General features: G+C 36.3%; 4 protein-coding genes across 8 annotated transcripts; 2 read left to right on the forward strand and 2 right to left on the reverse strand.

The window, feature by feature from the left end:
- Window positions 1–14,523: 14,523 nt before the first annotated feature.
- LOC129261868 (amiloride-sensitive sodium channel subunit gamma-like) lies at window positions 14,524–40,653 on the reverse strand. The gene is made up of 10 exons (XM_054899897.2): window positions 40,282–40,653; window positions 38,725–39,846; window positions 38,077–38,186; window positions 29,471–29,634; window positions 22,677–22,875; window positions 21,871–21,943; window positions 18,449–18,506; window positions 16,882–16,949; window positions 15,699–15,774; window positions 14,524–15,085 (listed from the first exon to the last, which is right to left on the reverse strand). Exons 1-10 carry the CDS (start codon window positions 40,287–40,289, stop codon window positions 14,921–14,923), a joined length of 2,043 nt encoding a protein of 680 aa, XP_054755872.2. The 5' UTR covers window positions 40,290–40,653; the 3' UTR covers window positions 14,524–14,920.
- A 3,830-nt stretch (window positions 40,654–44,483) lies between these two features.
- Window positions 44,484–86,845, forward strand: LOC129261866 (tubulin polyglutamylase ttll6-like). Of its 5 annotated transcripts, XR_010293605.1 has the most exons (21): window positions 44,484–44,634; window positions 48,117–48,455; window positions 49,064–49,104; window positions 49,867–49,985; window positions 52,560–52,690; window positions 53,246–53,402; window positions 55,105–55,248; window positions 55,801–55,886; window positions 57,063–57,288; window positions 58,017–58,198; window positions 59,478–59,666; window positions 61,345–61,540; window positions 62,531–62,728; window positions 67,080–67,202; window positions 68,444–68,852; window positions 70,747–70,887; window positions 72,000–72,141; window positions 74,682–74,721; window positions 82,539–82,590; window positions 83,611–85,965; window positions 86,031–86,845. XR_010293605.1 is itself a non-coding variant. In XM_064099718.1 (20 exons), the coding sequence occupies exons 2-19, from the start codon at window positions 48,226–48,228 to the stop codon at window positions 82,581–82,583; spliced, it is 2,799 nt and encodes a 932-aa protein (XP_063955788.1). In that variant the 5' UTR covers window positions 44,484–44,634; window positions 48,117–48,225; the 3' UTR covers window positions 82,584–82,590; window positions 83,611–86,845. The 5 variants fall into 5 exon arrangements, 3 of the variants coding, with proteins under 3 accessions (XP_063955788.1, XP_063955791.1, XP_063955790.1); XR_010293606.1 differs by lacking the exon at window positions 67,080–67,202; XM_064099718.1 differs by having other exon boundaries at window positions 83,611–86,845.
- Window positions 65,147–66,694, forward strand: LOC135154229 (uncharacterized). The gene has a single exon (XM_064099722.1). The coding sequence runs from the start codon at window positions 65,247–65,249 to the stop codon at window positions 66,639–66,641; it is 1,395 nt and encodes a 464-aa protein (XP_063955792.1). The 5' UTR covers window positions 65,147–65,246; the 3' UTR covers window positions 66,642–66,694.
- A 10,259-nt stretch (window positions 86,846–97,104) lies between the features above and the next one.
- Window positions 97,105–109,279, reverse strand: LOC135154092 (orexin receptor type 2-like). The gene is made up of 3 exons (XM_064099309.1): window positions 108,923–109,279; window positions 98,691–98,826; window positions 97,105–97,655 (listed from the first exon to the last, which is right to left on the reverse strand). Exons 1-3 carry the CDS (start codon window positions 109,277–109,279, stop codon window positions 97,105–97,107), a joined length of 1,044 nt encoding a protein of 347 aa, XP_063955379.1.
- Between the last annotated feature and the right edge of the window lie 9,888 nt (window positions 109,280–119,167).

Raw genomic sequence — 119,167 nt, forward strand, 5'->3', positions numbered from 1 at the left:
AAGATACAAAAAATTTTAACAGTGGTTGTAATAAAAAAAAAACATGAAAACTGACAAGAGCCCTCAAAATGACTAATTTTCAGGTCAGCATCTAAAAATTTCAACTTACGCTTTGTGCTCTCTTGCCCCCCCCCCCCCCCCGAAAAATTCCGTGTAGGAAAAAAAAATTTCCCTTGTTTAAATCGAAAATACCCTTTTTTCCAAATGAAATATGCCTTTTTCAAAAAGAAATACCTTTTTTTAAATAAAATTTAGAGTAAAACATAATACATTTTAGGTTAGAAAATCACAAAATTTTGGATCGCGCTCGGATCAATTATTGTTTAGCACGGTACTAATCCTGTTCATGGTTACAAAAATGCTTAGCATTTCCAGTTTTCAGATTGGAATATCACAAATTTTGGCTCGTGTTCTACACTCGCATCAATATTGTTAAGTAAGGTACTCATTCTGTTTCCGTTTACAAAAAAATGCTTAGATTGTCCAGTTTTCAGGATGTAATATCACAAAATCTTTGAGCTCGTGCTTTGCGCTCGCATTATTTTGATTGGTGAGTTATGTATCCTATTTATGAGTCACTAAATGCAGTCCTTAACAGCTTCCTTTTCTGGCCAGTATATTAAAAATTTCAGCTCGCGCTTCGCGCTTGCGTTAATTATTTAGTTACATACACATCTATTTCATGATTACAAAAACAGCTCGGAATATTTAATTTTCATGTATTATTACACGAAATGTCCAGAAGTTCGAGTTCGTGATTCGCGCTGGCAACATCTCGCAATGATGCCCTTTTAACAGTGATTAGCGCCATACTTGACCAAAGATCAAGTTTTTTTTTCAAACCTGCTTTCTCACGGAAAAGTAAAGCCTAAATCAAAATATCTATCAATTAGAAATCACTTAAGAAAAGCCTTTGCTCAACTTAATTTTTACAAAACACACAACTACTTCACGCAGTTGATAATCTCATTTTGAAAATATCTGTTTGCACCTTTGCCCTTTATGGCTTTGACTCCACCCCAAACAAAAATATGTTCTGCCGCCCCTGTCACGGGGAGTGGAGAAAGACATACGTTGAGAATGGGCATGCAAGGATCAGATGACCTTGGTAATTATAATTATTACAATGTAAATCGCCTAGAAAAATAATGTATTAAATGTACAAAGGTAACTTTATTATTATTTCAATATTATGTCTAAATCTATCATGAAACTATTTTTGTTTTACATGTACAAGGGTCAAAATTTTGCTCGCTCAGTTCGCTCGCTCACATCTTTTATACAGTTTGCCCTGTGTGCCATATGTCTGCCGCCTAAGCATTGTTGGCTCATTGTTCCATATTTATATCATTTGAAATGCCTTGGCCTTGGCCTTGAGGTTTTCAGGCCTTGGCCTTGGGTTTCCATGACTTGGTCTTGGGCTTTAGTATTGAAGCCTTGGGTATTAAAGCCTTGGCCTTGGAGGTTTGAGCCTTGACTACAACACTGGTATGGATAGAGATTTAAAGATGAAGCAATCGCAACCATCATGACCATGGCTTGAATGTATTGTATACAGACCTCCGAACAGTATGGATTTCTTTGAAAAGCTGGAAAATAATATTGAAAGAGCTCATGATATTACATCCAAAATTATTGTTCTAGGTGACTTGAATTGTAATGTTCTGGTAAGAAATGTATTTTATTACTTTTTATTAAAACATCTTTCAACAGGATAAAATATTAATCAGCTCGCAGGCTGTTTCACATAGTGGTTCTGCATGAAGAGAAAAATACACGCATTTTAAAATTGAAGGTTACAAAAAAAATAATGTACATAACATACTTGATTCTAATGAATTCCTGTAGGAAATTAGTCAAATGAGAATATTTGAAGAGTTTTGTTCCAAAAGGAGCTATTTCCACTTTTGGTATTTTTCTGTAAATCAAGGTTTTTTTCATTCACCACTTTCCCTTAGCCACTGCTGTTTTATTTGTATATATGTTATGATCGTACTATCATTATTATATTAATCAAATCATGATTTAAAAAAATTAGCATTCGTTATCAATTTTAAAAGAATTTTTGAAATTTCATTTTCATGCATTTAGCTCCTTTTGGAACAAAACAGTATTAAAATGTCAATTTCGCCAATTGAAACATGCTTGATATTGGAAATCGAACACAAAACACATAAATATGGCTAGCAGAGTACATTTCACATCTTTTCTGATGTTTATCCATTGAAAATTACAAAAAGAAAAAAAAGAAGTAGATATCTTGTCATCTTTCCTAACGACGGTTAGGAGCTTAGCATTGATGGTGTGAGCCTGTATCCACAACATGTACTTAAAATATTGAATGCACAACTTTATGTAAAATAGGGGGGGGGGGTTAAATAACCGTATAGTGGATTTTGGAACAAAACTCAAAATTGCAATCAATTTTCACCAACCTTTCCATTTTTTTTCAAATGCGATATGTTGCATTTTATTCCCTCGTCTAAGATACCTATCTTTGTATCAAAAAGTCAATTTTGGTCAAAAGTGGATTTAGCCCCTTTTGGAATCAAGTTCTTCATTTGTGCATAAAATTACTGATAATAAAAATTACAGTAAAGTGGAAATTTGGTGTACGTCAGTCATTGGGTGCGTTTATCCGCCACTTTTTTACCCTAGAATCATGATCTGAATCATGATTCAAATCATGATTCTGCAGAATTAGTCTTACCTTGTTTATGACTCATCCAAAGCAAAGTTGAAAAAGTTGATATATTTGCTGCAAAGATGGACAAAGATGAGGCTGGAAATGTTAAAAAACAAACCACTAGTTCCTGAATGATAACCCGCAACAAGCTAGACGAATGTTGCAGTCAACGTTATTTTACTTATCGGTCATTCAGAATGATGTTGATTAAAAAAAAAAATCTAAGTCTCCTATGTCAAACGCTGTGAGGATAAGTGGTTGATACTGATTAATATCGGGTATCAATAACGCTACACGGTCGAAAGATTACGTAATATTCATGTCACGCTGGAAAATCTACTTAACCGCAAAAGGGGGTTATTAAAAAGGAGAGTATACTGTTCTTGAGCTTCACCATAATCACATCGATCTGACTTTTTCATAATACCACGCTAGGCTTATACTTTCTCTTTTCGGGGGGGGGGGGGGGCTAGTTGTGAGGGGAGACGGTTGGCGGGGTCCTGCACTTTCAGCGTTGATTCGTCAAATTATGCAAAGGACAGTGACCCTGTGCGCAGGCTCTTAGCCTAATTCCTCAAGGTGTTTTGTATATATATATATTTTTTTACAAACTTCTAAATTTAAGGCAATGAAAAAAATATATAAAAGAAAATGAGCAACTGGAAATATATTTTGAAAAAAAATTAATGCATGTTTGTTTTGTTAAAGGTGAGGCGTGTGTGTGAACATAAGACTGGAATGGGTAAACTAAGAAACAAGCACAATGTTATAAGGTGACATGCAAAGTAGGCAGTAATGGAAGCCGAGTCAGAACTATACAGCCAAAAGCCTAGATTTTATTTCATCGAGAAAAAATGCCACCGTTTTTTTTAGTCATTTTGTGTCCCCAGTCAAAATATCATGGGCCACATCCTTGTCCTTCCATTAGTGAGTTTTCGCTCAGTGACGCAGTATGAATCCTAACACGCAGCAAATACAGTGAAAATGCAAGTCAAATCACAATAAAGTCTTTGTCGAAGGTCGGTGAAACGGAATTAGAATTTGTATTATATGTCGTTTCTTGAGAGTCACCGACACAAATGCTCTTTTTGGTTCACCGACCCGCGACAAACATGACAAAGATGTTGTCACGAAGGGCATTCGGCAATAGATTCTCTATACGTTCCAGAAAACCCACGACGGATTCTAGACCACAGTAAATGTATTCACAATGCACGTCAAAGGGCAGCTGGGAGGTCTTTGTCGAAAATTGGAGAACCGGGACTGCAGTTTCGTCCTATATAATTAGTATGTTTCGGAGCTGACTAAAAATTGCAAATATGGCATTTGTCCAGATTCCAGGACTAAAGTGCTGTTCTGATTTACCCATTCCTGGTTGTTCATTGTCATGAAGGGCATTTTGCAATACATTTTCCATGTTCTTGAACCTGTCGTGCGTCGTAAAGCGAAAAAAAAATCCTCAGCTATAGACCAGTTCGTAGTTACTTAATGGACAATTTTGGTCAAATGACCTTTCATTTCTTTCATTATGATAGGCAGATTTCAAAGCAAGATATTACGTATGCATGGCTTACATAGCAGGATGAAGAAATTGAAAAGACCAGGTGACTAGAATAGCACATCAATGAACACTCTATGAAGGTATTTGTTGTATTTTTACTTTGAATGCATATTAGAGCATGTTGTACAGTGTACTTGGCAAACTGTGAAATATACCAGTCATTCGTGGACGCATTGTTTTTTGTGGATGTAAATGAAAAATACAATTCAAAAGAATATATGAATAATCAAGACATCAAAGTTGGTGCTTATCTCATTGAATTTTAAACCACCATGTCACTTTAGTACCAATGACCTTCTTCTGATCATGCGCAGAATCTTCTGATCATGCACAGAGTGGAACTACGAACTGGCTTATAGAGAAGAATACCCTATTAATGTAATACATTCTTCGAGATAGTAACCTTCATAATACCTTGACAAAAACAGTAATCTCTCAATGCCTTTTAGAGACTCTCCTTTCAACTATACATTCGCGATGAAAACGATTACAATAAACAGCTTACATGTAAAATTGTCCCCTTCACAAATGTGGAGTACTTCAACGATTTATTTAAAGAAGCTTTAAAAAATTAACCATAAATAAAAGAACATCGCGCGCCCACAGGTTTTTGGGGGACGTGAATCTGGAACCATCATTGTAATGATGATTGCTATTTTAATCGTGACCTAGATTAGCATTTGTGATTCTAATCATGTTCTAGTTTGGTTTCACACGTGCTAAAAAAAATCGTCATTAGCCTTATTTTTCACTGGAATCATCATTCAAATTACGATTTTTTTTACCGTGTGATAGGGCGGTTACACTAAACCTCTGAAATAAAAGTTCTACAACTTTTGATAGAGGGTTTGATCAGTTATATTGCCCCATCATCGAATATGCTTCATTACAAAACGTATTCTTTTTACAATTACATGTCATTTCTTGTGCTAAACTAGAAATGTGTAATCAAGAAAATGTGTAATTAATAGATAAGTAGCAATATATCAAATGGAATGTTAGTCTGTTAGTTGCGGCAAAATATGTTTGAGCTGCGAATTCCAATTCATTATCATTCTGTTCTGGGAAGTCCATAGGTGCATTCCCATCGAACATTATAAATGGGTTTGGAAAAAGTTAAATGTTCAACGAGTTTAAGAGGTTGGTATCATTGTTGGTCGAACATTCTAAGACTCAAGAGACATTTCACTCTGTAAATAAAGCACCGTTATCATTTAAACCTAGGCAAAATTCAAAATACATTGTGAAATGGAGGCCGTTTAAAAAATACTTTTTGCAACATTCCACAACTGCCAATAATTGATTGATATCACAAATGGGAATAGTACCAGGGGCCCGTTGCAGAAAGAGTTGCGATCAAACGCAACTCATAATATCTCGCGCAACTTGATTTTCAGCCAATGAAGCACCTGTATTCGGGACTTGCGCTTGATATTTTGACTTGAGTTGCAAGGATGTTTAAAGGTTTCATTCTACTTACTACTACTACTACTACTACTACTACTACTACTACTACTACCACTACTACCACTACTACTAGTACTACTACTACTATTACTACTACTACTACTACTACCACTACTACCACTACTACTAGTACTACTACTACTACTACTACTACTACTACTACTACTACTACTACTACTACTACTACTACTACTATTACTACTACTACTACTACTACTACTACTACTACTACTACTAGTAGTACTACTACTACTACTACTACTACTACTACTACTACTACTACTACTACTAGTACTACTACTACTACTACTACTACTACTACTGCTACTACTACTACTACTATACTACTACTACTATTACTACTACTACTACTACTACTGATGATGATGATGACGATGATGATGATGATGATAACGATGCTGACGATGATGATAACGATGCTGACGATGAAAAGTAGTAACTAGCAGTGATTAAACGGTAACAATAATGATGATGATAACAATAATAATAATATTAATAATAATACTACTACTACTAATAATAATAATAACAACAGTAATAATAAGAAGAAGAAGAAAGAAGAAGAACAAGAAAGAAGAAGAATGATGGTGATATAAAGAATAAAAACGAAAATAATCATCAAAAACAGTGAAAATGTGGGAATTAACATGATTATTACATTATTTAAAATATCACTATCATTAGTATTGTTATTGTTACAAAATGATATAAGAACTAATGTATGTAAAAATTGTTTATATATTTTTTAGGTCACAATCAAATTAGAGATCTAGCTTCTAACACAAATTATACATAATTATTATTCACATACGGTAATCTTAGTTATACATAATTACTCATTTTATACTACAAAACCCCGGAATATAAACACACGTGAAACGTTATTAAAGTATCACTCCAGTAATTAGTCTGTGAAAAGTTTATACATCTTTGAATTAATTCATTTATTATTTATTTATTATTCATATTGTTTAAGTTCATTTCATACTGCAGGGTGGGCCTGTTAAGTTTTGAAAAAAAAATGCTATACAAAAGCGCCCTGTAGTTAAACAGACATCATTGAACATGAAAATGCAGAGCAAGGTATATAAACTTACATTCTAAAAAATGAAAAGTTAAATCAAAATTGAAAGGTTTGAGGAGAAATAACCTATTCCAAATGTTTGAACATTGCATAAGGCTTAATCCAACAATTTTTGTGTTGCATGCTGGGCGAACCATTTAAAGTGGCAAATGCATCATTTAGAAACCGGTTGTCACTCCTCCAGCCTTTCAAATATTGATTTAACATTTAATATTTTTTAAGAGTGTAAGTCCTAGCAAAGAAGAAGTATATAGAAGAAGAAGAATTACCTTTAGAATACTGTTAACTCCGTGTCCGACAATGCAAAGACTCTGTATATAGGGCAAGTCCTAAACTGAAAAGTCGGATCGATTTGTAATTCAAAGGGAACTTCGTGACCGGGTTATTGGACCATTACCATTGGACCATAGTGGAGGTGCCGTGGCCGAGTGGTCTAAGGCGGCTGGCTATACATGGAAAGTCCGGGGATCGATCCCCGGCCGCGGCACCTATGCCCGTGAGCAAGGCATTTAATCTACAATGCTCTTTTATCCTGCTTTCAAATAAATGGAAATACTATATGCATTATTGGTAAATAGGTGTGCATTTGTTTAAAAAAATTACCGGCTTTACTTGATGGTCTTTTCAAAGCTTTGTATTTCCTAAAGATTTATATATGAGAAGGGCCTTTTCATACGTGAATCTCGAATCATCATTTCACCCTTTCACACGGTAAAAAAAAATCGTAGTTTGAATGAGGATTCCAGTGAAAAATAAAGCTAATGACGAATATTTAGCACGTGTAAAACCAAACTAGAACATGATTAGAATCACGAACGCTAATCACAGTCACGATTACAATAGCAATCATCATTACAATGATGATTCAAGATTCACGTGTGAAAGGCCCATTGTAGTGATGATTGCTATTGTAATCGTGACTGTGATTAGAGTTCGTGATTCTAATCATGTTCTAGTTTGGAATTCACACGTGCTAAATATTGGTCATTAGTCTCATTTTTCACTGGAATCATCATTCAAATTACGATTTTATTACCGTATGAAAGGGCGGAGAGGCTAAAGGCCCAGTCTCACTCATCAAGCAGAATAAAAATGACCACTGTTTGCCCACCAGCTCTTCAATTTCTTCCCCGTTATTCAGCTCTTCCAATTTAATACGTCTAATATGTTTCGATTGCTGCTGGAAAGTTGTAATATATACAAAGAATGTATTCAAAATGTAGTTAAAATACATACAACGAACACCTTTCGACAATTACACTTCGAATGCACCTCGAAAATTATGATGACCATACATTTTGGGATGGCCACAAGAATTATCGAATGTACTCATAATGCAGTAAGAATCTCTAGAATGCCCCCTCAAATATGCAAGAACGAAGCGGAAATTTTAAAGAAACCATTGCATCTCATTTCGCCTCCATTTTGGTGAATTTGACCCCCCCTAACTTTTCCATTTTTTTTTCATTCCAGCTGAACGATTCTGCGAGATTCCTGCTGATTAAAAACAGGCATCTATTTGTCTTTCTTTCAGCATATTGCGTAGGCCTATACATCACTCCTCATTACCCTTTCAATCACACCCTTACACACACACACACACTTTCGTCTTTTTTTTTATGCCAATGTCCAAGTACATTTTTTTGCCCCCTCTAACTTCTCATTATACTCACAAAAACGCTCGCCCCTTTTTTCTCAATGCTCGTCTGTGAACTAGTCTGCTGTGCAAACCCTTCACTCGAGTTAAGGGTCTGAATGTGCAGCCTACTCATGCCTTGTGTACTGAAGGCCCTCTCGCACTTTTGTATGTGCTAGTCTTTGAGTGGAGACATACTTGCTGATCAAAGTTTCAATCAGGGTCTGTGCCTGCAGACTATATGTGAACGGGGGTAGATGAATTTACCGGTGTTCTGTTTATATAGCGGCTGGCCTTAGACGAAAAAAATTACTTTCGTACTAACGTAATTAAAGTGGGGATAATGCATAGTGGCAAAGTGGAGATTCGAACCAAAACCTTGCGAACAGGAGTCCAATGCTCTAACCACTACACGACCCATTTTTTCCCGTGGATTCGACTTTTAATATCGAAAGCCAGTTCTGTACACAAAAGAGGAGTCCATACTATATCATATTTATACTCAGTCATTTATTTTAGGTAACGAAAGACAATGGTAGAAAGACAAATTAGTGCGCTTAACATTAATATTTTTTCACGCTGATAATGGATGATGCACCTTTCCAAAACGTTGCGGATTTATAATTGACAGAATTCTTGATTTATAAATCAATATTGAATCCAGACCGAAAGTTTTACAGTGTCTATTTTTCATTTAAATAATGACAAAATTCGCATTAGGACGAATGTTTACAATGAAAATATGAGTGAATAGGCCTATATCCATATTTTTTTCTGTAGCTAATTTTACTAAAAAGGTTTGATTTTTGTCATATTTAGGCCTAATACTTCAGGCTGAAAATGTTATGATTTGAATAGATAAAGAAAATATCCGACAAACAAAACACTGAAAATCTTTATTGAAATCGGACAAGGGATAACGAAGTTATGGCATTTCAATTATTTTGTTTATTATGGTTAAACAGTTCTATGTATGTCGTTATGAATATTCAACCTGATGATATTATATCCCCACTTGTTCTTTTGAATTTATTACAGGAAATTATGTTTATTAACATTTTTTCTTTCAAGAAGTAAACAAATTTCATAGACAACTGATGTAATGCATTAGATATTCATTGCTGTAACTTATTTTATTACAAGGGAGACTATGAAAATGTGAAATAATTATAATTTCAAGTAATAACATACAAAAAAGGAAAGTGGGGATGTGACATCATCAACCCATCTAATGAATATTAATGACGACGTACATAAATTATAATTGTTTTAATAAAATATTGCTAAACATAGAAAATTAATAACTTCTTTATTTGTTAACAGATTTTGATGAAATTTTCAACATTGTGCTAAATGAATTTTACTCTATTAATTTGAATATGATTATTTTCAGCTCAGAGTCTTTCTTTAGTATTGATAAATCTCACAAAAGTAGATATGACTATTCCCATTCATTACTAAATTATCTTAAAGAGTGTGTTTTTAAACAGTTATAATGTGTCGGATAAAACAATAAAAAAATATGTTATATCAACAGGTGAATTCAATATCGCGTTTATAGCGTTTACATTTATTTACATGTATATGATAAAAGGAGCACTGTAGATTAAAATGCCTTCCTCACGGGTATTGGAGCCGTGGCCGGTAATCGATCCCCGGATTTTCCTATGTCTAGTCAGGCGCCTTAGACCATGCACTCGGCCACAGCACCTCCAATTGTAATTGGTTAAATTGACCGATTTTACATCGAAATTGATTACGATCAGGTGCCCCATTCAAGTAAAATAATGTGCGTATATTTTGTCTTGTTTAAATAAACCCCTTCTCAAGAGCACGGAATGGGCTGTAAATTTAAAAATATAATCTTTGTCAGTAGGAGTAGCTTTCTAGTATCCAATTGAAATAATAATAATAACAATGATAATAATAATAATAATGCAAAAATCACAATCATATGGTCATTTTTACGTTTTTGTGCATGGTTTTGGAAAAAGGTGGGGGCTGAAGCCCCCCCCCCCCCGCTTCCGCGGCCCCTGAATAATAATGATGATGATAATGATAGTGATGTCTTATTGAGCGCCGCACCGTCCAGAGACGCTCATAGCGCTATCGCTGCAACAGTTCCTTTGGATATAAACATGTTATAGTATACATTTTATACAAATATAAACAACTATCAAATCACTACAAGTACAGTCTTGCACCATCAAAATAAATTTGTAAAGTAAGTGGTTGGTGCTGAAATTACTATTTTCAAATAAAAACATTACCGATAGAGGGTGCTGGATGCCACATATGAATTTTAACGCCTGAATCAAAGTCAAATTTATTATTCTAATGGCTGGAAAACATTAAATAGCCACTAAACATTGTTATATTTGGATGTTGGATGATACTCGAGTATAATTGACATCAAAGATTTAAACGGGTTTTTAAGTACAATATTAGTCTTTTTTTCTTTTTTTTTTTACATTACGGGATTCAGGTATTTTATTTCGAAGAAAAATGAATTGCACTTCACATTTACAACAATCCCTTCTAAACAAGTAAGATATATACACGCCAAGAACAAAGTGAGTAGAGATCGATGGTTGACATAAGTTTACATATCTGGGGACCGTTTCATAAAGCTGTTCGTAAGATAAGAGCGACTTTAAGAACGACTGGTGATCCTTTCTTGCGCGCTAAACCATCGCCTATGGTGTATACCATTTACCAAAAGTAAGGATCACCAGTCGTTCTTAAAGGACAAGTCCACCCAACAAAAAGTTGATTTGAATAAAAAGAGAAAAATCCAACAAGCATAACACTGAAAATTTCATCAAAATCGGATTTAAAATAAGAAAGTTATGACATTTTAAAGTTTCGCTTAATTTCACAAAACAGTTATATGCACATCCTGGTTGGTATTCAAATGAGGAGACTATGACATCATCCACTCACTATTTCTTTTGTATTTTATTATATGAAATATGAAATATTCTAATTTTCTCCTCATTATCAAGTGATACAATGATTAATTCATCCTTGAACATGTGGAATTTGCATTGTTTAATACTATATGGTTCAGTCAAGTTGGTCCATATTGTCAAATCTATAAAAAAATGAAATATTGTATAATTCAAACAATAAAAACAAAAGAAACAGTGAGTGATGGACATCATCGACAGACTCACCAAGTTGTTCATATCACTGTTGTGTGAAAAATAAGCGAAGCTTTATAATTTCCTAACTTTCTTATTTTACATCCGATTTTGATAAAATTTTCAGTGCTATATGCTAGTTTGATTTTTCTCTATTTATTCAAGTCAGCATTTTTCTGGGGTGGACTTGACCTTTAAAGTCGCTCTTAATTTACGAACAGCTTTATGAAACACCCACCTGCTGTAATTCACTTTTATCAAACCATATTGTTAAGTTGATAAACATGTCACTGTTTTTCTTTACACAGATATTTTACTGCTTCTTTGCACTCCCTTTTTCCGTTTTAGTCGTTTGAAACTTCTCCAACACTCTTAAAAAGGTTAAGAAAAAAGGCCCAATTTTAACCATCACTGGGCAACATACTGTCCAATCCACACAACTATTGGTTAAAATCTGTCCAAATTGGGTAATAAAACTAATAATTGAGTAATACATTTTCTCAATTGGATAATAATTGCCCAGAATATAGATATGTTTGTTACCAAAGTACATTACCCAACAGAGTGGACAGTATGTTGCCCAACATTTTAAGTGTGTATCACTTTCTCTTGTGATACATTTACATTGAAATATCATTCCCTCTTTTAATTTCATTTCCTCCAACATAAACTTTATCATATACGCTAGCAATATCGCTTTAGTTTAAGTGATTTTGGAAGTATTTCAGTAAAACCAGCCATTCGATCGGTGGATATGCTAATACAACTGGAAACTTCTTCAAGAAGTACAGAAGAATGTTCACTTTCCCTGAGTAAAGCATTTTTTAAATATTTTTTTCCTTTAATTGAAAAGAAATGTTTTCGTAATATCCAAGTTCGTAAGATCGGATACTAGTAAACTCAGAGTTTTGTTGCTCTTTTACATTAAAAATCAATGAAACAAAGTTGGCACTATTTTTTTTACACAGATCTAAAAACATCTGAATCAAAATGATGACAAACTGCTACAACTAGGTAGAGATATCAAGAATAGAAAATATCATAATATAAGTAAGATTAAAATTACGGCAAATTTACAGTTTTTAGAATTCATGATTCATTACGACACACACAACAAATATTATGAAATTAGACTATTGTCTCCCCTTGTTTAAGACACAAAAGACGGTTTCTATTGTTAGATATACATGAAAAATACGATATGAAAATAGTAAAATTTATATTGCATACAAGAAGAAAATAATGGATTTACTTGTGTAACTCATATACCTTGTCATTTACACTTTGTACAAACGTATATGTTTGGTCCAAAGTAAAAAAAAAAAAAATAACAATGGGCCAGGCCAAATTCAGCATCCATCCATCCGAGCCCGCGCATGATTTTGAATTTCTTTATAAAGCATTGATCATTGTCATAGCAGGGATAACAACTTATGTGCTTTTCTGGAACAGATAATATTAGCAATATATATATATATATATATATATATCGAGAATATGCCTTGGTCTCGTATGATCGAGGTGCAGCATCGTAATATGATATAAGTGTGACTTTGACAAAAGAGAGAGGCAGCAAGACGTAGCAATATTGTCCGACTCCTTTATAAGGCCAAGCTTTCGACCGTGTAACCGCGGTCTTCCTCAGGGCTCTGAGGGACACAAAAGAATATAAACGAAAATAAACGAAAATAAGGATGTCATGTAACATAAACACAATCCAAACAAGCGTGCAACAGAAACAAAAAACAAAAGGTAAACAACAGAGCACAATAATTGTGTAACATAAAAAAAACTTAATAATAATGGAAGGAAACTGTTTTTTTAGCTCAAAGATGTTTAACGGACAGTGAAAATAATATTTGAAAGTTACCTTGAAAGGAGGATGGGAAGGGTTTGGTATGTACGTGTTGTATGATACTAGTGGGTTTTCGCCCAGCGTCGTACGACGCTATCTACGACGTAGAAAGATCTCTTTGTTCGTGCGTCCGTCGCGCTCAACTCTCGCTTGTAAGCAGTTTCGCAAATCGCTGAACGCGGCCGGATCGACCGGCTGGCATGGTTGGCATGTAATGTTGACACGCCAACATATGCATTGTATATGTTCCTACTATGTGCACACAACTGGCAGTGCCATGTGTCTTGCAGTCGCGTCGTCGCCCGAGCCATGCAACGGCTTTTCAATCATATTTCAATAATCATACTCGTTTAAACTTCTACTGTAACATTTTGAAATTATACTTAGCTTGATTTTAGTATAATTGAAATGGTACTCAACGAAAAACTCGCATTCGAGTCCATGTGTTGAAGCTTTCAGCTATCAGTGTAGTCAGAGTAGAGTACAACATGTGCATGCACGCGATGGGCGAATGTGTTTACATCGGCTCAGCTTGCTCGCTCTACAAGCGATCTGATTGGCTGTTGACGGCTGTTGACAAATCCTACGTTCTAATGCGGACGCCCGCTAATTTGCGGAAGAACCGTCCGTGATTTGAGCTCAAGAACGCTCGGGCCTCTGTTTCCATGGAAGTTGGCGATTTTTGCACACGTACGTTCTACGTCGTACGACGCTGGGCGAAAACGCACTAGTGTCTGGTGCGGCGAATGCAGTGAGGGGAGTGGTGAAGGCATGCAGTGGGATCACCCGAACAGTTTCTATAGGTGGGCATTGGGGTGTGAAGATGCTGTGGAGGAAAGGCTGGGGGGGGGGGGGGTGTCAAAAAATGGAGGACCTTAGTGTAAATATATTTACACTATACATATATATATATGTATAGATATATACATATAATACTATAGGCCCCACATTTTTGTCCCTCAGCAGTATTACTCAGGGTCTTGAAGGGGAAATTCATCCTGACAAAAAGTTGGATTTAATAAAAGCAGAAAAAAGAAGAAACATAATTTTATCCTGAATTTTTTTTTAATGAACATCCTTCAAAGGAAGATAGAGTAATGAATGCATGCAACCAGCTTCACCCATGGAAGATGTAATATAAATCACATAATTCCCATTCTTTTATGGAATACAAATATTTTTCTTATATATTTCTGGGTCTGATGATATATATCCACCACAAAAAATAAAATCACTTTTATTTTTTTCATAAAAAGGTATTTGGCGACATTTATATGACACAATAATAATGGAGGAACTGCTTGTCTGTGACGTCACATAATCAAAAGTTTGAAATAATCATGAATCCGATATTCTTTGAAGAATTTTTATGGTTTTTTTTGTAAGAAAAAAAACAAGTGTGAAAGTGAACTTCTCCTCCAAGAATATTTCGCCGACGAGCGTCGTCTGATGGACGGACCGGTCAACTTAGTTCTTCAAATTGATGGGGACAACTCTATCATGACTGTACGCCTTCCGGAAGAGGTATTTGATGAGGTCGACGACCAGGACACCGACCTCGCAGATAGTGATCACGGAGAACCCGATGTAGAGACCTAGAAGACCTCCAATACCACCTAACAGACTCTCAAACTATAAATGAAATGAAATTTGTCATAGGATTTAATTTGATGAACGAATCATTCATGTAAATATAACAAAATGCATCAAAGACATCCCTTTCTGATTGCACACGTTATGACCCTCCCATTCATCATGTTGTTTTAAAGTCATAAGTTAATTAACTTTATTTAAAGATGGAAAAGCTCCTCAAAAGAAAAAAATATGCACACTTAAATATGTTTACATGCTTTACATATGAAATGTTATGAAGCGTGTTATCCACGTAAATAGTGATACTACCCCCCCCCCCCGTAAAAAAGGGGGAAAAGTCAGATGTACCTCATCATTTTGAGCATAAGAGAATAGTCCTGAAGGTAACTTCTGGTCATTTTTCCTCCTTTTACTTATTTTTGAAATATTTTCACTTGTTATCCTTCACCAAATTCCTAAATAGCAAAGCTCGCAATATTCCTCAACTCAGCGCCTTTAATTCCACCTTCCGTCTTTTTATTCCCCCTCTTCTTCTTCTTCTTCTTCTCCCTTTTCTCCTTCTTCTTCTTCTACTTCTTCTTTTTCTTCTCCTTCTCCTCCTCCTCCTTCTTCTCCTACTTCTTCTTCTTCTACTTTATTTAGGCATACGTACCGTATATTTCGGTTTCTGGATCATCTGTTCATAATTGAGTTCCTCAAAGTATATCCGTACTCGAGCCAGATTTTTTCTGTGAACGAAATCGAAGAGCACCAAGGCGTTGCAATTAATAATGCAACTATTTATCACAACATGGGTACACAAAGTTCCGGATGTATTGGAACTTAATCCGACAATCAGACAATTAGACGAATTTAGATGAGCCTTCAGGGTGCATGATATTCACGAAGGGGTCTCTTGTCAACATTAGTTTTGCTTTCATGTCAGGCAATCTTCTATAGGCAGTCATTTTCGAGTAAGATTATTTAAAATATTGTTAAATAATAAAAAAAGGTCTCACCTGATTTCGCGATCAATAAAAAATGCAATATGACCCCGAGATAACCTTTTGATCCCAAGATGACCTTTGACCCAATCATCCTCAACAATACACTTGCGATATTACCCAAGTAACATAATATGTACCAAGTGTGAACATAATTTATGCAGACAAAAAATTTAGAGCAGGTTGAACAAAAACTCAAAAAGGGATGGACATGACCTCATATCACTTACCCAAGGATGATAATCATGTAACAAATGTGAACATAATTGATGACGTAATGTGATACGCGCTATGCAAGAACTGAGTAATTATTATCATTATTATTATTATTACTATTATTATTGTTATCCTTATTATTATTATTATTTTAATAAAGAAATTAGAGCAAGTTGAACAAAAATCTTCAAAAAAGATGGACATGACCTTATATCATTTGACCAGTTGACCCCATCATCCTCAACAAAAACACATGTAGTATTACCCAAGGATCATTATCCACCAAGTGTGAACATACCTGATGCAGAAATATAGAAATTAGAGCAAGTTGAACAAACACCTTTAAAAAAAGAATGGACATGACCTCATATCATTTGACCTTTTGGCCCCTAGATGACCTTTGACTCCATCATTCTAGACAAAAACACATGTGGTATTACCCAAGGATCATATACCAAGTGTGAACATAAGTGATGCAAAAATAAAGAAATTAGAGCAAGTTGAACAAAAACTTTAACATTCTTGTTGTAACAAACCAACAGACTAACAGACTAACGGACTAACAGACCTACAGGAAAAGTGATCACTAGGTCTCTGTCGAACTTCATTCAGGAGAGACAAAAAATGTTCCCTTACCTTGTCTGCTCGATATCCTGTAGGATACGTATCGCCTTGTCATTAGTCAATCGTGACTTCAGATGAGTCTGATATCAAACAAAAAGGGGAAAAAACAAATTAATTCGCAAGAATATTTTGGGTTTTTTACGTAAAATGGAGAGCAGAAATCTTGAAATAGTCTTGGATTTGGAGAAGTTAATGTAATGTTTAATATCTTTTCCATCTTCTTAGTCATGTTAGTGGTAGTGGAATATGGTGGCGCTCTTCAATCATTGTCAATCTCTCCAGATTCTATAAATCACTTTCGTAAGTATATAGAAATTCGCCCCACTGAACTTTCTGTACCTTCGCCAAATAACAAATTTCAAATATCAAATTATATACATAATAAACAGAGTAAATAACGCGTTTGATTATTCGTGGAAAAGGAAATCCAACCAAAACGCTTATTTACATAATAATCAAGATTTAAAAAAAATGATTGCCTAAGGTTCGCGGTATTCAATTTCAGTTTTTAGAGTATTACATGCGTCTCTATTGTTTTTAGATATATTGAATAAATTAGAATGTAATGCCTAATAGTGTCAAATTCTTGGCATACCCCACAAAGACCTGGTGAGGAAACTTTGTCTGACAAGTTGTCAGGGGAACGTTTCATCAACATTTTTGTCCGACATGTTGTCAGATCTGACAACTTTCCCTGAATCTGATTGGCTGAGAGGTACTGTTACTATATTAATTGTCAGATAAAACAGGACTTGTCAGATAAAATCCTTTCATAAAATGCTCTCCTGGGGGGTGTTTCATCAACATTTTCATCCGACCAGTTGTCAGATCTGACATCTTTCTCTGATTTTGATTGGCTGAGAGGTACTGTTACTATGGTAACTGTCGGATAAAACGGGATTAGTAGGATAAAACGTCTGACAAGTCCTCTAATGAAACGCTCCCATGTTTAAAGGTCAAGTCCACCTCAGAAAAATGTTTATTTGAATAAATAGAGAAAAATCAATCTAGCAGAACACTGAAAATTTCATCAAAATCGGATGTAAAATAAGAAAGTTATGGCATTTTAAAGTTTCGCTTATAGTGATATGCACAACTCAGTGGCATGCAAATGAGAGAGTCGATGATGTAACTCACTCACTATTTCTTTTGTTTTTTATTGTTTGAATTATACAATATTTCATTTTTTACAGGTTTGACAATGAGGTTCAACCCCTTGACTGAACCAAATAGTATTAAACAATCCTAATTTCACATGTTCAGGAGGAATTAATCGTTGACTCACTTGACAATGAGGAGAAAATTAGAATATTTCATATTTCATATAATAATATACAAAAGAAATAGTGAGTGGATGACGTCATCAGTCTCCTCATTTGCATACTGACCAGGATGTGCATATAACTGTTTTGTGAAATTAAGCGAAACTTTAAAATGTCATAACTTTCTTATTTTACATCCGATTTTGATGAAATTTTCAGTGTTCTGTTTGTTGGATTTTTCTCTTTTTATTCAAATCAACTTTTTGTTGGGGTGGACTTGTCCTTTAATTATTGGATAGTTAATATATAATACATACCTCATATCGCTCTGAAGGCCACAGGTCCGACGTTACGGCGGTCACAAAAAGAGTTTCCCTTCAAACATGAAGATGATAAAAACATAAAAGGATACTACACGGTGCCTATACTACACAGTGATTATCAACTGTCTATGAAACAAAATTATCTATGTTTCCATATTTCTTTATTATTATCATAATTATTATTTTATTTCTTTCATGAAGGGAAGAATACACATTGATCTTTCAGAATATAAATGATTTTTTAAGTTTATTCGTTAGAGCAATGCCGATGATTTATATGATTTAAGGCGTTCATTTAACAATATAATCACAACTTTCAAAATATGAAATTATTTATATTATTTTTTTCTACTTCACATTCAAACCATATTCATGATATTAGATTTGTAATCCAGATATCATTGTCGATTGTAAGGATTGAACCCCTCTTTTTGAGTACCTCTGTTTATTTAGGCCGATCTAATCTCTACCGGTGTGTTGGCTCAGTTGGTAGAGTGCCCTTCTCAAAACCGGGCGGGAGGTCGGGAGTTCAAGCCCCTGCCGGCCGGCCGGCCTGGGCCGCGTCAGACCCATAGATATATATATATATATATATATATATATATATATATATATATATATATATATGTATATATATATATATATATATATATATAAATATATCATATATATATATATATATATCTCTCTCTCTCTATGGTCAGACCAAAAGACGTTAAACAGGATATTGCTGCTCTACCCTGTTCGGTGTTCAACGATTTAGCATGTTTAGGGGATAGAGCAACGTCGATCTGCCGCTGCACAGGGGCTGCTGGGCCCACGATCAATTCTTGGTCAAAATGAATTTTCGGAGTATTTCCAATTCGTATTCCATTCCGAACAATACAATGTGAAATGTTTAAATGCCAAAGATCTGATATGGTCCCAATCGATCACTCTCCACTCGGAGTCGATGGTTGTACGTAACCAGTCATTTTAGAAAGAACTGAGGAGCGTTTCATCGACATTTTCATCCGACAAGTTGTCATGCAGACTAATCTGACAACTTTCCTTGCTTTTGATTGGCTGAGAAGCATCGTTACTATGACAACTGTCGGGTAAAACAGGACTTGTCGGATAAGACGTCCGACAAGTCCTTTCTTGAACATGTTGAAACCCTCCTTATGCAGAGTGCACTAGTGAAAAGAGGTAAAATCCACTCTCAAAAGACGCCTCTTACTCCAAAAGGAGTGAGAGCATCTCACTCCAAGGGGAGTGTGAGTGGTGGCTTGATTAACAATTTTGTGTTTTGGGGTTGCATGGATTTACAAGGCAATTACAAGTACATTGAATTTCATCTAACTTTGACGAACCCAAACCCCAATTCTACTCGGCCTTTGGCGAACATAATTATTGCCTTCATATATTATAGTGAATAAACAAAATCTAACACAAATATGCACTCTAGATTAATGAACTAATATGAGAGCGGCACTGTTGCCATAGCTAGCAATTGGGCTGTAAGTATATTATATACTGTATATTTAGCTATCAATAAGATTCGTGACTAATAGTCAGTCAAGCACGGTGAGAATATAGCCAATCTAGTAATGAAATGATAATTGGGGCGAGAATTTTATTTACCCCGAACCACCGACTGGGTATGATAATCGTTATAATCATGATAATGAAAGGAAAGTAATGCACGCGTTGAGGAATTACACTCAAAGATCCTCGAGTGGGATGTAAAATACAACACAACCGTGCCTTGTTTACAGTAGGAGTGAATAGATGCATTGGCCCGTATTCTGAACTCAGGTTTTATAATTCAAACTCTGGTGGGTATTTCATAAAGCTGTTCATAAGTTAAGAGCGACTTTAAGATCGACTGGTGATCCCTTCTTGTTGTAAATGGTATATTCATTGGCGATGGTTTACCAGTCGTTCTTAAAGTCACTCTTAACATACGAACAGCTTTATGAAACGGCCCCCTAAAGTTGTGGTTTGAATATGGATAGCTAATTGCGACATAAATTTTCAACAGTATAGAGGTTCAATGTTTTAAAAGCAGAAAACCTTGTCGAAATGGTTGGCCATCATCATCATGATCATTATGCATGTGTCTACAATGATCAATTTTGGATTTTAGAACCATTTCCCTTATTTGGTAAATACTTGACCGAAAAGAGTACGTGCTTGTTTATTCAGACATTTATTTTCAGATAGAACATTCATTATGCATCCTAAAACATTTGATCAGATGGAAATGTTACGTCATACTAACAGGCAGATTGATCGATTTGCCCAAGCCAGCTCAAGACAAAATAATTGCTGCGCGCGTGCAATTAACACGACGAAAACATTGCGTATATTAAAGGTGGCATGCAATAATTCAAAAGCTCTCGATACACGGAATATAAAATTAACATGGTGGGACAGTGTAATATTACAAGGGGGGCAGGGTAGGGTAGGGTGGAGGAGAGAAGGCCCATTAAACATGTTAAAAGCTCTCTATATATTGACACGAAATATGAAATCACACGCAGGGTCGGGATGGGTTATTCAAGGGGGGGGGGGCAATAAAGGCAACCCTTAGTTGAAGTCAGGCATGCTTTCCTTTTTCAATTAAATAACTGAGGAAGTCTACTTACTTACACGACCCAGATGATAGGCCTACTCTTTCTTCCATTTCTAATATTTTAATTCCTTTTCTCTCATTCATTTTTTCATCTATTTCTTAACAATACATGTAGGCCCTAATCACTGGGGATCCAGGCAAGGGTAAATCTGGCCATTGCCCCCTCCCCCAATTTGAGAGCCATAACAAATATTTGTTAGGGGAATATGTCGTACATTTGCAAGTGGTGACTCTTTTTTTCTTGACATAAATCACCATTAATCGGAAGTGCCTTTTTTTTTTTTTGGGGGGGGGGGGCTTGTTTTTTTTTTTATAAATAAATGTCCCCTCCCCCTTTAAAAATCGTGGAGCCGCCCCTGGCACTAATGGAAAATTCATGGGAGGTGGGCTCGTTCCCTCTCCCTCCACTTGTGGTAGGCCTACCATCCAGACTGCTTATATCATATACCGGAGAAAGTAAATATTCTTTACGTGGAAACATTTTATGAGAATGCCATGAATTAATAACAGCATCTCGTAATGCTCATTGAAAAAAGTAATTGTAATGTGGAAGGATATACTCCGAAATATAACAAACCGAGTTTTTTCGAGGGGTTCGATTCTTTCTCTTTTCTCTTTTTCTCCTTTTCTTCCCCTATTCGCTCTTGCTTTTGACAATTTTAGCGGGTTCGATCAAACGCCCCAAACCCCCTAGGTTATAGCAAGTGGCTTTACATTTTAAAACAATATGACGTTGAATTAAAACAACATTTATAGAGCATAGAATTAAAAAAAAAAACATCTATAGACTTTTACTTACTCGCAGGCAATAGGACAGATACATTCAAGTTTGCCTTCGTGAAAGAATTGCTCAATAGCCTGGCGACACACCTCTGAAAAATAAAAAATAATTCGATTTAAGTTCAAATCCAACTAAGTGACATAGTGAATTAAATTAATAGTTTAAAACAAAAAGAAAGATGGTCGAAGTGGAGGTGGAAAAAATGGAAATGGTGGAGAAAGCGATAGAGAGGGAAGAGGAAATGAAGTGGATGTGAAAAGACAAATGATGAAAAAAGAAGGAGGGAGGGATGGAGAGGTCGGTGGAAGTATATAGGAATGAACGTAGAAGAAGGTATACGCAAAGTATAAACCCCCTTTTTGGGATCATTAGACGATTTACTGATTTGAATATAGACTGCATGAAATATGGGAAACAGAAAATTATAATTAGAGCTATCACTGACAGTATGTTGGATGTTTGTCCCATTTCGTTCCATATCTACCATCAGAAATGGACGATTCATTCATTTTGGAAGAATGGCTGCATTGCAATCATACGATGGGGGTCAGATGTCCGGACACTTACGCAGATAAAAAAAATCAAAATCCAGCTTTTTCTCAAGAATTGTGCATTAAATAGCAAATATAAATATATTCCCTCTTCTACTATGTCTGATAATACTTTCAATTGGTTTATTAAATGTTGATCGCAAAGTTATAGCCATCTTGTCCGGTCAAACAACCCATCCGGACATATAACCGGGTAGATATGTATTTTCAAATTTCTTATAGTGCCTCGTGTAATTTGCCTTTGAAATTACACAAAAATCAAAGGAAACGTACGTTCGGTCTTGTTTCGGGGGCTACAGATCGTGTCGTTCATCATGATATCGGTCACACACCCGCACTTGTTGAATAGATGCTGCTGAACACAAGACTTGACACAAGCCCGGGTCGTGTAGGCGTATTCTTCTGATGTGAAATTCGTCTGAGTCCCATCCGTACAATTACCGTGCGGATCCGATAGCCGCTCAAAGTATGACTGAAAAAAAGTGAATTATACAACAATGTCAGGTTTTTTGTTGGATCTTTTCCAACATTAGCGTATTTATACCATCCACTTCGCAGACGCTTTCTGCAACGTTCAGAATCTATTGAAAATGCTCGTCAAATCACAATGGACAGATTAGAGGTCTTTGTCGAAAGTTGGTGGACTGGGACAGCGCATCGTCTTAAGATTCGGACCAATATGTCGTTTGTCCAGAGTCCCAGGACGACACTGCTGTTTGATTCTCCGATTTTCGACAAAGGCTGCTTCTTTACACAAATAGCACATTGTTTAAGCCTCTCACTCTAGCAATAGGTTGTTTAAACTCTTTTTCTGTAATTTTCAAAACTTTTTAAGCATCTTGTTAAAAAAAATTTAAACAAAAGTTGTTAAGAGTGATGGGCTTAAATAACGTGCTTAAAATTTTAAACAGCATTTTTACAGTGTATGAAGGGCTTTTGACAAAAGATTATCTGCGTTATAGAAATCGCCTGCGAAATAATGGCTAAAATACACTAAAGAGACCCATTATTAATATGTGGCGATTCCTTGATATTTCTCGCCACTTTTAATAACGATGGGGGGGGGGGGGGGGGGCGCTCCTCTCTTAAAATGATGTGAGTCAATATGCGACGAGTAAGCCTATATAACCATTGATACCAAAATTTTATACACTTTCTGAGGCAGCATTGAATATTTAGAAGGGAAAGACGACCAATTAACAGTGACATCGAAATTTGTTTTTAATTGAATCGTAAGGGTATTGTATATAGGGTTATACGGCCCAAACCTCCCCTCCCTTCTCACCCCCCCCCCTCCTGTCCCTCTTTATTTTTTTATTCCCCCCTTTCTTTCACTGATTGAAAAATCATAGGGGCACCCTTTTCCCTCTGTAGTGCCGCACATGCACACTTTATATATTTTTATTGTTTTAAATGGATATTGATTGCAATTATTATTTTTTCATTAAATTTTCATTAATTCATGTCTATTCGTATCATATTCATATAAGTACGATCATGTGCTTCATCTAATTGAGTTAATGAAATGAAATGCTTTTATCGTAATGAGTGATGTATAGAAATATATTTGCGTTTCGGGATGAATATTTCTATGACTTATTCTACGAATCACTCTCGTTCTCCACCCCCCCCTAAAAAGAAAAAGACCTTGAGATGTTGAAATTACCGACATGCCAACAATGATACATTTAACATGGACTGGAAATCGCTGGAATAATGGCCGATAGCCTACTTAATTCGAATGGATGTTGAAGTTGAAGAATTAGAATTTGAATTAATTTCACCTATTCCACAAATGAATTATACAAGAACATTATACATTAAAAGATTCAATATGATACATAAATCACACACGGCTAAATGATACAGCGATTCGAAATCAAAGACAATGTAGAAGAAAAACGAGAACTAAAGCAGTTGAGAAAAGAGAGGTGGAAATAAAAGAAGGGAGAGATAGTACATACAAAGGTGAAATAAAAAATAGAAGTGAGAGAGGAATGAGAAAGGGGGAGAGTAAAAGAGAGAGGGGAGAGAGAGAGAGGGTGGGGGCTGGTGGGAGAGAGAGAGAGGGGGGGGGGGGTGAGAGAGAAAGATAGAGAAAACAACATGTGACTTCCAGGGCATTACATAAATTCAAATGATTGCACATATACCCCGACACAGGCAAATGACCAGATTACAACGTTTCTTCCTTCCTTGGATATACATATAAATGGATATTTGTTTCCTTCCACACACCATACACTCCCAGAAAAAAAAAAACAATTAATGAATCGATAAAGAAATGCCAAAACATGACAATTGTCGGTATTTCAAGAGGGTGACACGACATTTGCTCCTGCGACATTTGCTCCGGTCTTAATATCTCAGAGGGCATAGGGTTAGATTTAGGATTGTAATAGAGTTTTTTTTGTACAGAATAATGAAAAGATAAGTTTTAAGGTTTATTTAATCCACAGGGTTAAGGTTACAGTTTTATGTTAGGCCTAACGTGCAGATTTTCCATCAGAGCAATTGTCGCCGGAAAAAAATCATGGAACCTTAAAGAGTGTAGGCCTACATGAAAAAAAATGTGCTTGCCACTATTACTCAGCTAGAGCGTATTACCACACACATCATAATTGGGTAACTTATAAATAAAGCAGAATTTCATGAATGGTCGTGTCAAAGGTCTTTGGAGGTATGGAATACCATCATTACTTATTCTCCAAATTGCCCCGGCACCCTACAGAAAATCGATGAAAAGAGGAAGGTAAAATGATTCTTTGTGCAATATCAACATCATTTCGGGACAGAGTTCCGTCGGATATGGAATAAGAATAGGAATAGAGTTCCTATTTTGGACTGATTTTTGTCCGCTAAGGATTCATATTACCTATACACAGCCGCATATCCAATGGGCTGAGGACTTTACAAGAAATCTCAAAAAGACAGAGCATGTAACTCCAGGGATGCGGAAGCCGGCCTTTTTATATCTTTTTGGTTGCCGTTTGTTTGTCAAAATCTATTTTTAAGGAAAAAATGGAGCAAAGTCCGCCCCTGCGCAGCTCCTTCATAATCTCTCTGTTCTGATAATGTATACCCAAACGTAGCTTTATTCATTATTTAATTTTACCTGAAACGAAATTATGAAATAGAAACGTCTCGTTATATATTTTTTTAATGTTTCCATAAAAAGTACACTGTGGGTGATTGGCAGTAACCTCCTTATGTTTTTAAATAATTCCTTTCCAGTGCTTTATGTCCACGTGAGATCACTATGTGACGGAAAAAGTAATTGAATTTTACTTGAATCATAAATTGCAATTTGATTAGTGTTGAGTTAATTAATTACGCGGCTTGAGTTGTGCTCTTCAGGACTGCATGGATGAAGCATTATTGACAGCAAATAATGATTGGATTAGTCCTTTTTACGAATACTTTTATCAATTAGGTTGATTGTACGATGAGAATTTACAACATTGTTCCCTTTGTATTGGATTTTCAATAGGAAAAAGACCATATAACATTTTCAGAATACTGTGTCCATCTAATTTCGATAATTGATAATAGATGAATGTATTATAGGCCTATTCGATATGAATTGTAATATCATTCTATCGCTCACGATCGATAGTTGGAGGTTTATAATAAATTGATTTGAAATCAGTTGTTTTATTTCTCACAAGTCATGGTGTAATACCACGTGGGCGTAATTCATGTGGTCTACTCTTTAATTTAATATAATTCGACAATTAGTCTAAAATCTTTTTATTCTGATTAGTTTTCACTCCAAAATAGTGATTTTTGTAATTCTACTCTTTACTGATTTTCAGGGGGCGCTACCTATGGTGTATAACACACAGCATCCCCAGACAAATCTTGGGGGTGCTTCAGCGCCCCAGCACCCCGCTTCCCAGGGCCATGTTGGACACATGCCCCTTACCCCTTACGAAGAACAAAATGAAAATGGCTAAATCTTAAAGAGAAACGCAGGGAAAATAATGATTTAGCGTTTATTATGCAAATAAAATAAAATAAAACTTCCATTTGAAAAAAAAAATCTCCCACAGCGAACACTGTCTGGTAATGTGTGTAGTGTAGATGGAATGCCTAGCATCTTTAACCACCAGGGGAAAGAATTTTCGATATATTGATATTTCTTTAGATAGTATTAATGTTAACTTAAAATCATGAGTCAAAATGTTATAAAATGATACTATTACAATTTGGTACGAAAATGAGTTATAACAAGGCCCGATGAATCGGGGGTGACGGGCAACACCCCCACTTTTTTTCAGTAACCACAGTGTACCATGTACAAATGTAAAAGTGACCATCAAATTGTGATTGACGTGTATTCATGTAAATAGAATAATAATAATACGCATTTATATAGCGCAAAGACTATTTCTATATAGTCTATTGCGCTGTAAGAGCTTCCAAGATGCTGTACATACTATTGGAATAGAGAGGTTTTTAATTTTAATTTGAAATTATGTAACGTTGTTGAATTCACCAAACCATCATTTTATTGTTATATAATTATCTATATTTGTATGTATTTATGTAATTGTTTGTACCTGATGATGGTTGAATAAATAAATTGAATTGAATTGAATTCCTAATGTCGAGGGGAAGTTTGTTCCATAGTTGTGAGGCTGATGTGATAAATTACCTATCTCCTATAGTGTTGCTTTAGTCTTGTGTGGGGGTACTTAAAGTGTGAGCGTATCTTGTGAGCTACGAAGGTGATGGTCATGAGATCGGGATTTTAATGTCAAGAGATCTGAGATATAACTTGGGGCCTGACCAGGTTGAGATCTTAAATGTGATTTTTTTTGCCGGACAGGTAACCAGTGTAATTCTCGCAATAATGGGGTGACAGGAGAGAATTTGGGAAGACGACATATTATTAAACGTGCACATGGGTTTTGCGCTCTCTACAATTTGCTTATTTCTTCGGTCCAACCCCACCCCCCCCCTACCCACCTTCCAGCCCAGTCTCCACTTTCAAATTCGTTCCGCGGCCCAACATTGCATCTGTGCAAAATACTACTGAACAAAATAATGATAATCTGGGTCCGTCACACAAAGGTTAACGATTGATCGTATGCTTGATTTTCACGATTGTTTGTTCATGTAGTCAATGGAATCAATCGTAGAAAAATGTTCTACGATCATTGCTAAGTTTTGTGCTACGGGCCCCAGAACGCGCCCTTCTTTGCGGAAGCGGTCAAATACATAGTAAACCATTGGGTGATTTCAACTTCAGTGTTGACCTTTTGGTGTTGGTGTTAGGTTAATTTTTACACGATTATACACCAAACACAAAATGAAGATGGTCCCGAAAAGTCACCCTGTAGTTGTTGAGAAGTCAATAATGTGGTCTAGATCAGTTTTACAAAATCTGAATAAGTTTTGGAGCAAGGGAAGCAATCCAAATTTCAACACCAACAACAACACCAAGGCTAACACCGGACTTGAAATCACCCATTATGCTAACATATCGTCGTTATCTTTTTCCCCCAAGCAAATTTCCACTCTCCATGCTCTGCAGTTCCTAATGCAATCATAATGCTGATCAATTAATAATTATGAATTGAATATTCAATAATTACATAATATTATACCTATTATACATATTTTCATTCCATGTTTACACTGAAGGGCGATTCCATACGTGCCGTACGGGACATCTCGACAACAATTTCTAGTCTCCAGTATATAGTACTTTATTATTACCACAAAGCAAATCGAAGTTCCTCGTTTGTTTGGACAGTAGGTTGAAAAACTGAATGTTGCGAAAATGGCTTATTTTTCTAGCATGGAATCGCCCTAAATTGCTATCTTCATTCCCGTCATTCGAGAAGTTCATTCAATTTTCATTGGATCAATTATTTTATTAATCCGATTACACGTACTCAGCCGCAGCACATCAATCAATTCGCAACGTGGATCCTGACATTTGTGAGTGGATATTATAAACTCTTTTTTTATTATCTTTATTCAAGCGGAGATCAAAAGGGCAATTACTATAAAAAGCTATCAATATGTAAACACTTAATCAATTAAAAGAGGGGGGGGGGAGGATTGGGGTTGTAGAACTCCTTTGTTATTTTGTAATACTTTTGCCATTATAACCGATGGAAGTTTTTCCCTTTTTAAAGTACATTTTGAACGATTCTAACATGTATGTATTCCATCATTCTTTATCTCTAAAAACAAAAAGGTTTTATTGAGTTTTCATGATTTTGTGTAACAAATCACATATAAACAATACAAGTAATTTGAAAAAATAAAAATAAATAATAAAAAAGCAGCATAAACATTATTAGTTTACATTAGAAAAAGTACAGCTTATCAACTTATCTTTTAACTGCTGATCAAACGTTTAGTTTGCAGACAGAGACCCTGATTGAAACTTTTATCAACAAGTGGGTATCCACACAAGACTATAGCGCATATAAAACTCGCTGTTGCAATTTCAATTCCTGAGCGAGAAGGCATTCTGTACACACACATAATTCTAGGCAGGTCTTGTAGGCTGTCCATTAAGACCGTATAAAACGAGGGAAAGTAGCGCAGACTAACCAAAATCACAAGCATATTTCTTTTCATTTCATTTTTACCATTAGTTTTCTGACCTGGATGGGGTTGGGAGGTTTCGGGAGGAGGACCTGTGGGTTGTGGCTATTAAGTTAGCCTTTTCCATACCCAGGCAGCCTCTCCAACTCTCATCCAGGTCTTATTTTCTCTATCAAAGTATCATGTACAATTTTGATTGATCTTGTCTCTGATCTGTTTGTATTCTTTGTTTTTTGAAATGCCAAATAAAATAATAATAATAATAAAAACATGTAGCAAGTTTCTATACGTACAAAAATTATAGCTACGATATTGCTCTTACAGGCATACAAGCTTCCTTTATAAGAACTATTGTTTATTATGATTATATTTAATTTGTTTTATGGCTCATAATTATCTATGTCTTGTTTGTATGTCTTGGTATTGTATAATTTCAATGGAAATTTAATCAATAAACTCAATCAAATGAAATGAAATTCAATTTAACAAAAATATCGTACCTGTCTGATACCGATGTTTGTGGCCTGTCCTGTGGAGGCAACTACCCCGTCATCCTCGGGGAAGGGGAGTACGTCCGGGGGATGAACGGCGACTCGAACCCCTGCCTCCTGAGCAAAGAGCCCCACGTATTCCGGCTGCTCGGTGAATAGTGTCAAGTGTAGGCCTGGTCAATCGCGTGAAAAAAAATGATTGTTGGGTATGTGAAGGTCATTAAGGTATATTTACTTTTATCTCGGTAGTTTTTATTTGTCTAAAAACATTGAAAGTTTACAAAACATAATATTCAACATGTTAGAACAGGACATTGATTGACAATTTTTACAGAAAAAAATAGTGAATACGCCCTAATTATATTGTTTTTTTAATTCAAAACATATAAATTAATTGTTTCTGGGTACCCTGGCCCTACCGAAGAGACAATTATTAGACCATACACTGTTAAAAACAATTTAAATAACGATGTTTTGTATATGAATCGCACAGTAGTTATTTTTAAACAATTTAAACAAGTGTTTAAAATCTTAAACAACCATGATCAAATTATTGATAATTAAATATTTGAATTTAAGCTTTGTTGTTCATCAAGATTTTAAACACTTGTTTAAAATGTTAAAACAACTGCTGTGCGATTCACATATTAAACAGCGTTGTTTAAATTATTTTTAACAGTGTAGTGAAAATGGGTGTGTATAATGCACAGGCTAGCATTTTGATGTATAACGTTTTATTACATCCATGCTTAAAGTAACATTTTCTCGAATGTATTAATCTTTTTATCATTTTAGATATTACGGCTGGTATGTATAATGTTTGATTGTACTTTCTTTTTACTATTGAATTGTTGTTCGTACATGTAAATCTATTTCAATTCAGCCTAATTGGCTGCGATATAGATTATATCCTTATCATGCCAATAAAACCATACTTTACTATCAATTGAATTACGTAATATTTCGAAAAATAAACTACGCAATTTCGAAGGTTATACCGTGGGTTGCCGATTTTTGACGCGATCCCTCGGTCGGTTGATACTGAAAATCCCAAACAGGGACCAGTTTTATAAAACTTGTCAAAACAGATTTCTAAAAATAATAAACTTGTTATAAAAATTGTGCATTGTTATTGTAACAATTCTTCATGAAACCGGGCAAAAAAAATTGAGTGTGAAATCGCATATCGCGTAAAATTTATGAATATTTGCGAGCGAGCACAAATTTCGACGTTTTTATAACAAAAATCAAATTTTGTGATAGATTTTGACATATTATTCAGAAAATTATATCATATTTTACCCTTCTCTCTTTCCTTTTTCTTTCTTCTTCTTGGACGTGATTTTTTTTTTGGGGGGTGGGGCAAGAGCCATCTGTAGCACTTTTGAGGTGTAATTGTGCACCTTATCAGTAATATTTTGTGCAAAGTTACACCTTTCCAAAAAGGTACTCCCAATACTACATCTGGTCTGCACCTTTATAGGTCAATCCCAACAAAAAGTATATTTGAATAAAAAAAAGAAATATAAAACAAGCATAACACTGAAAATGTCATCAAAATCGGCTGTAAAATAAGAAAGTTATGACATTTTAAATTTTCACTTAATTTCACAAAACAGTTAATAATTATGCTCATCCTGGTCGGTATGCAAATGAGGAGACTGATGACGTCATCCACTATTTCTTGTGTATTTTATTATATGAAATATTCTAATTTTCTCCTTATTGTCAAGTGAAACAACAATCAAATCCCCCTGAACATGTGGAATTAGCATTGTTAAATACTATATGGTTCAGTAAAGTTGGTCCTTATTGTCAAATCTGTAAAAATGAAATATTGCATAATTCAAACAATAAAAAATAAGAAAAGATATATGGACATCATCGACTGTCTCATTTGCATGTCATTGAGTCGTGCATATCACTGTTTTGTGAAAAATAAGGGAAACTTTAAAATGTTCTAACTTTCATTCATTTTACATCCAAATTTGATGAAATTTTCAGCTTTATGCTAGTTTGATTTTTGTCTATTTATTCAAATCAAAATTTTTCTGGGTGGACTTGACCTTCAAATATGCAAAGTTAACCCTGTTTTTCTTAGTGTGTAGTGAACTATGCCAAAAGAGATCCATACTTTTAAAACGCTCAAAATTAACAGCGCGAAGATTTGATATTTTGTTCCACATTATGAATACGAGTACACTGTGGAATACTACCTATTCTATCCAGCTATTATTATGCACACAATTACCAGATTACCGGAGTTCATATTCCAAGTGAGCTTTCATAATCTCTCATGGACTTCGGGTACGGGCGGAGAAATTTATAACTTAATCATCGGAGAAAACTCGATGCATACTAATTTTTTTTTACCTTTATCAATTTCCCTGATTAACCCGAAGGGTATATGGACAATGATCGATTATCACATTTAGACATCCATCATCGTTACTCTGCCGCAGCTTCAATTAAATGGAGTAAACGATTATAACTCATTTAAATGAATAATATTAATAGTTCGAAGAACATTCAATTTAATGGCATGAAAATGGAGCAATCATATTCAGGGTGATTTCGCTTCATTTGCACCCAGAATGTTCTTTTAAGTTGTATTCCGGGGGGGGGCACTTACATTGACGAGTGGATACCATGCGCGACGCAAAAACACGTAAAAAGGATGTCTTTTTCAAGATAGGACACGTTACGTACGTAACGTAATTTCATTTTCATTTCTTTTCATTTATTTCACTTTCAACAAAATATAAATCAAATAAATACAATCATAATACTAATAATAATAATGATAAACAGTTCTTGTATAGCGCATATCACAATTATGAATAATGTCTCTATGCGCTTCCAAAGGACTTGGATATTATTACCCCAGCTGTAGCTTGGCAGCCGTAATTACTAAGATTACAGCGCACACGCATTTCAAGGAATAAATTCCTGCCAGGTTCCCATTCACCTCACCTGGGATGAGTGCAGCACAATGTAGATAAATTTCTTGCCGAAGGAAATTACGCCATGGCTGGGATTCGAACCCACGACCTTCTGCTTCAAAGTCTGGAGACTAATCCACTGGGCCACAACGCTCCACACAAGTCAACATCATAAAAATATACCAAGGTCATTAAATCAACTTGAAAAAGACATGTTATAAGAAAGTTACATACAAAATAATTATGTGTAAAGGATTTGTGATTTATAATTTGTGAAAATGGAGGATCCACTAAAAAGCAAAGCTTGTATATTGTGGGCTCCTCAAAATATGACAAACGAGAAATTGATTTTATATATGCAAATCAAAATATAAACCATGATTGCCAACAGCAGACATCATAAAAAAAAAAATCAAATAACCAAAAAATACGAAAATTACGCAAAAAATCAGGAATGAGATCAAGAGAAACTATAGAAAGAAAGCGGATGAATGATAGAGAGGGGGAGGGGAGGGGGGTGGGGAATGAATGTGAGAACTGCTTATGAACTACAGAGTGAGGAGTGTAGACAAAACAGAAGCAAAGTAGTGCATGAGTTAAAAGGAATGGTGAATATAGATACAAATCTGTGATGATGTATTTTTTAGACGTGATTGTATGATTTCAGTAAGAAAGATTTTAACTTTCTTTTAAAAGTGTACAGAGAGGGGGAATTTTTTAAGTCGTTATGAAGGGAATTCCAAAATTTTGGGCCTTCATAAATGAAAGTATTTTTGGCTTTGAACGTCCTGAAAAGCGGTAAATGGAATTCATCTGATTGCCTGGTTGGGTATTTATGAATGCTCTCATTTTTACGAAACATGTCATGAAAAACAATAGGTAAATTATTGCTATTATATTGATACATAAACTGACCTAGTTGAAATGAATATAAATCCTTAATTTTAAAAATCTTGTTTTCGAAAAACAAAGAATTAGTATATGAGAGCGTATTGGAGCATTGCAAATAATCCGGATAACCTTCTTTTGCAGTATAATAAGGGTGTCAAAAACACTAAAATAATGAAAAAAGTGTATCTATTTCGCTAGGAAAGCTAGTAGTACGTGTTTAGGGTCAAATTTGCGAGGATATCAAAAAAGACTAAAATGTTTTATAAAGGATGTACATTTTGCCCCAACAGTACGTGTTAAGAGTCCGATTTGTGCGAGGTGGGAGGTGGGGCCGTACTAAACCAAATGATGTAATTTTTTTAGGTAAAGGTAAAACCGACGTACGTGACAATTGAATTATCGCTGTACTTGTTTAGGGCTTCAATTCAGGGAATACTTGCCAAGGGTATCGTTTGGTTCCAATACTTGTTAAGGGTAGGGTTTCACATGCCAATACTTGTTAAGGGGTGCATTTTCAGAATATGGAAAATACTTGTATAGGGTGCTTTTCGAGACCACATGGTCGCGCATGGTATGTCTCGTCACTGGAAGTGGCCCCTGGGGTTGTATTTCAACTTACTAGCTTTTGTTTCTGCTACTAGCTACATGAACACTTTATTTCAAGCCACGTTTTACTTCAACTATATTTCTTAGGGCCTCTGCGCTTCAACCATCTTTTGTTTATGGTTAGTTCGACCTATTCTTATCAACAAGTGCTGCCCTTTTGTCCATATTTTTACTGACGCAAAATCGACTTTACCTCTGTAATTGATTGATTTTATTTTGTTTATGTATTCAAATCAGTATCAGAACGTCAACATATACAATATAACAATATACAAAGGTAATATATTACAAAATTATAGTAATAGCCGTATTATGAGCAGTGAAAATAAAAAATATCAACAAGAAGTATTATACATTTTACAAAATAATAATGTTTTAAAGGAAAATGCAAGAGACCGCCATCGTGAGCGTTTAGACTTGATGATGATGAATAATTATTTAAGCAAGGTAAGGCATGAGGACCACACCACTTATTTTACACCGGTGTTAAATTTATGATGTTAGTTTAACACCCAAAATCTTTGGTTGTTACATTTACACCTTTGGTGCTTTGTTCAATCTGTATGGTGTAATTTTAACACCTCAGGGTGTGGTCCTCTATTAACACCAATTGGTGTCAGTTTTAACACCACAGTTTTTACAGTGTGTGATTAATATATAACAAAGTTTTTAAAAAGGGTTACAAGCCACCATACATAACATAATGATAAATTTAAAGGGGAAGTTCACCCTGAATAGAGGTTTGATGTAAAAATAGCAGGAAAAATAATGAAAAAATATTGGTGAAGGTATAAGGAAAATCCATTAAATGTTAAGAAAGTTATTAGAATTTCAGGTTTTTGATTTGTGACGTCATAAACGAGCAGCTGTTTTGTAATATAAAATACATGAATTTAATTTTTTATATGGTTCGTGATGACCTATTTTTCATTTCATTTTTAGGAGTGCGTTTGAAATGATTTGTATATTTTATATCCAGAAGGTACAAAAAAAAATCTTTTCAATTTTTTGAGAAAATTACATTTCATTGATTTTTTTACCATACGATATGTAGGAAAGCTGCTCGCTTATGACGTCCAAATCAAGTAATTAAAAGTCTAATATTTTGTTTTCATTCTTTGATGGATTTTCCTCAAACCTTCGCCAATGCTTTTTAATAATTTTTCTGCTATTAAAAAAAAACTGTTTGTCAGGGTGAACTCCCACTTTAAGGAACACAATTTGAAAAAAAAACACAATGACCTCAAATATATCAATATTCTCGTTAATACATGCATGTCATATTTCAAAATTGGTGCTGTTCCTTGTAATAAAACATTTTTACCCCCCCCCCCCCAAAAAAAAAAAAGAATAAATAAATAAAAAAATTGGACATAAACTTGACGTTTTCTACAATGTTCGAGGAAAATTTACAACATTGTCCCCGATGTATGGATTTTCAATAGGAAAAGGACCATATAACATTTTCAGAATATTGTGTCCATCTAATTTCGATAATTGATGAATGTATTCATGGTATTAGGCCTATTCGTTAGTAGGCGGTGTAATGCCACATGGGCTTAATGCATGTGGTCTATAAGCTTCACCTATCAAAATCTTTAGTGTAAAATTAAAGTTAATTTCTTTTGACTTGGTGATACTGCAAATAGTTGTTTTTCATGAGAAAAAAAATTTGAGCTGGCATCCTAAATCGCCAATTTTTATCCACAATTCCTGCCAATGGAAACTTAGTATTATTTCATTATCTATGCATTTCTGCCCAGGCAAGCATTACAAAAGATTGGTTAAAAATATCCTCTAATCACTAGCGTACCTACGGGGGGGGGGGGGGTGGCAGAGGGGGCAGTCTGCCCCCCCTGACGAGCCACAACCCATGCAAAGGACATACCTCTGCCCCCCCTGACGAGCTTGAAGACCTTTATTGCCCCCCCTGACGAGCTTGAAGACCTTTTTTTTTTTTTTTTTTTTTTTTTTTGCTTGTCAAATTTTTTTTAGGTACGAAATCCTTCATTTGTGATTGAAGACCTTTTTTTTTTTTTTTTTTGCTTGTCAAATTTTTTGGCGGACGGTTTTGCCCCCCCCCCTGTGAAAAATCCCAGGTACGCCACTGCCTCTAATGGTGCACGTGAACCTACATATTCCCATAGGCATGATAGGCCTGCCTTAAACTTTTGTAAATAGTGTTGCCAAATTAACTGTAAACGTATACCTTCGTTCTTAATAATATTTACGTTGTCATAATAATCATGGGCTTGCCGATCGGAACAAATAGCTTGTTAATAATTAGAAAAGATATTTTGGTTGAAATCAAAATTCTTAATATAGTTTTTTTAATGGTCACTGATGGAGGCTATATAGCAGTTCACTGACAAAAAGAAAGAAATGACCATCCAATAAATTGTAAAGTTATCGTTGATAAATTCTCGTCTCCTGGATCTAATTTTATACTTGGACACTCAACATGACAGAGACGGTACCATTGGGGGGGGGGAGGAGGAAAGGCCGCCTCCTAATGTCTTTTTTAAGAAGTGAGATGCAGATGAAAAGGAAAAGAGAATTAAAGAAAAAGAATAGAAAAGGGAGAAATGAGAAAGAAATGCATAAATAGAGCGTTGAAAAATTTTTATCGCCACAAAATCATTCATTCACTTGAGGAATAAAATTGATGATGTTTTGCCGCCCCCAATCAAAACAATCCAAAGCCGCCCTAGCAATATGATATGATTTATGTTCAGACCTTATAGTTTTCTCATTGAATCCAGTCTTCATGGTGTTGTCTTTTTAACCAAAATTCAGTTTGACTACATATCACCTTTTTGCCATTGCCGCAAAGGCCAATTCCGCTAGTGCAAACACATTAACGGCCAATCCACGCGAATGCGTTCGCTTTATCCATTTTACGCTTTATTTCTTCTCCATTTCTCTTCATCTAAAAATCACCTTGAGATATCAATTAGCAATAAAAAATAAATATGCGTATAAAGTAGTGGTGACCGGAATTATCGGAGTGCGAGGTCAACTTTGAAAGTCGTTGTTCATGTTGTTCACAAATAGGCAAAAAGTCAAAAATATATATTTAAATTCCACTAATTTTTCACAAAACGGTAATAAACATCATATAGATATGCAAATGAGAGTGTCGATGATGCCACCAAGTCACTATTTATTTTGTATTTGTTGTATGAATTATACAATATTTCATTTTTTTGCAGCAAACCAAGACTTTCACTCAAATCACAATAGGTTACAGCAATGGCAATCCCACATATTCAGGGAGGAATAAAACTTTGGATCACATTATAACGAGCGAAAATTAGAATATATTTAATAATAAAATCGGTTCCCTCATTATTTTGCATGTCGTCCGGGATATAACTGTTTGATGAAATTAGAACAAATATTAAAATGAAGTAACTTTTTTAATTGACATCTGATTTTGATAAAATTTTCAGCGTTAAACATGTTTGACTTTTCAATCAACTTTTCTTGTTGTGGTAGATTTGCCCTTTAACTGCTGGATTCTGTATGGAGATTTAATAATTATCTTCATATACGGAATCCAGCATTTAAAGCATTTAATATCACATAACGAACAGCATACACTCTCGTTTAATACACATATATGTGTCTCGCTTCCCCTTTTCAACACTTGAACACCGGAGGCAGTCTCCCCCTAGTTAGTAAATTACCGCCCCTAATTATCATGATTATGGAATATGCATGGTATAAAAATAGGCTCAGAGTAATGATTTGAATGACTTTCTATAGCGTAAACTTTCATGGGAGATAATTATATTAAAAAATATTCATGTATAATATTTGTAATCTATAATTTGTAGAAATTTAAGTTCTGATAATGATTAAATTCATTGGCCCGTATTCTGAAGTCAAGTTTAACTTAGACCACGGTCTACATGGTCGGGAGCCAAAAATTAAACAATTCTGTTTCTCTTATGTTTACTATTTTGTTTCCTGTTGCTTTCATAAAAAAGAAAATACTTCAGTACTCATTCCCAGACAATTATGAACAATTTGAGTGTCAAATGAGTTAATAAATTGGATGTGTACTGTTAAGTATTTGTGCCCCAATTGGCTATCCATAGTTAAACCACAACTTTAAACCAGGGTTTAATTTAAACCTGAGTTCAGAATACGGGCCATTGTCTTGATTCTTACCGTACTGCGCTCCTGTCTGTCCAGTGCTACGGACGGTGCTACTGTTTCCGACCTCTTGATTGAAGGTAAAGCAGTTACCATAGTATTTGTTCTGGAACTGGCGAAAATTCCTGAAAATTCATCAGACAAAATATCGCTTTTATGATACTTATAATGAGAAAGCTGCTGTAATATGGCGTTTAAATGCCCTGGTTTCAGTCACTACTGCTCTTCTTAATCAAAGTGATATTCACTAAGTAGGACCTATTCCATTTCAGTCGGTGCATATGCAGCCGTTCAGTCGATGTGCCTGCATAAAACTTCATGATTATCATCTGATCAGCATGAGCATCATTCAGGCACTCCTCTTTGGATATCATAACTTCATCCATCATTGCCAAATCATTATTTTTGTTCGGGAAACTGTCTCTGTCTCTCTATTTCTCACAATTTATTTTCATACCTCTCAATCCCCTTCCTATTTGTATCCATCATTGCCCGGATTTACCCCCCCCCCCATCAACTCTTAAAACTGTAAAAGGGCAACAAGTTCTTTAGGATTAACCACATTATCAACCTTGGCAAAACTAGGTTGTATAGATCTGCAGGAGCAATCGAAAAAAAGGCTAGAGGGTGAAACGACACAATGAAGGAAGATAATGTTCTTACGTGTAATTACAAGGGCGTCTGTCGAAGGTACATTGAAGTATGAAGTCTTCTGCCTGGTGGCCCATATCCTCCAGTTCTTGTCTTGTTGGGTTGATGACATCCAGAAGGTCGCTGAAGTCATCTGCCGTGGATTGCCGGTAGAACCCTTGCCAGTCATTGTCATTGGTCACACCGTCCCAGTCGTACTCCTGGTAGTCGAACATATTGGTCTCCCAGCCCGATTCCCACCAGTCGTACTTTTCGGCTTCCTCAGACGATCCCATCGACGACGGGTATATGCCAGTTTGTCGCTTTCGGCGAATGTGTCGTCGTCGTTGATCCAGTTTACCCGTGATGGGATCAGGGATGAGCCGGAGACCCGATCTTTTCTTTCTTACCTGTGGACCCTCGTCCGGTGCTGACGATTCCTCGTCGATAGAAGGTTGGAACCCGTCGGATGTTTCAGAAGCAGTGTCCACATCAGATTGTGATGACTGATTTTGATTTGCTGATGTCGAGGACTGGTTGTTTTCGCTGCTTATATCGGGAAACTCAGAAAATGTTGTCTCAGGGACAGAACTAGTTGTGCCGTCCGTTTCCGAGTCTCCACTCATGTCACCAGATTGGTCTGTGCCAAAGATATCTGATCCTAGATCGCTCGGTCCAGACTCCTCACTACTACTAGAGCTGAATGATTCCTCGTACTTCAGCCACCATTCCGATGACCAGTCGAACCACCAACTGTAGTCCATGTCTCCTCCCCCAACGCCGCCATCGGCTTCGATCAGGCTTTCGAATCGGGTGCCAACCATGGCCGAGCGTCTCATCTTATTCATGTTGCACACGGTGACTGCAGGAAAGCGTACTTCCGTCCGGGTGACCACGTCGATCTGCGTCGTGTAAGGATGTCCTCTGAAGTCAAAGAGCAGTAGGCTTCCTTGCCAAAGGAACGCTGCAAGGGCGACCAGGGTGACACAAGCCCAGAAGAGTTTGGACAGCACGGACTTTGAGGTGATGATGCGGGGTACCCCATGGGCAGTAGTTACGCCACTGTAATCAGTCAGTACTGCACTGACGGATTCGGGCTTTTTTGGATGTATGTCGTGATATTCCGGAGGAAAGAATGAATTTGTTTTAGATGCCCTGTAGTTGACCAAAAGGAATAAATTACAAGAGTTTATTTTATTATGCAGGATACCAAGGTATGATAATAACTAAAACGGTGACGACAACGACAAGATCAATAAAATAATAATGCTAATATAAATAATAAAAGAATGATAGTAATGATGAAAATAATAACAAATAATCTTTATTGTGATAACGATGATAATAATAATTCAGTTATTACAATGCTAATAGATGTAATGATAATAACCATAATGCTCGAATGTTAAAGGAAAGCAGACATCACAACATTGCACTTTTATGGCGATGGAGAACTTCTTGGGAAAAAAAACGATTTGTAATCAATATTACAAGGAAAAAACGCTGGACAATGTTGTCCAAATGTATCAGCCGTTTATTGTCATCAGATATTTAAACATTTTCTTTTCTTTTATAGCACTAAATACTTACATATCCATGCTGGTCGATATGACGATATAGAAGAAATACAATGATTGTATACAAAGTACTCGTATTTTACCCTTTTAACGTTATTTTTACCCAAAAGAATGTTAAGAAGCTCAAAATTCTGCTGTATTTTGTTCCTTAATCATTTGTTGTGATGAAGACGTAAGCCGCGGCTGCATGGGTCAACTCCAAAGAGAATGTGCTTGTCTACACGGCGCTTGTCCAATGAAAAATGTGATGATGATGATGATAATGAGAGGCGGTAAGCAGAGATACCATTTTTTTCCGTTCCACTGATGCCGTTCAATGACGGGCGAATAAAAGCATCTCACATCTACGATCTGACGTGGGCGTTTTGTTCCGTTATATTGATATAATGATTATGTGAACTGAAATTGAAAAAAAAAATACTGGAGGACTTTCTAATCAAAATTGCATGAAAAATGCTATAGCACGACCATGGGCGGAAGTCCCAGGGGGGACAGGGGGACGTGTCCCCCCTACTCAAAATAGTAGGGGGGACACAATATCAAATGTCCCCCCTACTATTTTTGTCTTTTATGATGGTAAGAAATACATCATTCTAAATCGAAATAAAACATGTATTTTGGGACGAGTTTAGACGAGATGACCGTACCTTTGGGATAATAACCTTTTTTTTTGCTTGTCAAATTTTCCCGCCCTTGTCCCCATAGGCGGATCCAGGGGGGCCGAGGGCCCCCCCCCCCCCCTATTGGCGGAGCAAAAAAAGAAAAAAAGGGAAAGAAAAAAGGAAAAGAGGAAAAAAGGAGGGAAAAGAGAGGAGAAAAAGAAGAGAAGGACGACGAGTGCATAAAATAAGATGAGGGGAAGACTTGGAAAATAAAAATAATCGTTCGTGCCACTATATAAAATTTTCGCTCGCGCTTCGCGCTCGCATTGCCTGTTAGGTGATTTACATATCTTGTTCAATATGGAGATCAAATATCAAGTTTGGAAGTCAATATACAAAACATATTTCACCTCGGAAATCGAACTTTCATTATTTTCGCGCTCGCATTTTTAATTGTTGAAATATGTAACGCCTTCATGGCTAAGTGCAAGCAGTCCTTAACAGGTACCAGTTCAAAACGTATACAAATTTTCTGCTCGCGCTTTGCACTCGCATTATTAATACTCATCCTTTTCATGATTTACAAAACATGACAATTAGAGTGTCTCGTTCAGTAAATATTATAGGACTAAATCTCGAAATTTTCCGCTCGCGCTTTGCGCTCGCATCAATTGTCTACTTATAAACCTATTCTGCTTGAGTTACAAAAAGTACTTAGAATTTCCATTCTTTAGGTGAAAATGTTTTTAAAAAATCAGCTCGCGCTTCGCGCTCGCATTATTTGATTGTTAAATGCTAACTGCACGCAGTCTTTAACAGGTATCTTTTCCATCAGTTCATTTCTGCTCGCGCTTTGCGTTTGTAGTAATTATTAAGTTGCATACACATTTTTTTCAGGATAACAAACATTGCACAGAATGTTCAAATTTTAGGAAAAAATACATAAAATTTCCAAAAAATTAGCTCGCGCATCGCGCTCGCATCATATAAATAAGGATTATGATATTATATATGAATTTATAAGAATAAAGCTAAGATGTGACTAATGAGGACTACCCCTTCAAAGAAACAATCACAAATCATCTTCGAGCTGCCGATCGGGGAAAATATGGCTGAAATGAATTTCCGCCCCCCTATTGGCGAAGGCTGGATCCGCCCCTGTGTCCCCCGTACCTTTTGTGAGAGATTTCCGCCCCTGAGCACGACCATGAACGGCATGAATTACAAGAACGCAGTAATGTTATGGGATATTTTGGGTAATGTATATCGCATAATAAAATAATGAAACATTTCATTACATTCCCCTATTGACAATAGACTACGATATGCAAGCAAGGACTTAACAGGGATGAAGTTCAGGGACAGTAGGATGTCTGTTTTTCTCTCTCTTTAGAAATATTACCGTAATTAAAGGCAAATTCGATATAATAGCAAATCAAGGAGTTCTAAAAAAAAGAAATCAAAGAAGTGTATTCATTGAAAATTTATTTCGAATCGGTTGCCGAAAGATAAACAAAAGATGGCGGTATTTAATCAACTGGGCTAGGAATGTCACATTAATATTTGTTACTCTGACATTATGATTATGTCGATTTCTGTTTAAGAAACACTGGCTAGACGAGATTTTCCAGTAAGGGCCCTACACTTTAAAAACATATATAAACACAAATAAGAGTTTAACTCATTTTTGTCTCCTCGCTTTCTTATTTAGTTCGTCGTCGAACAAACCTTGGGGTGCTGATGCAGCGGTGAATGTATAGGGCTTGGGAAGGTGTCCCTGGCGGCACTTTATAGGGGAGGGCGGCGCATAAACACAACAGAGCATCAGAAAAGAGGATGGAAGTAAAGAAATATCACTATTTAGGGTGAAATTCGTCAAATATAATGTTTAAAGGCTTACAGGGGTGAAGTTCGGTCGCTTTACTACCTCGCATGCATTCCTCTAGGAATCGGGTAAGTTCGCTTCTTATATAGTTCTGAAATCAAGTTGTCAGCTTTTGTAAAGGACTAAATGTCACAAATTAATCCGAAAGAAATCATAAGTTTCAGCTCTGAGGACGGCAACTTGAGGCCGCACAAATTACAAAGAGAAAAAGAAGAAAAAAAGGTAATGACAAGAATCCTTATACGAGGCAAATTCAGCGGAAAGAAAGTTTTCAAGGGTTTTAAATACTTCCCATAGTCGTTTTGGTCCATATTCAGGATCTGGTAGATTTTATAGCATCTTTTATCGTTGATAAACAAATTCTTTCAAACTAAGAATTCAGAAAACAGTCTTTGCTAATCATCTTTTCCGTTAAAATATCTGCAGAGTAGCATGCAATAACAACACTCATGAAGACATTCTCGGCTTTTATTCTGGATGGAACAGAACTTCAAAGCTTGGTTGCTTCGTTTCACGACACAGTGTTGAATTTGACCAAGGAGTTACCAGCTGGGAACTCCAGCTGGTAACTCTATATAGCTCCTTGATTTGACTGAGCATTGAGTACAGTGTGGCCCCCAGTGGCGTACCTGGGATTTTTCACAGGGGGGGGGGGGGGGCAAAACCGTCCGCCAAAAAATTTGACAAGCAAAAAAAAAAAAGGTCTTCAAGCTCGTCAGGGGGGGGGGGCAGGGATGCGTCATTTGCATGGGTTGTAGCTCGTCAGGGGGGGGGGGGGGGCAGACTGCCCCCTCTGCTAGTGGTGGCCCCGAGTGTGGCTCACATCTTCACAATTTAAAGGTCAAGTCCATCCATGAAAAATGTTGATTTTAATAAATAGAGAAAAATCAAACAAGCATTATGCTGAAAATTTCATCAAAATCGGATGTAAAATAAGGAAGTTATGACATTTTTAAGTTTCGCTTATTTTTCACAAAACAGTGATATGCACAACTCAGTGACATGCAAATGAGACAGTCTATGATGTCCCTCACTCACTATTTCTTTTGTTTTTTATTATTTTAATTATACAATATTTAATTTTCTTACAGATTCGACTATAAAGACCAACTTGATTGAACCATATAGTATAAAACAATGCTAATTGCACATGTTCAGGGAGGAATTAATTGTTTCACAACATGCCAGAGAGGTCGCACTCAACCCATGTACCCCTCTCTCTGTCGGTGTCGCCCCCGCCCACTCCCCACCACTGTTTTTTGTACATGAATACAAAGCAGTTGCAATCAAACCGACCGACGAGCAGACAATCGGCGACGTCTTCTTCTGCGCTGCTGGCATAAGAAACAAAAACCCAACAATCTCCACTGCACACATGTATCTCGCAGCAACCATTGACCAATCACCGAGATGTTTTTCGACTTATTTGATGCCACTTTTTTGTTTGGGCTTGTCACGCCCACGACCCAATTGTGCCATAGAGCGAGATAGTATAGTTCGCCATTATTAAATTCACATCGAAATTAAAGATATGCGATTCTAATTAAGTATGGCTTTTAAAGTATAGTTGAATATATGACATCGTAATTAAGAGAAATCTTTACTAGAAATAACGAAATTGGTGAAATATAATGAAAATATGAACATGCGCATTAATAATCAAACAGTGAGATGACCTATGTGCATTATTATGTGTGAAATGTGTTCGTGTGTGTGTCTGCCGTACCCGTGTATAGAAAAGTAGAACCAGCTATCGAGTAAATTTCACACATCTCTCTCTATTTTCGACGATTCCCTATCTGGGAATTCTACGGAATTTGGATCTATATCTGAGTGATTATTCAGACGTTACTGAGAGATAGTTATCTGAATTTGTAAGGTAAGTGACTATTGGATCTCGTGTTTAATCATGGTATGGATGTAGTTATTTGAGTAAAATATTCATTCTCCCTGAATAATGCAGCAGCTTGTGATATTAATTACAGTATTCGCCGATCATAATCCCAGGACCGGTAATACGCCGCGCTTTTACCCCGTTCTCCTCCGGCTCGTGCCAGGCCTGTGCTGCTCACTCCGACTCGAGTGCTTCCTCTGGCCTCCTCGCTACGAGTTCGAGCTACGGAGGAGTTTTTAAGATTTCTAATTTTTTTCAGTTCTCCTCCCACACAGACGGAAGTTTCCCATAGATCCAAATCTAGATCTATGTGTACATGTATTGTAACGTTAGATCTTAATAATGTAATGAATTCACCGGCTAAATTTGGCTATCTTGTTTCAAATTTCAATTTTGTAACGTTATTTTTTGTAGGCCTAGGCCCTAAATAAAAATTATTTGTAAAAATTATTTGTAAAAAATTCCTAACACAGTAGGTACAGTTACTAGGTTTAACGTTAGACTCTGACTCTGACTCTATATTCTAACGTTAGATCTAACTTGCAACTTAGATGAGATTCTAGACTGAAAAATCTGTTGTTTCGTAGGAGTTTTTAAAACATTTTCTGATTATTTTTAGTCCTGCCTTTAATTTTTAAGCCTGAGTCATATTGATTATTTTGAAAACCGGTGTTCGACAGCTTTAATTCGATCGAACATCGATGCATCGAATTTTGAAGGCGGGAAAATCGAGTCAATTTTTTTTTGCTCCGGCCATCACGTCGATGCACGCAATGCGACGCGATGGTATGCGCTGGGAGGGTAAGCGTTGCACTAGCAGATGACAAGCAAAGTTCTTTTAATAATAATTAATATTTTCCATGATCACAAAAGTCAAAACACAAAAAAGGAGCCAATGCAGAATTCTTATGAAATATCTTAAACAATGATAATTGCAGATGACAACATATATAATTTTAAAGTTTTATTAAAGGCATGAATCATGCAGAGTCGATCCGAATGATTTTCGGTCAACTAGCATTCGCAGTCCAGACTCGCACACACTACAGCCTCATAGGCCGTCCGCAGCCCCGGGCCCAGGTCGTACACTCACTCTCCCGAAACGATAGGCGTGCTTGACGGCAAACTACATGTAGTGCTGTACCAGCGGAGAGCACTGCAACTTGCCTGAGATGCCGTTGGATCCAAAATGAGCTCAAAATTGATGGAAATAAATATCATACGTAATTTTCTCTGGATGGTCATTTGAATTGGTATTCAATGCTGATATAACGATTGTGAGGAAAGATTGTGGAATATGAGTTATGACGATGTTCGAGAATTAATCCTGATATGATTGACAATCCATTTTTTATTTTAGACACAAGAGATAATATACATGTAAATATGAATGTCTCGCATCGAGCTCTAAATTTAAATAAATTATTATTGGATGTTAAATAATCACGATTTAATAAGATTTTATGGCCATACTAAAAATATTGACAATGTCAGCAAAGTATGTTATGTTCATATGGAATATTAATACTGTCATTACAATGTATTTTTATTCCATCTCTGGACGTCTCCGAGAAAAGAAGTACAATGCGCATGCACGTTTGATGATGTACAGTATGACATATTTTCCATTCATGAATTCAGACCCCAAAGTTGGGCACAAATGAGCTTCAAAATGATGGAAAAAAATATCAAATGTAATTTTCTGTTTTGTCATGTAAAATGTTTTTATGGTGATATTACGATCTTGAAAAGATTTTCTGAATGTTGACAATGTTCGAGAATCAATCCTGACAAGTGCACTCACGCCGATCGTGATGTGATGTCTGTCATTAGAAATTGAAACGAAATACAAACATTTCACATCAAGCTCTAAATTCATATTAATGAATCATATATGCAAATTATTGTTAAATATTATGATTAAATAATGTTCTATGGTCATGATATTAATATTGTTCCTAAAGCAAGGTTTATTTTAACTTTGATCGCATCATTTTTCTGGTTTGATTAAAGCACAGTAGGGGAGATCGGGGTTAGTTGAAACATTTTTGAGAAAAATGGCTGTAAAATCCAAATAGAATTTATTTGAGAAACAATCAATATACCAGCTTAAAGCATATAGGGCTTCAAATGTACCCCATAAATCATAATTTTATGGGGTACATTTGAAGCTCTTAGATATATGCTTCAAGCTGATATATTGATTGTTTCTCGAATAAAATCAATCTGGATTTTACAGCCATTTTTGACAAAAATGTTCCAACTAACCCCGGTCTCCCCTACAGCACAAATAAGAGACATCACCATGGCATATTAATAACTTTGTTATGTAGCTTGGTAAAAGTGTCTGTTATACCCCCAAACTGGCCAACTTGATCTAGAAACTTCTCTGAGATAATAAAACATTTCTGAAAGAGAAAAAATTACTCAGAAGGTGAAAAAACAAAAATTCCTTTCTAACTTCACCAGGCTTGTTGCACATGTGTTGTCTGTATGGTGGATGACTGTTGATAATGGCAATAAATTGAGGGCAGTATTGCATAAATTTATTTAAAGGCGTTAAAGAAAATTACAATGTTTCAACTTACCCCGCGTTCCAACTAAGTGAACTAACCCCGATCTCCCCTACTGCACATGCGCGATCGATGGCAAAGACTTCCATTCATCATGAATTCATCGTGCATAAATTATCTCAGCACGAGCAGACGAGTAAGATTCGAACTCTGATCGAAATAAACTTCAAATTAATGGTGAATAGGCATCATAATTACACAATCGGTTACATTTTGGGGGGAATACATATAAATCAAGTATAAAGTAATAGTCAATTTAGACATAACTGTTTATTTTGACGATTGTGTGAACCAAACGAAACAGCCGGCCGACGTATTTGACCAATTGACCTTCTTTTTTTTTCGATGCACCAATTTTGCAAGATCTGCACCGGTGCCCGATGACATCGATTGAACACTGATTTTAAAATCAATTCGACTCAGGCTTACTCCTGCCTAGCCAAGAGGCTTCTAGACATGCTAGAGAGTAAAAATAATTTACTAACGTATGCTTACTCTCTACGAAGCCAGGGATTCCATTGCATTCATCTACACGTACCGCCAAAAACCCTCAAATTTCGTCCCCAAGATTTCTACTTTTCTTCTAAATGTTCTACATTGTAGCCCTAAATCATGTAAATGAGATACAACTTCATTTCTACGCTATCGATTTCATTTTTAAACAAAAATTCATTTTAAAAATGAGAAAAATATTATGAAAAGACGGGGGAGACTTGCCCAAATGTTTACGCCGCCATCTTGTTTTTCATTGTTGATCGCTAATGTTACGGACGCCGTGTCCGTATAACGATCAACACCACACGGATCCATGCAGAAGAAATGTCTAATGTCCTTTTTTTATAAGAAGATGTATAAGAATTGATCCATTTCTCTATTTTTTTTTTTTTAATATAGACTAAAAGTGAAATCATATTGAGCATGATGAAACTTATGACTTATGAAAGCAAGTACCATGTCGTGAGAAGATAGTTGGAAACAAAGAGAGACAAATTTGCCATAGACCATGGTCTCCGATACTCAACCGGTGAGCGTGGGGCCGGGGCTCTCTCGGGATGGGTCAGGTTTTATAGAAGACATTGAAGATGAAGGGGAAGGATTTGAGGAGGAACTGGAAGGAGAGGGAGACGTCGGAGATATTGGGGACAGCGGGGTGGAAGACACGGCGGAAACGCCAGATGCTTCATCATCCAAGACCGATTCCGTGGTGAAAAAGAAGAGGAGGAGAAAAAAGAAGTGAGTTCTTGCAATATTTTCAAGTTTTATTCTATTCATAACCTAATATTACAATTTACTAAACATTCTATAATGAACTAAAAAAGTGATAATTTTCCATTTGAAAATTTATCAGACTTTAATACAAAGAAATACCAAGTAAGTAATCTACAAAATTTCTTTTAGTTGCATGCAAATGAAGTCTCATTTGAAGTGTTGCCATGTGATAAGTAAAGACATGGACTGTTTACTTAAAATACAAATACATGTATATCCGATAATATATTGAGAAATAATGAATGCATGTGATGTATTACATGTACATTGTACCAATTTGATATCCTTTTCATTGCCGAAATAAAATGATAATAAATAATGATAATAATAACCAATAACCAATTGATTTACTTATAAGTACATGTAGTAGCGCAACAAAACATTGCTTGTGTTATATTCAATATCAATGCCCTGAACATCAAGTACTGATACATGTACAGTAGCAAAGTTTGGGTAGCTTGAACACTTCCATTTTTTAAGTTTCCTCTTGACAAAATTTCCCCACCTTTATGGAATGAACCATTCTTACATTTACTGAAACCTTTCTTTCTACTTTTTTTATGTTTGAACAGAATTATTGGTATTAACCTCTCGAGCTGCAAATATGAGTCAGGTGAGCTTTATAGTGATAGTTGCCTAAATGTTTTTGTCCATTACATATATATGTATCAGCATACATCAGTGAGATAAGTTACATGAAGGTATCATGGTTCTGAATGTAGAATTTGTCTTTCAAAAAACAATGCATCTTATCATATTTGTTAATTGTAGTGAACATTGAACTGATAAGATTTTGTTTGTGTAAATACATCAAAGATGATTGTCTATGCTACATGTAGAAAGCAAATGAACGGTACATTAGAAGCTTGAAAGGAAATAGCAAATTTACTGAAATAATGAATGTAATAAAAGCCGTCATCAGTTTTCAGTTGAGGTCACCTTAGATTTAAGACAGGAAGTCTAGTTTAATGAGTGAATTACTTGTTGATAAACTTGTTTTCACAAATAGTCTCATGTTTAAATGTGACAGACTATTTTTCCTTGATGTTTTAATGTTAACTTTGTTAACACACTGGGAATATATCATTGGAAAGTAAATATCAATATGAATGAATTTTCATGTTTTCCGCCCATTCTTATAATTAACTTTTTTTTGCATCAATTCACATTCAATCATTTTTTTTATTTGCAAGGCCACCTTTCTTCATATTATATCACAAATGGAAAAGAATCTCCCAAGGACAATTTACATGGGTTTTGTGATAATTATGAAAAAAGTAATTCATAACTTTCAAAGCAAATGTGGGTTTAATACCATTGTACTGATTTTGTTGAAGAAAAGAAACTGTTATTTTAAACTTTGATTTGCTTACAGTTCGAAGAATGTCCAAGAAGTTTGGGATGAAAGAAGTCGGGGAGGATGAAGACTGGACGCTCTACTGGACTGATTGGACTGTACCGTTGGAGAGGGTCATGGAGATGAAGAAATACCAAGTAAGTCATCTACAAAATTTCTTATACTTCTTCATACACCAATGAAGTAGAGTCGATATGTCATTAGTAGAGACATGTAATAAATAAATTCAGACTGTTTACTTAAGATATAAATACATCGGATATAAATTTATTTGGAGAATAATGAATAGCGAGTCGCCAATTAATTTACTTATGAGCAGATATCTAGCTCAGCTTCAGATATTTTGAAAAAAAAATGCAAATCAATGTTTTTGTAAGTAAATGTACATACGTAGCTCTAGTCATTCACACTTAAGTAAAAAAAAAAATCCATATTTCATTGTTCGAAATAGACATCAGAAATGAAATACTCCGAATTTTTTTTGGCCCAATTGATCGTGGGCCAAAGACCATTGTCAAGATGTTTTTAACAAAAAATACATTTATGCAATGGTCTTTTCTAGTATTTTTGTTAAATATAACGTAAATAAAAAAGAATGGCAAGGAAACCCCTTTTTATAGTTCCATCGGCCAACCCCTCCCCTCCCCCACCCAAAGTGTAACAGATTTTTATTGTTGAAATATTATTTTGGACACAATATACAAACATCTAGGAACAGGCTTCTGCAGTTTGATAATAATAATAATAATGATAATAATAATGATAAAGATTGATTTATTATAGCGCATAGTAGAAAAAATCTCTCTCCATGCACTTAACAGTGTAAGACATAAATATTAACATAGTATAAAACAAAGTAATTGTAAGAATAAAAACTAGCTAAAGGATAAACATCACCAATACAGCATGAAAATAAAACTAAGCATAATTAAACCAAAGTTAAGCATAAGGCATAATTTGTCAATAATATGTAAATATTCATTTATTATCGTACAATCGGAATAAACTAGTGATATTAACACAAAGGATGGGGAGACAAAGTGATTATCATGTTTTGAGGTTCATCATTGCTTGAAGTGTTCAACAAGTAAAAAGTGGATTTTAGTCAGGAAGTTTTTGATTATTAAGTGAGCATGATCTCTCCCCACGTGAAAGCAGATACATCCCTTCCCCTCCCCCTTCACTGGTTGCCCTCCACAGAAGTCCAGGCTAATTCATGATACACACATGACTGGTGTGCTTGGCAGTTTAATACACTGTAATCGACTAATTTAATTATCAAGTCAACCAGCCAAGTGTATATGTATACATGTACACATGTTTTGGGCAGTGCCTCAGATACTGTGCATTACTACAACCCTTCGATGCATACTGTTTAGAAAATAGTTTGTTGATTGTACATTCAGAAATTTATACACCTGTAGGTAAATTTCCAGGCCCCTGGAATGCCCAAAATATGCTGTAGCCAATAAAGTTTCACAAGATTTTTCCTGTAAACTACAGAAGGGTTAAATACATGTATAAAATGTGCTTTATTATATGAACAGAAGGGGCAAACATAGGGTTCAGAAAATCTAATTTTCCCCAATTTCTATGTACATATAGATTGCATTATGCACAGTATATTATAAGTATTCTCCAATACATCTGATTTACTGATTTTTTAAAATCTTGATATAAAAGATATAGCTTATTTCTAGGGCTCTTATGGATAACCGCTTTATCGCTAGTCTTGTCGATAATCGCCTGTTTTTTTGCCACTTAGCGATATCGATAACCTTTCTCTCGTTGTCGATAATACCGGCTATTATGTAGGGACGCGACAGTGATTTTCCGCGATTTCTCAGATATGGCCTTTTGAAAGTGACTTTTCAAACGTGAAATCACGGAAAACTTTTTTTTCCTCAAAATGTTTTGAACAGCAACAGAAATTACTCCAAAATCTCAACAAAATATGAATATTTACAAGCCACAAAACACGATCTCACTTCTCTATAATCATGACAATCCAAACATTGTGACTGCACTCAACCCTATTCGATCGTATATCAAAAACATTCACAAGCGCAGGCTTAATTTTAGCAAAGTACCAACATAGAAGTCAGCACACGGCCGTGTGTTGCTGCCCTCTACGTTTGAAGATGTACAGTACGATATCAAAATGGCGGATAGGCGAAAGGCGTTGACTGCTCAGAACGATGTCCAAAAAGCCCCCAAATTATCGATAAAACTTCATCCAACCTATAACGTGAAAGGTGAGGATGTATTTATGCTAAATATGTTTTTTATAAAGATGTTATGTAACCGTTCACATCTTATGAACGCGGATTTAAGGCGTTCTTGGTACAGTGGCAGATACAAATTTTGACCAACGCGAGTATTGTGTCATCGCTATAATGCATAAAAAATGCTTATTGATTATGTTCTTTTGTCGATAGTTATCGATATCGATAAGGTATTTTAAGCGACATATTGACAGAATTTTCGGAACGATAACAGCCCTACTTATTTCAAAGCTACATATACAGTAGTTGAATTACAGCAAACTAAATCTTGTCTGAAGTGCACTCTCTAAAAAGAGACCTACATTTTGTGTTTTACAAGAGAAATTGAAATCATTCATTTGACCTCACAACTACATGTATCACGTTGCTGTTCAAACCACTGATCCTTCGCTAAGCGCTAGAATTTCATTTTGTTTGCTTGAACAGAAAGTCAACCACTTTCCTGGAATGACTGAGATCTGCCGCAAGGACCTTCTGGCTCGCAACATGACCCGGTTACTCAAGCTGTTCCCCAAGGATTATGCTATCTTCCCTCGCACCTGGGTGCTCCCCGCAGAGTAAGTTTGTAAACATGACAGAGCAGATTTGTTCCTGCTATTATTAGGATGATGTGGGTTGGGAAGTGTTTTTTTTTTTTGGGGGGGGAGGCTGAAGCGGCCAAATTGTGTAAAGACACATTTAGCATGTTTGCTGAATTCTGCAAAGCGAGATACACAAGGCCTCGAGTATAATATATATTTAGACAGAAGAAAATGAGCATGCAAATTATTTCTGGATATTAGTTTTCTTGATTTATATAGAGACTTAAATACTCTAAATTGTCCAATCACTAAATTTTCAAACAATTAACATATCAGCAAATAATAAATTCAGGGGTCCGTTTCATAAAGAGTTACAACTGTTGTAACTTTGCAGTCATGGCAACTACATGTACCATGGCGACAGGGCTCACAGAGGTGAATGGGTACCTGGTAGGAAGAAATTCCTTGAATGCTTTAGCGCCTATATGACAGCACAGTTATAACTGGGGTAATAATAGCTGCGCTTTGTACATGTATCCTCAGGCAAAAAGCGCTTAATTAATCCAGCTATTATTATCATTATCTTTATAGTTATGGTGACTACCAGGCATTCTGTCGGACTAAGAAGAACAAGACGTACATCTGTAAACCAGAGAGTGGATGTCAAGGAAAGGGGATCTTCATCACCAAGAACCCTAAAGATATCAAACCTGGGGAACACATGGTCTGCCAACAATACCTCTCAAAGGTAATAACATCAATATTAAATTATATAAACATTATGCCATATTTTGACTGTTATTATTATTATTGTTATGTTTTTATTTAGAATTGATGCAGTCATTGTTTTTCTTTTGCTTTTTTTTATTATTTGATTTTAATGTTATATGATATATTAGCAAAGATAATGACATTAATATCTTTAACCCTATCTAGGCCGGGGTATTTTGGGAGTTCATATGGCCGGGGGGGGGGGGGGGGGGGGGGGGGACTGGGAACCCTTGAGATCTTGGCCGTCGACCGCGCGATCGCGCCGAAAATTGGCACGCGAGTTGTCTATGATATAATCTACAAAATTGTATATTGATTAATTTCATGCGAATTGTTATTAAGTAATTATGCTAATTTATGCGTAATTAGTATGCGAAATTATACTTTTTCCTCTAACTCCATAAATAAAGCTCCAAATGTTCTAATTTTTAGCATAGAAACTCTTTGTGGTGTTCTTAGCAAGTTTACATGAAAAAAATTGTGATATCTGGGCCCCGTCTTACAAAGATTTGAGATTAATCTGATCAATCGCAACTATGGACGGCCAGCAAGGTCAACATATAAAATACATGTTTGTTAAAATAAAATTTTTAGATATAAATGTATATCCATAAATTCATTGATTTCTTGACAATTTGGTGTGTTCTCCTTTGTTTACAAGGACATCTTACAAATTTCCTGTAGAAGAAATTATGTCACTGATGGATTTCCATAGAGTTACGATTGATTGGATCGATCGTAACTCTTTGTAAGACGGGGCCCAGATCAATTTCTTATGTATTATATTGTTTTTTGCAATTTATTTGTTTTTTGGATCCTTTGTTTTTCATTGTTTTTTCAATGAAATTCGTTGGGGACTCTTCTAAGATCATAAACAGCATAAAAAACATACATTTAGATCAACAAAACTAAAAATAATCATACATTTATGATTTTTGGTTGAAAACACAATTTACATTGACTTTGTACACGAAATCACGTTTTTGAGCAATTTTTGGTCTGACATGCACTTACATTGCATAATTTCGAAACCGCGTACCCGGGTGATGCAAAATTGGTCTCAAAAGTTGCGCAAGACTTGAAAGTAAAAAGTCAGCGAGCAGCGCAGTCAAAAAAATTTGCGCGGCTCGTTGAGGGGGGGGGGGCCTCGGAGCCCCCGTCCTAGATAGGGTTAAATATCTATGTATACATGTACAATATAATTTTGAAAGTTATCATTATCTTTCAATCAATGCAGTCATAATTTTTTTTCCTCTGCTTTTCTTATTATTTTATTGTAATGTTATATGATGTTCTATCAATGGGGAAAATGGATAACATTTCTAGATAAATATTTTATATGCTATCTTTGTTATTTATATTGTTATGTCATGTATTTTTGTTATGATAAAAATGCATTTTTAATGTGCTCGGCCGCGCGACCCGCCGAGCATCTCTAGTTTTATATGATATACAGTGAGGAAAAACAGACTAAATTTCTTGATGCATATGATTTCCAGACACTGATGAATAAAATAAAGCCTTCTGTTAATTGATTAAATGCAGATTATACCTCTGTTTCTACATTTCCTTCTTGATTTGTAGAGATTTTGAATACAGGATCATCCTCTGTGCTTTAACAGTCTCTTTCAAGGGATGAACTGCTGTATATGTATTCTTTATTTTCTTTTGTTTGGCAGCCCTTCCTCATCGATGGCTACAAGTTTGATTTCCGAATCTATGTCGTGGTGACATCTTGTGATCCGTTCAGGATATACGTCTATAAAGATGGCCTTGTCCGCTTTGCCACCGTGAAGTACACGGATCCAACCAATAACAATGTTGTGAGTATACATTACGTATAGTCCAATTTATTTCATATTTTGGAAAGGAATGACGTACATTGCCTTCTCTATGCATAGATTAGCCATGTATCTTCAAGCAGTTTAAATTGCAAAATATTCTATACTCTACTAGTTTTTTTTTTTTTTTTTTGAGCCCTTTTGTTTGTATAATTTGTAATGGGGAGGGGGGGGGGCAGGAAGCAGTAAACCAATGCAAGTGCCAGCCATGAGTCTTTTGTTTGAGTCCAACAAATTGTTGATATGTTGGTAAATTTATCCCAATTACAAAAATTAATTAGCATTCTTTAAAACTTTGGCCACCCTCCCCCTTAAAAAAACCCAACTTTCTTTCACAATTTTACGTATTTGTCATAATTATCATTTTAATTTTTGAATAAAAAAAAAGATGTATGGGTCCCCCACCCTGTCTCAATTGAAATTCTTGAAATGACTTGAAAACTAAATCACATCATAAAAGGCATGTTTACTTAGCTAAGAGTTGTGTTGGTGTAAATAAATCACATTATTTTGTTTCTATTTTTCTTAATACAGGATGATGTTTGTATGCATCTCACTAACTACGCTATCAACAAACACAGCTCAGACTTCATAAGAGACGATGAAAGTGGTCACAAAAGGTCAGTTTCTTTGTAGTATTTTTACCTTTTAACAAATATACATTTTGATGTTAATCAATTATTCAAAATGTGCATACTTGTTAAACATAAAGCTGAACTTATGATTTATTACATTTTATTTTTGTCTATCTGAAACACATTCAACCTTATCTAAAAATCTACCAATTTTCCCATCACACAAATTTGGTATATAATCTTTGTGAAAGATTTGTTCTATTCTGCACTTCTAAAACCTTTCTGAAATCTTTTAAGTTACCTGCCATTATCATAATATTATGTTTCCATTGTGAGCCAATTTTCCATGTCTAGGAATATATGCATCAATTTGTATTGTTACAATTGATTCAATAGAGATAAGGTTGAATGGGATAAAACAATATTGATTGAATTATGCTCATCTGTATAGATGAGATCATTAGTAAAGATAAGATTATTTTGATGGACAAAGAAAATAATTGATTTTTTTAAAGAAGAAATGCCTCAATTTTATTTCAGGGCACTGTTATAGTATTATATTATGTATTTCATTATGTAGCATAAACCTTTTTCATGAAATATAAATGTACAATAGTGCAAATATATATTCTTACATGAATTTATTAGAAAAATATACCCTTTTTCATGAAAAATCAATGTACAAAGGTACAAATACAGATTTTCGCATGAATTTATTGAGAAAATATTTGCAACTATCTGTAGACATGTGTTTAAATTGAAATGTGCCTTCCTGACTCTAAGGCCAGTTGACATATATGTATGCTAAATGTACAGGTGTTTTAGACCAAGTGGCCTGGGGTTCAAATCCCTTCTTGGTATTAGAGTCTTGCAGTAAGATTTAAATGAGCATTTGTCACTTTCTACCACTTACGTTAAATGGGTAGGATCCAAAGGTCAAAGGTCATTGTGACTGGTTCACACTGACATGTTTACAGCGACAGGTTCACACGGTGACATTTTTACACAGTGACTGACTGAAATGCTTCCTCGGTGAGTGGAGTAGGAGTTCTTTTGTACCAGTTGGCAAGTCCTGGGTCAAATGACCGGTTAAGGATGTTAAATATGCATTATTGATGCATTAAAGCCATGTTCCAACTTTAAATAAAACGAAATGAATATTCCCATAGTGTATCAACTATGCTTTCAATGTTTCCATCATCTTTCTTTCTGGATCACCAGGAAAATCACCACAGTCGACCAGTGGTTCAAAAACAACGGCTATGACATCGAGAAGATCTGGAGGGACATCCATGACGTGATCATCAAGACCCTGATCACGGCTCACCCGGTCCTCAAGCACAACTACCGCACGTGTTTCCCCAACCACATCAAGGGCAGTGGGTGCTTTGAGATCTTGGGCTTTGACATCATGCTGGATAAGAAGCTCAAACCATGGTTGATAGAGGTGGGTACTTTTTGTAAGCACTTGGAGAGCGGAATTTACCTTTTGTCATATTATTGTAAAGTGCTTTGAGCATGTTGATGGAAAACCATTATATAAATATTTGATGTACGTATGTATTTGGGTTGATCACCATGATAACGGCAGTCAAACCTGGTGGGTGTTTCATAAAACTGTTCGTAACTTACGAGCGACTTTAAGAACGACTGATGACCCTTTCTTTGGAACTAAATCAACACCAATGAAAATCTGGTGTGTATCATTTGAAAGAGGATCACCAGCCGCTGTAAAGTCGCTCGTAACTTACGAACAGCTTTACAAAACACACAACTGCTTTAGTGACCACCTGGGGGGTGTTTCATAAAGCTGTACGTAAGTTAAGAGCGACTATAAGAACGACTGATGACCCTTCCTTAACGCGCTAGCCATCACCAATGAACATTTCGTTGTGTAACAATTACCACAAGAAAGGATCCCCAATGATCTTTCATAAAGTCGCTCGTAACTAACGAACAGTTTTATGAGACACCTATCTGCTTTAGTGCATACATTCTAACATTACTGTTAAATTACACTTGTTTATTATCAAGTTTTTTAAATGTTTTATTCATTTATTTATTTCTATAATAAAATTGTGATTTGAATTTTATACATAAATTACAGTTAAAATTAAATAAATACAAATATGATTCCGTGATGAAGTTATCCTCCATAATGCTCTTGTGTTCTAGGTAAATCATTCACCCAGCTTCCACACTGATGCCAAACTCGACAAAGAAGTCAAAGAGGGTCTCCTATTTGACACCATGAACATCATCAACCTGACTCCGTATGATAAGAAGAAGTGTATGGAGGAAGAGAGGAAAAAGATAAAAGAGAGGCTCCTGGCACGATCCAAGCCAAAAGAATTTAGGTACGTACCTTTAAAGATAAATACCAGTTGTGGTAATGATCTCTAAATGAGTTCGAACAGATTCCAATAAAATTACCACCAAAGTGTTTGTATGTATGCATTAAAAAATATTTGCTGAGAAACGGGCAAAATAAGCTCAGAATTCCATCAAATGTCGGGTACTTTCTGAGCAATATTAATACACTGTCCCACATATGCTTTTCTGGGTTAGTGATCGTCAGAATTATCGGTTTTGAGCCAAGATTTCATGATTTCACAAAGATAACTTTACATTAATGTACCAGATCGAGATATACATGTATGATAATACGGTGACGATTGACCTTGATTCTAAAGACTTTCTCATGAAATAATTGTTTGCTGCAACTACTATGTTTTACTTTTAAGCACTATTATTGTATTAAGCAAGTACAATTATTGTTGTTATGATAAGAAGTTCATCCATATATATACAATGACATCATAGAATTAAAACCAGTGATGAGTGAACATTTTCGAGGCTTGTGAATTTCAGTAATTTCAAGCAAACACTCAGCTGGTAATCAGGAAAAATCCATGAAATTGTACTTTTTATAATCTGCTTTCAAACAAAGCATAGTTATGGCTTAAGATATGATCTTTGAAAGTGCATAATAAAACTTTTAAAGGACAAGTCCACCCCAAGAAAAAGATGATTTGAATAAAAAGAGGAAAATCAAACAAGCATAACACTGAAAATTTCATCAAAATCGGATGTGAAATAAGAAAGTTATGATATTTTTAAGTTTCGCTTAATTTCACAAAATAGCACATCCCGGTCGGTATGCAAATGAGGGAACTGATGACATCACTCACTCACTATTTCTTTTGTATTTTATTATATAAAATATTCAAATTTTCTCCTCATTGTCTTGTGAGAAAAAGTTTTATTACTCCCTGAACATGTGGAATTATCATTGTTTAACATTTTATGATTCAGTCAAGTTGGTCCTTATTGCCAAATCTGTAAAAATTGAAATATTGTATTGTATTCAAACAATAAAAAACAAAAGAAATAGTGAGTGAGGGACATCATCGATTTGCTCATTTGCATGTGACTAAATTGTGCATGTAACTATTTTGTGAAAAATAAGCGAAACTTTAAAATGTCATAACTTTCTTATTTTACAATTTTCAGCATTATGCTTGTCTGATTTTTCTTTATTGATTCAAATCAACATCTTTCTGAGGTGGACTTGACGTTTAAAGACAATCATTCTGAATCGGTATATACGCTTTATCCCTTTGTTTCACATTACAGGAAAGAGGAATACGAGGACACGTATGAGAAAGCCGCAGAGGTCCAGCTCAAGTATGAAGAGAATCATATAGGGGGCTTTACCAGGATATACCCCATGGACGACTCGGACAAGTATGAGAAGTACTTCCAGCACAGTGGCTCCCTCTTTCAAGAAACCGCTGCGTCCAAAGCAAGAGGGGAGTGTGCAAGGTGAGATCAACTCACACCCTCACGGGGGTTTGCTATGGATAGTGCATCAGGGACTCGGTTGAATGATCATGAGGGGAGCAATGAAAAGCTCTCCTAAAACTTTTAAGGGGAGTGCTAGGGGAGCCCTGCAAAAAGCTCATGTTTGACATATAAAGGGAGCTTTTTTGTGTATCTGTAATTCTTTTATTAGTCCTGTACCTCGTCCGAAAAAACAAGTAACCTAGACTTATTTTCATTGTTTGTAACTTCCCTTTGTTTTATTTATAATAAAGGTGATATTAAAATAAAAAAAGATGGAGGAATGTACACTAAGTTACAACCCACAACCAAGGGAGACAAAGTGTCAGATGCCCTGAATATATGCAATATTTATCTCATTTTAAATGTGTGTTATTTATAAAACCTTGACTGAGAATGAGGTTTTCAAGGTTGGCTCTTACAGTTTGATCATTAATCATTTTACATTCAGGTTGAGTGATGCCAGAATAGAGATTATACATGGAAGTAAAATGTACAAACATTATTATGTTGCTTGCTTACTAGTTTTTCTGCATTTCAGCATTTTTCATTTTATGTCACAAAAAAATCCAAATCGCAGAGGGGAGTAATAAATCACTCTACCTGAAATGGATTAAGGCGAGCAGTAGCAAGTGATCGCTCTCGCTCCCCTTAAAACTGAGTCCCTGTTGCATTTCTGGGGCCCTTCTTACAAAGAATAGTGATTTATCCAATCAACCACAACTATGGACAGCCGCCAACGTCAACATCTAAAATACATGTTTGCTCAAAATATTTTCTAGATATGATGTATATTCCTACATTCACTGTTTTCTTGACAATTCAGTATGCTTCTCTTTGTTTTCAAAGGACATTGTGCAAATTTGATAAAGAAAAAAAAATGATGACATTGATGGATTTCCATATACTTGAGGTTGAGGGGATCAATCATAACTCTTTGAAAGACGAGGCCCTGAAGTGCATCCTGGGAAATGCGCTGTTATTGATTTGCTCAAAATGACCTATGAGCAAGGAGGGCAGATTGTGATATTTTTAATATGCACTAAAGATACATTTTGATATGCAGAATGATAGGTGGCTTTCGAGATGTTGATATTGAAAGTTACGCCATGTAGCAGGCAGAATCTGAAAACATAGGATTGACGCTAGATGATATTTGGCGTTGAGGTCAATCCAAGGTCCTTTTAGGATGGTTGATTAATTCCAAGTAATTCATTTTTAGCCATCTTGCTCACTGGTCCACAACAATAGGACAAAACATACTGATTTTCCCATAAGGCATTGTAGTAGGTTCTGTGACATTTGCTCTGGCGACAATTGCTCCAATCGAATATCTGCAAATTAAGCCCAACATAAAATCTATTAACCTCCAAAATTAAAGAAACCCTCATCATTATCTTTACATTATTCTCAATCAAAAACTCTATTACAATCCTAATTTTAACCCTATACACTCTGAGATATTAAGACGGGAGCAAATATCGCAGGAGAAAATGTTGTGTCACCTTTTAGAAATGTGTTCTAATCCTATGCCCTCTGAGATATTTAAACAGGAGGACATGTCACAAGAGCTGTCGTGCTACTTTTACTAGCATACTTTTGATGGACAAATTTTTTGCCAAACTTTAGAACAGTATGTGGGTTTGTTTACATCACCTAGGCAACAAAGGGAAGAGATCCGTGCCAAGCAGGAGAAGCTAGAGATGATGTTGAAGAAGAAACCCAGTGAGAGGAAGGACTCAGGAGGACTCAGACCAGAGAGTCCAAACGGCGATGGCAGGACCAGGCGGAGAGGCAGGCCAACCGTTCCTCGTGTAGCTTTGGGCAAGAAACACTATTCACGCTCACATTCTGATGTAAGATACTTCTTTCTATTCGTTTTTTTTTTTTACTGAAGTGAGAACTTTGCATACTATTTTTAACAAGTAGATTTAAATTGCCTAGATTATTCATATTTACTGAATTGTGGATAGATTAGGACTTCAGTTGCTAGCATCGTAGACAATCTCCGCATCGGTTATAATGTGCTCATGGTACTTTCATGCACATTGGTAGTACTGATCAGTTAACAAGTTCACTGTGTGCATGCATTCATATTCAAGGGATGTATTCAACAAACTGTGAACTTGACTTTTTTAAAGAGTTTTATGCTCAAATTATCATTTTTTTTACATTTTCCAACAAATCATGTTCAAATGAAATGCATGTCACTTTTGGTGAAAGCTATGCATTGTAAAGTTACCCCCACCAAATCTCTCTTCTTGTGTTAATTTTTTTTACCAGTCTAAATTTCAACATTCACTCTGCCATCCCATTGTTGATTTGTCAAATGCTAAATGTGCCCAACTCCTCCTGGTCTGCAGGCACAGACCCTGATTGAAACTTTGATCAACAAGTGGGTCTCCACACAAAGACTAGCACACTTAAAACTTGCTGGTACAATTCAATTCCTGAGTACAAAAGGCATTATAGGCTTCACATTCTGATCCTTAACTTGAGTGAACGGTTCGCACAGCAGACTAGACCCCACCCTTTGGTATCAATGTATTCAATCGAACATGATAAGCTCTTTGGTTCTTTGCCTTTATACCGGTGTGTCGGCTCGGTTGGTGGAGGAACCGTCTCACAACCGGGTGGTCGAAAGTTCAAACCCCGGACACGCCAGACCAAAAGACGCAAAAAAGATGGAAGTTGCTGCCACCATTTGCCATTCAACACATAGAGCCTTGGCGATCTGATGCTGCACAGTGCTTGCTGGAACACGGGCAATAAAATGAATTTTCTGAATATTTCTGTTCTCAGATTTTCTAAAATATGGATTTTTTATATATTTTTTCCCCTCACAGAATTGCTACGACTACGAGACCATCGACCTCACCAAGCCTCTTGATATCGTGGAAGAAGAGGAGCTGGAGAGGATCAGTGCTCTTCTCCAAAGAGACAACCTGGTTCGAGGGTTGGGTGTGGTAGAGCATGTCTACCGCCTGCTGCACTGTACCCCTGGCACAGTAGGTGTTATGAAAAACGCAGATAGGCAACCCAACGTAAGTACATATTTATCTATTCTGTCATTCTGTCATTCATTCATTCATTTATTGGTATATATGTAGGAAATTTGTTTTATTGGCATTAGATATAAAGCACATACATCATAAAGTCTGATATTCAGAAAATACTTATGCAACCTGCCACCCTAAAACCAATAAGTCACCCTAAATTAATTTTGAGATTTTTTTTTAGTGAGCTTGAGAAAGCGCATTCTTGAGCTTTAAAATGGTGTAAAACTTGTCAACATTGATAAAAAAATCACCCACACAAGTACTTGATTGAAAGTAGAAGAATTTTTAGACAGGTTCAGAGAGAAAGAAGGAAACAATGTTTAAAGTTCTAGGTTCACTCAGACATGAGGTGTGCACACTGTGCAATCTCTATGAAACTTCCAAGTTGTCCTGAAAAATATGATGTAAAAAAAACATCCTGTGTCTTGTCTTTCATTGACCTGTACAACTTCAAATTTTGACAGTATGAATAAGAAAGAGTTTCTGTACTTTCGTATGAGTTAAGTTTACGATTCTTGCTTTTTAAGACCAAATTATTGTTTAAGCTCTTTACGGAGAACCTTCACTAGCGACTGATTTTTGGTTTTGGGGTGGCTGGTCATAAATACAAATGCTGCAATACCTAGAATTTGATGATGTCCTTCAAATTGGCAACATAGATTTACATTTTACTTCCATTAATAGATTTCTTGCTGCCAATGTGCTGAAAACAGTAGAAACTGATATAATTGATTAAAGTTAAAATTCCATTCTTGAAAGTCATTTCGTTTTAATGTCTTATTGGTGGTTTCAAGTACTGCACTGACAATAGAAACATAATGAGCTCATGTGAACATGATTCATTAATAGTCAGAATCGTGATCAAATCAAAGCAAAGGAGGGAAAGGAAGAATTTGCCTTATCTCCGTTTCTATGAGCTTGCTGTTACATTCACCAGATTCCGATGAATGTAATGTACACTGTCTAGCTGAATAAAATCTTTCTCTTTTTGCTTAAAAAAAATCAGTCATCTAGTTTGAAGTTTGAGTTTTCACAAAAAGTGTGATCAGTTTTTTAGTTTGGCAAGGGATTTTTTTCACCGAAAATACTGCAAAATCTTGTATGCACCACTTAGGTAGCACAATTGATGTGATTGTAAATTCCAGACTTTCACTTTGGACTCCGTTTGAAATTGATACGGTTATTTTTTTTTAATTATGTGATTGTACTTGCTTGTAAGATGAAAGAAAGAAAAAAACAATAAGTGAATAACATATACATGTATGCTGATATTTCCAGGCGCAGATCTAGCCGGATTCGACAATAGTTTTAGAGGCCGACTGTTCAAAAAGAATAAGGCCCCTAATATGATATTGTGTTCAACCTGGTTAGATCCGCCACTGGATATTTCTCCGCAGGTACAGTTGCAGATGAAATCAGTTGAGAGAGAAAAAAAAAATAACAAGAATATGGCATATCTTTTTACTAAACATTGCCTAAATATGATAACATTTACTGTATGAACTTATGGTGAATCTGTTATACCTAATTTGCAATATACGTATGTGTAATTGTTGTTTCTGTGGTACTATTTTTGCCAATTTAATCATTCATCTGTCCTTCTTTGTGTCAGGTTTCCTTTTTAAACTCCAAAGGTGACCTCACCACAATACAGCCAATAAGTTGCAAAGACAGCTCTTGTGTCAATTACCAAATAGAGTTGGGATAAAAAAAGGAATTACGGTGTTTGTTTTTCTTTGAAAAGCAACATATCAGTCAATCATGTGTCAAATTTTATAATAAGCCAGAAACTCACAAAATCTAAAGCCATATTGATTTACATAGCTTTGAAAAAATCTGACTATACATTTAACAGACTTAAGAGAATGAAAGGATTATATGTATTCAAATGATTTTTCAAATTAAAGCAAATCCATTCATCTTACATGTATGTCTAATCAATCAAATCAATGTCAAACCCTTTCATGCTCTGGACATTAAACCTAGGTCTGATCTCGCTCTTTTGCGCTCACTTTTTAAAGTACCTTGTATGTCTTTGTCACATTGTTATTAGTGTTATTTCAAAGTATCTTTCTTCACTAAGTTATGGAAGTTCCATCTAATTTTCATGCGAAGAATCTGCTCTTTCAATCACAGTTGAAAAAATAAGAAAAAGTCAAATTCATGGCTGATTGGTTGTTTGGTGGTGGTGGGTCACAGTTAGCATTCTTGTCACCAAAATAAGAACCAACTATTATTACTGAATAAATCGATCAATAAATAATTTAGGGTTTTTATAGTGCACGTATCCATCTTGTGGTGCTCAAGGCGTTCCTACATGTATACATGTATTTCCCCGGCTAAGCTACACTGTAGTGTGCCGTTTCCAGTGCTCACCGCTTATTACATAATCTAACTGTGATTTTTGATTTTCTTATATGCATTGTAATGGCAAAAGCAGGAATACCACAGATTAGCTCTTGCTTCATCTGCGCCCTACTGCAACAGTGTCCTTGAAAGGCGTATGAATTCATACCTCCATCTAGACAACCCTCCTTACCACAAACTGCTGAATCAGCCTTCTAATCATAACAGAAGGTCTAACAGCAAAAGCAACAATACTGAACCAACAACAAGACCCTCCCTTCGCTCCGACAGGCGGACACCTGCTAGTTATATTTCAGAAGTATTCTCATACAATATGCACAATCACTCCTACTACCCAACAGAAATGCATGTGTCCAAGATAGAAACAGTGAGTGATCCAACCCTTAGTGGTCAAGGCGCCAATCGGGCGAGGAGTCAGGACCCTCGGTCGCTTGCTTCTGGGAGTGATCTCTCTAGGCGCGTGACCGAAGGAGGAAGATTGAAGGATGGATCTAAGGAGAGTGGGGGAAAGGACAAGCAGCAGAACAACAACAGCAGTCATCAGTCGTTGTCAGAAATGCACTGTGTCTATCGAATGGACAGGGCATCCCAGAGGCCAAACTCGATGTCCCGTCCCAGGCTGAGCGACGGGAGGGCAAGGGTGGTGTGGGACGAAGACAAGAATCCAAAGGATGCGATGAATGGTGTATTGACTGTTGAAGCTTTGCAACAGTGGGTCCCTGATACCAGACAGAGAGGGGGCACCAGGGAGCTCATGACACCCATACTTAGTCTCCAGTTCTTGAATGTCTGTCAAAAGAAGATAGCAGCCAGACACGCCAAAAAGCCTGAGCTGGAGGATCAGCAAACAAGCTCATCCAGTGGATTAGTGCAGAAGAAAACAAGTGCTATTCCTCTTCTAAGCCTGAGCAACCCTGCTACCAAGAAGAATCAGAACAACAACAGGAGTGGCCTTTCCATGGAAGACTGTCCACACCTACCAGATGTTTCTTCAAAGACATCGTTGAGCTCTTTGAAATCTGTCTCAGGAACGGACTTACTTGTGGAATCACTAAGTGATATTGCATCAGCAGGAAATGATTCAGAGGGAATATCCCTGCAGGAAGAAGTTTCCAAGAGACCAGCAGATCTGGAACAGAAACTTGGAATGAATAGAGGTCTCCCTGATGTCACATCAAGAAATTCTTTAGAAAGTAGTTTGCATCTGTCTGAAGATGCTACAGCAGAAGTCGATGTGGGAGAAAAAGAACATGGAGTTCATAGAATTCTTGAGAAAGTTACATCAGTGAGAAAACCCACAAAAGTCATTTATAAGTGGGAGAATTCCTTGAGTACAACAGGTCTGAAAGAGGATCCTGGAGCTTGTAGAATCCAAGCACAGAGATTGGCCAGAAGGGTAGTGCCTAAAGAACAGATCAGCTCCAAGAATGATGATACGGAGGTAGAGAACAAGGGTTCATGTTCAGAGTTCTTGTTCAGCGTTGATTCTTCAATGTTTGATTACATTTGCAACGTTAAAACTAACAAATAGTTCTTGTTCCTAGTTCATCCTCAGATAATTGCAAGAGAGAATGGATGGTCTCCTTGATGTGGATCCTGATGTCATTGGAGACTTCAGAATTCACTGAAAGATGGTTTTTTTTTCTTTTTATTCAGCTCTAGCTCATTTTCCCTTTTTGTTCAGGTTCATATTTGAATATTGTGCATGTTATTTATAGAACGTTACAGTTTACATGTACCTGTTGAAATAAAGATGGAAAAGAATTAACCTCATCCCACAGATTTCATCCCTTTTCAACAGGCATTTGTAATTTTTGTTTTTTGTTTTTTGTTCTGTCACCTGGTGAAATTATAACTGCATGCACAGGTTTCCATTGGTGATGCGATAAAAAATGTGGTGGGACATGTATTTCTACGCTTTTCCTCTCTTTTACATCCTTTCTCACTCTCTATTTTTCCGATCTTGTAGTACTCTGCATCCTCAAGGAATTTTTCGAGCCAGGGTCTGAGTTACAGTAATTCTCTGTCCCAGCTGATGGGACACACCGACCCTGCATGGTGTATACCGAACGTACAACCATTCAGTGAAAAGGTGATGGTGTTTTTGGATATAATAATAGCCCAGTCTGCACAAAAATGCAGTGGTTTTTTGAGCAATTTGGCACGTTTTGCACAGATCCTGCACTCCCACCCTGCGGTGATCCTGAGAAAACCAGCACTTTGCAATACCTTAACCCTTTATTTCCCTAACCCTATCCCTCCCCATGGTTTTGAGTGACAGTGGCGTACCGATGGGGGGCTAAAAAATGAGAAAATGAAAGAAAAGGTTTAAAGAGAAGGGAGAAGTATATTATTTTCCGAATATTACTGTTTGTCAAAATCTATCACAAGATTGGATTTTTGTCAGAAAAATGTCAAATTTTTTTGCCAGACACGCCATGTCTGCCCCACACAAAATGTTTGTCTCATAATGCCTCTGTTGAGTGAGTGGCATTGTTTATTTGTAAAACGATGGCAATAATTAATAATTGAGATATATTGCGTGATGAGAACAACTCCCACAAAGCACCCCATCCTGCACAAGCTCTTTCCTTACCCCTATTACATAACTTAATTACATGTTGAAATTAAGATCCACTGAAATTGACACCCTCAATCTTTGTTGTTGTATAAGAGTTTATTTTTTAATGATTTCCAAGTGAATACTTTCATTCAGTCTTTTATGATCATTGGTTTTTCAATTATTATTTTCCAAAGCCATTGATTAATTTCCATGGTGCATTTTGAATTTGATGTACCCCCAAAATATGATGTACTTCCTAAAACACTAATTATCATACATTTTGAGATACTTTTTCTTTTTTATTCATCCTAACTGCTAATACCGAGTTGCTCTAACTTCTTTTTCCTGTTTGAAAAAATAATCAAGTTTTATTATTAACAATTTTCAGATAAGTTATTCAGATTCTGATTTTTTTTTAATACATATTGTGTTTCATTTCATCCAAGATGATATATGATGAAGATGACGTAATGTCCTTCCAGATGAGAACAAAATAATATTCTAAAGATGGCATTACACTTTATTGATATGATATTTCTTTTTTTTTAAACCTTGTTTTGCCTATTCCTACACTAACAAATCATTACATTAAATTGTTAGCACATGAAGATGCTTTTGATACAAAAATAGTGTTACTGCTTTATAGAAACAACACAAAATAGAAAGGTCTGTATGCTGAGTTCATATGATGAAATTAAAAACTATGAAATGATTGTAATCATGCCATAAGGTCCATTATAAATAACAGGAACACCATATCACCCCTGCAGACACAGACTGTGAACCATAACGTCCAAATGGCCAAGACCCAGCCCCAACCTCCAGGAGGAATGCCTTGGCCCACCTCGTCAGCTGGCCGCAATGTTCGCACGTTAAGCCAGCATGCGGACCAGGCAGGAATGATCAACGGCGCTGGCGTGGCCCCCAACCTCGCCGGTCAGCGGCAGCGTTTCCCGTCTCGCAAGGGCTCCCAGCACACGGGCAACAACTTGGTGATTGCTGAACAGGACTTTCAGAATCTTTCACTCATGGACAATGAGAGTTTGCGTGGGAGACATGGTAATATGAACTCTACAGCGGCTGCAGCCGCTGCCTTGGGGCAGGGAGATTGGAGAATAATGGACGGAGGATACGCAAGAAGGATACTCAGTGCAAATACTGGACAAAGACGAGAAACTGGTAGGCAAAATTTTATGATATTAAAGGGGAATCCAGCCTTGGCCATAAAATGTTGTGTTGGGAAGGAGAAAAATAAATTAAACAGAATGGTGAAAGTTTGAAAGAAATCGGACAAGCAATAAGAAAGTTATGGCTGCTTTAAAATTGAGATCACTAATAGTATGTAGATTTCAAATTGGCAACTGGGTAAGTAAATTATGACAAGGGGCAAGGACAACTTTCCCATAGGCCATGTACTTTATTCTCAGGGATTTGTGGTTTTCTCCTAGGTACCCATTCCCCTGGGGCAGTAATCTAAATATAACCCAGGTAGTATATTGTTTTATGTCCTCATGAAAGAAAAATATAATTTGAAATAAAACTTTTGGGAAAAATGACATTTTAGCCATAATATATATTGGAGTACATAGAAAAGTAGTCCTTGCCTTACATCACTATGACATCCCATATGCGGCCAATTTGAAGTCTCCATGGGTATAGTGATTACCAATATTTACAACTTTTAAAAATTCATAACTTTCTTGTTGTTTGTCCAATATTGTTCAAACTTTCACCTATCAACTTGTCTGATTTTCTCTTTCTTATAAAAACAAGTTTTTATTTGGGTTGGATTCCCCTTTAAGAACAGGGGCCTGTTGCATAAAAGTTACTATTATAGTAACTATGCCATATAGTAATTTTCATGAAATCCTTGATTCTGATAGGCTGTTGAGTGTTTTTACTATGGTAGTTACCATTGGATGGCAAAATTACCATGATATTAACTTTTATGCTACGGGGCTCAGGACTTTGTCTTCAATTATAGTTTGGATAAGTGATTCAACTTTTATTGGCCAAAATATAGAAAGAAGTGTTCATGTTTTGTACTTTCTTTAATTCTTTCTTGATGCTTATATATGGTTGGAAAAAATTACTGTACTTGTCACTTTTGGTAGCTTTAGTTTTAAAATACTTATTATAAAACATCTGCAGGAAGAAATTGTTTTGAATTCAGCTTGTCCTAGCTACATGTATTAACTCATAGATATAATCAATTGTTCTGCTTGAAATCCTACAGGCATTTTTTATAAACGAAAAACATAGGCTATGGTTGTTCATTATAATTTCATTATTTCATTAAATACTTAAATCATAGTGACATCCTCAAAATATTTAAAAACAGTGCAGATTACGTGGTGTTCACTCTTTACAATGCCCTCTTTGATAATCTACGATCGTACAGTTTTGGAATGATATGAAAAAAATAACCTACTGGTAATCTCATGAAATACTGGATTATCTGATCAGGGGCCCGTTGCAGAAAGAGTTGCAATCAATCGCAACTCAAAAAAATCATGCGCAATTTGATTTTCGACCAATCAACAATGCGCATTTGGGACTTGCGCATGATTTTTAGAGTTGCGATTGATTGCAACTCTTTCTGCAACGGGTCCCAGATAAGTTGCAACCTAATGCTCCTATTTCAATTCACTTAAAGGCAAAAGAATATAGTCTCATCAAACAATTATTTCATGAGGAAGTCTTTCAAATCAAGGTTAATTGTCACCCCATAATCATAGATCTAGATCTGGAACATTGACATAAACTTATCTTTGAGAAATCATGAAATCTTAGCTGAAAAATGATAACACTTATGATCACTAACACAGAAAAGCATATGTGGGACAGTGTATAAATATTGCTTGGAAAAGTACCCAATTTAATGGAATTCATTGTTTATTTTGCTTATTTCTCAGCGATCTCAAATTTCCTTTGAGAGCCATTTGACATGCATTTGTTTATAGTATATTTACATTTATATATTATACATACAAACATTTGGGTGGTCATTTTATTGGATTCTGTTCAAACTCATTTTGAAATCGTGACCACAACTGGCATTTCTCTTTGACAGGGACTGTGCAAGTACGGTTGAACACAAGAGGTGGGGGTGGGAGCAACCTCAATTCCACTACACCTCCTCCAGGCTTATATACTACCAACAATAACTTCCCAAACCTTAAAGTAGGACCCACAGGTGCCAATACTTCATCAGGTGAATATCTCCTACAGTCGTAGCAACGGTTAGAGTCGGTCAATGAAGTTTGACTGACCAACCTTGACCGTTCTTGCCCCTGTTGCTTTAAAGTTGATACTGCAGCAACGGAAACCACCATGATAAACAGGGCTCAGCAGTTAATAAATTTTAGTTTCCATATCCATATTTATAGCCTTTAATGAAATAGGACCGTGAAGTTTGGCTCCCAACAGTCCCCACCATACCATCTTTGCTTGTTACACTATTAATATGAAAGCAAATTTTTGTTTTTATTTGTCTACAGCATAGGAAAATTGTTGAAGTGAAAATGATTAGGGACAAGCCAGTAACCAGGAGAGGGGGGGGGGGGGTTGGGGGTTCGATCCCCCTTGTCAAGAACAAGAGAAAATAGGAGAGAAAATAAAGGAAAGAGAAGGGATCGAACCCTCGAATTGGAAACCCTGACTACGGGGCTGAAGGATAATAATAATAATAATAATCATAATAGACATTTATATAGCGCCATCTATCTAAAAATATTATATTCCGAGGCGCGATGTTATCATTATTATTACCCCGGCTTTAGCTCGAGCTGCCTTTCAGCGCTCATGCATTCAAGGAATTAATCCTGCCGGGTACCCATTCATAATAACGACAGTGGATTCTACCTGCTATTCACCCTAAGTATGTGGCCCTGATATACTGTACAGTTTGCCAATTGTTTATAGTCTTTTTTTAGCAGTGTATGCCCGTTTTTTTTGTGTTTTTTTGGCCTTAACAAATTCTACAGACTGTCCATTCAAAGAATCAGTCTCCCCCCAGCCCCCCCCCTAAAAAAAATCCTGTGGTCTTCTTTCTGCATCCTATGATATTCTCAATCACAGGCGTAAATCCTTGCGTCACACCTATTGTTCGGGGGGAATGATCTATTGTTCCATACCCCCTGAACAAGATCTATTGTTCCATCCCTCCTGAACAATAGGTGTGATGCAAGGACTTACGCTACTGTTCTAAATAAAAATAAATGAATGTAAAGGTTCATTTGAACGTTGTCAAAATTGAGGGCCCACAGATTACATCCCTTACCCTGCTTTTTTTAAAAGAAAATCCTCCTCTCACGCTCCATTCAGGTGCAATGATCAATCTGTCCGTGGTGTCCGGTCCAGCTCCTGTGGTCCAAAGGCCTGACCTAGTGAGTGCAGGAAGTAGCAGAGGCACCGTCAGTAGAGACGCCATCAGCAGTGCACCAGATCCACAAAGTCACCCACTAAGGTAGGCAAACAGGAATCTCTCTTGATACCTCACTTCCATCATTTTAGCTCTACTAGTTCCTCTAACCACCGTGCAGATTTTGTGACTCTTGCATCATGATCGAGCCTGCAGACGAGACTATATGCCTGGTGTTGGTGTTGGGCTGAGCATTTACACCAGTCAACACCTTATTAAGTTGGAGGTGGGACTGCCCTCACTAGATGTTCATGCTAACAATATCCATGTTCCATGTTGAAAGCTGGGTTAGGCAGATTCCCGCTCTCATTAACACCAGTACCAAAATTTATCATTTTGATAACATGATGTTTGTGTCAATTCTGCACCATTCTTTTGTTTATTTATACAAATATATATTATATATAAGAAAATGATAAAAACTTACACTGTACATAGACATTTTTTGTGTACATGTAATACTAATGGAAACAAACTAAAGCAAACATAGCATGAACAAATTTGCGGTGTAATATTTTTGTGTTGAGGAAGTTCCTGCTGCCACAAATGGAGTCATTTGATAGCAGAGTCTCTGGCTTTGCCCCTGTTTATCCCCTCTGTCCCTTTTAATCCCCTCTTCTGCCAAAAATGTATTCATCATTTAAAATTTTAATAAATCCTTTAAAAATACTGTGGGTGGTGGAGCTTACAGGATTCCAGTATCCTATTTTAATCTTTCAACGCTCAAAGAATTCAAACTCGCATGAGATAATCTATACTAATTATGAGAATTGACCAATTAATTGAAGCTGTGCTGCACCAATAATAACAAATTACTAAAATGTACTAATTAGAATACAGCATGTCCCACAAAAAAATGTTAATGGCATTCTAGTTGAGGATAATTTGAAAATTACCAAATCTTATAGTTTTATAATCGTATAATTGATTTTATGCGATATGGTCCATTGAACACAGAGATAGGAGCCCTTTTTTCAGCACTCATTAGAAAACCTTGCAATCCAAGTTTTGTATTAAATAGTATGTGTAGTCAGGTTCAGCTATTCGTGTGGCTCAAGAGTATATCTGTGCAAGAATATCTCATTCATCAGAGTGGGATAAATGAATTGGTCATCCCCAAGTCCTGAACAAAATTAACATGAATAGATATGATTTGCACCTCTGTAATAGATAACAAATCTTGTTAGCTGAACCTGACTACACTACTCAGACTACATCAGAGGTTTCCTGATGTGTAATGAAAAAAAAAATACTCATATCCATATTTCATATAATTTCATCCAGTTGTAGAAAATGAATTATAGCTTTATATATGCGTATAAAGTTGTAATTTTAATCATACCTGTCTAGAGTGCTATTAGCTTAAAGAAAAAAGAAACCGAGAATTATTGATTTTTTACCATAGCTTCATGACAATAGTGATCAATATTGCAAATTTTTGTTAAGCTTAGATTCTCCCTTTCATTTGATGCAAGACAGTTACAATCTTCCCATTTCATGCAAAAATAAGTAAAAACAAGAGGTAATAACTTGTAATAATTCACTGGGCAAGTGGTATATGAATTTCAAAGACAAAATAAAAACACAAAAGTCAATCCTGAAATTTAATTTTCTGTCAATTAATTCGACACCTCAATCAAGATAAATAACCACAGAATGACAAAGTAAGATGTATTGGAATGGAATAAATCTTGTTTTTCCATGATTAAAAAAAAAAATGTGTCATGTTTTTGACAACATGTAGAATTGCGATTTTGTTTTCTACTTGTGTTTGTTGACAAACAGCCAAGCATCTCCATCTTTATTAACTACATTTATGTTTGATTTGATAGCAGGAATTTAGTAAAAACTAATTTGTTGAAATAGAATCCCTAATTTAATCAATGTTAAATCATTTTCCGGAATTAGGTGTTATCTTAAATTATAAAAAATGAACTTTCTAGAATTGTTAATATTTCCTTTGAAATTTAGGTACACCATCAAACGGCAACTTCAGTTAAATATAGTTTTACCCACTCATATGAAGTAGTCATATCATTCGTTAGTTGCATCAAATGAAAGAAGATTATCTAATTTTAAGAATATATGTATCATTTATGAATTATGATTAAGATATGATACATGAAATCCTTCTAGAGTGCCCTGCAGATATGCACATTACCGTATGTAAAAGGCTTAAGCTACCTGTACATGTACATGTAACCCACTTAACTAAGAGAGTGTATTCCTAAAATCATAACAAAGATGGCATTGTTGGTGATGATGGTGATGATTATGATGATGATGATGATGATGATGATGATAATGATGGTGATTTTGATGGAACCAATATAACACCAAATCGACTCACCAGATTGCTGGGAGTTGAGACTCATGTAAATATACATGTGCATGATATTTTGAACCACTACAAAATTGTAGCGATATCCAGTAATACGAATAGTACATGTAAATGTACTTTATAGTTCTGTCTCTTTGCTTTATGAATTTTATCTCATTTCGGTTATTTTACACAAATACATGTAATGTGGAGAGAAAAAAAATTAAGTGTAAAAAGTGTCTAAATCTTACCCTCTCTACGGCAGAATCAGCTTAAAAGCCTTTGATGCTTCAACAGTAATGCAAGTGAGCATAGACTTTCATGTAGTCTCCTTGTGATTTTCGTAAAGGGGTGATTTTCTGTAGAATAGAAAGTGTTCTTAAAGGCTGAGTGCAGGCAATTTTGAAAATAGTAACAAGTAACATGTTGAGACTAGTGAATTTTGCAGTATAGGCAGGCTAATTGTGAGTTACGAGCTGTAGGATACTAACTCTGCTGTAAAGGAAGGTTTTTGGCATATGTTACCATGGGAACTACAGTGTACGGTACACTAATTCTAGGAAGTGTTCTTGAAGGCTAAGCGTGGGCAATTTTGAAAATAGTACCTAACAATTTTTGAGCTTTTGGTGAATTTTGCTGTACAGTACAAGCGAGCTAAACTGAGACTAATTGTGAACTGAGAGCTTGATATAGGTTACTAACATTGATTCCAAGTAAAACTACTATTGAATGGGTCATTGACAGCGTTCTCATTATACTTTCTAAAACTAATTTACTGGAAACCGGTTCAGGAAACCAGTTTGGAAGATCGCTTTGCTGGCATTCCCATTTGATCAGCTGAAAGTGGCCTTGTTGCTATTGGAACGCTCTCAGTGGGGCTGACATGTTTCGCGCAAAATTCGAAACCGCAGCGTAGACATACTACACACAGTGTGTGGAGTAGCGCACTCAAAATGTGCGAAGATCGCTTCCAGAAGGACGGTTGTGTCCTTATGTACGCTAAAACCAGTTTAACAAGGCAAAGCGATCTTGAAAACTACATCGCGAGGTGGTTTTCCAACTGGTTACACGTTAAACTAGTTTCCAGTAAACTAGTTTTAGGGCGGTACTGAGAACGGGGTCATTGACATTTTGTTTTAAATGCATTTAATTGTTGGAACAACACGTAGGGTACATGTACATATACAGTACACCAACCTAAAGAATCATTTATTGCTTGCATGTGTTTTATGTGTATTTCTGAATCATTATGTTGCATCATGTATGGCTTGTTTGTGTAGCCAACAGTTGAGGGTTCAGTGTTAATTAACTTTAATTAACATGTAAAGCAATAGTGAAAAATAAACTGGGCAGTTGGGGATATCTAAATGGTGGCTTTAAATGAGCTTAGTAGAACAAAGTTTCTGTTTCTGGTAACTCCCGTAGGAACTCGGCAGGGCAGCTTTTTGCTGGTAAACGAGCTCTGGTATAATTACCTAGGAAACGTTACAGTATGTCTAGGTTAATCAGTCATAGTGGCTGAAGTTATAGACAACAGATATTACTCTTGGGCCTTTTAATTTAAAAGTGGAGACAATGGCAGAATGGGGATTCGAACTCACAACCTTGTGATTATGAGTCCAATGCTCTAACCACTGGACCACACGACCTGTGTGACAACTACATTAACCTCTGTATGGCCCGAATTCACAAAGGTGGTTTTGAAAACCCACGGTTGAGTCCATGGTTTATGCAGATTTCCTGTATAAATCCCGCTTATTTTACCATGTATATTAAAAAATGTTGAATGCTGATGCACGCTTTTGTCACAGTCCGACAAATTGGTGCCTGTTGCCGTGGTTATCCACGCTATTTTATTCATGAACCCACTGTTTTGAACTAATGAGTCCACTCTTCAAACAGTGAACTCATGAATAAAATAGTGTATCTACACTGTAACCCTGGTAACAGGCGTTAATTTGGCGCACTGTGACAAAAGAGCGCATCAGCATTGGAAATTTTTTTTATACACACGCCCGATACGCATAAAATTAAGCGTAATTTATACAGGTAATCTGCATAAACCATGGATTCAAAACCACCTTTGTGAATTCGGGCCTACATGGTGTTTCATAGAGCAGTTTAGAGCTGCGTGTAATCATTATGCAGTACCTTCATGTAACAAATGACTGGAATAGAAGGTGCAAAAGAAAGTGATTCATGTTTTTCATATTTTGACAATTTGCAAAATTGAAATTCAAATCAAATTCACAAGAAAGTGTATGATGTAATTTGTGCTAAAATGTGTGATGACAGTGAAACAATAAAATAGTTTTTATATGCCATAATCCAGTTAATTTGAATAACGTCAGTTTACAAATTTCTTTATGAAACAACAATATGAGAGGTCCATTTCATAAAACTTGTTACATGATAAATTTACAAAAACAGTTGAAAGCTACTGATATCCTTTAATCTGATTGGCTGATCAATAGGTATGTAAATTTTTCATCGAGTCTTTATGAAATAGACCCTGATTTGGTTATGGAAAAAAAACTGTTATCTGTGATGCTATTTTTATTTATAGAATGCTATTGCCTATTTACTGTTTTAATAATTTGGTGGAGGCTATTTTAAACCCACAAGCATGTAATACATGTAGTTCAAATAAGTGTTAACCTTTAAAACAACCTAACACCCAGGACTGATCAACTAACCAGAGAAGAAGTCTGGGATTTATCCCGCATGGACCCCAAGTCCCCCGTCTATCGCACCTTGAGTGGCCTGCTCAAAGAAAGACACAAGAGACGTATGTCATTTGAGTTTCGCCAAAAGACAGAAAATCCCATCTTGTTAAACTTTAATTCATAAAAGCATGCGTAGATGATGAATGCAGTTTGCATTGTGATAGAAATGTAGTTTATGCATACATGTAGAGTTTGCGGTGTAGCAGCATGCCTTTTTCCTGAGCCTCTATACAGTACCGAAGTGATGACGTCACAAAAACTTTTTTTTAGCATTTCGGCGTTTTTGATACCATATTTTGGTAGAGCATTATGGAAAACCCCCACTACCAAAAGTTGGTGAGAATCAGTCCATGGGGGCCTTACATGTAGATATGACCTCATGAATACATAATTTTAGCCCCATAGAAGTCAGTGTATTATTGGCCTGGTTCTAAATGTTGGGAATGGGGTCAATAATATATTGACTTTAATGGGGCTAACTATGTATTCATGAGGTCATGGACCGATTCCCACCAAGTTTGGGTTGTAGGGGTTCTTCATCATGCTCGATCTATCACAATATGGTATAAAAAAAGGTGATATGCAAAAAGTGGATGACGTCACACTTCGGTACTCTAGTATACAATTGTACATGTATACAGAACTTTTTTCTGAACTCGTTCTTTTTTAACATTTATACAATGTATGGCAGTATAATAATGATAATCCGGTTTTATATAGTGCTTAATACGTCGGAACGATGTGTCTAAGCGCTTTACAGATATATTTTTACCCCGGTCATCGGATTCAATCAGTCATTCCCGCGCACACTCCCCAGGGAGTGGAGGATCTGCTGTCCATTGTTATTGTTGATTAACATTTCACCGTTCTCTTATACATTACATGTAAGATACATTGAATAAAGTAGTTTTCAGAGACAAAAATATATAGGCCTACATATCCTTGAATGTACATGTATCCTGGTCCACATTTTTGGTACACCAAGTAAAATTTGAAAGGGTCAGGCCCAAATAGGGTGTAGTCTGCAGTAATTTAGTGTTGCTTTAAGTTCAGCATGATTCGCGGACCACAGAATGACTGAAATGGGGCGATGCAAAATGTGGGTCAATTTTGAAGAATATTATAAAAGAGCCATTTAAGAGCTTTTGCATTTCATTTCTTTCTACAGTCCTTTTGAAATACAACACAATACAATACACAAATCAATTAATACTTCCTTTAAAACACGTGTATGCACATTACATGGGCAAGGATTAATTATCTTCTTTTTTATTTGTGTCTCAATATTTACTTACTGATTCTGGTAATTATTTATGAGACGCCCTTCAAAATATTTTGCTTTAAAAAAAATTCTGCCCATTTCCTTTTGGAGGGTTATTTTCTGTAATACTCTCTTCTTCAGAGAAAGAAACAATAAGTATCTCTTTTATCTTGAGATGTACTGCAGCTCACAGCTACTACTCCTACAAAAAAAATTGTGCCATTCACTAACAATTGTAATTATATTGATAATATAATAATAATAAAAATAAATTGGTACTTACATAATGCATAATCAATTAGAATTGCTCTATGCGCTTTATACAAATTGCTCTCCAATGTTACAATTTTACTACTGCAAAAATAAGTATGTTTTCAAATGTCTGTTAAACGATTCAACAGAAGTACATGATCGAAGGTGAATTGGTAAACTATTCCATAATTTCAGTAAAGCCATTTAATCTCCGTGGTTAAGCCTTAATGAAAAGGTGCATTGTTTTGCTAAGCCAATGAAGAGGTCACGTAGAAAATGAAGTGGAATAATCGTCTTAAGTTGAAGCAATCTTTTGTTCAAGATTATACAAAGCAGGTATTATTCAATTCAATTCAAGTTTATTTTTCTCTCTGCATAAAATGAACATATGATAAAATACAAGAAGAACAAAGTGTACATAACACTAAAAACATATCAGTTTACAAGAAAGAAAAAAAACATTGAGAGGGAAACAGCCAAGAAGGAGAGAATTTCCTTATAATACGACCAACCCAAATTACTTTAAAAAGAAATTATTGACAATATCAAAAGTAACAAAATATATAAAACCATTTAAAAAACATTACAAAGACATAGAGACACAAGTGATGTGATTTAGTTGATATAAAAAAAAGATATTTACAAACAGGTTTAATTATCATTTATGAAATTTCTAAAGTTATGTTTGAAAATATTAAATGAACAAGATGTTTTCAAATTAACCGGCAAGGACTTCCAAAGTACTGGGCCACGAAAGAAAATAGATTTATGAGAAAGGCAAGTTCTCATTTTAGAAAAGTGAAAGTTTGCAGCATTTCTTGTAGGGTATTCATGTCTTTCATGAATATTACAATATAATTTAAAACAGTTCAATAAAAAGGGTGGTGAAATTCTTTAGAACATGATACATAAAAAGTCCCATTTCATATATGTACATATCGTAAATGTTAAAGAGTTTAAGAGATTGAAAAATAGGATAAGAATGGGCAGTAGAAATACATATTGATATCATAAATGTTATCTTTCTCTTTCCTCATTTTACTATTATGAAAGCAATCCTTTAAATCGTTTAGTTAAAAGCTATGTCTGTCACTTTTTACGTCCTCTATAGTGCGTCCCAAAAAAAACTATACACTTTTGAAATGGCTGCCAAATAAAAAATGTAGCACTTTGGGGGAAAAGACTTATAGATATGGAAAGCCAATAAAGTCAACTTTCAAATGACACCAAAAATTCTGAAAACTATTCATGCTTGAGCAAGCACTGCCCACTGAAACAAAGGGTATGAAAATTAGGGTGGGCCGGAATTAACCTTCCAATTTCTTTCAGGTTTTTTTTGTTTGATACTTGCAAAGTTGAGGGTTATTTGGTGGATTAAAGATCAGTTGTGATCAGTTTGTTGTTTGTGAAAATTTAATGCGTTATTAAATTGAAATTTAATGCATGATTGATCATGAATTGCAATTTTTAGTGCAGCATTTTGTCTTTATCATGTGGATCTCAACAATGTGTTCATGACAGTCAGGAGAAGAGGGGGTAATATGACTTAGGTAGGTGGAGTATGTTGATGGGATAAAGGTCAACAGAACATTTAGCAACCTCTCTCTCCATCTTAACCCCCCCCCCCCTTCTCTCCTCCTGAGAGACTAAGCTCGACTAGGCTGGGCAGGAATTAGCCTTACAGTTTTTTTTAGTGGTTAGTCCTTTGGAACTTGCTAAGCTAAATTAATGAGTGAGATAAGTTTTGGTTTCTTAGGCAAATTTCATGAGTTCCTAAATTGAAATTGAATGCATGAGTGAACAGGAATTGTAATTTTAGTGTAGCATATTCATCTTGTGGACCTCAGAAGTGTGTTCGTGAGAGTCAGAGTACCTGTTACAAGCAAGAGGGTGAGATATGCTAAGACTTGGTTAAAAGGGCATTCCTCTTCTTTTTGTCCTTTTACAAATTAAAAGTCATATGTACCCTCCCCTCTCCACCTCCATTTCCCAGCCCCCCCCCCTCTCTCTCTCTGTCTCACTTCCTGGATTGTAGCCTATTTAAAACTTAACTGCCAAGTGACCGGTGGCTGATGGTCATTTTTTTTTTATTGAATGATTACCAAGGATTTTAATGATTATGATGATTAATGAAATAATTTATTGAAAAAACTGAATGTTTTATTGATCACATTGCACATTGAATGAGTTGATTTACTGATAAATTGTTGATTAAATGATTGATAGGAAAAAGTTGATGCCCCAATTCAGAATTAATCATTAAATCAACATTCTGCTCTGGACTTCACACATATATGACAATAGCCATCAGTCTTACAACAGGAGGGGAGGGCGGGAAAGGGGGAGGGGGCTGAATGTTCTGTTGACCCTTATTCCATCAACCTACTTCTCCCACTTAAGTCCTATCTCACCCCCTATTCTCCCGACTCCCATGAACACATTGCTGAGATCCACATGATAAAGTTGAAATGCTGCCCAAAAAGAGAGCCAAATGATAAAGGTGAAATGCTGCCCAAAAAGTGTAATATGTATTCACTCGTGCATTAAAGTTCAATTTAATGATTAATAAAATTTGCTTAAGCAACCAAAACTGGTCACAGTTGATCATTTATTTCATTTACAACGCCCTTAACTTTGCAAGTTCGAAAGGATTTGCCTCTCAAAAACTGACATAAATTGGAAGGCTAATTCCAACCCACCCTAATTTTCATACCCTTTGTTTCAGTGGGCAGTGCTCGCTCAAGCATGAATACTTTTCCAACTTTTTGGTGTCATTTGAAAGTTGACTTTATTGGCTTTCCATGTATGTAAGTCTTTTTCCCCAAAGTGCTACATTTTTTATTTGGCAGCGATTTCAAAAGTGTATAGTTTTTTTTTGGACGCACTGTATAACAACCTATCGGGAATGTCCTCTCTTCTTTCTCTAACTTTCCTAAATTAACAAAATTATAAAAAATGTGTTCCATTATAGCGCATAAAAATCATCTCACTTTCCAAAATTAACAATTCTAATAATGAGTTTGTGTAAAGTAGTATATGCTAACAATTTGGTAGATTCACAAGAAGGTGCGCCATCTATCGATTGCAGCGAACAGGCCAAAATTATAACTTTGGGGTTGATATAGCGTGCAGGTGCAGGCAGCGCACAGTGCTAGTGCTTCAAAGATGAAAACAATATGACAAGAATTCACCAAAAACGGTCTAAATTTCGCAAAGAAATATGCGGGCAAATTTCTCTCTTACCTCCTGGACCCTAGTAAACAACATATCCAGTTGAGCCTCGTCGGCCAGTGCTGAATAATCGCATGCATGCATTCACTTTTGTACTAGCACAGGCAACAGATTCAACTTTTTCCCATGTTGCTTTGCGAATTTTGGTCTGTCCGCTGCAACTGATAGATAGCGCACTGTATTATGAATCATGGGTCTCGTAATAGTACTGGTACCACTTTGGTAACTTTGCCATCCATTGGTCTCTTCCGTGGGATCCTTGATTTTGATTGACTGTTGATTACTGTTGCCATGGTAGTTGTAATCAGATGATGCAGTAATTAACCTGCAACCTTGGCCCAAGTCCTGGGCCCCGTTGCATAAAAGTTAGTATTATGGTAACTTTGCCATCCAGTGGTATCTTTCACGGAATCCTTGATTTTGATTGACTGTTAAGCATTGATACTACGGTAGTTACCATTGGATGGCAAATTTACCATAATAGTAACTTTTATGCAACGGGGCCCGGGAGATCTAATCATTTTCATATTGATGATAAGCAAATGTAGAAGAAACGAGGCGACTTTATTGAGATGTGTTTGGTCTATTGGCAGTGCAGATGACTTTTAAGGGTATAATTGTAATGGTGTTATTTTTTAATTGTTATTTTCAGGTCAACAAAATCGCAAAGAATAAGAGGAGCTTCCAACACACTTAGGCTAAAGGTATGATATTACATTATTTTTATGAACTCTTTGCACGCTGAATTAATTCTGGGAGGATAATAATGACAATTGTTTCCATGTTATTTTCTTTAATTCAAAATTTCCATACTGCACCATTGATACTTATGATTATTATATAGATGTTTAATAACCAAGAACTGTTACCTTTTATTAGCTTCTCTAATTTGAAGGTAGGGAAGAAAACTAATTATTACGATTTTTTAAAATGTAATTGTACAAATGTGCAAGATTGCAACATCAGCGCGCAAAGGGACATGGAAACTACAGATTGTTGGAAAGATAAATACAATTGTGAGATTTCAAGTTCTTTTCCTTATATTTAGAGAGAAGTTTTCAGTACTGCCTGGGACTCCATAAATGCATTCACATTCAATCAAAGTATATCACCCAAATTAGCTGAATTTTTTTTGGCAGAACATTTGTGACTAGTCCCATTCATGTATATGTGCAGGGCAGGTGGCTCTCACAATACTTTAATTTCTTATTGTTTGGCGATTCCCAATTCCTGCAAACAGGATAAATGCACATTATTTCTTTGGTGCATTAAATTCAATATTTTCCAATCACTTTGAGGCAGTTTCTATCATGATTTGATTTCATGACCAAAACTGAAGTTTATTTTAACCCTCCATATATTTGAACTTCACCATAAAATTTTTACAAGACACTAGAACATTCTGAGTGAAATTACAGTCCAAATGCATGCTCCCAATACAGTCTAGTAATATATTTCTTGTGCAGTGTTCCATAATGGTTATAGATTATAGTGGCGGCTCTAGCAGGTTGAACACAATATTTCAGAAGTCATATTTTTTTGCACAAGAGTCAGACTCTCAAAGCTATCCTGTCTAATCCAGCTAAATCTTTGTTTGATTAGATTTAGTGTGACATGAATTCTGATATATGATTAATGCAGTTCCATTCTTGTTGACAAAATTATTGATCATCTCTTTCTCTCTGTTTTCCCACTTATCTCTTCATGTTTCATATACTCCACAGCAACTAGAGCTTAGAGAAACCCACGCAGTTGTTTTGAGTTGACGACATCATGCAGATGCTGAGATCCACGGCAGTGTGGTTTGCTTATGAATCTAGTGACAGTGACGTGGTCATCCAAATGAGTGTCTTCACACAGACCGACCACCAGTCTTCTGTAGGATGTGATCCTGCATAGAGATTCACCTGGAAGCAGCACCATAACTGTCTCATCGCAAGGTTATTGTGATGGTTTAGTAGCAAGCCATTGAGTAGAGCTTCCTCAAGATTAGCTTTTGGACGTGCTACAATATCCATTACCAGGTGTCAAACAAAAGAGGCCAATCACAAGCACTTGGATGATTTGGAAAGAAGAGAAAGTCACGGGACTTGCGGCAACCTTGCTTGGATCTTTTCCTTCACCGTTTGTCCGGTTCAAACTCTGTACGGAAGTGGAAGCAACGGATATGTGAATGCATCGCTTGCATCACTGAGCCCTCCACCATGGAATGTGACGTTCGTAGCGGCTGGGTGCTGATTGGTCAATTGATCCAAAGATTTCATATGCATACACTGCAGACCCCCCAAAAATGTTTCTTTTAGGGGGTGGGCTACATTTCACAGCCCTAAAAAAGTAAGTAAAGTGGTACAGGATTAGTTAGCGTTGTGATGAGGTATTTCAAGAAACTTGTGGTTAATCGCTAATCTATTTTGTCTCCCCAAATCAATCATAAGTCTTGCAAATGACTGAAAATTTGCAAGTGATTGTGGATCTGCTTTTGCAACAAGGAGTGTAAACTGATTAGCAAAAGCTGAAATTAACCTATCAATTTTAAAGTTGATGCAAAATTTATGATTGATCGAAAACATTTCGTGCAACACCCCCTCAGATTCATTCCAACACTGATAAAGAACTATAACTTTGGTGAAACTAAATCCCATTGTTTTGGGGATTTTATAGTGTTGATGTGAGTCGTGGGAGGCTTCTAGGTAGTGTATACTGCAACCCTTTCTATAAACTTTAGCTGCATGTTTCTTGAAGCCAGAGGTATGGTGAGCTTTGCAGATGCTGTGTGATGATTTAACCATCCTCTAATTGTTTTTGCTTTGGTCAAGATTGAGAAATCTTGAATAATCTCAGTATTCTTTCATTCTTGTTATCAAGTGCACTTTTTCATACCCTTGTACCTGTGTGAATGTATTCAGTAGTTCTGTCCGTCACCTGTTGTTTATTAACTGAAGAGTGCACCTTAAACCAATCGTTGGATTTTGATGATATAAAAGAGCTGAGGTCATAAAACAACTCTTAGTTTCTCTCCACATGCAAACTTTTCAAAAACGAGCAGTGTGACTATTGCACACCCTGCATCTATAGTGGTTTAAATTGGTTAGAAATAGGTTTTATTTGACTTCGAGGAAAAGCATAGCTGTTTGTTACCAAGCAACCAACGGACTGATAGCAAAAGATCCTCACAGAGGAACCTTTAACTTAGGATGAATGAACTACCAAAGTGCTTAAATGTATTGGATTTGTTCCAAACTTGGGTTACTGGGTTACATTATATATATATTTTTTTTTAAATTCCCAGTGAAGAAGAATAAAAGATTCCTTCCATATAGAAATGTTTTGGTCATTTTTTCCATCATTCTCAAGAATATTTATCCCACCAAAGATATTTTCCATGTACATACCTTGATTTTCTTACAGAGAAACATCGTCTTTCAATATAATTCACTTCCTTACTTCTACATGCATGCCACTATAAAGGGGTGTTGCAAGTAATTCAGTTGCAGTCTTTTGCAAGTATCAATGACAAATTTGTGACAGACGGATCAAGTCTTAACTTTACCCAAGTAACCCAATCAATACATACTTTCGGCTACAAGAAGCCAACCAGCAATCAAGTGCATATTTGCATAGATTGACTACATTTCCTGATTAATTTTAGGATTTTAAATGACATGCAATTGATTGCGAGTTATTTGCAATGCCCCACTGACGTAACCATCTGCCTTTTTTGTATAACTTGTATTTTTCAATTATAATTTAATCCCCATAGATGAAATTATAGTTCTTTGGTAGCATTTTTGGAAGCATTTTTCTTAGTTATATCTCTTGACAAGTATCATAAGCCTCTAAATTTCTTGCTTCTGATCGGCTGAAAGCAAATTTTTTACTTTTTTTTTAATAAAATATTTTTTATGTGTTCAGTAGCAGCTAGCATTCTTTGAGTCACTCTAAAGCCCGGCGGACACTACAGGATCCATTGCTGCGTGATTTTCAAAGATTTATTAGCAGCCTTTGATATGTACATTCGAACGATGAGAAATCAAAATTCTGAATCGTGATATGAATATTTAAATCAAAATCCATTTTCTGTTTTATTTCAATTCTCGCTGTGCATCGCATATTCAGTTGCAAATTGCAATGAAGTCATCATTAGCTCTGACTTCTTGAACTTCTTGGACTTTACTCAGACCACAGATTTCTTAGTTTAGTATACCTGGCATTATACCGAACTACTATTAACAAAATTATGTTACTTCTTGCAACTTAGCCTACATATTAAATGCAAAATGCAGTTTGTTTAGTCACAATTCTTTAACTAACTATTACACTATGAAAGCAGAGAACAATAGGTTCAGTGAACCAAATCTATTCTTCTGTGCTTTTATAAATAAATATAATAGTGAGTTAGACTCTAAAGAAATGTGACTGGTGGTGCATGGCAGACCTAAACACCCTTAACTTCAAAGCATTAGACTGAATCATGTGTGAAGATGTATGATGTCACATATTCAAGTGGAGGGGAGGGGGGGGGGGTGACCCAAAGGATCCCCTACCCCTCAAAAAATAGGTCGGTTGCTCAAATATATGCCAGTGGGATTAACAATGGGTTTTAGTGAGCCGAATCTCTATTCTGTCTTTGACATTCCGTTAAATTTTCTATTGTGGATCCAAAAGTCTGTTTGGATGTGTGTCTGTGTCAGGGCTGTTCATTTACTACATTTTTTTTTTCTGTAATGAGTTAGTCGTGAACAATTTTGAATGTATTTACTATTGTTTGACTTTCTTGTTGGTGCCCATTATGAAAGTGAAAGATTAGAATTGATGGTGAAATCTGTAGTTATGGGAAAGTTTGTTTTAGTTTAATTAACCAGTTTATTTATTCTTCTTTAAGGTCCAATGATTCAAACTTTGTTAAGATTTTTGCAGTAGTGGAGTGAATATCAGGCTAGCTTTTAGCAGCAGAAAGAATGTGCTGATAAGCATTGTACTATATTTTTAAAAAGGAATGCACTGTTAACAGTGCACTTTATGCTTTTAAAATTTTTATCAGTGTAAAAGATTTTATTTACATACTCAAATTCTCTATTTTCAGTGAACCGATTATCTATTTTTCATTACCGGCCGCACAGAAACGTTTTTAGCACAACTGACAATGGGTTAACGAACCCTGTTATGACCGGTTATATCTCAGCTAAGCCAATCCAAATGTCATAATCTGAAGAAAAAATCATATAGGATTTGCATAGCGCACATATCCACCTTGCTAGGTGCTCAACGTGCTCCTACATGTATATTACCCTGGCTAAGCTAGTCTACCGATTCCGGTGCGCACAGCTTTTTGAGGAATTACTTCCTGCCGGTACCCATTTACCTTGCCTGGGTTGAGTGCAGCACAATGTGTGTACATTTCTTGCTGAAAGAAAACACGGCATGGCTTGGAATTGAACCCACGTCTTTCAGATTGAATGACGAGAGTCTTAACCACTAGACCACGGCGCCCCCACACGAAAGATGTGACGGGGCCTACTGTTTGTGCTCTGTTAGCGCTAACAACCTTTCTGTGTGGCCTGTATTGGGTTGAGAGTTTTGAGTAAATTGAGTAAAATAAAATCATAATGTAGCTTATTTTGATATAATGCTTTATCATAATATAGCTTATTTTAATGTAATGCTTTAAAATAAGAAGAGTAAACACACTTCTAATGATAGTAAACACAATAGTGATCTCCCATTTTAAACTTAAATTTTACCATTTTACTCTTTTATTAAATGTTTTGGAAGACATCAAAATTGAATATGGAAATTATCTTATGTACATTGCAATGTATTTATTTTAGAAGAAGCAAAAATTATATTTTTTCCAAAATTTTAAATGATTACTCCCCATCCACTTCCAATATTACAAAATGTTTACTGACTAAATTGCCTTCTTGTATTCAGTCTATAAGAATGTTCCCTCCTTTTCCGATTGTGCCTTGCTTCTTCATTTTTGTATACCCGCCATTTTATGATATTTGACGAATCTTGCCAATATTAGAGTATGTGGTGGTTTTCCTTGGTAACATACATTATATCCGTCCAGAGAGTGCATGTTATATTTTGTATTATTTTAGTTATTGCAATTTTCAATATTCAGATATGTAAATGTATATGGGATTTTATCACTATATATGTGTATATTTTAATTGTATTTTCTACTTTTAAAAAAGAATGAAACTTTGTTATATTTAGAATATTTTAATATTGCACATAGTCATTCTGTTCACAAGTGACTTTTTGTGGGCACTTGAATTGCAGTCTGTCTTTTATTTACCTGTAACACTATTACACTTCCTATTGTGCTTAAAGATGCATCATCATAATAATGTTTTACCTTGTAAGAGGTTTACATATCATTTCAAGTCCGACTTGATATTTATTTGCAAAAAAGCCCCAAAATATGTATTTATCAGACCTGCCAACCAGTACGTTTTAGCCGTATTAAGTACGTTTTTGCAACCAAAATACGGCAGTATGTTTTTTCTTTGAAAAATACGTTGAGAAAAATAATCTCTATATGTCTCTATTTCATAAAACGTACACAAATATGGTAATTAGATCAATGTAATTTCAGGTAACTTTTTTTTTTTTCAATCATTTTGTTAAAACCAGGGTGAAGATATACACATGTTTGAATGTTTTTTTTTTCATCTGCAAGAGCAGTGCGCATTTTAGCTTGCATGCAGCTTGAGCGCCGCGATAAGCGAGTGCGCCAAGCATTTTATTATGAAATACACTTTTTGGGGGAAAATACAGTTTTTTTATCACAGAATACAGTTTTTCATTCCCAGAGGTAGGCAGGTCTGCATATTTATCTCACACGGTAAAAATACTGATTTTTGTCAAAATACTGATTTTGGGGGATAAGAATACTGAAAATGCAAAATACAACTTGGCAGCTCTGATTTATAGTTATAAAAAAACAAAGAATTCTTGCGAAAATAGAAAATATTGTCAGCTCTACATGTACATGATGATTGCGACGGGGCAGGCTTGTGAGAACAGTGAAATAGGCATGCTCCTTTGCAAATTTAGATAAATAATATAACAATATAAAGGACTCCCTATTCTTTTCACTTAGGCATAAGTTCGTGAGATGAAAATTATGTTCAAATGCAGCAGCATTGATCTTACAAAGTGTTTCAGTGCTAACTTTCAAAGGGAGTGTTTCATAAAGCTCGTTGTTGTTGTTGTTTATGCATAACTTTATGCAAGACTGGTGCCCTTTTTCTATATGATGTATCCCTATTTTGCTGACTTAGTACCTGAGAACATTTTCCAGTCGTGCTTAAAGGGGAATGAAACCTGTGGAACAAGTGGGCTTGTGTGGAAACAGAAAAATCAAAGAGTAAGATCAAAGAAAGTTTGAGAAATATTGGACAAATAATGAGAAATTTATGAGCATTTGAATATTGCAATCACCAATGCTATGGAGATCATCCGATTGGCAATGCGACAAAGGTGTGTGATGTAACATGTGAACAACTTTCCCATTGATGAACTGTAAATTACCCCCAAAATGTCTCTTTTTGCTCTTATGGTGATACAAACTGTTCATCCATAATCTATTTTTTGAAAATCTTTATTACATGCCCTCCTATAGAAAGAATACATGATCTACTGATAGATGTGAAAAAAGAGGCAGTTTAAGTGAAATATATACAAAAATTAATGGCAAAGTTGTTCACATGTGACATCACCACTGATCTCTCCACTAAGGGAGAGATCAGTGGACATCACGCATCTTTGTCGCATTGCCAAAGGGAGGATCTATATTACAATAATGATCTACATGTAAACTTGAAATGCTCATAACTTTCTTATTATTTATTCAAATTTTCTCAAACCTTTGTTGATCTGTTTCTTTGATTTTTCTGTTTTTGCACAAGCTATCTTGTTCCTAAGGTTTTATTTTCCTTTAAAAAGTCATTGATAACTTTACGAACAGCCTTTTGACATACCACCCAGATTTTCTTTTTTTGTCCCGGATCCTTGCACATGCAATACATTCCTACTAAAACATTGTCATCGCATTTATTTCTGTTTTGAACATAATTTGCAACAGGTTATTGAGGATTAATTCATTTCAAAATGGTGGTAGCATTCGGATGTGGCTTGCAAATGGCAAATGAATGAGAAAACTCAGAAAATATCAAGATTGCTATATGAAAAATTAAAAAAGAACTATTTTTTACATTTTTCTCCCAGTTATAATACTGTAAATTTCTGCTTGTATTTGTAATTTGTCTTACATTTTCATTGAAATTTTCTGTTGGTTTTTGGATTTTTGAGCAGATAGGATTTCCTGTTATAATATGTGCTTACATTTTACCCCCATGTCCTTAAAGAAACTCTGCATATTTCCTAGTTGCTTTTTTCTGTAATTTCAAATTTTATTTTATTTTTTAAAGGATTGTGAATTTCTATTTGAATGGGATATAACCAGTTTGTTTATTGTCATTAATTTGTACTGGGCTCAGTTAATTTTTTTTGTATCTTTTAAAAAAAGATCAGATTTAACAATATTGCAACAACAACAAAAATAAGGTTGGAATTCACCCTTATTGCCGTATGTAATAGGAATGTGCAGATTTTAGCTGATTTAAAAATGTGTTTTGTTCGTAGTAACACTTGTGAGGATAGATACGTGCAGATGCATAATCTCTTGACAAAATTGTAAAATTCTAATAAAGAATGAAATATTTTATTGATGGTAATTTATACATAGCAAAATGTAATTTTCAGGGACATGGTTCTCCTACATTGTACATTGCAACTGTAAAGCCTGATTACTACAAGCAAATAAATCGATGATTTATGTGAAGCTCTAACAGGGAATGTGTGGGCTTTCTTGTCGTGTGGTTTTAGTTATACATGTAAATCCTGGTGCGGTTTGAGGTAGGCTTGTATCATCTCCATCGCCTCCGTTGTTCCATCTCCTTTTTCTTCTCTTCCTCCCAACATCTTTATTCATCATGTTCTTCTTATTGTTTTCTTCTTCCCCTCTTTATCTTCATCCTCTCGATGTCTAATAATGATAATAATAATAATAAAACATTGCTTATATAGCGCATATAACGATGATGAAATCATGTCTCTATGCGCTTTAGAAAGAAGAATAGAAAGAATGGAGAAGAAAGAAAAGCCTGTTCACAGAGGAGCAAATATATAATCAATTGATAGGTACATGTATATCTTATTTTACAAAAAGGAATGTCTTCAAAAGGGACTTGAAGGATTCTACATTATTAGCTTGTTAAACAATATCAGGTAATTTATTCCAAAGTTCAGCAGAGGACATTTTGAATGAACGAGCGCCGTAGAATTGAGTGTTAATTTTGGGAACTACAAGGAGAGATTTGTTGTTTGACCTTAATTTTCTTTGGGGTACATACTGTTCAATGAGTTCTTTGAGATAGAATGACGATTGACCTTGTAAGCATTGATATGTTAGGAGTAATATCTTGTATTCAATACGGGATTTTACAGGAAGCTAGTGTAATTCTTGTAGTATGGGTGTTGTGTGTTCGCTGCGCCTCGTTCTTGTTATGAGTCTCGCTGCCGAGTTTTTGATCCTTTGAAGTTTATGAATTTGATTATCAGGGAGGCGATACAAAATGCTTTTACAAAAATCAATGCGTGATATTACAAGAGCGTTAACCAATTTCTTTGTGGCTTCTGTTGTTAGAAACTTGCGAATTTTCCCAATGTTATACAAGGCAAATGAACTAGTTTTACATACATTGTTTATTTGAGCTTTCATACTAAGTTTTCTATCCAGTTGTATACCAAGATTTCTTGCAGTTTCTACACATTTAACATAGGTATTATCAAGTTCTATTCCTTCTATCTGTCTACTATTTCTAAATTTACTAGTGAGATGAAGCACTGCAGTTTTATTACAATTAAGTTTCAGTCCATTATCAGTTGACCAATTAATTACATCTCGGACACACCTCTCAAGTCTGGCAGTGGCATCTTGCTGCTCACTGTTTTTTAGGACTATGTACATTTGCGTATCATCAGCATACATCATGCAGCTTATCTTATGGTGAGTGATGACATCCTGAAGAGGAGCAGCATATAAATTAAAGGCTAAAGGTCCGACAACTGAGCCTTGAGGTACTCCATGACTGGTATAGCAGGTACGTGAATTTGATTCTCCAATCAAAACAGAATGTCTCCTATTTTGGAAATAAGATTGAAACCACCTCAAAGCATCTTCACAAATTCCGTAGCGTGTCTGGAGACGGGAGAATAAAGATGTCTACTATCACACCTTCCCTTCTCTCTCTCCCGTTCCCTCTCTTCTGCTCTGTTTCTCTTTTCCCCATACCTTATTTTTGTTTTCATTTTCTCTTCATGCGTCTTATTTTTTTAATTAAATCATCCATCCATCAATCTTTCCATCCATCCATTCATTCTTATCTCCAATTCAAATTATCTGATTTCCTAATACGAAAACAAAAAAGGAATGCATTCATTGATTTATAGCCGGCAGTGAATAATCTATATTTTATACATATAATAAAGATGTGCATAATTAACTCATTCTTTACCATTAAACATTACCACTAATCTCCATATAATATTCACAGAATGATATGATAATGCATAGCGCGTTGCAAGAACCTTGCAGGCGATTGCGAGTCAAATTTAGGTCTTTAAAGGTCAAGTCCACCCCAGAAAAAATTGATTTGAATCAATAGAGAAAAATCAAACAAGGATAATGCTGAAAGTTTCATCAAAATTGGATGTAAAATATAAAAGTTTTGAAATTTTAAAGTTTCCCTTATTTCTTCGCGAAACAGTATGTGCACAACGCAGTTCCATGCAAATGAGAGAGTCGATGATGTCCCTCGCTCACTATTTCTTTTGTCCGAGTTTTAGGTCACATGACAAAGGTCACTTAGGGTCAACGAACTTTGACCACTGCTGGGGGTATTTGTGGAATTGTCATCATAACTTTGAAATTTTATGGATCTAGTTCATGAAACTTAAATATAAGAGCAAGTAAATCCCTGAACATCATGTGCGAGTTTCAGGTCAAAGGTCATTTAGAGTCAACGAACTTTGATAATGTTGGGGGTATGGTGGGATTGTCATCATAACTTTAAAAGTTTAAAGATCTAGTTCATGAAACGTGGACATAAGAGTAAACCATGAATCTCTGAATTTCCTGTGCGTATTTCAGTTCACATTACCAAGATCAAAGGCCTTTTAAGGTCAATGAACTTTGTCCGTGTTGGGGTATTTGTTGAATTGGCATCAGAACTTAGAAATATTATGGATAGATATAAGGGTAATCAAGTATGAATGATTGTTTTGCACATTTCTTAGGTCACATGATAATAGTCAAAGGTCATGTTGGGTCAATGGACATAGTACTTTATTTTCATATGAGTATTTTCTTTTGTGAATAATTACTCAATAGCTGTTTTCAAAGTCAGCACTGCTGCTATATTGAATCGCGTAATGCAGGCGAGACAGCCAGAGGCGTTCCACTTATTTTCTATTTGAATTTATACAATATTTTTTATTTTTACAGATGTGACATTAAGGACCAATTTGAATGAACCATAAAATGTTAATACCATAATGTTTATACCACATGTTCAGGGAGGAATCTTCGTTTCACAGGACAATGAGGACAAAATGAGAATATTTCATATTTTAAAATACAAAAGAAATAGTGGGTGACGTAATCAGTCCCCTCATTTTGCATTCCAACCGGGATGTGCATATAAAGTGAAACTTTAAATGGTCATAACTTTTTTTTTTTACATCCAATTTTGATGAAATTTTCAGTGTCGTGCTTGTTGGATTTTTCTCTTTTTATTCAAATGAACGTTTTGTTGGGGGTGGACTTGTCCTTTAAATCAATCTTAAGTCTTTCAATTATTGCAAATGTACAATTGATTGCTAGTCTACTTCTTGAGTATACATTAATATGCTTGAGTTAAAATTGATCAATCATTTGTGAATTTGCAACTGAAATTTGCAATTGAGAGTAAATATTTTCTGTCAACACTCGTCAAGTTGAATAATGAGACATACAGGGATTTGTAATTATTCGAAACTGCGCTCAATTATGTGCATTAAGCAAGCCCCCTACAAGTCTCAACTGACAATTAGTTATAAATTAGCTTTTGCAAGATTTTCAAAAGAATGCATTGAAGCCGTTGATGTGCGATGTATGATTTTGTGATATGGGAATAATTGCAAGAAGGCTGAATAATACTATAATATCATGTATGTTACTTTTCTTACATGAACAAAGGCAAAATGGTGTTTCAACAAATTTAGTGGGTTTTTTTTTTCATTTTAGTATTTTTAGCAGCATCGCAAGCGGAAATGGTCAATTAAAAAACACCTATTATGAAAATCTTTTTGAAAGGAAAGTAAATAGAGAGAAGGGGGAGAGAACATAAAATAAAAAGAGAGATATAATAGAGGGACATTTAAAAATTCTGATTAAAAAATTTATAAGACCTAAAGTAATTCATAAATTGACTCGATCGAAATGGAAAGCAGCGTAATCCTTGACATTGTACTTAGTAAAAAGAAAAACGAGTTCCGTCTCGCTACCTTTAGTGCCCTTGAAATGACCATGATAGTCATTATCGCAATGAATACAGATTGGTTTTGACGCGTCCGAGTTGTTTTTAATCCATCACAAGACAATATCTTACATCATAAAATATGAATAAAAATAATACCTGAGGCTTCCTGATGTTCTAAAACGGTTGCGCTTGTTATACTGGTCTGCATTCTACTGCAGATCGAACAATAGTTCTCTTTTTTTTTTCTTCTTTAAAACTCAGTATTACAGCCACGGTCATGGTCATATTTAAGCATGCACAAATTGTCAGATTTTCCCCTTTATTTTACATATTTCACATCATCTCCCCCTGACCTTGAAATATGTGGTGTGAATTATATTTTCCCATGACATATGTCATGCTCACAAGAAGGCAATATGCAAATTTGAATATAAGAGGGAAAATCTGAAAAAAAAATTGTGTACAAAACAAAATGGAGAGTTGTCCACAAAATCAGCCATTTTGAAGCACGTTTGCCAATTTGAGGATCCCCATAGAAAGTACAATAAGACTATTTAAACGTCCATAACGTGCTTATTTCACAACCGATTTTGATGAATCTTGTTTTAAATTGTTCCTATTATTTTACTCTTTCCAATAAGATTGCTTCTCATCTTGGGTTTTGGTTTCCTTTAATTCTACCACTGACTCTATAATTACAGTACTGTATAGGAATCGTGCTTGGATGCTAAACATTGATGCTCCTGGTGCTAATAATTAATGATTGCCTTTTATGATTTCTGAACCATTTCAAACTTTCCCAACAATGCATTCAAAGGGGACGCTCACCCTAATTAGAATCTTGATTATTTGAATAAGAATAAAAGTAATATACAGTTCTTGTATAGCGCATATCACCATGGGTGTCGATCGGTATTCTTGGTTGGGGGGATGATTGACACAAATGTTCTTGTGGATGGGGATCTTTCAACATTACCCCCACTAAAATCACAAGTTAGGACATTTGGGAGTGGTTGATATGCATGGTGTTCTTGCAGTAGTGTACCGTGAATCACGGCATTGGGCGGGGGGGGGGGGGGTACCATCAACATTTTTGAGTCACTTAAGGGGTGTTGCAAGAAACTTGCGATTGAACGCAAAAAAAAATTGGGGGGGATTTTGTTTTGAAAACTTGTGTAAATTATACCAGTTTCAATTTCCCATAGATTTTTTTCAAGAAAAACTTAAAATAATGTTATTGTCAATCTTCATAGGCCTCTGCAGCAATTATGCCATTATTTTCACACAACTTCACTACATTCTCTTCTAATATCATTTTAAAGTGTGTCAATCACCAAAAATATTCTGCTCTTGTTATCAGAGGTCATGGAATATTCAAATTGTGATTTCTGAAATAATTTGTATGAAGAAATGTTTAAGAAATAATAACTCTCCATAGGCACAAAAGCCACTCTTTATTAAAACACTTCATGCACTGGCAAATTCTTATAAATATTTCTGAGGGTTTGTAGTAAATACAATTCAGAATTTGTTTTGCAAGAGCACCAAAATGCTTTAATGCTTTCATTCATACATATCATAATGAATAACATGCCCAATTAAGTTATTTTAGTTTGATTTTCAAATTAAACATACATTTCAGGAGATTGCTACACTTCAAAATCTGAAGCTCTCTTGTTTCTCCTCTTGCAAAAAAAATTCTGATTTTTTGGGCAGAAATAGTACACAAGCCTATGGACAATCAATTGAACGTAAATCGAGCGGAAAATTTGCGCGTCCTCCAAAATCTCACATAAGTTACGTTCGATTTGCAATCAATTGCAAAGCTTGCGCTTGATCTACGTTCAATTGATCAAACGCAACTTCTTCTTGCAACAGGATTGAACGTAACTTGCGTTCAATTGCAGATATGCGATGTCGGAGGACTTACGCTCAATTTTGGGAGTTGCGTTCGATTTGCGTTCAATCGCAAGTTTCTTGCAACACCCCATTAATCTTTTATGGATTTTACTCGAACCTTTACCAATATTTTTTTCTTTCTGATATTAATAAAATCGTTCGGGTGAACTTCCCAGGCCTTTAAATTGAGGAAATGATCATGGCTTAGTCTAGAGAATCGAAAGCCTTGGAAAATCAAATTATGTAGTTAAACTCCGATTCACTTTTGAATTTACAATTCCAGCATAAGTTTCCGAATTGCATTTTCGTTTGCTCGAAGCTAAACTGTAATACCACCAAAATATTAGTATTGTTTTAAGTTATAAAGCCTGGATTTAAACTCTGACAAATGACATTGTCCTTGATCGGTTCGTTTCTGAGAAATCTCTTTTCTATTTAAATAATGTTTCTTACGGTCGCATTAATGTTGTAACATGAATAAAACAATACTTTATTTGTTCAGTTATCTATTTTTTAGAGAGTCAAAAGGGGCCTAAGCTTTCGATCGCAGAATCTTCGTCGGAGGCAAAATGACAAACATACAAATATATATATATATTACATCGCCTGAATGTGGAAAGCAAAATCTATTATCTATTTTTTTTATAGAATGCATTTACTAATGTTTATGACTCGTCAGAGTAGGCCTAATTATGGACTAAGATGAGCGTTCCCCATGGTGTTCTCTTACACTTGGTTCTCAGACAGTTGACTCATTGCAGTCGGTGGCTGTTGAATGGTATGTTGCGATGGCTTTCGCAGACAGCATCGCAACTGCTCCCCGAGATACTTCCGAAACTGCGGCGCCGAGAAAGCGTACACGAAGGGATCGACTGCGCTACACGACTGGTACAATAGCATGAAGACAAAAAGGGCGATGCGCTCCCTCACCATGCTCGTCCAGCCGACTGTCGCCCAGCCTGAGATGTACTTGTAGAGAAGATAGGTGCTGACGGGGGCGCGGAGGAGGAAAAACACCAGTAGGATCAGGACCACCATCCTTGTCAGTTTGGTCTGGAGGGCGCGGACCAGCCTGGTATTCTGTTGCTTAGCGATGGTTTGTTTCTTTCGGAAGGTGTTATTGAGCACGCGCCAGAGGATGCGGGCGTAGCAGACGATGAGGATGCTGCCCGGGATAATGAACATGACGGTGTAGGAGTACATGTGATTGGCAAGGTCCATGGGGGTAGCTGGCCGGCAGACCAAGAAGTAAGACGGTATGTGCACCGTTAAGGAAGCTTGATATAACATAAAAGGCAAAAAAAAAAACGATTTTATTTTGGGGCATAAAAATAATGATTGTCATGAGATAATAAGTCCTACCGAACATGGACCCAATTTATAAAGGACTTGCAAACAGTGGCGTAATGACAGAAACAAATTAAGGTGGTAAGAAACGGTGTATGGGGCAGAAATTATTCAAAACAATAAAGTTGCGAGAGAGCGAAACGAGCGAGCAAAAATTTCGAAATTTAAACAAAAAAAATCAAATTTTGTGATAGATCTTGACATAATCAGAATATGGTATTATATTTTATCCTTCTCTTTTTCCATTTCTTTCCTTTTCACTGTTTTTCGGTTGTGAAAAAATTAAGGTGTGGCAGGTGCCCCCACCCCCCCCCCCACACCCCTCCCGTACGCCACTGCTTGCAAATATGGTAACCTTTGCCATAATTGCAACGATTATGGTAGGGGTGCTCAGCAACCAATCAAAACAATAGCTTCCATTAGAAAGTAATATTTCTGCTCGTAATTAAAAAAAATAAACTCATCAAACAATTCGGAGATCAAAGATTAGTGTAGGAGGGTCGCAAAATTATAGTTTTCGGGCAAATTCTAACAATAAAAAATTCAAGAGGTGATGGGATGATGTAATTATTTGACATAATCTGCGATTGGATAGTCCAACAAAGGAAGAACTGTTTGAAGAAAGCGATTCGTTTTGTTGGAAGTACAATCTGTTTAAGAATGTGACTCAAAGGCTTCAGGCTGGCTCTGATATATAATAATAATACTACTAATAATAGGCATTTATATAGCGCCATCTATCTAGAAATATTATATTCCGAGACGCGTTAATATTATTATTACCCCGGCTTTAGCTCGAGCTGCCCTTCAGCGCTCATGCATTCAATGAATTAATCCTGCCGGGTACCCATTCACCTCACCTGGGTTGAGTGCAGCACAATGTAGATAAATTTCTTGCTGAAGGAAATTACGCCATGGCTGGGATGGGAAATAATATTGCGGAAAGAGCTATCAGCAATACGCACCCAACCAGCTAATGGTGATGGCGATAGAAACTCGGCGGCCATTCCAACGGCCGACTGATTGTAGAGGGTTGATGATCGCATCGTATCGGGTGAGGGTTAGGAGAAGCAATGTGAAGCACGAAACTTGATATGTCACCTGAGAGAGAAACCGAGAGAAAGGGGAAGGTATTTAGGATGGGTAAGATCCGGGGGTAAGATGAGGAGGATCGAGGATGATGATGATGATGATGATGATGAAGATGATGATGTTAATGGTGATGATGGTGATGATTAGGGTTATGATGATGATGATGACGATGATGGTGATTACGATGATGATGATGATTACGATGACGAAGATTACGATGATGATGATAATGATGATTACGATTATTATGAAGATATTGATGACGATGATGATGATGATGATTTTTTATGATTATAAAAAATGATGGTGGTGGTATAATAATTATAATTACGGTGATGATAAGGTTGATAATGGTGATAATGATATAATGATGGCGATGATGGTGAAAATGAGGTTGATGATGATTACGATAAGCTTGTTGTTGTTGATGATGATGGTGGTGTTGGAAGTGATGGTTGTTGCAGATGGTCGTATGTCATTCACTTGAAAGTCACGCCAAAAGAAAGATATATGATATTGAAGATAATTGCGATGATGGTAATTATTATTATTATTTGTTTTGGCGTCACCTGTGCCTGGGAGGCAAAAAGCGAACTGAATCACTATGACCCGCAGGTCTCTCCTCCCGATATAACTGATTGGGGGAATGCAGGTGGACCACTACACCGGGGTTTCCCCCCTACTCTTATACGAATAGTGCAGTGGGTTCTTAACGTGCAAAGGTAGTGACTCTCCTCTACACGGGGCCTCCATTTAACGTCCTATCCGAGGGACGGAGTGTTTTCCATTGTAACATAGCCTGCATTTATGAAACATGGGAGAGACGTTTACACACAACGCACTGACTTCAGTCATCCTCCCGGGGTGGACTCGAACCCACGATCTTTGGTTCGACGGGCAGACGCGTTACCGACTGAGCCAACAATGATTGATGAAGGTGCCGGTGATGATGAGATGGTTGTGATGATGCGATTGTAGTGGTGGTGTAGGTGGTGATGTTGTAGCTGTTGATTATGATGATGATAATGATACTGAAGATGTTAACATATGCTGACGTTGATGATCTCAATCTGCATTTTTAATCATGTATTTAAAAAATAAAAGAAATTTGTAGGGAGAAGAGTTTGTCGACGAAGATCGATTTAAATAAATGCCAGCTTTTGTATTTCATGACGTTGTTGCCACGCTTCTCTCGATTTTAACCGATCCCTGTCCCGATCTCTACCGATGTGATGATCGGAATAGATCGGGGTTTCAGATGCAGAAAGTGCACATCAGTGACGTGTCGAGTCCGGGTACCCCGAGTCCGAGTCCTACAAACACGGACTGATCCGAATTGCTTGGGGGAATTTTTGATAATTAAAGATCTCTGGCTTGCTCCCAGTAATCAGGAGAGAGTTTCATGAAATGACTCGTTTTATCCGACAAAGTCTTTTTATCAGACAGTTATTATAGAAGCAGTGCTTTCTAGCCAATCAAAATCAAGGGAAATTGTCAGATCAGACTACTTGTTTGGCGAAAATGTTGATGGAACGCTCCCAGATTTTCGACCTGATAAACAACAACAACAAAGTTCTTGAGTTCCTCTATCAAAATGCGTAAAAGATAAAGCGGTGTTAGAATATAGCGGTACAATTAACATCGATGCATCGAAGCCTATAAGAGAACTGATCGACCTAGCATCAAGAATCGGCAGAACCTTTCATTAAATGCCTTAATCACATTCGCCGGCCGGTGGCGGGACATCAGGGGTAGCCGATGGAGTAAGCGATTTTTGTTTTCAGCGGTTCTCACCGGCCAAATAATCCTTGACAAATCGCAGGTACAAATACCATCGAGCGGAGGCCGTCCATACGCCCACAATTCTGTTGGGCCAGAGAGGCAGTGATTAACGGCCGGACATCGCCTGGACATCCTACGGTGCTCTTACGATGGTCGGATGATGAACCCGACATCGTACGATTATCGGTAGAGTAGCCTACATTCATCGTACGATGCCTTGGAGATTGTCGGCCGCTGTACTTTCCCTCTTGGCATCTTCTTTATTTATGTTGCGTTGTGTAGTATAGCCTACAAACGCGCTGAAAGTTGTACATGCGCCGAAGTAAGGCGGTTTATAAAGGGCCCCCGATGCATCTGTGTCTGTGATCACCGACCGTTATCCTGCCGATGGCAATCACATTGGTCATACATCGATTATACAACGATGCATACCAGTCAGATATCGGTCGGTTAGTGACTATGACCGATTATCGACCGATGTCTTCTCTCAAGGACTTGACATCCGGTGCAAGAGACACCGGTCGGTTCTCGGCAGGATATCGGGCGATACATAAACGATGTGTCAAGGATGGTTGGGCGATTAGAAAGATCGGTGGGGACATCAGAAATTTTTAACTCCCAGTTATCATTGTCCGATCACCCCCATAGTACCACAGGTGTCCAGCCGGCAACCAGCCCAAAATGGCAAATCGCAAGCAAATCTACATCGTCATACCACAGTCACATCCCAGTCTGATTCGGTTACGATGAACTTGCGATGAGTTTTTGGCCTTTTTCGACTGGTTGCCGGCCGGCGGACATCCGTGGTCGTTGTCCGATGACCAAGGATCTCAGGTAGCATCGGAGGGGTGTGTGTGTGTGTGTGTATTTGAGTTTTGTCAGACGTGTATCAATCAGATATGATTATTTACGTCTGGGACCGACCTTTAACGTCACCGTCCGAAAGACGTGACCAGGGCCTCGAACCTCGAACTACTGCATCAATTTGTAACTTCCCCACAGCTTGGATTACAGGTGCACGCCACAACGCCCAGTTTATCGGACAAAGATGTCTTGGAGTAAAATTCTTCAGATGTCTCCACCGATATCGCGCCCACCCATCCTTGACACATCGTTTAAGTATCGGCGGCCGTGAATCGACCGGTGTCCCTATAGCATCGGAGGTCAAGTCCTTGAGCGGAGACATCGGACGGACATCGGCCGATTATCGACAGTTGTCTGTCCGGACATAAGTCACTCACCGACTGACGGGTATGCATGGATGTATGATCGATGTATGACCAAGGTGATTGACATTGGCCGGACATCGGTCGGTGATCACAGGTACATCGGGAGCCCTTTATAATCTGCATTATTTTGCATGTACAACTTTCAGTGCATCTGCACACTATACAACACAACACAAATATGCCAAGAGAGAAAGTACACCCGCCAACATTCGTCTAGGCATCGTCGGATGTCCGTAGGATACTCTACCAATGCTCGTGTGATGTCCGGTTCATCGTCTGGCTATCGCACGAGCACCGTAGGATTAATCGGATTATAGTTGTATTTCCAAATCCAAGTTGAAGTCTATCATTATCATGAGTCGTGAAGCTTTATGATAATAATCTGCCTCTATACATTTGTATGAATATATATATATATATGTATATTATAATGTGATGACAAGTTTACTTGTACCAAACGCTCTTGAGGTGTGAGTATGAAACATGAGATGAGGCCAACTCAAAATATGACGCAGGACACCATGGTGTCCTGCGTCATCTTTTGAGTTGGCCTCATCTCATTATATATGTATATTATATATATATTTTTTTTTTTTTGGGGGGGGGATATCATCCACAAGCTGACATATCAGAGAACTGTTTACGTTATCACAAAGCCAGTATTATTCCTACAAACTATATTTTTTGTCTTAAACGAAAGTTCATTAGTAAAGGATTTATTCGTTGTTCACCAAGAGCTTCTCATTATTCAAAAGGCATACAAACAGAAAATCAGCAAAGCACATCTTCAATACCTTTGAAATGAGATTTAGATGTCGTTTTGCACTACAGGAAATCTCCGTGAATCAAGTCCGTGATCCGTTAAGCACGATATAACTTCAATTTTGTATCGTTCTACAAAAAGTTGATTAGCTTAAGATTTATCTTAACTCCACAAGAGCCTATTTTAGATTTAGCAACTTTTTTAACCTCGTTTATTTAGCCAATGATACAGTCACGAAAAAGATTATGCGCAACTGCGGTACCTTGCAAATCTTAAGAAGCCTGTATGACACAATAACGGACACAATAATAACTTTCACACCTACAATTATTTTTTTTTTGGTTTACATGGACGGATTATTGTTCTCATCGCTTGTTTTATTAGTATATATATATTTTTTAAATGAACTACTTGCTCAGTTGGGTCCCTTTTCTTTTAATCAAAGTTTGTAGAATGTATTTTTTTCACCGAGCATAGTCACTTTCTACAGTAATAATTGGTTTATTATATTTTTATGTATGTATGTATGTATGTATATATATATATATATATATATATATATATATATATATATATATATATATATATATATATATATATATATATATATATACATATATATATATACAGTGCGTCCCACAAAAAACGAAACCGAGATTTGTCGATGATTTATCATAACTTAATTACAAATACAATATACAAATGACCTACCATTGTAAAGCTTAGAATATCCCCTTTCATCTGATATTACTTAGATTATAACTCATTCACACATGAGTGAGCAAAAGCAATCTGAAGAAAGGATACCAAAAACTCATTTGGCGGGGGGTATCTGAATTTAAAAAAGAAAATCGCATGCCTAAAAAGTTCAAAACAAATTTTCGGAGTATTTCATTTCTGATGTCTATTTCGAACAATAAAAAATATGGATTTTCATATATATATATATCCCCATTTGCACACGGCAATGAGTCACCACCAAATGAATTACCTGCTTTTCAAATTTCATCCCCAATAATAAATTAGAATTTTTTTCGTAATGTCTTCATACGTGATTCCGACAGATTCCCTCCACATTAATGTGTAGGGCCTTCGGAATTAAATGGTTTGCAATTCGTCTGTTCTTTAATTTCACCTGTTTTTCACGTCACTTCACGCCACATTAGATCAGCACTGCATTATATGGGCCTCACTCACTTCACGGGATTTTAAGCAAATCGGTGGTGAAATCGATTATAATTTTATATAGCCAAACATCCGAGCCGTGCTGCTTTCAAAGCAGGCCGCAATTATATACTCCTAGCTGCAGAATAAACGCTGTTAAAAATTCTATACTACGCACTTAAAATGTCGGGCAACATACTGTCCACTGTGTTGGGTAATGTATGTTGGTAAGAAATATATTGATATTCTTGGCAATTATTATCCAATGGAGCAAATTTTTACCAAATTAGGTTTTATTACTCAATTTGGACATATTTTTTGCCCAACTATTCTAAGAGTGTACGCTGTTTACCATATGACTCCTACAGTAGTTGTTAAACAGTTTAAACAACCATCCTTAATGTATCGAGAATCAAGTATCAAAATAAAAATTTATTGTTTAAGATTTTAAGTTTTTTAATGTTTAAACAATTACTGTCAGGTTCATATATTAAATATTCAAATAGCGTTTTTACTGTTTACATTTATTCGCACGATTCACTTTATTATCTCCTGCTAAGTAATTTGTATCTTCACTGTAAAACTAATCTTCGAATTCATTTCATATTCCGTTTTCTTGAAGTTCCCTTTTAGCGGTTTCCATTTATCTGGATTTATGCTCAAAGTTTCATCATGTTGTACTTGTGTTTTTGTTTATACTGTTTATACGAATATTTTAATAGGAGGCTGCATTCTACAAGCTTCGCTTTTTAGCAACCTCCTCCGCTCCCAAGCTGTTCGTATGGTTATCTTGATTATTATACATATAAATATTCGTTGTTTTATTGATTATGTATCAAGATGTATGGAACTAAACATATTGTAAATGATTGTTGGAAATGGAAATAAATGAAATGCATATAAAATGACATATTCTTCACGCTAGACTGTGCACGTGAACAAGTGGTGGGTCCCTGGGGGGGGGGGGGGCAGGATGACCGATATATTTTTTTAAATATACAATAAGACTATGTCATAATCATAAATTCAATGAAACATTTTTATCACACAAATAAAATGATAATGAACAAGGATATTTAGGCATGTAATTTACTCAAGATATATATATGAAAAAAAACAACGAATGACATACAGCTAAGATAGAAACATAAATGAATCATGGAGCCTACATTATACATTAAGTATAATGGGTCGCGTGGTCCAGTGGTTAGAGCATTGGACTCATAATCGCAAGGTTGCGAGTTCGAATCCCCACTCCGATTGTATCCACTTTGATTTAAAAAAAGGCCCGAGAGTAATATCTATCGTCTATAAGGTCAGCCACTATGTCTGATTAACCTAGGTAATTGGTTATATACAAGCTTGGCGTTTACCAGCAAAACGCTGCACAGTGGGCCAGAATGAGTTGAAAGTGCGCCAAAATCATATTCCGTGTTATATTTTTACTTTATCATGTTAAGGGTAATATTGGGCGTAGAATCGACTGAACATAATTTAAAGCCGATATGACGTCGCTTTGATACCAAATTTTGATTGGCTACTTAACACCTATCTGTGAAAAGACAAATTACGCTAAACAATGTGCAGTATATAAACTTTGTGTTATGTGTTACTTTATGATTGACCAGACATGCCACAGTGAATGTTGGTTTATGTTTCTCACCTGCCTAAAAAGTGTGTACGAGATCCTGAAAATAATTTTATGGCATCAAAATGATCATCAGATTTAAAAAATACTTTAAAATCTGAAAAATATTAACCGTGTTTTATCAGGCTGTGTAAACTTGGGTAAAACGCAGAGTATATAACACCACGAATGTTTTACTATATGAGGATGGTGTTTGGCTGAAATTATTCTACAAGTAACTTTTATCTCTGGAAGAGGGGCGGGTAGCCCTTATATGCGTTATCAACCTTCATTTTTATTTACATTATTGCCCGGAATTCATGTTATTTTCATGGAATGGAAGGAAAAACCGTCCTTGCCGTGCAAAAATGAACGGCAATGTACACCCCCACACGATGCGCTGCGATGACTGCGCGGCCGGGTATAGAAATGACCGTTTTTAACAGGTTTTGGGGGTGTTGTGTCAAGTGAAATCGGGTCCAACATGAAAACGGGCAAAAACGGGCAGCTAAATTTGATATCGACTTAAAACTTAGACATCGGGCAAAATGATGATGATAGAATTTAAACGGAAATCCACGGAAATCTAAACGTTTCTAATGTAAATGCAAAAAACATGGATTATCAGCCTATTTCGAGGAATAATAATCCTATAAATCTCCTGAAATGTGTCTTTTATCTACTTTGAACCCTTTCACACGAAAAAAAAAGAATATATCAGCATTATGTGGGTACCATTTCAGATTCCTAAATGAAAAACCTCCTGTAAAATGGCTTGTTTTTCAACTAAGTTGTCATATACGCGGCATTTCGCAAAATGTCACATTTTACGATTTGAGGTAGGAAATTGACAACCTTTATGCAAATTCCCGAATTAAATATTTTGCTGAAGTATTCTTCAAAGTGTTGTCTTTCAGCCGGGCATGACAAAAATTAAAAATCTGAAATTGCCCAAAATGACTTTTGGCGCACTTTTGTTTCGCCCCGGCCCACTGTGCGCTGGCCTGCCGAGTTCCTACGGGAGTTTCCATAAACAGAAGTAAGGTTGATCAGGCCATAGTCCGCAGGGGGAGGGGGATGTTTTTTGTTGTTGTAATAACTGGAGAACGGATATTATGAAAACGACCAATCGAAAATTTCAAATTGAAAAAGAAAAATAGTTGAAGCAAAACTAACGGGCAACACAAAATACCACATTATGTAGATTACAATGTATAGCCACAGTGTTAAGAGAATTACGATCAGCTATTGCTTGGCTGTACAGTCATGCTTTATACAAATAAAACCCCATACCAGCATATTATTTATTATTATTATTATTACTTATTATTTGTACTGCGCTTTTCCCATTAGGCCCAAAGCGCTTACAATGAATTAATTAAATGTAATATTTAAAAAAATACCAAGTACGAAAGAGATGAGTTTTTAATGACTTTTTGAAAATTGCTAATGTTGGAGACTGTCTAATTATTAGTGGCAGGTCGTTCCAGGATTTTGAAGCCGGCACCGTAAAAGTTCTGTCACCAGCTAATGTACGAGTTAATGAATATGTGAGGCGAAGGTGATCACTGGCCGACCTAAGTGCTCTAGTTGGTGTATACAGATTCAAGCAGTTACTTAAATACTGTGGAGCCTGTTTATTCAGTGTTTTGTAGACAATCAAGAGTAATTTGAACGTAATTCTCTGTTTAAAAGGAAGCCAGTGGAGAGAATTAAAGAGTGGTTGGGAAGGATGATCTCGGGAAACCTGTAGAATTAATCGTGCTGCCCAATTTTGTAGCCGTTGAATACGGATTAATTGATCAGAGGGAATTGTAGAAAGGAGCCCGTTGCAATAATCGATACGAGACAGAACCAATGAACGAACAGCATATCGTGACGAGAACAAAAATACTCTGCTTCGATTTAACGTAGCTTTAAAGAATTTAGTTATTTCATTCAGTTTCATTTTCAAATGTATAATGATGGACTTTCAATCAAACCTAGAGGAAGTGAACTTTAGAAACTCAGTCCTGGACGGGATCCTGTAAACACAATACTCTCTCTAAAAAAATGTGAATAGTTCACTCCCCAGGAGTTTAAAAACTGCAGTGGTTTAATAAAGTGACTTTTATCTGAATTTCATCCCTTTAAAAGTGAAATTTGTGTGAAACATGCATATCTTCTCTCTAAATGCACTCCAAATCGAGTGATCATTTACGTCATTACAAAGGGGAGTGAACATTCACTCCTTTTCTGAGATAGAGAGAGAGAGACAGACAGACAGAGAGAGAGGGGGAGAGAATAGGGCCTTATTTGGTGGGGGGGGGGGCGCAGTTGCGAACATTGCTCGAGTGCGTGGAAGGAGACATTACCGACTTTTCGCAATTGCAACGGGGAAGAATATCTACAACATGGTACATCTATTGAAAATGTTGGGCATATCACAATGGACAGCTTTGAGGTCTTTGTCGAAATATGGTGAACCGGGACAGCAGATCGTCTTGAGATTTGGACCTGATGAAAAATTAGCAAATATCTCATTTGTCCAGAGTCTATGAAGACATTGCTGTTTTGAATCACCGATTTTCGACAAAGGCTGCTTTGCCATGAAGGGCTTTTACAATAGATTCTCAACGTTCCAGAATACGTCTGCGTAGTAGTGGTTTATTTCCAATTCGTCAAATTGCCAACTCGTCTACTATCATTTGGTCTACCATCAGTTCGTCCACTATCCACATGGTCTAATTGCCGATTCGTCCACTCACCATTTCGTCTTATAACCAGTTGGTCCAATAGCCATTTAGTCCATATACCATTCGGTCTAATTGGACTGAGTGGTAATTGTGCAAAATGAAAGAAAATGAAATGGATATTAGACCAACTGGTTATGAGACGAAGTGGTCATAGACGAAATGGTGATAAGACGAAGTGATGATTGGACCAAATGGTTATTGGACCAAATGGTTGTTTGGCGGGATGTTAATGGACGGAGTGGCTTTAGACTAAATGAAATTAGACCATGTGGTGAGTGGACGAGCTGGTAGTAGACGAACTCTAGTATCAGATGGTAAAATGTATTTAAATAGTAGACTTTTGTCATCATCAATCCAAAGTAAAGAGAGTAATTGCGAAGAATTGGTTTAGATCGTAGTAAAACATAAATAGAAGCTGGTCAAATTAGGGGATATTTTGTCCACTTTGTGAAAGATCCTATTATGCTTTAAATTAAAATTACAATGTTATGCGCTTTTATTAAGGTACTCTTTGCAATATTGGGTAACTTTTTTGGAAATCAAATATGAATGGCATATAGGCATACAGTTACATATTATAAGACTCGACATGTGTGTATTTTTAGAAAGAAAAAGAAAAATATTGCAAGAAAATTGGGTATTTCAAATGTATTAAAATGAATAAGCCTATACAACTCAAAGGAAATCGTTTGATGAGTTTGATTGCGGGATAATAGTTTTCTGAGTTATTACATATTAAAAAAATTGGCTGGTGATGGGACAAAATTGTTTCGTACTTGATAAAGAGGAAGATCTGGCTACTCACATAGTAAAAGTATCTGTAAATGCCGCCGCATTGACCTAAGGAGTAAGACCTGAACACATCTGCCAATGACATAATGGCTATCACAAAATCGGATGTGAGGAGATTTGCGATGAAGTAGTTGTTTATGCTGTGAAAAGACTTCTCTTTGGCGATGAGCAGAAGGGCGATGCTGATGAAGACGATGGCCACAGCCGAGAGCACGATTTGGATTCGCTTGTACCAGAAAATCGCTCTTTGCAGGAGCCCATAAGGGGGAATGTCAGGATAAAAGTCGACCGTAGTGGCGTTCTCGAAGGCGAAGTCACTCCCGTCGTACATGTCGTACGCGTAATCGACGAAGAGCGCAGTGCTATTCATCCTGCCTCTTCTCCGGTGAAAAGAGGTATGTGAGATTCTTCTATTCGCTCGACGATTGCGTCGAGATGTTTGACTGTTGGTTGGATTTTCATTTTTTTTAATGTGTTATACGGATTAGTATAGCAATGTCCGTCCAGGGGCTCGTTGCATATAAGTTACTATTATGGTAACTTCCATGGAATCCTTGATTCTGATTGGCTGTTGACCATTGTTACCATGGTAGTGACCATTGGATGGCAGATTTACCTCAATAGTAACTTTTATGCAACGGGCCCCAGGGCAGTACTTTGCCATCAGGCTTCGTGTGATTTGGGTGTTCAAACCTTTTCTGACAATTCTTGTCAAAACCGTTTCAAAACTCCGCATCGCAGACACGTGCACTGATCAATGACCTCCTCAAGGGGTAGCAACTTTTATTATTTCATGTTTTATTTTTATTAAAGAAATGTATATATTCCCCAACCAATACTAAACAATTTTTAGGCAAAGATAACACAAAAACAATGATGCCAAATGTTTCGGTTAAACGCTCGTTCATTTGATGAATGGCAGTGTGTCTACATTCCGTTCGTCTCCATATCAGGGTTGTGTATCTACAATATAAAAGGTTATTATATTTTCGTGAATATCATAAATATCATAAACGGAAAGAGTGACAAAAAATTACTGTTTTAGGATTAGCCGGCTGATCGAGAAATAATGGTGAAATTTCGGCAACCTTGTTTTCAGAGACATCTGAATAATTGGCGATTTGTGGGCAGACGAATGTCATCAAAAGTAAACTCTGACACCATCCCACGCATTTGAATCTAACTAAATTGGCGTGATATTTTGAATTTTAATCATTCTCTTCTCTTATCATGTTTGCCTTTTTGAAAATAAATCTTATTTTTAAAATCCTGGTGCCGCCACTGGCGAGAGGGAGAGTGAGAAAAAGCGGGAGAGGGATGAAAAATATCGAGAAGGGTACATTTAACTCTCAAGAAAAAACCTACAGGCAGTCTGTCACATTCACCACTTTTGATTCCAAATTACGCACTGCGTCATCGAGCAGACAGTTCAGTCATTTCCATCAAGGTAGGGTAGTTAATATCTTGCGATTAGATCTTTTTTTAAAGAAACACTTAATTGAGGAGAGGGTGGATGATATATATATATATATATATGTTAAAAACATGAGACCGCTTGGGTAACTATTGATATCTTACGTCAGTTAAATGGATGCGAACTGCTTATCTGTCACCCTGAATCTTGCGTGTCCAACCATGGACCTATTACAACTCACACCATCAAAACATAGCCCGTATTGACAGCTAGAATAGACGGTCATTGAACTATTGCGCGATCCTATATATGTACTGAGATTTCTGTATTTTAACATACTTAGCTTCTATGGTTTCGTATGAAGGAATTCAGTCATTTAAAATATGATGAGAAATGCTGACTCTAAACCAAAAAATCAACAAAATAATAATCGATGAAGTAACGACCTTGGTAATCCGTAAATGGGTATTTCAGTTTCAGTGTTTAATACCCTTTCATAAACCCAATAAAACCTATCCTCCAATTAGCTGCCTAATAAGAGTAATGCGGATAATTCAATAAAAACTGCGTTCACAAACTCCGAAAATTATCCGCATTATTTTTACGAGCGCCCGTCCTGAAAAAGGCGGATAATCGTCATGACAACTGGACACGCCCCCTCCGGTGCGGTTGTGTTGGAAAAGGGTGACCTTGTGACCGCACCATGGCAATTATCCGCATTATTTGGAAATACGTTCATAAACTAAAAATCTTGTCCCGATGCCGCTATTATGCGGATAATAGCAGCATCAGAATAATGCGGATAACTCTTGTCCTCCTCTGATTTTACGACCAAATTATGCTGCTATTAGCCGCATAATTGGGTTTTATTGGGTTTATGAAAGGGTAATACCCCTTTTATAAACCTATCCTCCAATTAGCCGCCTAATAGTAATGCGGATAATTCAATAAAAATTGCGTTCACAAACTCCGAAAATTATCCGCATTATTTTTACGAGCGCCCGTCCTGAAAAAGGCGGATAATCGTCATGACAACTGGACACGCCCCCTCCGATGCGGTTGTGTTGGAAAAGGGTGACCTTGTGACCGTACCATGGCAATTATCCGCATTATTTGGAAATACGTTCATAAACTAAAAATCTTGTCCCGATGCCGCTATTATGCGGATAATATAGCAGCATCAGAATAATGCGGATAACTCTTGTCCTCCTCTGATTTTACGACCAAATTATGCTGCTATTAGCCGCATAATTGGGTTTTATTGGGTTTATGAAAGGGTAATACCCCTTTCATAAACCTATCCTCCAATTAGCCGCCTAATAGTAATGCGGATAATTCAATAAAAAATGCGTTCACAAACTCCGAAAATTATCCGCATTATTTTTACGAGCGCCCGTCCTGAAAAAGGCGGATAATCGTCATGACAACTGGACACGCCCCCTCCGATGCGGTTGTGTTGGAAAAGGGTGACCTTGTGACCGCACCATGGCAATTATCCGCATTATTTGGAAATACGTTCATAACCTCAAAATCTTGTCCCGATGCTGCTATTATGCGGATGATTGCAGCATCAAAATAATGCGGATAACTCTGGTCCTCCTCCGATTTAACGACCAAATTATGCTGCTATTAGCCGCATAATTGGGTTTATGAAAGGGGTATAAGTCAGTCTAAATCGTCGTCGTAAATAACGGAAAATTTTATCAGTCTTTCCTTTGCGTTTGGATTTATTCAAATTAATACAATTATATGGAAATGTGTCCTCATCAATATTTTGTATCAACTTCCAAACACCACGTTCTTCGATCTGCAGACTTTTGCTATATTCGATAACCAACCTTGATTACTGCGATTGTTGTCTTTCTTAAAGGGACGGTCCGGGCTACAAATATTTATATCCTAATGAATAGAGTAAAATTCATTAAGCAAAATGCTGAAAATTTCATCGAAATCGGATAACAAATAGCGAATTTATTGAATTTTAAAGTTTATCAATATTTAGTGAAAACAGTTATATACACATCATCATGAATATTCATTAGGTGGGCTGAGGATGTCACATCCCAACTTTCCTTTTTCTTATGTTGTTACATGAAATCATAAATGGTTCATCTTGTCATACATGTGTTAATGATGTGTCTTCATTATGAAGAAATAAGTTTTGGCAATACAATGCACTCACATAATCAGTTATCAATCCAATTGTTTTAGTTCTTGGTAGAACAATTTTGAATAAACCTGATTTCATACAATAAAATACAAAAGAACAAGTGGGGATATGACATCATCAGCCCAACTAATGAATATTCATAAAGACATGCCTTGAACCGTTTCACCGGAATAATGCACATCTTTAAAATTCAATAACTTCGTAATTTGTTATCCGATTTTAATCAGATTTTTAACAATTAGCCCTGTGAATTTTACTCTATTTATTTAGATATTAATATCTCCAGCCTGGACCATCCCTTTAAGGCTTACAGCACGAAATGTCGATAATAACAAAATTTTCTGCACATTCATAATGCATAAGGCATTAACATGATAATACTTTCAAGTAATATTCGCTAATATCATCAATGCATTATGCATATCACAAAATTTGCTTATAATCATCGTTCGTATAATCCGATTCTGTAATCGTTGCAGGAGTAATCCATTCCAAGTCATGCATAAGATTTTTTTTTAAGTTGTTGCGTTGTAAATGAGATATCACTGAAGATTTTTGGCGATTAAAGAAAAACGTCTTCTTTTCGAACTGCTTTATATACAACTTGCTTTGGAAGTGGTCACCCCGGAGATTCGAATCTAATCCCCCATTTCTGGGGAAAGTAAAGCATAATGCCCATTACATTGTGTGCTAGAGGCATATCGTCTGTGTAGGAGTTAACAAAAGATAAAACACCGCACGTATACATGCTGTGTACACAATCAACGCATGCGAAATGGTTTCGGCTGGAGAGGTGATTTGATCCATGGAATCAATTGCCAGAGATCCACCAATAATCCACATTAAATGCAATATCGATTCGATGGACTGTAATGATCTATATCTAAGCCTTAATTCAGTAACTTTTTCCTCACTCAATATGTACTCGATTTGTTTGAAAAACCACTTTCTTATCCATGTCATGATCTATTTTAGGTCCTGCATTTCGAATATCTCCTGCCATCAGTCGTAATGTACATGCATGTATGGTGCGGGTGTCGCGGGAAAGAATTTTGCACACGAAAAGCAGATCTGTAGGGCCTGTAACCCCCCCCCCTGTAACACAAAGCTTAGCATTGATTGTAGAGCAGTTTTCTACGTTTGATTCTATTGACTATAATGTACAATCAACTTAAACATCGAGTGTATGATTAAGCGTTAACTCTTGTGTTAGGGGACCCTAATATTAGCGTCCGTGAGGATTGCGAAAGGTGGCAAGCCATTCAACTTGTGTGAGGCCTATGCCTTTCTGATCGGCCAACTCAATACCTTCGTAACAGAAGTTGCATTGAAAATCAACGCTGCCAATAACTATTCTAGTTCTGCTGATCAACCGCATCGCTGCTGTAACTTCAACCTCCGTTGCTGTATTGATGGCTTTTGACATAATTATTGGGTATGTGATCTGGGGGTCTAGGGAGATTTGCATACGGTATAATAATCTTACAAGCTTGAAGCTCTTGAGATTTCAAGTCTCTATGATCAACATTTCAATTTAACATTAATTTGTATTTCCAAGGGTGAAGGCATCAATACATTTCTAAAAGTCATAGGCCTAACCAATGGAGGTAATACTCAGCAATTATGTATTTGTTTTAACTTAAGACAGAGAAAGAGAAAGTCAATAAAGGAACAGAGAGAGAGAGAGAGAGAGAGAGTACAAGAGAGGAGAGAGAAAATGCGAGAGGGGCGGAGAGGAGGGGGGGGGGGGGTAACTACATAAAGGAACAGAGATTAGGTGGTTTCAAACCGCCTCGATCACAAGAATCCCCGTTAAATTACGAGAACTTTTTTAGGCTGAAAAATACCCATTAATTATTCCTGCATTCACACCGCCCTGAAACATACCCTTCGGGATAAGTTCCTGAAGTTACGAGCATGCGCAGTATGGTCTGATAAGCAGCAAGGCGCGAAATTCAAAATCACTAGCCCAGCAGCAACCCATGCACAGCGCCGCACCCAACGACACGCTGGGCTAAAAGTTCCCGTAATTTGCTTTCAGACCGCCAAAATACCCACGACCTTGGAAAAATCCCCGCGAAAGTTCTCGTAATTTCGCCAAGTACCTACTATTTATCGGGTATTTTCTTTCGGGGATATTACGCGTAGTTTGCTTTCACACCGCCAAAATACCTGGTATTTTCTGATCGGGGTAAATTCCCCGATCAGAGAATACCTGGAACTGGCGAACTTCGAGGCGGTCTGAGCTAGAGCAAGAGGGAGAGGGCAGATAGGTCTGAAAGCAAATTACGGGAACTTTTAGCCCAGCGTGTCGTTGGGTGCGGCGCCGTGCATGGGTTGCTGCTGGGCTAGTGATTTTGAATTTCGCGCCTTGCTGCTTATCAGACCATACTGCGCATGCTCGTAACTTCAGGAACTTATCCCGAAGGGTATATTTCAGGGCGGTGTGAATGCAGGAATAATTAATGAGTATTTTTCAGCCTAAAAAAGTTCTCGTAATTTAACGGGGATTTTTGTGATCGAGGCGGTTTGAAACCACCTAGAGGGTGAGATCGAGGGGGGGGGGTGGCCAGGACATTATGCGAGTCCATTCATTCATGTTTCATTAGAGATTGTGCTAAGAGAGAGGAAGGGAGAGAGATTTGCACTAGAGATGGGAAGAGAGAAATCGAAACTTGAGAAATGGAGTCCATTCATTTATGGACTAGAGTGTGCTCCTCCATTCATCATGTGCAAATTGATGAAGCTATAGAACTATCCATGCGCCTGCGCACTTTATCAACTTATGAATAATTCATGTACCATAGCGTTTCCATGTACGGAAAAATATTCGCTTCCGGGGAGCAACAAAATTGCCTGGCATTCAAGGAATGTTGCCTACCCGGGCCCCTCCGATTTTGTTAGAGGGACACATACGCACCACCCATCTCACACTGCACCTAGCACACTTAAAAGTGGGAATGGTGATATGTTATGGTCTATTTAGTCAGAATACGCCTCATGAATATTCATGGACACAAAACTGTGGGATATATCGTAATAGACCAGTTCGTAGTTACTTCATGGACAATTTTGGTCAAACGACCTTTCATTTCTTTCATTATGATAGACAGATTTCAAAGGAAGATATTACGTAAGCTTGCCTTACATAGCAGGATGAAGAAATTGAATAGACCAGGTGACTAGAATAGCACACAAATGAACACTCTATTAAGGTATTTGTTGCATTCCTACTTTGAATGCATATCATAGCATGTTGCACAATGTACCTGGCAAACTGTGAAATACCAGTCGTTCGTTGACGCATTGTTGTTTTTTGTGGATGTAAATGAAAACCACAATCCAAAAGAATATATGAATAATCAAGACATCAAAGTTGGTGCTTATCTCATTAGATTTTAAACCACCATGTCACATTAGTACAAATGACATTCCTCTGATCATGCGTATAATATTTTGATCATGCGCAGAAAGGAACTACGAACGTATTTCCAGTTCAGTGCTACGAACTGGCTTATTTCCGGCCCACCAATCAGCTCGATTGGCGTGCCTAAATCAATAAGCCTATCCTTCAGTGATTATATTCATGGGACGCAGGTTCAAGTCTCGCCTACAACGATTTTCACAGAAGTTATTTTAAATTGAAAACTGAGGCAAACTCTGAAAAAAATACAAGTCCAAGATTTATAATCTCATTCAAAGCTTCTAAAGAAAAGTGTGTTATATGGTCATTCTCATTGCCCTCTCGCATCGGGCATGTGGGGTGCACAAGTACTGAAGTCTGGCTCGTCAAGTGCTCTGAAATGAAAACTTTTCTTGCCCCGTCATTACACACTACTAATAAGCTTTCAACCAAATTATGCAAGGATTTCTGTAGCTTAAAAAAATAGTCAGTTAAAAAATCATAATTCTAAAAAATTCATTCTAAACATTCTATAAAAAAAAAACAAAGTAAAATTTTCAATTTCATATGTGGGTATACTCTCTGTGGAACGATTTACCCATTGGTATTACAACAAAGCCATCTGTGTTTTCTTTCAGAAGAGCGCATGAAGAGTTGCTATTGAATGAATGAATGAATTCAATTTCAATTTATTTTTCATTCAACATAATACAAATAAATACATGATAAATTAATTCAATTTAAATAAAAGCATGAACAAAATTCAACATTAAATAAATGATATACATATTCAATAAGTGATTCAAATATAAATCAACATGCATGTCAAATTTAAATCAATATAATAATTAAATCAATATAATCATATATCATGAGAAGAATGGAGGAGTCCACTGAAAAGCAAAGCTTGTAAAATGAATGAATGGAGAGCAACTTAAGATTATATTGTATTTTGTATAGTCGTATAGTCGTCAATCCACTCTTACTACTCTAAATGTCATTTTTATCGTGTATATTCAACTTTATTTGTGTGAGTTACAAAGTGTATATAATTCATTAATACTTTTTTTTTACAACTAGACAAATAAATTGTATTTGAGCATTTAAAGATACCAGCCCCGACTAGCATTCATGCTATTCTGGTACCTATTAACCTGTAAACTATTTTTTTATTATAGTTCTTTGATGTACGGCTTTTTATGCTGTAACTGTTGTTTTTTTTTTGGATAAAAAATCAAGTTCAGTTAGGTTCAGTTCATTTGTTTTCTGAGGGAAATGTGAGCTCATGCGAGGAACATGAAGTAATTCTTTTCATTTTGCGTAATTATGATTGCCCGCAAACTTCCCCTTTTTGTCCTCGCTCGAATCAATTTACCTTTGTAAATATACATTCAATGAATGCACGTTATTTGCCCAGGGTGTTTGATGTGCATAGAAAGACACACGTCTTTATTAAATTCAAACATAGAAATGTGCTTAAACCACTTGGAGGACGCATTTCGAGACGAAAACTCTCCGTGAACAGACACCGGCTCCAACAATCCCAAACAGGTAGGCCATATTTTATCTCTAATTTCATCATTGTATCCATTTTAGCTAAAACTCACGAAAATTTACCATCTACTTTGGCCATGTTATATAGTTTATGGATGTTTATAATCGTCTTTATTTTCTTTTTTACCCTCTTTCGATAGATATATACTAGGAGTGATAGTTTTCTGTAAAGGTGCGTCACTCTGGCATAACTGGGTCGACAAATTTGTGCCCCGTGCACCTGCCATTGCGTATATATTAGAAACGTTGCCTTCATTAAGTGTTCCTTTTTGCTGTTTCGTTTTTACATTTGGTTGTTGTAGTTGTTTTTTTAAATACTTAGAGTTAACTAAGATATTCTATCTACTCTGGTATCTATATACCTGTCCCATCGACCAATTTTCACTCTATGCATGTCATGCATGTCGGCCGACCTTGTACTTTTTGCTCTTGTAAGCCATCTCAAACTTAGGGGAAACACTTAGTTATGGAGAACAATTTCTGAGCAATCGAAGAACATACAGTGAGCGTCAGTGTCATCAGTGGAAGAGGATAGGTTCTACGTGGATGTGTTTTATCAAATTTTACAGAACTAAAAGATCAGAATTTCATAAATGATAAACTCCTTGAACTGTCCTTTAATATCGAAAGACGTACGTGACCCATGCTTCGAACTCGAGCCTCCGCCATGTCCGCCGTGAGTTGTAACTTTCCCCACGTAGCACGGGTTGCTGGCGCACGACACAGCCGTGACAGTACCTATATTAATAGAGCCATGTTTGAGGCAAAACTCTGATAACATGAATATATTTGCTATATATTATTAGGAAGATATGAGGATATATGTTGCCATGGCTTTGGAAAGCGGGTACTGATCAGCACCCCCTAATATTTTGTTTGGGGGGGGGGGGTGTTACACCATACAGCACCCCCTGGAAATTAGGTTGGTATGCTCAAATGTACAGATCCCCTTCATTTGGAGTGATTTTTTTTGGGGTGAGGGGGTGTTCTTGTTAACAAACCAGCACCCCCTCTTAAAAAAAAACTCATTCCCAGACCCCTCTGTGTTGTCCAGAAAACAGATTCATCACAGGTGCAGGACAACCTCCACGACCTTATACACTCATCGTCATGAATACTAGCATTTCCCAACTCCTAAATCAGTAGGTCTATTTCGTGGGTTGAACAAGTACCATGCACAGGACCCTGCATGTGTCGATTAAGGAGATCACGACACGAATCTTGCGTCTGTCTCTTTGATGTTTGAGTGATACAATAAGTCACCCATTTCAATTACATTCTTCATTTAGATGCAGTTACTCAGATGCAGTTACTTAGATCAGTAACTTTATCTAGCATTCAGAATCAACCTACCTATCGTGGTCTAGTGGTTACCGACTCTCGTCTTTCAATCAGAGGGACGTGGATTCGAATCCCAGCCATGGTGTTGTTTCCCTCTGCAAGAAATTTACCCACATTGTGCAATGTGCTGCACTCGACCCAGGTGAGGTGAGTGGGTACCCGTTAGAATCCATTTCGTATTAAACCGCAGGTAAAGATAGGCTATATACTTTCCATTCCGTCACAAATGCCTGCATCACATACATAGTTCATCCATCTCTTGAGGTAAAAAGCATATTCAATATTTGTATTCTTTACATTCCACGGATACTAATATCTATATTCGCTACTTTGTACCTTGGGTAAGCAATAAACTTTATTGCTTACCAAAGGTACA

This window comes from Lytechinus pictus, chromosome 5 (genome assembly GCF_037042905.1).
Source record: "Lytechinus pictus isolate F3 Inbred chromosome 5, Lp3.0, whole genome shotgun sequence".
Classification (NCBI taxonomy): Eukaryota; Metazoa; Echinodermata; class Echinoidea; order Temnopleuroida; family Toxopneustidae; genus Lytechinus; species Lytechinus pictus.

Bases quoted from the DNA above. Each gene is read 5' to 3' on its own strand.
- LOC129261868 (XM_054899897.2), bottom strand. The intron at 22,876-29,470 runs GTACGATATTTT...ACTTTTTTTCAG, and splicing joins CAAACATCGGTATCAGACAG to TCATACTTTGAGCGGCTATC. The intron at 15,086-15,698 runs GTACGTATGCCT...TTTCATTTATAG, and splicing joins TCCAGAAACCGAAATATACG to TTTGAGAGTCTGTTAGGTGG.
- LOC129261866 (XM_064099718.1), top strand. From the start codon at position 48,226: ATGGTCTCCGATACTCAACCGGTGAGCGTGGGGCCGGGGCTCTCTCGG. The intron at 53,403-55,104 runs GTAATAACATCA...TTTGTTTGGCAG, and splicing joins GCCAACAATACCTCTCAAAG to CCCTTCCTCATCGATGGCTA. The intron at 57,289-58,016 runs GTGGGTACTTTT...CTTGTGTTCTAG, and splicing joins TCAAACCATGGTTGATAGAG to GTAAATCATTCACCCAGCTT.
- LOC135154229 (XM_064099722.1), top strand. From the start codon at position 65,247: ATGAATTCATACCTCCATCTAGACAACCCTCCTTACCACAAACTGCTG.
- LOC135154092 (XM_064099309.1), bottom strand. From the start codon at position 109,279: ATGAATAGCACTGCGCTCTTCGTCGATTACGCGTACGACATGTACGAC. The intron at 98,827-108,922 runs GTGAGTAGCCAG...TTTCTCTCTCAG, and splicing joins TTTACAGATACTTTTACTAT to GTGACATATCAAGTTTCGTG. The intron at 97,656-98,690 runs GTGCGTATTGCT...TGTTATATCAAG, and splicing joins CATCACCATTAGCTGGTTGG to CTTCCTTAACGGTGCACATA.